Consider the following 127,355-nt stretch of genomic DNA (forward strand, 5'->3'; position numbering starts at 1 on the left):
CAGTGTCTGGGGAAATAAATACTAAGTCTAGTGTGGGCAGACCTGAATGGGCCCACATGGAAGAATCTAGAAGCCTTCTGGGCCCAAGTTCTCAGGAAATAGAAAGAACGAAGGCAGATTATCAGAGAGTTGTCAACTTCTCTAGCAGCTGTCACAAGACTTATCTTCTAGCCAAGATGCTTGGGAATCTTAGAACAAGATTTTGTTCCCCCAATCTCAGACATCCTGCTGCCCTGTATATGAGCTCATTTCTGAGACTATGCAGTGAAAACAACTATCTAACTCAGACCAATGGGTGGCCTAGTCAACCTGATAAGGTAACAATTCTTGAACTCTGACATATGGATGTCAGACAACATAGTGAAAATGTCGTATTTGTTATCTCTCTTAGTTTGGATTTATCTAAAAGTAAACCCAAAAACAAGAATTTGAGTACGGGTGACTTGCTTAGGTGCAAAAAGACTGATAATCCTTAGAAATGAGCTCTTAAATCATGCCGTTAACTTATAAGATTATCTCCTGCATAGAGAGACAACAGTCTAGCAAATAGCAAGACAATTTCTTGTACATCAAGAAAGAACCAACCCTTGCAATTAACTTAAAATGAACTCTCAGGCCCACCTATACTAGTTGTCTAACTGCCTGGCCACCCAACTTTATTCATTCAAGGATTGACCACATAGCTCAGTTTTCCTCTCTATGTTAAGACCTTCCATCCCTCTAGAAGGTTTTGACACACAGACTCTGGTGCCTCAATTATCTGGCCTCCTCACTTTCCAAGACTAAATACTGTCCCGTATTTGTCACTCACTCTCATGGCCACATTCTAGAGCTCACCACCTAGAGTCACATAGCTCTCCGAGCCCTGCATTCAGACAGTACTCCAACCCCAGCAGCCAGTCCTTTGCACTTGCTCAGGTGAAACGAGAGGCCACCATGGACCACAAGAGCCTTAGGCAGGGATTCCTTCTGGAGAATACTCAGAGACAACAAAAACCCCTTCTGATCCATGGATTCATGTTTCCTCTTCGGATATTTCTTTTACCTTTGGATATTTCTTTGAAACTGACAATACAGGGAAAGAAATTTGTACAACTTGGGAGAAATCAAAGTTTTCATTATTCCATTTGTTTCACTTTCAGAAGACTAGCCTTGCTGAAATATAAAATGTCTTAGGCATTAGTGGAAAATGAAACATCTTGTTTTATTCCCAGCTGCTTAATGCATTAAGTTCTTAAGCACCACGTAACAAGTATCTGACTTCTAACACTCTACTTATAGAAAACAAAAAGCATAAATACATTCCATTTATAATACTCTGAACAATGAAATAAAAATAGCCTTTTTTATGCTTTGATATTACCAGCTTTTCTCATTTCTATTTCTCAAAGCTTTTCTAGTCTTGTTTATTTGAATTGAAAGCACATGTCCTGTGAGCCTCTTATATAATTTCTTGGATAGTGAGCAATAACTATGAGTCTGATGGTAAGCCTGGTTTAGGCTAATTTCAACAGACAATAAAGTTTTGATTTTGTTTGCACAAAACCTAACTATCTATCTCCTACTATTTATTACACGTGCCTAAACACCTAACTACCTATCGCCTGCTGTTACATCACCATACGGCCTTGCGAACTCTTTCTTTATAACATCACTGAAAGCCTATTTCAGAACTAACATAAGGATTCAGTTGTCCTTAACTTATAAGAACATTCACTGCATAATAGCACAATAGGGACTAGTGGTTAGAAGCAGCCGGAGCAGGGCCAGCCATATGGGGGCCGCCACACTGCCCCCCACACCTGACTGTGTCAGCACTGTAGATGGAGTTGAAAAGACCTGGGTTTAAACTCCAGTTCACCTACACATAAGTGAGATTGCTGTAGTTATAAATTGGATTCAGTTGTCTTCATCAGAAAAGTGAGAATAATACCTAACTCATAGGATTTTCTAAGGACTAAATGAGATCCATGCATAATATTTAGCACAGTGTCAGGCACAAAATAAACACTGAATGTTAACTATGATAGAATATTCATAATCATGTGTATGTGGCTGTTATATAAAATTGGGATAAGCTGTTTTCTCCTGACTATTCCTCAGACCTAGACAAGTATCAAATGTACCCTTCAACCAGGTTGTATCAATTAACATGACAATAAAAGTATGAGTAAGCTCACTTCTTGGCCTCCGTACAAACACTGAGTGTTACCTCATGTAAATGCTGACATTAGGTCTTAATTTTTATGATAACTCATGAGATAATTTTATGTATATTGACCATTTATATTATGGAGATTGCTTTTCATGTCATTTGCCTATTTTATAAGGATGTTCTTTTCTTGTATTTTAGAGTGAATCATATATAAGAAATAGAATCTGTCATTTGCTCAAATACTTTTTCTAGTTTCTCCCTTGTCTCTAATTTTCCTTACAGTGTTTGGGGTATATGGAGCCTTCAAATATTCAAGTAATCAAATGAAATATTTCTGCCTTTGAGATAAAAAGATTAACTCATATGCTAGCCTAACATTAATTTTTAGTGTATTTAATCGATCTGTAATTAATTTCTATGCAATACAGCATTCCTTTTTATTTTCAAGTTTTTAACCATTTTCCCAATTACCATTTATCCATTTTTCTCTTCTCCCACTAATATGAAACTCTACTTTTTCTATATTCTGCATAACATATTTCTATCAAGTTATAGACATAGTCAAGTATTTTACTGACCTTTCTGTTTTCCTCATTACACACATTTTAATTTCGTAGTTTTATTGTGGTAGGCAGAATTCTAAGATGGCCTCCAATATTTCTCACAGCTACGTGCACACACCTTCTCCCAGTTATTCAATTAAACACCAATCCATATACTGCCTTGGAGGGATATCCAAATGCAATTAAGTTTCCAAACCAGTTAACCTTAAGATAGGATTATGGAGGTGGCTTGACTAACCACATGAGCCCTTTAAAAGCAGCTAGTTTTCTCTGGCTGGTCTGGTTGGCAGCAGAGGTAGTAGATAGAGAGACGTGTTCTGGTTGACCTGGAAGAAAGCAAATATTCATCCTGTAAACTGGAGATCCCATGTTAAGGAACAGCAGGCCACCTCTAGAAGCTGAGAGCAGTCCCACCCACAGCTAGATAGACAACAAGGTCCTGAATCTTATAACCACAAGGAAATGAGTTCTGCCAATAAATGAGCAGGGAAGGGGACCCCAAACCCAGATGAGAACTCAACCTGGATGACACCTTGATTTAGCCCTATCATTCTCTGAGCAGAGAACCCACACAACCTTTGCCAGACTTCTGAGCTTCAAAACTGTAAGCTAATAGTTGACAGTCCTTTTAAACCACTAAATTTGTGGTAATCTGTCATGCAGCAATAAAAAACTAAGATGTTTGTAGTATACTTTCACAACCAATATATCAGAACACCATCAATTCCTATTCCATCATATTATTTGTTCTCGTTAATCACACTTAGAGGACTTTAAATTTTCTCAAAATTAAAAAAAAAGTTATATTGCTCTTTCATGTTAAGTGTATGGATTACATTGGAGACAGATCTGAATAGTCTGGGAGGTTCATTGTCCCTCTTCTGTGGTGGCTAGACAGAAAGAGCAGCCTGGTGCCAGCCACTGCACTTCAGTGAGCTCCTCTTTCAAACTAGGCCACCCCCTCAACCACAAAGCCCATACTTTTACAAAACTGCCCTCCCAGAGCACACTGCTCATCAAGATTAGTGAGCTCCATCAGTGATAGACTGGATAAAGAAAACGTGGTACGTATACCTCATGGAATACTATGCAGCCATAAAAAAGAACAAGATCGTGTCCTTTGCAGGGACAAACATGGAGCTGGAGGCCATTATCCTTAACAAACTAGTGCAGGAACAGAAAACCGAATACCGCATGTTCTCACTAACAAGTGGGAGCTAAATGATGAGAACACACTGACACATAGAGGAGAACAACACACCCTGGGGCCTATTGGAGGGTGAAAGGTGGGAGGAGGGAGAGAAGCAGGAAAAATAACTAATGGATATCAGGCTTAATACCTGGGTGATTAAATAATCCATACAACCAACCCTCATGACACACATTTACCTATGTAACAAACCTGGACATCCTGCACATGTAGCCCATGAACTTAAAATTTTTAAGTTAAAAAAGTAAAGATTAGTGGACTCTCCTACCTGCAAGCCAGTCATTTACACACACACACACACACACACACACACACACACACACACCCTATTTCCTGTCTACCTAGGACATTGCTGGGGTGCATCAGCAAGATCCTAAGTAATACCCAAATCGTCCTTACACATTGTTCCTGCATCTCCAAACCACCCTTGGTTCTCACACCCACTACTCAACTTCACACATCCGGGGCCCTTTGCATCAAGTCTTCTATTTGAATACTATGATGTGTGTTGCTACTTCTAGTTGTTTATATTTTTTCTGTTATGTTTTAGAAATATTTTTAAATAGGTCATTACTTGCCTTTAGCCTACCTCTGAGTACTATAGCTCTCGAAGCTATTATCAGTAAGTAAACTTTTTTTGTTTATACTTAATCTATGCTGGCATAAAGAGAAGCTATTGGATCTATATATTATCTATATATTTCTAGGGGGTTTTCTTCCAACTGGACACAGAGTGTTTACTGACCATTAAAGTATAAGTGGATGAAAGAATAAAGCATTTATATTTTTAAACAGGACCAGTTAGCCAGAGAATTCTTCAGAATCTGAAAGAATGACTCTATAATGATGTCATTCAGACTATCAGCATGAGACTTCTACCTATTATGCCTACTTCCAAGGCACATATGCATGCTACTGGGGGAGTAGATAGAAAGAAAGAAAGAAAGAAAGAAAGAAAGAAAGAAAGAAAGAAAGAAGAAAAAGAAAGAAAGAAAGAAAGAAAGAAAGAAAGAAAGAAAGAAAGAAGAAAAAGAAAGAAAGAAAGAAGAAAGAAAGAAAGAAAGAAAGAAAGAAAGAAAGAAAGAAAGAAAGAAAGAAAGAAAGAAAGACAGTTGCCCTTATACCTTAACATCTCCTAAGAGTCAGGTCTGAGTATCTGAGGCTCACGATTATGACCTGAAATATACCTTCTCATTTGCAATAGGGTTTGAGACTTCTTAATACTTTTATAGTTTCTCACAAGGCATCCTGGAAGTAATGCTGTCCATGGTTAGTCAATTACAAGCCAAATATATCTTTCCACTCCAAAGCCCCCAGAAATTAAAATTTCTCACTGATCTCTGGATCCATCTTTCCCTTTAATATTCCATTGATTCCCACTCTGCTTTCATCCTCAATTTTTCCATCATTTCCATAGGCTTTAGATGGGATAAAAATGTGACGCCCCTATCTCTTGCAGTACCATAAGGGAGATTGCCTCAGTCCCAGCTTAGCAAAGATTTCAAGGCCCAGATTCAAAACAACAGATTGGCTTGCTAAGTAACAAAATTATTGCCTTGATTTGTAGGGGAATTTGCCTTGTGGTGCTCATATCATTACAGATATAAAAGGCAGTTCTGTGCTTCTCCAACCTGGCAGGCATCTGACTCCACTACCAAGATACAACCTCAGCTGTGCCTCTGTGATATGCATTGGAGACCATGGGAATCCATGTGCACCCTCCTGCAATCTTATCTCACGTAATCCTGTTCACGATTTATTCACTGCTTTCAGAGGATATCAAAGTGAAAGCACCTTACATGATGACCTTATTATCATTTTTGTCCATCCCTGAACCCAAATCAGATTCTGTGTTCTATTCTGGCCTTAGCTATGTCACCCTGACATCTATATCCTCAAACTTACTTTTAATTCAATCCTCTTCCCACTTAATTTTTTAGCCAATTTCCCCCTCCCTTGAGTATTATATAACCTTAACTCTGGACAAAGTACTTTCTATTCAAAACTAATTCTTGATCATTTCCCTTGTCTCTCTTATCAGTAACTGACACTTGGCCCTGCATGTTCCCCGCTGTCCTCTCCTATGGAATCCTTATCATCCAATTCCCTCCACCTTAGTAGAAAAAGTAGAGAGGACCAGCTTATTCCTAGAGTATATCTAGAATTGATTCTTCACCGTTATCCACCATCCTTCACGTAAAGTTCATACCATTCCTACCGGTTCAAAAAGAGTTCAGATAAAGACGTATTTTAGAATGCAGCTGATCAGGATATAAAAGTACAGTATATTTATTACAAACAATAACAAAATAGTTAACCATGATTAGATATGAAAACAAGAAAAACTGGGCAGCAAACTCTTACTACTTTTAAAATGGTATGGCATCACCTAGAAACAGTAAGGTTTTTAAATCATGTGTAGTTTATATATTAATCTGCATAAAAGTTATTTGTTGTAACTGTCTTCAGTAGAAATTATCTGTAGATTATATAATCATATAAAGTATAAAAATAAGTAAAATATTCTCTTCAATTTTCCTAACAACATATTATGGTTTAAAAATGCTTCAAAGAAAAGGCAAAATCCTTTAAAAGCACTATAAATTTTAGGAAGACAAGTTGTAGTTCACTTGAAACAAATTTCATTGTATATTGTTAATATAGTCAGAAGTAAAAATTTACAATCAGCCATGTTTTCTTTTATAGAATACTACAAAATTGAAGTTTTCTAATTAAACTCATAACATCTAAATGCCATCTACAGTTAAATTTTGCCTAATATGTTTGAAACACTAAGTGAAAAGATAAACTTTTAAAAACCTTTAATATATTATCATTGTAGAACTTGCATTACAATGTTAAATGAGATTATTTAAAATATGGATTGTACATTCTTCTAATTTTCATTGAAACAGATTTAATCTTGACAGGTGAGTTGTTTTTGGTCCATGTGTCCCATTGAATTCCAGTTGCAAGCAATTTTCCAGAGAAGTGATGAATGCCATTTAGATTTGCTAGACCACACTCATTAAACCACCAGCCGGTCTTGTTATGGAGGTGACTGCAGCTCTTCACAGACTGACCATTGACCAGGCATGCAGGGCGACACCCATCATTATCAACATCTGATGTGCTAAAAGGCATTGCATTTTGATTATCTTCTTTTTTGAGACCCCGGAATGCATCACCTGGGAAAAAAATTTTTAATGATTGAATTTAAAGGAAATTTCTATTATTTTAATTAATCATTACCAGCATATTAGGCAAGAGCATCACATCTGGAAGTAAGGTTTAAATTATTTTTCTACTATTTATCATGTTAAAATTCTCCTACTCGAAGATTCAACATGCCACAATCTGGTGATGAGTTCCCCAACATGACAGGCATCTTTAAATGAATATTTGATATAAAAGTCACAGTCCAAAACGGAAGTTTTGCTGTGTAGACAAAACCAGATAATTTAAGCCAAAAATTATAGTATACAGAGCTGTCATAATTTGGACAGACCAATATGATAATTGAAATTTAGGAAAAGAAAATAATTTACACAGGGTAGGTTTTCATACCACTACCATTTACGTCACTTTAGCTAGAAAGACTTTTACCTTTAAGAAATTTAGATTTACAATTACAAAAGTTGGGGTTTTTTTCTAGGGGCCATCAACTTTATATAGAATACCAAATGCCCTCAAGAAAAATTCAGGTATACTCTTGAGGTGTACCTTTCCTTCATGGCTCTTCACATGATTTATGGACTAATTGGATGGTAGTTAAGACAATACCACTTTTAAAGGGCTTCTACTGAACATTGTTTTATTTTGTTTTGTTTCGTTTTTAAGACAGAGTTTCGCTCTTGTCCCCCAGTCTGTAGTGCAATTGCATGATCTCGGCTCACTGCAACCTTCACCTCCCGGGTTCAAGCGATTCTCCTGCCTTAGCCTCCCAAGTAGCTGGCATTACAGGCACACACCACCACACCCAGCTAATTTTTGTATTTTTAGTAGAGATGGGGTTTCACCACGTTGGCCAGGTTGGTCTTGAACTCCTGAACTCAAGTGATCCACCCACCTCGGCCTCCCAAACTGCTAGGATTACAGGCGTGATCCACCACTTCTGGCCTGAACATTGTATGTATGGTATCCCTCGTATTTACAATATCCCTGCAATGATTAAGTATCTTGTCCAAGATGACCCAGTTAACTCAGTGGCAGGAGCAGGAGTCATATTTTGTTTCATAAAATTCCATAAAGTTAAAGATTCTAAGTAAACCCATAATGCCTATATTTCACCTATATGTAAACTTTGGCTAATGCTTGAAACACTAATTTAAAAAAGAAGCCATATAAAATCTGCGGAGAAACCAAGCTCTATGTATGTTTCATTATTTCTGAATGTTTGGCATCTCTTGAGATAAATCTTTTGAAAGAGCCTTAAGAACTTCATTAGCAGTGGTGGCCTATCCTATACCCCAATTCTGCTGATTATTAAAGTCTCTGACTCTGCACTTTGTGGGAAACAAAACACACACAGTGTAGGTATTTTCAGAGAATATGTAATCTTCAACACCCACACAGTGTAATACCTTTCCAAAGTTCCAGTGAGAGACAATACCCATGGAGCATTGCCTAAACAATGTGATCATTCCATGAATACTCTCCCTAGATAGTATCCGGTCCAGCCACCAGAAGGATCATACAGCACATAAGCTCCTCAATAGACTTTATTTAATTCATTTAAAAAATATATGCATAGGTATATTTCCTTAAAAATAGCCTATTATAATATACCCATCATGTTTTCTGTGAGAGTGTGGTTGGAGAATATAACACTTTTGTTTTCCCTAAGAATCCGGAGAAATTTATCTCAAGTCTTATAATCAGGAATAGTTGAGATTCTCATGGAACAAGTGTGTTGCTCAAATATTCAAATTCATATTTCTGTTTTTGCTCCAAGCTCAAAGCCAAATTTGTGACCTGCCTTTACCACATACCTGATTACACTTAACCCATTGGTTTTATCTGTATTTCTATTATTACATTCTGCTGACACCTTTTTCTTTTATTCTTTTGATTACATTATGTGATCAACAGTTGAAAGTTACTTAACAACCTTGTTGGGAAAATGTAGAGTACAGTACGGCAAAATTTGAGAGTTTTGTAACGAAAAAACTTTTGCCATTATCAATATTATCCTTTAATTAGATGCTAGTCATCTTTCAGAGAACCCCCACATAAACTTTTCCTAATATAATATATTCCATCTTTAGATAGTTCTTTACACTTTTAGAGAAGAAGCATTGAAAATCATATATTGTAATTTCTTAAACTTTTCCCTATAGATCATGATTGGAATTTCAGACTTTTACCTAATATCCCAAGTGTAAACCCCTCAGGTATCATAGATTCCAACCATGTCAGACAACTCTCTGTGCCCTTTAATTTTCCTCCCTCTATGCCTTAACTTAAGCTGCTCTGTTTGTCAGCCTTCGTTTGCCAAAAGCCTATCCATTCTTCCAAGACTAGATCAGTGGTTCTCAACTGCAAGTATGCCAACATATCCATCTGGCTTAAAATAACTGAATCAGATTCTACAGGAATATATACTTTTTAAAAGCTTCCCATGTTGAATCTAACATTAACAGCTTGTTAAAAATTGCTTTCCCATGAATATTTTTTGGGTGCAATCAACTGAAATCATTCTCATCCTCTTTCTAACCCCAAAAGTTCTATCAGTATTCTGTATTTCCAGTGTTACTTATCTTCTCCTTTATATTGGGATCAGTTAAAGAGCTGGGAACATATATCATTTAGTTTTTGATCTCTAACACTAAATATACATAATGAACAAGTACCACAAACAGCAACAAGACAGTTGAATTTAGTACTTTTTAACTCAAATGCCTTTAAATTTTCAGCATTAAAATGCAAGTTTAACATCAAGTATTTTGAAGTTCTGACAAATTAAATTTATTTGGAAATGAGCAGATGCATCAAAGTATAATGAGAAGAACACTAAATTTGTTATTCTGTCAGCCTGGACTCTTGCCTTGGCTCAGGTCACGTGATCTGGGAACGTTGGGCAAGTCACTTTATCACTCAGGTTTTTTCACCTGTAAAGTGAGAAGACTAGAGATCATCTCTAACAGTCTGTCACTTCTAAATGTCAGCCTCTCTGAACATGAAAATGAAAATACCTTCACAGCCTACTCCACAGGCTCTCTATCCAAAGAATCAACTGCGATTACATAAGGCAAATTGTTTTAGAGACTATAAAGCACTTCAGAAGCACGAGGTGGTACAATGATCATAAAGAAGTTTCAAAACTCAAGACTTGGCCAGCTTTCTTATTCCTAATCTATTCTGTTATCAGTGATGCATTATATATAAAGACAAATGCATTATTTTTATCTTCACTTAATAATGAGTCAGTTATAATTTAGATCTGGATAATTTTAGGAATAAAAAAACTTACCAGCGTTTCCTGAATACCGCCCTAAGTGCATTTTAAAAAATCTTGTTTCATCCTCTAGCCAAAAATTATCATATGATGCATAAGCAAGTGTGTCATCTTCAGATTCCAAAGCCACATACAGCATAAAACTGGTATTTTTCTGATTTACTATATAAAAAATCTTTTTTAGTCCTAGCCAAAATTCTCCTGTAAAAAAAATGCTTTGTTTTAATATATTTTAACACAAATTAGAATAATGCTTTGTTATTGAATGTTTGGTCTTGTTTAGCACTTCAAAAACTCTGAGATGGCTCACATAAGTAATTAAAGGCACTGGATGACCTAGCTCAAATTATCAGTCCTTACCTACTTTATAAAACAAACAAAATTCCTACTTCTACTTCACCAGACTTGAGAAGATCATACCCTTTTTCATTTTTATCTCCCCAAATTAAGTAAAATTTGGGGAAAGAAGATAATGATCTCTCAAAATTTTATCTCCCAAAATTAAACTAGTCTTCATTTAAAGACTAAAATTTACAGTCAACTTTTACCTTAAGGCATTTCAACATAAAATCAATTGAAATATTATGGCAGGCAAGAAAACGTTATTTACCAGTAAATGAGAAGGTTTAACCTCCAAATCAGCAGTTCCCAAAAAAACATTTCCTAAAAACACTCAGTTGAAATTATTTTTTCTTTCTTGGAATACTTTCTTAACAGACACTTCTTTGTTACAGTGCAGCTGGTTAATTTCCTATGCCTTGGACATAATGTAATAACATTGGAATATCCCCGGGTTTAGGATCAATATTTCCAAGACGATTATAGATTCAGGATGAAATAGAAAACTCCCCAACTCGGACTGCATACTTCTTGCATACATATTCTAGCCAATGGCTTTCTACCTCTCCTTACCCACTTGGCATAGCCCAAATGTGTATACCTCTGCTTTGAGATATATGCCTCTACTTGAATCATAAAATTATTAAAGAAAATAAGGGTCCAGTCAAAACAAACTTCAGAGTTGGAGAATAACATGACAGCATTCAAACTCTTCAAATTATAGCTAAGATATTAAGTCTTTCTTCAGACCTCACAGGGGCAGACATTTTAGGAACACACTCAATTACAATTGAAAAGTAAGGAGAGAAAGTGGGCCCAGTAAGATGGCTCCATAGGGGTTCATTGAGTCTCACACAGTATACAACATTTCAATTTAAGTGTCCCTGCCATCTTTTCCCAGTACTCCACCCTCAAATTTAAGACTTAAAAATACATTTTCTGTAATCCCATATTTATTTATTTATTTATTTATTTATTTATTTATTTATTTATTGAGAGACTAACTCTGTCACCCAGGCTACTGTGCAGTAGTGTGATCTCAGCTCACTGCAACTTTCACTCCCCCCCGTTCAAGCGATTCTCAGGCCTCAGCCTCCCAAGTAGCTGGGATTACAGAGGCGTGCACCACCACCCCCAGCTAATTTTTGTGTTTATTTTTTATTATACTTAAGTTCTGGGATACATGTGCAGAATGTGCAGGTTTGTTACATAGATAGACATGTGGCATGGTGATTCGCTGCACCCATGAACTCATTATCTACATTAGGTATTTCTCCTAATGCTATCCCTCCTCTAGCCCCCACCCCCTGACAGGCTCCTGTGTGTGATGTTCCCCTCCCTGTGTCCATGTGTTCTCATTGTTCACCTCCCACTTATGAGTGAGAACATGCAGTGTTTGGTTTTCTGTTCCTGTGTTAGTTTGCTGAGAATGATGGTTTCCAGCTTCATCCATGTCCCTGCGAAGGACATGAACTCATTCTTTTTATGGCTGCGTAGTATTCCATGGTGTATATGTGCTAGATTTTCTTTATCCAGTCTATCATTGATGGGCCTTTGGGTTGGTGCCAAGTCTTTGCTGTTGTGAATAGTGCTGCAATACACGTACACGTACATGTGTCTTTATAGTAGAATGATTTATAATCCTTTGGGTATATACCCAGTAATGGGACGGCTAGGTCAAATGCTATTTCTAGTTCTAGATCCTTGAGGAATCATCACACTGTCTTCAACAATGGTTGAACTAATTTACACTCCCACCAACAGTGTAAAAGCTTTCCTATTTCTCCACATCCTCTCCAGCATCTGTTGTTTCCTGACTTTTTACTTATCACCATTCTAACTGGTGTGAGATGGTATCTCATTATGGTTTTGATTTGCATTTCTCTAATGACCAGTGATGACAAGCTTTTTTTCATATGTGGTTGGCCGCTTAAATGTCGTCTTTTGAAAAGTGTCTGTTCATATCCTTCGCCCACTTTTTGATGGGGTTGTTTGTTTTTTTCTTGTAAATTTGTTTAAGTTATTTGTAGATTCTGGATATTAGCCCTTTGCCAGAAGGATACATTGCAAAAATTTTCTCCCATTCTGCAGGTTGCCTATTCACTCTGATGATAGTTTCTTTTGCTGTGCAGGAGCTCTTTAGTTTAATTAGATCCTATTTGTCAATTTTGGCTTTTGTTGAAATTGCTTTTGTTGTTTCAGTCGTGAAGTCTTTGCCCATGCCTATGTCCTGAATGGAATTGCCTAGGTTTTCTTCTAGGGTTTTTATGGTTTTAGGTCTTACATTTAAATCTTTAATCCATCTTGAATTAATTTTTTATAAGGTAAAAGGAAGGGATCCAGTTTCAGTTTTCTGCATGTGACTAGCCAGTTTTCCCAGCACCATTTATTAAATAGGGAATCCTTTCCCCATTGCTTTTTTTGTCAGGTTTGTCAAAGATCAGATGGTTGTAGATTTGTGGTGTTATTTCTGAGGCCTCTGTTCTATTCCATTGGTCTATATATCTGTGTTGGTACCAGTACCAAGCTGTTTTGGTTACTGTAGCCTTGTAGTATAGTTTGAAGTCAGGTAGCATGATGCCTCCAGCTTTGTTCTTTTTGCTTAGGATTGTCTTGGCTATACAGGCTCTTTTTTGGTTCCATATGGAATTTAAAGTAGTTTTTTCTAATTATGTGAAGAAAGTCAGTGGTAGCTTGATGGGAATAGCATTGAATCTATAAATTACTTTGGGCAGGCCGGGCACGGTGGCTCACGTCTGTAACCCCAGCACTTTGGGAGGCCAAGGCAGGTGGATCACCTGAGGTCAGAAGTTCAAGACCAGACTGATCAACATGGTGAAACCCCATCTCTATTAAATTACAAAAATTAGCCAGGCGTGGTGGCAGGCACCTGTAATCCCAGCTACTCGGGAGGCTGAGGCAGGAGTATCGCTTGAACCCGGCAGGCAGAGGTTGCAGCGAGCCAAGATCACGCCATTGCACTCCAGCCTGGGCAACAAGAGTGAAACTTTGTCTCAAAAAAAAAGAAAATTACTTTGGGCAGTATGGCCGTTTTCACGATATTGATTCTTCCTATCCATGAGCATGGCATGTTTTTCCATTTGTTTGTGTCCTCTCTTATTTCCTTGAGCAGTGGTTTGTAGTTCTTGAAGAGGTCCTTCACATCCCTTGTAAGTTGGATTCCTAGGTATTGTATTCTGTTTATAGCAATTGTGAATGGGAGTTCACTCATGATTTGGCTCTCTGTTTGTCTGTTATTGGTGTATAGGAATGCTTGTGATTTTTGCACATTGATGTTGTATCCTGAGACTTTGCTGAAGTTGCTTATCAGTTTAAGGAGCTTTGAGACTGAGGCAATCGTGTTTTCAAAATATACAATCATGTCATCTGCAAACAGAGACAATTTGACTTCCTCTTTTCCTGATTGAATACCCTTTATTTATTTCTCTTGCCTGATTGCCCTGGCCAGAACTTCCAATACTATGTTGAATAGGAGTGGTGAGAGAGGGCATCCTTGTCTTGTGCTGTTTTTCAAAGGGAATGCTTCCAGCTTTTGCCCATTCAATATGATATTGGCTGTGGGTTTGTCATAAATAGCTCTTATTATTTTAAGATACGTTCTACCACTACCTAGTTTATTGAGAGTTTTTAATATGAAGGGGTGTTGAATTTATCAAAGGGCTTTTCTGCATTTATTGAGATAATCATGTGGTTTTTGTCATTGGTTCTGTTTATATGATGGATTATGTTTATTGATTTGCATATGTTGAACCAGCCTTGCATCCCAGGGATGAAGCCAACTTGATCGTGGTGGATAAGCTTTTTAATGTGCTGCTGGATTCAGTTTTCCAGTATTTTATTGAGGATTTTCGCATCGATGTTCATCAGGGATATTGGCCTGAAATTTTCTCTTTTTGTTGTGTCTCTGCCAGGTTTTGGTATCAGGATGATGCTGGCCTCATAAAAAGAGTTACGGAGGAGTCCCTCTTTTTCTACTGCTTGGAATAGTTTCAGAAAGAATGGCACCAGCTGTTCTTTATACTTCTGGTAAAATTTGGCTGTGAATCCATCTTTTGTGTTTTTATAGAGACATGGTTTCAACATGTTGGCCAGCCTGGTTTCAAACTCCTGGCCTCAAGCAATCCACCTGCCTTGGCCTCTCAAAGTGCTGGGGTTACAGGCGTGAGCCACTATGCCCAGCCCCAAATTTGTTTTCAAAACACACCAGTACAAAGCAGTCTCAGTTTGTATGCAGTATACCTGCCTGAAGACCTGGTTAGTCAAAACTCATATTCTTTCCCCACAGAAATAAATTTGAAATAAGGAAGATGGCAAAGCCTGTATATGGATCTATAACTACCTAATTCAAGAAGAAGCACTCAATGGGAAAATCAGAAGTAATGCTGAGAAAATGCAAGTATATTCACTATACTCCAGACCATGGCAGTTACCCGGATATAAGCCAAATGGCTTCTAAAATCACTGGCATTCAGTAGCATTTTTAGCACTAAGACTGACACCACCACTTACCAAATCCTTGGATGACATTATTATGAGAGATTAAAGATTTACAATTATAAAAACAGTAACTGTTAAAATAGCATAAAAATTAGTAAACTCACTGGCAGAAGTTCCAACTAATGTAAAATTCTGCAAAGTTCAGAAATATTGGTGTTACTGTTTACCAGCAAAAGTGATGCTGCCATGTGGCAATAATGTAAACAGATTTTACATTCACCTGGGGTTATAATTTTCAAATTTTGAGCATAATGATGTTTACTGACATTTTAATAATATGCTCAGTTTAAATAATTTGAGTTTGCACAGACACATACCTCAATTCGCCATTTCATTGGCTTATATAGATACAACACACCTCTCAAGATTTTTAAGATCTAGGACAACGCTGCCATTCAGTTTTTCGTTGGGCAAACAGTTGGTGAGCACCTGCCAGAATTCTGCTGGGTGCATAGTAGATACTTAGTACATATCCAATCTAGAATTTTCACTCAAATCACATTTCACCAGATATCTACAAATAAAGATTTCCAGATCTCCACTGAAGACCTACTTATTTTAAATAATCTGGCATATGAAAAGAGGGTGAGTTAAGTCATATTTTGATATTTACAAGCATTTGCTATTTTTACTAAAGATCTGACCAACAAAGACTCTAGATATAATACCAAAAAGAGTAAAAAACATAGAGTAGAAACACAAAAAATTAACCTAAAAGGTCTCCAAATCCATCCAGATAATCACACCACAATCTTTGGAAATCAATTATCCCATCAATTCTTTTCTGTATCACAGTCCATCCACCTCCTCTGTAATCCATGTCACACATTACCTAAAATAAGCACAGAGAAGACCAAAATAATACACTACTATTATCATTATTTGATAATATAACACTCATGCTTCATCCTTAGGCTTAGAAAAAGAGACGATACTGCCACTGAATTTTCAATGCAATCATATGCCATTAATTTATTCAGATGTTTTTAGATCTCTAGAAATAATACTGTTTATTATAAAACAACCCTGTAATTAACCTAAATAATACTGTTTATTATCAAACAAATTTGTAATTAACTTAATCACAGTCCTTATAACAATCATTTTTAAAAATATGTATTTGCAGCTTTTTTTTTTCTTTTTTTTTTTTGAGACAGAGTCTCCCTCTGTCGCCCAGGCTGGAGTGCAGTGGCGCGATCTCGGCTCACTGCAAGCTCCGCCTCCCGGGTTCACGCCATTCTCCCGCCTCAGGAGTAGCTGGGACTACAGGCTTTTTTTTTTTTTTTTTTTTTGTATTTTTTAGTAGAGACGGGGTTTCACTGTGTTAGCCAGGATGGTCTCGATCTCCTGACCTCGTGATCCGCCCGCCTCCGCCTCCCAGAGTGCTGGGATTACAGGCGTGAGCCACCGCGCCTGGCCGTATTTGCAGCATTTTAAGGTTATCCTCTTATTACTCAACTTTATAAATATTCTTCAGTTTGTATAACAGTATTGCTGTGATGTGGCAGAGCAATGTATTTCTCTATAAACTAAACTTTTGAATTAAAACACTGGTGTGTGTGTGTGTGTGTGTGTGTGTGTGTGTGTGCGCGCGTGCGCGTGCTAAATATTTCACGTGCTTGTCTTTGCTCTTTTCTCCCACAAGCCTGGAAGGCCTGTTTTCAGACTGGCATTTTCAGAGAAAGGCATGATCTGTGCCCACTCAGCAGGCGCTCATAGACACATCTGTTGATGCTGTGTAAAATGCCCCTAAAAGGACCTCTGTAGGGGACCCATAGAAGCGATATAGGGAAGAAATCAGAGCAAAATTCTCCCTCAGAAACTTCCCGCATAGAGACAGAGAAAAGGCAGTGTGGAGGAAGTTAAGGAACCAGCACTTTCCCACAAAAGAGGTGATTATGCATCCCACTCTTCACAAAATTAGAAGCCTTCCTTTTCCACATCTGTTCAGATACAGTTTTGAATCTGTAGGTGAAGTAACTTAGGTAATTTTAAAATTATTTCCCACTTAATTTCCAATTTTTTGACACCTTGTCAATAGATTTCAAATAAAATAATGGTAGTAACTCTAAGAAGACAAACCGGTAGTATTTACTTAGAAAAAAAGTGACTTTATTATCCAATAATGACTATCAATAAGGTATGAGTATCATAAACTTTCTTCTGCACAAAGAAGTGCCCAGGAAAAATATATATATAACATATATAATTGTGTGTGTGTGTGTGTGTGTGTATGTGTATATATATATACGTATATATGTGTATATACGTATATATATGTATATATGTGTATATATATATATATATATATATACATACACCGAGATCGTGCCACTGCACTCCAGCCTGGGCGACAGAGGGAGACTCTGTCTCAAAAAACAAAAAGCTGCAAATACATTTTTTAAAATGATTGTTATAAGGACTGTGATTAAGTCAATCACAAAATATATACACACACACACATTTATTCCATCAATATGCACAGTCTCTAGTAGAAATTTCTACTAGATATCCTTGCAGAGAACAACTAAGAATAGACATGAGTAATTTATCAATTTCAGAATGAATCAGCTTTTCAGTCTGCCTTGCACCCCACTGAAAGGTTTTTTTAATTATTAATTTCTCATACAATCACATAAAATCATCTATCATCAAAAGAAATTATAACCATATACAAGAAGGGAAGTCAAAAGTATTTTTAGTAAGCTCCAAGGCAAAGCACACCATTATTTTCCAATATCCACAGGCTAATTAAAGCAAGCAAGTATTTATATTGCATAGTTCTGCCTGCTATAGTTCTGCCTATTATGAGGATAATGTAAGCTTTTGCATCAAATGGATTTACTTTAAAAAGTATAACCATGGAAACTCAAATAGAAAAGTGAAAGACAGACTCTAGCTCTTTTATGAATTCATGTTTTGGGCATTAGAATTCTAAAAAACCAAAATTTTGAAAGTAGAACTTTACCTAATTTATTTAAAATTTTTCAAGGAAAAATTAAATATTAAAACAATTTAAATTTTAACATGAATTAAATTGGTTGGATGTTTATCTTAGCCCACATAATACGGGAAAACTTTACCTCAAATGGGTAGCTAGATCCTTCTGGGTGAATTATGTATAAACCACTCGGTGTTTTGGTGACAGAGCCAATGGTATCCTTAATATCAGTGCAATCTAAACCTAGAAAAGCAAAATTATTTAATTGGGATATTTTCAAGAGTACATTTAAGGCAATCATTTTATAGAGAGAATTGATAGTGCTATTATCATAATTTTCATTATTATGTGATTTTTAACTTCCTCAAAATGAAAAATGGTCACAATTTTAGAAATAAAAAGAAAATATAAGGGATTAAAGAATGTATGCTGCAATAAGCCTTCACTTATAATATCACTGTTAGTGATTAGTTTCCTATACTATTTAAAAGTTTCATTTGGGATCAACACTTATTAAACATATTTTATAATTACACATTCTCTTTACCAATAAATAATGCCCTTTCAGAAATTTAGGTTTATCTTAGAGAATGTAATGTGTAAAGGAAATCTACATGAACAGGGAGGAGAAAACCAAAAGGAATAAGTAGATTAACCACTACAGACACATATTTCACTATTCTATTCCCAACTTCAGAGACTGATGTGTTCGGGACCACTAATACCAGTAGCCAAAGGAAGAAGGGAAAATCACTTTCTTCCCCAAGAAATTATGCCTGACGTTAGAGCCTACTCTGTTGACAACAGTTAGAATTATAGCACCCCATAATCATCTTCTCCAAAGCACTCATCTCCCCAGGATTGTAAACACGTTTATGTGGATATGGATATTACATTTTCTGGAAGATACTCTACTCTGTAGCATCTTTTATAAATGAAATAAATTCAACCCTTAGAGTGTCCATTATCCAAAAGCCCATCTTAACATCCTAGTTCTACTCCCAACACTTTACTTCATAGTGTTATCCTAACTATTTACGTAGTAAGGTATTACATAAAGCCCTTACCATAGTGCCCAGCACACCCAAATAATGAAGAAAATGCCATCTACAAAAAGTCAGCTATAAAAAGGATACATATGTAACAAACCTGCACATTGTCACATTGTGCACATGTACCCTAAAACCCTAAAGTATAATAAAAAAGAAAAAAAAAAAAAAAAGTCATTTGTTTTCTCCTTCATCTCTGGGAGACATAGATTTGTTGTTGCCTGTGTCCTTCGTTGTTAAGAGATATTCTTATAATGCCTTTATGTTCAGAGACATGAAAGAAGTTCACTCTGAAGGACTGATCTCGGTTGGAGTATCTGCTTTATCATTACCTTTCAAATTAATGTGAACAGATTATTTCGATTTTTCTGGGCTGGATATTTCTTATCTGATGATGATGATCATAGCAAGCCCTTATATTGCTCTCCCTATGATTCGGGCATTTTTTTTTTATTTTCCTTGTGATAAACACTTGATTCGGGCAATATTTTAAGAGATTTCCCTGTATTTATTCATTTAATCCTCACATCAACTATAAGAGGTAGGTACCATCAGTTTACTGATAGGAAAACATATCAAGAGAGCAGCAGGTCAGAAGTTTGAAACCAAGGAGTCTGGCATCAGAGTCCATGCTCCTGCCTACCACATTATACCTGCTTTGGGTCAGTTATGAGATGTAATAAAATAATTTTAATAGCAAAATAATGTGAGAAAGTGCCTGTCTTCCTACTTATCACATAGAAGATTTTCAGGCACTGTTTATTGTCTTCTTTTTTGAAGAAGAACATAAAGATCATGTTCTAGGTCCTCAATAATATTTATTTGCTTTAAACCTTTGGGGATAAATTCATATTTATAAGATTTATAGGGTATTTTTCTTAGAAGTCCAAGCCTCTAGGAATTAATAGGCTGTATTTTAGTATAAAAAGTGCTAACTTTCAGTTTATTCTTGTCATACATTCCTTTTTTTTTTTTTTTTTTTTTTTCAAATTTTATGCCCCAATTTGAAACATTTCAAACATGTCAAAAACATTTTTTACAGGTGGGAGGAACTTTGAAACTTTCTTTTCTTCTATCTGAAGATGAATTATTAATAAGATGTAAACTGGGAACCCAGAACAAAGCTACAGAAAGCTATGTTATTTTCAACAGCTTCAGGATATCTTTATACAGCCATGACTTTCACATGGTTGAAAAAGTTTCCCATTTTAAGAAAGTACACATTGTCTATGGTGAAATTTGCTTAATGGCAGGTATTAGCCCTCCAGTCTGTTAGAGAATGGTGAGCTGTAGCTTTTAAATAAAACTTTTAAATGGATCGACCTGTCCAGGAAAATTTTAAGCAATAAAAGACAAACACGAAAAGGCTGAAATACCAAAGTTCTCACCATGTGACTGAACAGGTCTGTGAGGAAAAGGATCCAGCTGTTTTCTAAAAACTTCTGTAGTCAAAAGGAGAACTCGATTCATGAGCTCGTTAACCTAAACACATGCATACACATTTAAGTACATTTATATTTGAAGAAATTGCCATTTCTAAGCCTCTCATAAACCCAGCTCTGAAATACATAATGGTGCCCATTTTTCTAGATTGATTTCTTACTGCTTTAACAAAGAATAAAGGCAAAGCTAAATAGCAATCATTAAATTTCGTAGTATCTACCTCCTTAACGTCAATTTCATCTGCCCCTATTTCTGCATTTGGCTGCTCTTGCACATCTGTCATTCATACCTTGTCCAAACCATTGCTGTAGTTTCTTACCTCCTCCCTTGGCTCTTCCTCAAGTCATTGACCACACAAGTTGATCAGATTGTGGCATTTCCTTGCTTAAACACTACAGTGGCTCCTTGGTGTGGTATGATTTCATTCTTGCCTATTCCTAGAGTCAGTTTTCCTTAAATACTCAACCTCACCAGCCACTCCACCCTGCACCAACTCCAAGAAGTTTCCCCAGAATGGAATGTCCTCTTCGCCTTACCTAACCTTTATGGTTTTTAAAACATTTATTCATCCGTCATGACTGTTCACAGACTTTCTCCTCTGGGCAGTTTTTTGTATCTGAGAGCTCTCTTTTGTGCCATTCTAACAACCACATTTTTGTCAACACATTTTAATGCTCCACTAGACTGTACCCCTTGAATGAAGTTCGATTTTTTTACTGCTTTTTGTTTGCCTAAAGTTTACTATGGTGCCTCTAACATGGTAGGCGCTAAATAGATGTCTGAACATGAATGCATTCTAAAAAAAGATTATACCTCCAGCTAACTATACATCAACGTGCACATGCAATAACAACACAATACTAAAACATCTATACCTGATTAGATAAATAATCCAAGGAAGCTTGTTGCTCATCCATCATATTTCTTAGTAGTTTTTTGGTACTTCTTGTGTAGGAAACAATAGAATTTTGCAAATTTCCTTAACCATAATAAAAAGTGGCTGTTAAATATTATATTGTTACAGAAAACAATTACAGCAAAAAATAGTGAATCTTACCTGATTTTGGATATGTATCTCAATACTACCTCAATTTATCTTAATACTCAGAATTACATATTTTAGTTAGTATATATTTTGTTTAACTCAGAATTAACCCCAGAAATGATTGTCCCAATACTTCTTAATGAAACTGTGCTTCCTACTAATATAGATTACCCAGAATAATTAATCTGTTATCATTAAGAGACAGTGTTCTGATTATAAATTCTCACTTTATAAGATGAGATATATAGAGGCAGGAGTTACAGGATTCATCAATTCTTACTGTAAAAGAAAGTTAGTGGTAACAGTTTTATACCAGGCAAGTTAATTTTAAAAAAGTACATCTTTGTTTTAATTTTTCTATTAATACTATATTTACACAATTAAATTGCTAGCACATACATATACATACACACAATAAATATTAGTCAAAGGTTTTGGTTATTTGGTTTCTGACTAAACATTTACTATACATTTTCCTTTTAAAAATATTTTTATTTTAAGAGAAAATTTCTTATAGCGAAGTTGCGATAACAGTACAAATAACTTTTTTCCTAATGCCTTTGAGACCATGTTTCCATGATGTACCATCACGCTATTTCAGTGTGTATTTCTTACACTAAAGACATTTCTAATAACATACTACCAAAATTAGGAAATAAACATTGACTACCTATGTTTCTCAGACCCTATGTGAGTTTTACCCAAGATAGTAATAATGTTGCCCCCTATAACAAAAGGGCCCACACATTATTACGTATGTTATTCTCTAAAAATTTATTTTCTAAGTTTCTTCCCACCAGCAGTAGAATCACATTAATAAATCTTGATATTTTTAATTCTACCTCACTCAGCTTCCTCTCTCTTTCTTATTTTCAGTCTGTCACTTTCTATTAGCTTTTTCCTGAATTTAGCCATCTGTCTTAATAGGTCTAAAGCTGCACTCATTGGTTTGAGAAGCCTGAGACCCTTTTGTTGCACACAGAATTAGCTACATAGAAAAAGGATCCATTCATTTACCAAATATTTATTAAGCACCTATTACGGGCCAAACAATAAAGCTTCTGGCCTAGGATGATCAGGATGTGTAGAAAATGACCCAGACAAAAGCTAAAGTATACTTTTCAGTGTCTACCCAAAAAATAATGAATCATATACCCTTATTATTGTGTTTATTTTTAATACTTACTACACATGAAATGTTTTTCTTCTCGTGTAATTTTAGTTTTAACATCACATGATTCCTCACAGTCTTCCTTACAAAAAGTATCATTACTTTTACTTTCATCTTTTGCATTAGATACATCTTCTACAATGTTAACTACTGAAGAGTCCTTTACATTAAAAAATAGAAATAAGAAAAAATACATTAAACGTGTTATATGAACTAATACATAGTAAATAAGACTATAGAGAAAAGCTTAGATTTCAGGAAAGACAAGGCTGATCATTAGAGAAAAATATAAGCTATTTAATTCAAACTTCCACAAATAAACCTGATGAGTAAATAAAATCTAATGGACCAATTTCTTAATGTCCTGCATAGCCACTCACAGGACAATATGTGAAATATGAAAGTTTGTGGAACAGGTTTTTTTTTTAAGCAAAGTGATTTTTCACTACCTATCAGATATTTAATTGAAAAGTTGTGGGCTAGTTTTTAATCTAGGCCTGAAATGTCTTTAAAATTTTTTCATATTTATTGAATTAATCCTCAGTTTATAGTTTCCTCAGTTTAAATACAGTAACATTAAAGCAATTTTTCAACATTTCTAAATAAATGTTTTAATTGTTCCATAAATTATATTTGGTAGTTATGATTAATCTTTTCAAAATTCTAATATATATCTTGAAAGCTAATCATGCTTTCCTAGCTAATATAATATTGCTAAAATTCTTACCGTAGAATGAGGTACACAGTTACCTTGTACAGCTTCTCCACAAATAAAAATACATACATTTAAGAATAAGAGTGAGGCTTGGGATGGAGACATCATATTTTTCTTGGATAGATGAAAACACTTCTTCAAATATCAGGCAGCTCTCTGTGGAAAGAACTACAGAGCATAGAGTCCTCAGTTAAAAACCTCTGGAAAGCGTACAACAAAAACATAAGCCAAAACTTACTAGTTTCCATGCCCTGGTTTGAAACAACACCCTTCATATGAAAAACAAAGTAGCCTCGGGAGACCCTGACGTTTTAAGTTGTACAATTCCTTTTTTGTCACTTCATGTCTGTATTATAAATCCAAGCTTTTGCAATATAGGCAACAAATAGATAAATAAGTAAATAAATAAATAAATGACAGATGTAGACAGATAAAGCATGAATTTATAAATTCATCTAATTTTTGTTAGTCAGCCTTTTCTTGCCTTGGGGAAAAAAAATGGCTTTGATAAGCTATACACCAATAATTGCAAACTGCTTGCAAAAAAATAGGAAGTAGAAATGACTGATGGAGTGGGAAAAACATTACCTTGAAACTATTTCTATAAAATGCTAAGTAGAAATTTGATCAAGGTGGACATCCAGAGCAGATAATTCAGACTTAAAATATACTTTTAAAATGCCAAATTTCAAGGCTGGGCGCGGTGGCTCACGCATGTAATCCCAACACTTTGGGAGGCCGAGGCAGGTGGATCACCTGAGGTCAGGAGTTCAAGACCAGCCTGGCCAACATGTCGAAACCTCATCTCTACTAAAAAATACAAAAATTAGCTGGGCGTTGTGGCAGGTGCCTGTAATCCCAGCTACTCGGGAGGCTGAGGCAGGGAGAATTGCTTGAACCTGGGAGGCGGAGGTTGCAGTGAGCCGAGATCATGCCACTGCACTCCAGCCTGGGCGAAAGAGTGAGACTCCACCTCAAAAAAAAAAAAAAAAAAAAAAGCCAAATTTCTAAGACTCTAATTAATCTGTAATTAGTTGTAATCTAATTACAACCATTTTGTTAAAATTGTAAAAATTCTGAATATCAGAGAAATAATATTATTGAAAATGACCACTCTTTGAAGGTTGATAGATCAATGTCTTCAAATTTTCCTTTTCAATGTCTCCTTCCCTTCATTCTACACACATGCCTAAGTCTTCATTATCCTAAAATTAAGAGGCAAAGCAAAACTTTCCTGCATCTTCCTTCTGGTTCGAGAAATTTTCTTCTCCATCTCCTTTCCTAACCTGAGAACTGCCATAGTTTTTATGGTACTAGTACAATGACTGATACACAAGAGGCACTCAAATATTTTCTTAATGAAGAAACAGCTTAAAATAATTATCTGTTCTCTGACTTTCCTTCCTCACCACCTACTATTTAAACCCGAACAATCTTATCTCTTACTTGTGGCAATCATTTTCTCAGAGTGTCTCCATTGAGACAGTATGAGATGGTTGAGAGTGCCGGCTCCAAGACCAGATTGCCTGATTTAAAGATCAGTTTCAACACTCCCCTACCCTGGAAACTTGGACAAAGTTACTAATATTGCTATAGCTCAATTACCTCCTTTGTATTATGGAAATTGTTGTATGGATTAAAAGATTAATATATGTAACATTGCAGACAATATTGATGACTTTTATAATTTATATTAATAGACAAATACACATATTGTAATCTTAAATTTCTAGCTGAAGTCTTACAAAACTGAAGTGAAAATGGCAGAACTTCAGCAGAAGTTCGCAGAACTTTAAATCAGCCAGATGTTAAAATTCTTTGTTCTTTCACATCTTGCCCAGAGACCAATTCAGGAAATTCTTATTTGAGAAAGAAAATACTTCAGCAGAAGATGGAAAAAAAAAAATAGCCTCAGCCAAGACAAAAGTGAAAGCACAAAAAATTGTCCATCACAGCTGCCACATGGTTATAATGCTTGTTAAATTAAATAAGCAGGAGGCAATTACCTGAGGCTGTACTTTGAGTTCCTCTGTAGCAAACCGCAGCCTGACTTAGGAGTATATTTTCTGTAACAAATAGCGGAGTTTCAGCCAATCATAGGCAGCCAACTAATCAGAGTATACCCAAATAAGATAAACACCTAGCTGCGGTCAATCACATGATTCCTCTACTTTGCTTCTGTGTCCAACAAAATCTTGCTTCTCATGCTGCTGGGTGGAGCTCTCTGAACTTCTTGTTCTGGGTGCTGCCCAATTCATAAATCATTCTTTGCTCAAATAAATTCTGTTTATTTTCTGTTCTAAAGATACTAAAAATAATATTCAGTCTGGGTGCGGTGGCTCACGCCTGTAATCCCAGCACTTTGGGAGGCCGAGGCGGGCGGATTACCTGAGGTTGGGAGTTTGAGACCAGCCTGACCAACATGGAGAAACCCCGTCTCTACTAAAAACACAAAATTAACTGGGCGTGGTGGCACATGCCTGTAATCCCAGCTACTCAGGAGCCTGAGGCAGGAGGATCACTTGAACCCGGGAGGTGGAGGTTGTGGTGAGCCGAGATCGTGCCATTGCACTCCAGCCTGGGCAACAAGAGCAAAACTCCGTCTCAAAAAAAATATATATATATATATATATATTCAAATTAGGTAAGTTATGTGAATATGCTTTATAACCATAAAGTGGTTATTATTCGTTTCCTTTGTAAATAAAACATCAACGATTTATGAGACCACATTAATGAAATTGCATGTCTAATAGACATCTCACATTTAACATGTTTGAAGCCTAACTCATATTCCTTATTCCACCCCTACCTATTCTTTCCCATCTTAGTAATGGCAATACAACTTATCCAATTGTTTGAGCCAAAAATCTGAGACTCACATTTGACTTTTTTTCTCTCTCTTACTGCAACCATCCACCAACACATCTTATTGGCTCAAGGTTCAAACTGTAAACATTTCTTGCCACCTCCACTGCTACCATCCTAGGCCAAGTCCGCCGTCTCTGGTAACCTTATAACTGTCCTCATTGTTTCTGGTCTTATCTCCTATAACCTGGTTTTCCCCACAACAACTAGAGGGTCTCTTTAAAGGTTCAATAAAATTGTGTTACTCTTCTAATTAAAACTCTCCAATAGATTTCCCTCCATTGAAAGTTGGATTTTACATTAAGTCCTTGCATACAATACAAGTCGCCACTAAATCTGGGCCATGTACCTCTCCAATCTCATATGTTAGCACACTTCCCTTATTATATGGTTTGGACCTGCATCCCTATCCAAATCTTTTTTTTTTTTTTTTTTTGAGACGGAGTCTCGCTCTGTCACCCAGGCTGGAATGCAATTGCACAATCTCGGCTCACTACAACCTCTGCCTCCCAGTTTCAAGCGATTCTCCTTCCTCCGCCTCCCAAGTAGCAGGGATTACAGGCACTTGCCACCACGCCCAGTTAATTTTTTTGTTTTTAGTAGAGATGGGGTTTCACCATGTTGGCCAGGCTAGTCTCAAACTCCTGACCTCAGGTGATCCACCTGCCTTGGCCTCCCAAAGTGCTGGGATTACAGGCGTGAGCCATCATGCCAGGCCTCCCCGCCCAAATCTTATGTCAAACTGTAATCCCCAACGTTGGAGGTAGGGCCTGATGGAAGGTGATTGGATCATGGGGGCAGATTTCCCTACTGATGCTGTTCTCACAATAGTGAGTGAGTTCTCATGAGATCTGGTCATTTTAAAAGGGTGTGGCACCTCCCCTCTTTCCTTCAGTCCTGTTTCTGCCATGTAAGATGCCTGCTCCCACTTTTCCTTCTACCATGAGTAAAAATCTCCCTAAAGCCTCCCCAGAAGCAGATGCTGCCGTGCTTTCTGTACAGCCCGCAGAACCATGAGCCAATAAAACCTCTTTTCTTTATAAATTACCGAATCTCAGGTATTTCTTTATAGCAGTGCGAGAACTGCCGAATACACCCTACCTCACTCTAGTCCAGCAACCGTGGTCTTGTGCTGTTTGAGCACAACAGTATGATTCTGTCTTCACAGTCTTCTGTAATCACAGACCCCTGTGCCCTCATTCTTCATCCAGATATTTGAATGGCAACCTCTTTCCTTCATTCAGACCTCTGTCCTAATTTCCCTTCCTTTGGGGCCTTTCCTGAGCACCCTCTCACAGATACAACTGACACTGGTCTCTATCCCCCTTCACTATCCCACTTTCCATGTAGCACTTTTCACTACCCTAATGTGTTCTAGTGGCGAAGAAAAATAAATATAAGCTTCATGAACATAAGGACTTTGAAGTTTTATTCACTGTATCCCTGGCACCTAGAAAGTGCTTGGCACATAGTAGGTGCTCAATATATATTTCCTTAACAAAAGAAGGAATTGTTTTATGGTTTTAAAGTGTGAAAGAATATAACATTATATTTAATTCAAATGCCCCTTCTGATAAAAAATAGGGATTTTAGGGTAATATTCTTCTTTACTGCTTGAATCACAACTTCCTTTCCTGTCAAGAGATGAAGTTTATAAAATCCTCAAATTTTTTATTACCCAAATATCTAATCCTAAAGCCTTTTTCCATAAATAACACTGACAAAAAAGTCATGACAAAATCAAGCATCATGATGTTCAGAGCCCCTTGGGCCCTGCCTTTCTATAAGAATCTAGGATTCTACAACTTAAATAGAATGTGGAAAACCCACTTAATATGTTGAAGAAATAAAGAAAGAATTTAAAGTTCAAAAAAAAGCTATGATTGGGCCGGGCGCGGTGGCTCACGCCTGTAATCCCAGCACTTTCGGAGGCCGAGGCGGGTGGATCACGAGGTCAGCAGATCGAGACTCATCCTGGCTAACACGGTGAAACCCCGTCTCTACTAAAAATACAAAAAAAATTAGCCAGGTGGGGTGGCGGGCGCCTGTAGTCCCAGCTACTCGGGAGGCTGAGGCAGGAGAATGGCGTGAACTGGGAAGGCGGAGCTTGCAGTGAGCCGAGATCACGCCACTGCACTCCAGCCTGGGTGACAGAGCAAGACTCCGTCTCAAAAAAAACCTATGATTTAAAAAAACTGGCAACATTGTTTGAAATTTATTTTCTTCTTGGTTGTTACCGTAAAACAATATTTGAATGAAGAATAATTATATAAGTCTAAACTGAAATAAAATCCTAAGCCCCCACTGACTGAATAGACCCCCTTTTGGCCAAGGGGACCCTAGGAAAACCTTCAAACTGAGTTTCCAGCCATAATGGGATGGAAGGTCAGCTATGCCTCATTATATCCTCTTCCTGTTGTAGTTTAGACACAAATGACCAGGATTAATGTTAAAATAGAGATCATTAGACTGACAAAACAGACACTTGGTGGCAATAAGATATCAAGTTACAAATAGTACCTAAGGCCATGCCAGGCAAGGGTTAAGTCACGCATTCCTACACTTAAAGAATAAACTATGTTTAACTTCCACAAGTTTTCTGTTTTTCTCTAGCAGCTAAACAAACACTGGCCATGAGATAAGCAATAGTAAAACAATCGTAACTCACCACCAGACACTGACTAACAGACCCTCTGTTCCACAAGCCATAACTACAGCTTTGATTGGACAAGAGACTGATTTCAATAACTTTCTCCTGATAAGAAGACCACCAACCATGAGGTGGTTCTGCCCAGTTTAAGGGGACTGCTCACTTGAGTGCCTTTGTGTCCTAAAAAAAATTTAGACATAATACGGCCTAATTGTAATGCAATTAAATGTCAAGTCTCCAGCCCAAAATGAACATGGATCATATGTTACATTCATGTTTGTTCAATACACATGCATCAGAACTACCTTCATAAATATTCATAGCTCCTCCTAGATCCTATAAATTATGTATGTTTAGCCAACTTTTCAGCATACATCTACCTCAACCTCCCTCCTTCAAAGTACCTGCCTCTCTAGACTTCATTTGGAGGCACACTTCCCAGCTTGTGGGATGGCCCTCCTTTCAGGCTGTAACCCTTTCCTCTCCTTTCTAGATTCATAAATTATGTGTTTTTTAAGTTAATATAAGAAAAGATTTATAGGCAATTGAGAAACCAAATTATGCTTCTTAGTGCTAACATACCAAGCCACAAAGCAGTGAGATGCCTAGGAGTTATGAGATCGCAAACTAATAATATAGCAAAAGCTGGACTTTTGGAAAGCTAACCATGCCTAAATATTCCAAATAGCAACCCTAATATTCTCATATTCATCTGTACTTTGCACTGCCCTACTTTGCTCAGATCACCCATGGGGAGACAGATTTGTGATGATAGCAGTGGGAATAGAATCAAGGCCATTGCCTGTGGCTAGGCCAATTAAAAACTTGCCAAGATAGCCAAGTGTCCAGTTATATACATTTAGCTTTTCGTGTCAGAATTGCATACTTTATCCTGTTGGTATGCTCCTGAAGGAGAGTTCATGTGTTTTGTGCCTTAAATCGAAACTGGATTTGTTGTGGCACTTTAAAATCTGTCGCCAGTGTACATTCCAATTTGAGTCATTGCAACCAAGTTTGCAAAGATTGTTTTAAATAGTTTCACCTGGAATAGTTTATTATTTGAACTCTTAAAATGAACAAATTAATTCACAAAGGCAGAGACATTTGAATGGTGGGTGAATAATCTTTATTTGGTCTGTACTTTCTGCTTCCAATCTGATAATTTTTCCAAGAAAACACTGACTGAAATACAGTCAGAATTCATATGTGCATTTACATTAGGCTCCAACAATAAGATTCAGCCTTTTTCAAAACTGTCACTTGCATAGCCAATAAATTAGTGGCTTAAAAATCCATTTAATTTTCCATACTTCCCAAAACCATTTCAATGCGATGATCTCTTTTGGCATATCTTCCCATGAGATTGCTAGTTTTGCTGTGATGGTCCATTTCCAGAATCTGGCAGGAATGCAAGAACCATTAGGAGGCTTTGAAATGCAGACCTTATAAGTAGGGCAAAGGCAAGGAAGACGACTTCATAGGGAATGCCAGAAGAATTACCGAGTGGATGAGAGAATGCAGGGAAGGAAAATTTCCACTTCACAAAGACATTTTAAAGAGACGGTGTTTGGGGATGGTGATGCCACAGAAAGACTCACAACTCAAAATCTCACAACAAGATTCAGTAGTTTAACAAATTCAACTCCAAATTGTCCCCCAGACAATCACTGCAGAATCCTCCCGGTGGCAATTTCCTGTATCTGAGGATTTTACATCTGTCTTCCGTCACTGTCGGTACTGCCACAAAAAACACTCTCATAAAAAGGGAGGTAGAACTGCATCAGCCTCTAAAACACCACTCAGCTCACCCCTCGCGCAACATCCCGGGTCCCTAGGGATGCCTGGGTTGTCACCCGCCGCTTGAAGCTGGCGGGGCCGCCGGAGCCTGCGATTGGCTGCTTCGGGCACATCGTCCCGCCCCGCCCTGTAGCTTCTCCCAGGTTTCCGTTGTCAAGGACGCGGCGTCTGTTGTTGTCAAGATGGCGGCTGCAGGGTTGCTGCCAACCCCCTCTGCTATTGCCCGGCGAGGTTGCCGCTGCCTCAGCTGCCATCGCCGCTACAGGCACCAGTGCCGCTGCGCGGGAGCTAAGGCTGTCGCGGCCAACCCTTCCGCGCCCGTGACGCGGGGCCTGAGAGACGGACTGTAGGGAGGGGCCGAGCAGGAGGAGGAGGAAGCCAGAGCTGCCATGAGGGAGATGCTGGGGGCGAGCAGAGAGGCGGCGCTGAAGTGAAGGATGCTGGCGGGGAGGCCCGGAGCCCAGAGCGCGGTCGGGGAACTGGGCACTAAATCATCGGACAACCTCGACAGAGCCCCCCTCGGCCCTCGGGAGAGCGGCGGGCATCACCGACCTGGCGCTTACCTGTATCCTTCCCAGCCTGTGGCTGCCAGGGTAGCGATGTTGAAAACGGGGCCCATCTTTTTTCCAATTAGATTCCCATTACCTTTGACGCAGGGTGATCAAAACTAGCAAGTCATCTTAGTGCAGATATTTCCTTTAGCAACTGTCGTGGCTCACCTTAGACCTGAAATTATACCATTTTATCTAACTCTGTGGCTGCTTCCCCCCATCACCCTGTTATCCTACTCCCATTCTTCAACTTTGTAAAATTTTTGTGAATTTTAAAACACATCAACTGAGTATTCTGTGGGGATATGTTTTACCTTCTAGAATTATGCCATTATGTTCTTTACTTACATATTAACTACTTCCTGATTTATCGTACTATTTGGAGAGAGAAATTACACAAATAAGTAAAATGTTTTGCTATCCTAAAGAGTCCGTTTTAACAGTTATCCTAACACAGCCCTAAATGCATTTACCAGAGCTGCTAAAGGCTACACAGTTTGGTAAGTTGTTTTGTTTTCCATCTCTGGCTAGTCTGTTGTCAGAGGGACAGAAGAGAGGAAATGAGAAACAGGGGACCTGGACGCTTTACAATCTGGATTATCTCTGACTTTGCTGGAAGAGTTGGTTAAGCCTACCTTTGATGTTGCTGTTGGTTGCATTGTAGAAAATGGAAAGAGGAGAAGTATTTTGTTATCAAAATCTGTAAATCATGTTTATTCCTTTAGAGACTGTTGTGATGATTAGGATTTAACCTTTGTATTCCCAAAGGACTTGGTTGGCAATGATGGTGTTGTGTAATCATCTTCATTCTTGTCAGAGATGAGTGTCTTCTCTTTCCAAGTTAACTCTGTTTTCTTATCCCCTTTGTCTCCAACTTCTAGGATGTTCTTTGTACTCTGTTACAATTTTAGCAGCAAGTCAACAATTTGTATTGAGTGCCTGCTCTTTGGCTGACTCTGTTCTAGGTTCTAGGGATACAAATCTAGTGAGGAAGACAAATGTGTATAGAGCTGCACTAAAAGTAAAATATCTCTCCTTCGATCATGCTTTCTCCAACCTTCCATCCCTTCAGTCTTTTCTTTCTCTGGGCAAGTTCTCAAAATGGTAGCTTACAATAGCTGCTTCTAGTTCCTCTCATCTATTCATTATTAACCCCATTCAGTTTGGCTTTTGCCCTTGCTGCTCCCCAAAATTGCCCTCTTAAAGGTGTACTGTGAAATGAACACAATCATTTTCTGTATGGATTTAATTCTGGCCTCTTGACATTATATTTTCTTGGACACAACTGCTATTACACTGACCCTGATTTATCTGCAAATCAGAAAATAGGGAAGTACTGTAAATGGCTCACTGAGAGTGTATTTTCTGTTATTTTCATTAATAAAATGGTTGTAGGCCTCATTTTTTAAAATTTATGTGGTATAAATTTTTGATACAAATGCCAAAGAAAATATTCATAAATAGAATCCAGCAATACTTTGAATGAACACGACCAAATAGACTCTATTCCAGAATTAGAATGACATTTCCTATAAAGAAATGCAACACTAAAAAATATCCTTAAAGGCTGAATCTATAGTTAAAATTAGGCAAGTTATAAATGAACATTTTAATAGATGACCAATAGACTTTGATAAAAATCCAACAACATACGTGTGTGTGTGTGTGTGTGTGTGTGTGTGTGTGCTGGTTTATATATATTTTTGCTAGTTTGTATATGTGTGTATATATATGTTTAGATAATATATATTTAAATCGAAACAGAGGAATTATTTTTGAACATAATAAAGATTATAACACTAAATCAAGAACATTATGTTTACTAGTTGGAAAAACACTAAAGCACCTTTTATATAAGTTTAATTGGAATGTTCTTTGTGTCTATAATGTTTCCCATTGGATACCTAGTACAGAGTAGGTGCTCAAATTTGCATGACTTAAATGAAAAAAAGGAAAGAAAGCAAATGAAAGGACCATAGTCTTAAAATAAGCAAGTATGTGGCAACATTTACATTTCAGTTTCAAACATGAACATGATACTCAGAGGCCATCTGGCTTTCTGTTGAAGACATTTTCTCACTGGAGTCAGAATTTTCTGACTCTAAAGGTTATAAAACAACAAAACCTTATAAAGTTTATTTAATTAAAATTAGCTAAAGTTCTATCATTTCAATCTCTTTTGATAGTTCAAATAGAAATAGAATTTTTTTTTAAAAAAAGGAAGGTCTCTCATGTCCCCTTATACCTGCCTTTTTTTCCTCATAAATATCTCTAGCCTTCAACTCTCCCGTTTTATCCTAGCACCCACCTTGCCTCTCCTTTCCTCTCCAGTTTATACCCTATTCTTAACTATTTGAACTTTCTCTCAACAACATCTTTGGCTATTTGTACCCCAATCATTCTGCCTCAGCCACTCAATAACTACTATAGTCCTGCTCCGTTACTCCTTCATGCAAGTAATAAAAATGCTGTCAAAGAAAAATCACAAAACAATACAGATTGTACCACTAAAGATTGATGGTTTCTAGCTTCACCTAAACAGGAACAGGGTTCTTTCTTTTTCCTATTAATGCTTCTGCCAGGTTTCTGTCACCTTCCATCACACTCGATAGACTGTCTTACCACTTGATAAGACATGGATGCCCTGACAGGTCTCTTCCAACAAACAGCACAAACTCACACACTCCCACCCACCTGTCTTTTTTCCCCCCAGGCTCACTGATGGGATCTTCCTTTTACTATAGAAAGTGAAGTGAACCCATTCAGCTGGGCCCAGTGGCTCACATCTGTAATCCTAGCACTTTGGGAGGCCGAGGTAGGCAGATTGCTTGAGTCCAGGAGTTCGAAACCAGCCCGGGCAACATGGTGAAACCATATCGCTACAAAAAATACAAAAATTAGCCATGTGTTGTGGTGCATGCTTGTAGTACCATCTACTTAAGAGGCTGAGGCAGGAGGATTGCTTGAGACTGGGAGGTGGAGGTTGCAGTGAGCCGAGATCATGCCACTGCACTCCAGCCTAGGCAACAGAGTCAGACCCTGTCTATAAATAAATAAATAAATTGTATTTGCTAATACCTACATAATGAAACATAGTTTTGTACCTTGTGTTTCTAAAAGGTACTGCCCCATGCTCATGAGATTTTGAAACTTATGTACATAATGCATTTCTAATGGCATATACATTTATATAACCCCCTTAGGAGCCAAGTTTTCTATAATGTACTAAAAGATATAAAAATGCATATGCCTTTTGTCCTCATATCTACCCCAGAGAATTTTCTCCAAAGGAATAATTCAGCAGATTTTTATTAAATCATTACTATATTCTAAGAACCATGCCAGGCGTGAGAGTTACAGAAATGTAGAGAAGACACTTAACGATGTACTCATGAAGGTGTCATCAAGTCATCTAGTGGAGGTTAGAAAAGGCTTCAAGGGAAGGAACTGCTTGAGATAGCCCTGAAAGGATGAGTAGAGTTAGCCAAGCATGTGCCAGGAGATAATGGTATGATACATCACGGGTTGTTCTGTTTATAATTATCTTAGTGTGTCTGGGTATAGGATTCATACAGGGAAATGTTAAGAAATGAAGTTGAAAAAACAAACTGTATTATAGAATGGTTTATATATAGATACAAGAACTTTGGAATTTTTCATGAAAGTGATAGGGAGCTTTTGAAGAACAACAAAGAGAAACATAATCAGATTTGCATTTAGCTCACTTTGTGTAGGTTCAAATAGAGGTTTAGAGTAAGATGAGTTAGAGGAGCACTGCAGTAGTCCAAGCAAGAGATTTAGAGCAACTGAGTTAAGGGAGAGGAAGAAGGTACAGTAGAGGAAAAATAGAATCAACATAGCTTTAATAGATTTGGGGGAAAAATGGGTTATATAACACATAGTTATTTGTGATGGCAACATTTTAAACAACCTAACTGGAGAAAAGACTAAGTTGGGAGAAGAGAAGTGAGGATAGAGTGGGGTAGAATAAGCTATGCTTTAAAATTACATGTTACAATCCATATTATTCTTGGTTTTGTTTTTTAATGTTAAGTATATAAAAATTCCCTTCTTTTGGACAGGTATTTAGCAGTGTTTTTTATGGAACTCCTACCTTTACCATACAGCTTATATAAAAAACAAAATTTAACCAGCCATCTAATTTTTTAAACTTGAATACCATATTTGAAAAGATACAAAAGCAGCAGGATTCTTTATATTAATAATTAATAATTCAGCAGGAAACATACTATACTATGATACTTATATATAAAGAAAGTAAGTAGAAAATCATTTGGTTAAATTGAAGACTATATAGTTGTCAGAACATGACAAACATTACATTTATGATTTTCTTTATCCTGTCGTGATGAGACGTCAAACATGTCAAACAGAGAACAGAACTGTCTCCTCCTTGCTTCTTACTTAAGCCAAAGCATCTTCCCTCCCCTCAACTTCATGCTGGCCCTGTGCACCCTGAAAGGAAGTTGCACTTTTCTTTACTGCCGAGTTGTCACTTTTAATACCTAGCCATCTTGTTGAAGTCTGGCTCTTATTAAAGTATTCTATCAGAGAAAAACAGTTTTTCTGTGCTAGCAAAGAACCAAATTTTCTTCCCTTTTGGTTTGATTTTTATAAATCCTTTAAAAGAAAACTTTAAATAAAAATATGTTTGTGAGTATGTTTGGGTCTTTGTCTTGAAGTAGTGTAAAATTTTATTTAAAATGAAGGTGAAATGAATTATGGCATATGGTATAAAGATGGTTAAATAGCAACATAAAAGAAAACAAGCCCCTATCAGCAAAGGTCTAAACAACAAAATGTTCAAATAAACCTGTTCTTCTGAAATATGTAATAATAGAGTTTCTTTATAATATTGATGCTGAAGCACTGTAGGATCCTGAAATTAACATGTTGAATTAACAAATTATATACCACATAGTTTATTATTGAGTGTATTTCTTGTATTCTGTTTTACCGTTAATAATCAATTTATGAGATTTTTACAATCTTGATTAAATGCAGCTTTTAAAGAAAATTTTGAACCTCCATCTTAGAGTAAAAAGTTTTTAAACAAGCCATTTATTCTAAAAAAGACAAGTAGATATGCCCTACAATCTATAACTTCAGTATAATCTCATATATTTCTACATCTAATGATGAGGTACTAAATGTGATTACATGGTAATTGAATGAACTTTTTTTTTGAGACAGAGTCTCTCTGTGTTGCCCAGGCTGGAGTATAGTGGCATGTTCTCAGCTCACTGCAGCCTCAACCCCCTCCAAGCTAAAGCGATCTTCCCACATCAGCCTCCCAAGTAGCTGGGGCTATAGGCATGCACCACCACACCTGGCTGATTTTTGCATTTTTTGTAGAGACAGGGTTTCACCATATTGCCGAGACTCATCTCAAACTCCTGGGCTCAAGCAGTCTGCCCACCTTGGCCTCCCAAATTGTTGAGATTACAGGTGTGAGCCACTGCGCCCAGCCAAATGAACTTCTTTTAATTCAAAATCATTAAAAACAGAAGACTCATGAAAAACAGAAAATTACTCTGACAAATTTGATAAAGATATTTAATAATGTCAATTAAAATACAACTAAATAAATTGGAGAAATTACTCATATTGCTACAACTTATTTAAGGAGAGTTTAATTTTATAAAATAAATTTCAAATGAATGGATGATCAGGATAACCAAAATATTCATCTTTTTCTCTGACAAGCTTCTGGATACACCGATGACTATACATGGTTTTCCTAGTGGTTTTTTATAACCACTAAGTAAGTCACTAAGTAAATAACTAAACTGTATTCCTAACCATTCTAGTTATATTGCTATTTGATTGTTTAATATTTGAAAATGTACTTTCCTACTATAGATTAAGGGATCTGTTGAAACATTTACTTCATCTATTTTCTATTAGTGAAATACAATCTTCTTATTTCATTTTCTTATATTCATGGCTATGAGGGCAACTCGTTAGTAAGTCCTCAAATATCTGTGTAATGAGGCCAAGCGCGGTGGCTCACGCCTGTAATCACAACAGTATGGGAGGCCGAAGCAGGTGGGTCACCTGAGGTTAGGAGTTCAAGACCAGCCTGACCAACATGGCAAAACCCCGTCTCTACTGAAAATACAAAAATTCACTAGGTGTGGTGGCACGTGCCTGTAGTCCCAGCTACTTGGGAGGCTGAGGCAGAAGAATCATTGAACCCAGGAGGCAGAGGTTGCAGTGAGCTAAGATCATGCCACTGCACTCCAGCCTGGGCGACAGTGAGACTCTGCCTCAAAAAAAAACAAAAAACAAAAAACTGTGTAATGAATGAAGATATACAGTCTTCTTATCTGAGCTCATGATTTCTTTCTTTTTTTTTTTTTTTTTTTTGAGATGGAGTTTCGCTCTCGTTGCCCAGGCTGGAGTGCTCACTACAACCTCTGCCTCCCAGGTTCAAGAGATTGTCCTGCCTCAGCCTCCTGAGTAGTTGAGATTACAGGTACCTGCCACCACGCCCGGCTAATTTTTGTATTTTCAGTAGAGACAGGGTTTCACCGTGTTGGCCAGGCTAGTCTCAAACTCCTGACCTCAGGTGATCCACCCACCTTGGCCTCCCAAAGTGTTGGGATTACAGGCGTGAGCCACCGTGCCCAGCCTGAGCTCATGATTTCTAAAAGTAGATTTTTTTCTCCAGGAAAAGTAAGCTAGATCTTAAGTTCTAATACCAATTCAGAATTTTTTTTTTTTTTTTTTTTGAAACAGAGTCTTGCTCTTGTCACCCAGACTAGAGCGCAGTGGCACGATCTCAGCTCACTGCAACCTCCACCTCCCAGGTTCAAGCAATTCTTCTGGCTCAGCCTCCCAAGTAGCTGGGATTATAGGCATGCACCACCATGCCCAGCTAATTTTTGTATTTTTAGTAGAGACGGGGTTTTGCCACATTGGCCAGCCTGGTCTTGACCTCCTGACCTTGTGATCTGCCTGCCTCAGCCTCCTAAAGTGATGGATTACAGGTGTGAGCCACCACACCCAGCCCAAAATTTTTTTTACATAAAATGTTTGCCAGTCATGTACTAATGTGGGCACATACTAATTATTCCACAAAAACTATCATTACATCATTTGCATGAGGCTGTAGTTATATTTATCATATAGAACTGACAGTCATCCACTAAAGATGTAGACCATTGTTCTTAACTTAATGCTATCACTAGAGATATGAAAATCCATCTGGAGAAAAATTTAGAAGAAGAGCGCCAGATATTACTGCAGCAACAAAAAATATGTCGAAATCGAGCACGTAAATATTTTGTGGAGTCAAATCAGAGAAAAAAGTAAGTAATTACACTTTATTCAGAAGTATAGAAATTCAAAGTCAATATAAAGTAATAATTTCCCTATTGCACTTTAGTTTCATAATTGCAGCACTTTATGAAACTAAGTCATGGCAGTGTTATCTGTGAAACATTGATCAAGATTTGTGTGGCTTTGTAAATTGTATTATTGTTTTCCTTCCCAAAGCACAAGGGTGGTGGTGTATTATCTAGGTCTCTGACAGTAGCAGTCTTTTTTTGTCGTAGAACAGCTTATTGCATTGTCATATACACTTCTTAAAATGACTATGAAATGTATTATCTTCTTTTTTTGTATCATTTCATGATGATTTTTAAATTACCAATTAATATTTGGTCTTTTGGTATATAGTTTGAGTTTGATTTGTTATTCACTTCTATATAATTTTTCTATATCTGCCACTTTTCATTCATTCAATCTGAAAAAATGGAAAAAATATGAATAATGGTATAAAAATTGGAAAAATATGAATAATGGTATAAAAATTGGAAAAATATGAATAATGGTAGCAATATGAATAACAGTAGAAGTGGTAGAAATGTTTTATAAGTGAATGCTGGAAGAAGGAGCTTTCTAGGGTAAACTAGAAACTATAGTAAAGTACAAATTGTTCAATCACTGCTTAACATTTTTCAGGATTTTTTTAAATATTAGGCTTTTTTTGAGACAGAGCAGTTATGCCATTTTTGAATTGTTGTTTTTGCTACCTTGTCCATATTTCTACAATATATGAATAGCAGAAAATCCCTAGAGTTGATTAACTACATCACTGGGCATATGTTACAAATCCCATTTGGGGAATAAAAAATTGTTTACCTATAATTTTTGCCTGGTATCATGTTTCCCTTCAGATTAACTTTTTTATTGTCTGATGTAGTTGAAATTATTTACTGAAATTTAGAATTTTATTTTGTATGTATGTGTTTCTGTTTTTCTCCTACCTTTGGGCTCCTGGCATCTATAAACGGCGTGTGACAGGTGTTTAATAAAGATGAATAATCATATGTTGAAAGAGTAGTGGACTTTGGAGTCAGAGATCTAGGAAATACTAGCTCTGTGAATTAAAGGAATGTTTAATGTCTTTAAGCCTCAATTTTCTCATTTATGATTGGAATTAATAACATCCATTTCAAGGGATTTTGGTGTAGAGCAGAAAGGGTAGAAATAAAGTGGAATATTTGAGAATACATGTAAAAATATCAGTGTCTGACACATAGGACTTCTTATTTTTTATTATTAATGTTTGTCAATTGTTTATTTTACAATAATCAACTTTGTTTAATAGCAAGCCTTTATAGAATTTTATTAATAAATTTTCTATTTGTATTCTCTCATCAAATGTAAGAATTCTGATGTAGAAAATAACAGAAGAGAAATCTTGGTTTAAAATTCTAAGAGGCAGGACATTTTCCAATACAATATTATTATGTTTTATTTTCTGTTACCCTAAAGTGCAATGTAAAGATACATAAACATTTCTTTTAAAACACTAATCATTTGTCTCTATTTCACCTTTTATAAGGGGGCTGAATTATTTGTGCACATCCGAATTTCAGAAGCTGTCTGTGATTATGGTCTTCTTAACCATGCCATTGTCTATCAATTTATACTTCACATCATTTAAGTTTATGCTGTCCACTTACATTGTGGTCACAGAGGATTTTTTTGTTTTGTTGTTGTTTTGGGGGGGTGTGTGTGTGTGTGGTTTTTTGTGGTTTTTTGTTTTGTTTTGTTTTTTTGAGATGGAGTCTCACTCTGTCACTCAGGCTGGAGTACAGTGGCACAATCTCAGCTCACTGCAACCTCCACCTCCCAGATTCAAACGATTCTCCTGCCTCAACCCCCTGAATAGCTGGGATTACAGGCACGCACCCCCATGCCCGGCTAATTTTTTTGTATTTTTCATAGAGACAAGGTTTCACTATGTTGGCCAGGCTGGTCTCGAACTCCTGACCTCAAGTGATCCTCCCACCTCAGCCTCCCAAAGTGCTGGGATTATAGGCAGTTTTGGTTTTTTTTTTTTTTAGTAGTATTTTCTTCGGGTAGAGACAGTCTCCTGCCATTTGTCAGCTATACGTTGACATTATCAGTGTTATGTGTCCAGCAGAAGTCAAAGGAAAATGTTCCTAGCATCAAGTTCTCTTTATTTTCCTTAGTTGCTTTAAATCACACACATTTTTATTTTCTTATTATTTATTGCATTTCTATTAGCCAATATTTTTCTTGCATTGTATGCTTTTATCACATCCTCAAGTTTTTCATTCTCTCAGTCAGTATCTATACAATGGAGTCCCCTTTGTTTCCCTCCAAGTCCCCTTTGTTTCCGGCTCCAGTAGATACTGGTTATCTTTTAGGCCTATTGCACAACTGGCATCCCAGAACTTTCTTTTATTGCTCTTAGGAGTTGGAGCCATAATTTTTTGCCTCTGATAGCATCCCTTTGTTTGTTTGTTTGCTCTTTGTATTCCATTAGTTTGCTGGAGTACATCCTCAAGTTACTTTCTAATATGCTTCTTTGTAGACCAAGCAATTTTAAGATACACACACACAAAGGAAATAAACTGGCTTATTTCCTACTTTTTCAATCCAACAACCAGAACTACCTTTTGGTAAATACGTGAATGGGCATTTATTCACTCAACATGGAGAATTCAGTGAGCACAAATGATTCAACATTATATCAGGAAAAGAATTTATTTTGTTAATCTATTCTACCAGTAAACTTTAGAAAATGGCAATAATCTGGCCGGGCCTGGTGACTCACACCTGTAATCCTAGCACTTTGGGAGGCCAAGGTCGGTGGATCATGAGGTCAGGAGTTCAAGACCAGCCTGGCCAAGATGGTGAAACCTCGTCTCTACTAAAAATACAAAAACTAGCCAGGTGTTGTGGCGGGTGCCTATAATCCCAGCTACTCGGGGGGCTGAGGCAGAGAATTGCTTGAGCTCAGGAGGCAGAGGGTGCAGTGAGCCAAGATCGCGCCACTGCACTCCAGCCTCGGCAACAGAGCGAGACAAAAAAAAAGAGAGAGAGAGAGAGAGGGAGGGAGGAAGGGGTGGGCAATAATGTGATTGATGCAACTTCATAAGGCAAAGAAATTGAAATAAATTTTAAGTAAAGAGCTCAAAGGGAACATTCAGATCGTTATAAAACACTATAATGTAGGCACATAAAAGCTCAGATGACGAGACAAAATTCTATGTAATTAACTGGCAGAATAAGAGAAAAACACGACAAAATGGGGAAAATTGCGCAGTGAAGAAGAGGAAAGAATACCAAATGACAGATGAGGGACAAGTACTTTGGAAGGGTCACTAAAATCTACAATAAAAAAGATTCCTTAAATATCCTACAGGCAGAAAAAAATACTTAGAGGATCAATGAAATACTTGGTGGACATGAAGTGTGAGGTAGCTACATTATCTGTGAGAATGATGGAGTTTGGAGTTTCTCATAAAAGTATTAAAAAAGTACTCCTAGAGTAATTAAGAAGGAATTATATGTTAAACAATAAGTCATATTTATTGAACCTCCATAGATATATATGCTATAAGCCAAAAAAAAAGATTCAAATAATTTTAGATATAAATTTAAAACTATCAATATCAATAGGTCTAAATATTTGTGGGCAATACATCCATACTACATATATATATATTTTTGGGGGGTTTTTTGTTTTTTGAGATGAAGTCTCACTCTGTCGCCCATGCTGGAGTGCAGTGGCGTGATCTCGGCTCACCACTATCTCCACCTCCTGGGTTCAAGCAATTCTCCCTGCTTCATCCTCCCAAGTAGCTGGGATTAGAGGCACCCTTCACCAGGCCTGGCTAATTTTTGTATTTTTAGTAAAGACGGGGTTTCGTCACGTTGGCCAGGCGGGTCTCGAACTCCTGAACCCAAGTGATCCGCCCGTCTCGGCCTCCCAAACCGCTGGGATTACAGGCATGAGCCACCGTGCCCAGCCATCCATACTATATTAAAGAAAATTTGGGTATTTGGAAGTTATCTTTGACTATTTAAGATGTTGTCACATAAGACAGTCATTTATTCACTCAACTAATATTTACTAGGAAACCCCAAGGTTTCATACTCCGAAGGATAAAAAAATAAAAAACATGATTTCTGTCCTCAGATTACTGATAGTGAAGTAATAAAAGATGGCAATGCTATGCAGTAAGTACTACAATAGCATCACTTACGAGATTCTGTGGAAGCACATGCCATAGACTTAAAGGACGAGAAAGAATTCCTGGAAGAACAAAGTCTGTCATATTAGTTAACCAAGAGTTAGCCAGGGAAGATGAAGAGGAAGGGAGATGTTTTATTTAGACAGAACAATATGTGAAAAAGCCTAATGTTATGAAATACAAGACAAAAGTTGTATGTGGCTGATGCATGGGAATATGTGGAAGAGTATCAGGAGATGAAGTTACAGTGTTGATAGTACACATTTTATGAAATAACTTTTATGCCAATCTAAAGAAATCAAAGATGCTGTTGAAGGAGTAAAATCAGAGGAGTGTCATGATCAGATTTATATTTTAGCTCATTATAGCAAAGGAGTAGAGGATGAATTGAAAACAGGCTGGAGGCAAAGAGTACAGTAGAAAGCTGTTATAATGTTCTAGGCAACAAGATGGCTATGGAGGTGGAGCTGGATGGAGTAGATAGGATCAGTAGGAGTCTAGGATTAATTATAGGTGAAGCATGAACAGCATTGCCAGAAATGGAATTCTTGTAGATTGTGAAAACTTTATTCTCACATTTTAACATAAATTTTTCTAAAATACAATGGATATTTCCATAATCTTTCATATAGTTTATGATAAAAGTGGTTTGATCTTTTCTTCATGCCCTACAATCATTATTATGAGCATTAAATATTCTCTGTTATATTATTGTACTGCCTTTGAGCTATTAAGCTTTATTTAGGCTATAATAAGTAGCCTGTAACAGTTAAGCTTGGTGAGTTCTTGCATTGAGGATTATCTATCTTCTTGTAATTTCTCTTTTTAAAATTAAACTCTTGGTTGGGCGCAGTGGCTCACGCCTTTAATCCCAGCACTTTGGGAGGCCAAGGTGGGTGGATTACTTGAGGTCAGGAGTTCAAGACCAGCCTGGCCAACCTGGTGAAACCCCATCTCTACTAAAAATACAAAAATTAGCCGGGCATTGTGGCACGTGCCTGTAATCCCAGCTATTCAGGAGGCTGAGGCAAGAGAATCTCCTGAACCCGGGAGGCAAAGGTTGCAGTGAGCCAACATCATGCCACAGCACTCCAGCCTGGGTGACAGAGCGAGTCTCCATTTAAAAATAATAAATTAAATTAAACCAAACTAAGCTCTTTATTTTGAGGCAATTGTAGATTCACAGGCAATTGTAAAAAATAAAACAGAGAGATTCTATATACCTTTTACCCAGTTTCCCCCAATGATAACATCTTGCAAAACTATATAGTACAATATCACAACTAGGATAATAATATGTTTACAGTCAAGATACAGAACACTTCCATCACCACAAAGATCCCTCAAGTGTTGTCCTTTTATAGCCACACCTACTTCTCTCCCAGTCCCACCCCCTGGAAATCACTAATATGATGTTCTCCATTTCTACAGTTTTTTCATTTCCAGAGTGTTGTATAAATGGGATCATACCATATATAACCTTTGGGGATTGACTCTTCTCAGTACAACTCTTTGGGATTCGTTCGAGTTGTGGTGTGTATCAGTAGCTTTTTTCTTCTTATTACTGAATATTTATTATTATTATTATTTCATGATATGGATGCACCAGAGTTTGACCATTCATCCCATTGAAGGACATGATATCTCAGTCTATTATAAATAAAGTTGATAAAAACATTCACATACAGATTTTTGTACAAACGTAAGCTTTATTTCTCTGGGATAAGTGACCATGAGTACTCTGGTTAGGTCATATGGTAGTTGCCCATTTAGTGTGTTTAAAAACTGCCAGCTGTTTTTCAGAGTATAAGCATGATCCAGCTTTTTCTCATCCTCACTAGCATTTGGTATTGTCACTATTTTTTATTTTAATCATTCTGATAGGTATGTAGTAATATCTCATTGTGGTTTTAATTTGTATTTCCCTAATTGCTAATGATGCAGATTATCTTTTCATATTTTATTTACCATCTGTTCTCTTTTAGTGAAATTCTCTTTACATTTTTATTCATTTTTAATTGGACTGTTTGCTCTTTTATTATTGAGTTCTGAGAGCTCTACATATATTCTAGATAATAGTCCTTTGTCAGATATGTTGTTTATAAACATTTTCTCCTACCTTGGAGATTGTTTTTCCATCTTCTTCATAGAGTCTCTTCCAGAGCAGAAGTTTTGAATTTTGATGAAATTCAGCTTATTGGTTTTTCTTTTTATGGACTCTGCTTTTGGTGTAAAGACTAGGAACTCTTTGCTTAGCCCTAGATTCTGAAGATTTTCTCCTGTGTTTTATCCTCAAAATATTATAGTTTTATGTTTTACAGTTAAGTCTGTGATCCAGTTTTAGTTAATCTTTGTATAAAGAATCAGATGTGTACCAAGGTTTGGAGGTTTTGTCTGATAGTTTTTTGGGGGGTGTGTTTTGTCTCCAGATGTCCAATTGGTCTAGCATTATTTGTTGAAAAGGCTACCTTTCCTCCATGGATTGTTTTTGCACCCTGTCAAAAATCAGTTGAGTATATTTGTATGCATCTATTTTGGGGTTCTTTATTCTGTTATTTTTGTGTCTCTTCCTCCACCAATACCCCCCAATTTTGATTACTGTAACTGTATAATAAGTCTTCAAATCATGTAGGCTGATTCTTCCCACTTTATTCTTTTTCAAAATTGTTTTAGGTGTTCTAATCTTTGCCTTTGAATATAAAATTTAGAATAATATTATCTAAACCTGCAAAAATTATTGCTGGGAGTCTCATAGAAATTGCATTATACCTGTATATCAGTGTGGGATGGGGAAAACTGACATCTTCACTATGTTGGATCTCCTAATAAATCTACTGAGTTTTTTATTTCAGTTGTTGCATTTTTTAATTCTAAATTTTTCATTTGATTATTCTTTATATTGATTCTTTATATTTTCTATTTATTTTCTGAAACTATTTTTTCATCTACAAACATGCTCACTGAAGCATTTTTATCATGGCTGCTTTAAAATGTTTGTCAAATAATTCTAACATTCCTGTCATCTTGATGGTGGCATATGTTGATTGTCTTTTTTCACTAAGTTTGAGACTTCCCTGGTTCTCAGAATGACAAGTGATTTTCTATTGAAACCTGAACATTTTCATATTCTATTATGAGATTCTGTGACTTATTTAAACCTTCAACTTTAGCTGGCTCTCCCTGACACTGCTGTAGCAGGGGAAGAAGGGATGCAGCCTCATTACAGACAGATGGAGGTAGAAGCCAAGGTTCATCACTCAGCCTCTGTGGACACTAGACGAGTAGGACAGTTCTTTATTACTGCCCTAGCAGGAGGAGGAGTTCCAGCTTCTCACGTGGTCTCCATTGATACCACAGTGGAGGTGGCCTTATTACTGCTGGATGGTAGTGAAAGTCATGTCTCTCTGCAGGCTTCCTCAGATACCACCAGCTATGGAGAGGTAGGGCACCTCTTCCTGCTGGGTAGATGAAAGTCCAGGCTCACGACATAGTCTCTACTAATACCAGGATGAGGAGAAGACCACATTACCACCACGTGGAGATGAAAGCCAGGCGTTGTACTCAGCTTCTCTGACACCATCCCTACAGGAGGCACATTGTTACAAGGGAGGCAAGGATAGGAATCTAAGCTCTCCATTCAGTCTTTTCTGGCTGGATGGGAGTGGAACCACAATTTTCTGTGGTGTTTGGATGGAGTGGCAGGATTTTTGCCTAAGTTTTCTGTCTAGCTAAGCTGATCTTTTCCTTATCCTGAGGCTAGAGAGAGCAAGCTTTAGTTAGGACTTTTTTTTTTTTTTTTTTTTTTTTTTTTTTTTTTTTTTTTGTCTAAGCTTGATGCTTCCAGGCTTCCAGTTTTTTTTCTGCTCCAAGTCTGGGATATATGAAACAAAAAGAAAACCCAGAGAACTTAATCACCATGTCCTTCCTCAGGCTCCAGGGTCCCTAGCCTGCTGACCTCCTCTTCTTCACTTCTCAGACTCTTCTTATGGGTGTGTGTTGGCGGGGGGCAGGGTGTAATTGCCCCTTGTGTCTTCTGGTGATTGGTTCCAAGACTCCCAGGGATATCAAAATCCACAGATACTCAAGTCTCTTATATAAAATAGTGGAGTATTTGCATGTAATCTACACACGTCCTCTCATGTGCTCTGAATCTTCTCTAGATTACTTATAATTAATACAGTGTAAATGTTATGTAAATAGTTGTTATGCTATATTTTTATTTGTATTATTTTTATTGTATTGTTGTGTCCCTTCTGGTGGGTTCATGGTCTCGCTGACTTCAGGAGTGAAGCCGCAGACCCTCGCGGTGAGTGTTAGAGCTCTTAAAGGTGGTGCAGACCCAAAGAGTGAGCAGCAGCAAGATTCATTATGAAGAGTGAAAGAACAAAACTTCCACAGCGTGGAACAGGACCCCAACGGGTTGCCGCTGCCAGCTCTGGTGGCCAGCTTTTATCCCCTTATTTGGCCCTGCCCATGTCCTGCTGATTAGTCCATTTTACAGAGTGCTGACTGGCCCATTTTACAGAGTGCTGATTGGTCCATTTTACAGAATGCTTATTGGTGCATTACAATCCTCTAGCTAGACAGAAAAGTTCTCCAAGTCCCCACCCAACCCAGAGGCCCAGCTGGCTTCACCTCTCATTGTTATTTTTATTGTTTTTTCCCAAATATTTTGAATCCAGGGTTGGTTGAATCTATAGATATGGAACCCACAGACATGAAGGGCAAACTGTATATATCATGCACAGGAGTTTTAGTTGTACTTAGCGGGAGAAATAGAAAAAGTATATCCACCTCCATTTTCCCAGAAGCAGATTTTGTGTTTTTTTGATGTTAGTATTTCTCCTTCTAGCAGCTCCTTCACATTTTTTTAATATTTCTAATACATTTTTACCTACTAAATTGAGGGATTTTGTTAGAACTGAAATCTAAGAATAGTGAATGAGGACCTAAGGGAGCTTGTTACTAAATTTTTGAGCTTCAGTTAATTGATATGTTTCTCTTCACTGACACCTCAACCTTTAGAGGAATGAGACACTTTTATATTTTTCCTTTGTATGATGTATATAACTAATTCTATGAATCTCTATTGTTTGGGTGTTTTGCCCTGTGATATAGTGTTTTGAGGGTAATTTTCAACGTTTCATTTGTTTTCTTTTCCAGTAAAGTGAAAGACAATGTGTTGGAAAATATGATTTTCAATACATTCTTTTAGGATTTCAAATAATTTTATGTCTCGGAAAGCACAGGATTATAATCTGGGACACATGTTTCTTTGACAGGCAGTGAAAACTCACAGTATATTATTGGGTTTAGTTTTATTTCTTATAGGCTTATTGTTGGCATTATTGTTTGTTAAAAATGGTATTTTTCATTTCTAAAAATCATTTATCCAACTGCATTTTTTAATTTTCAAGAAGAACAATTTATCCTTATTTTTAATTTTTTAATTTCTAATTGTCTCAAAATATATTTAGCTTTACCATTTAATATTATCATACCTCTGGAAAGTTGTAACTACCTAGATCTGAAATATCTTTCCATCCAGAAAAAAGAAATGTATCACAAAAGGCAAGTTCTTCAGTTCTACATTTGTCTCCTATGACCTCAGATACTCTGAATACTACTTCCTAGGTTCTATTGTTAAACTGTTGCCATAATGTTTCTTTGCTCACTTCTTAAGAGTATTTCCAACAGAGGAAAATGATACCCATAGCTGTAGACTCCTGGGAAACTAGAACAAATAGTTTGGCATATAGCTGTCATTTGATGAGATGGCTCACAGTCAGCCAAGGTATTCTACATGTTTCACGAGGCAGAGCTGCACATGTTAAACAGACCCTTCGAAAGTTGCTAAGGCAGATAGTGTTTCTTCTGCAAAAGAGACTAATTCCAGGGTAAATAGGAAGCAAAAATGTACTTTCTCAACTCTGAATTCTACAATGGTAGAGAAGCTTTCTCATTTTTATTGCCATTTCCTTCTATTCTCACAGCACTTACCAGTGTCTGGCACAGAATAATATAAAAGGAACTCTGTAAATAGTCATTGAGTAATGAAAGAAGTATAGTAATCATCACTATAATTGCTTAGTAAAACTTTTTATTATTGGCCTATCATTGAGTTCAGGAGTGGAAATGTCTGCTTATTGGTCACACTCCATCCCTCATTTAATGTGACTCAACCTAACACAGGCTTTATTTTCTGTGGTCCCAGAAAATACTGTATGAAATTATTATTACTTTCTGTATACATTTTAGCCCAGAAAACGTGGGCACCATGGAAAAATATGAAATGATGGTGATGATAATTTGCTATCAAAATGACTTTTGGATAATAACAAGGAAAATACCACCTCTCAGCTTTGGAAATCTATCATTCATCATTGCCAAATATTGCTGAGTTGTTGGTTATTTTCTCAATTTCTCAAACATGCTGTTTTTTTTCCCTCTCAACTCAGGGCCTTTGCATACTGTTTCTGCCTAGAGCACTTTTTTCCCCATTTTAAAAATAATTTGCCTTTGTGTATTTGGAGTTTTTTAGCTTAAATATCTCCAGAGAAATATTCCCTGTTTACCTTATTTAAAGTGGGTTACCCTGGCTCCCTATCTAAAACTAGAGTTTCTTCCTAGCACTTACGACAATTAGTAATTCTTTGTTTACTTGGTTTTGTTAGCTTGCCTCACTAGATAATAAATAACTGCATGAACCATATCTGTTTTACTTACTGTTATATACCGAACAGACACATAATTAAATAAAAATAATAGATAACTGCTTTTAAAAGTGCTCTGATTGCTTGGCGGGTGGAGCCAAGATGGCCAAATAGGAACAGCTCCAGTCTACAGTTCCCAGCGTGAGCAGCACAGAAGACGGGTGATTTCTGCATTTCCCTTTGAGGTACCGGGTTCATCTCACTAGGGAGTGCCAAACAGTGGGTGCAAGACAGTCAGTGCAGCACACTGTGCGTGAGCCGAAGCAGGGCGAGGCATTGCCTCACTCGGGAAGCGCAATAGGTCAGGGAGTTCCCTTTCCTAGTCAAAGAAAGGGGTAACAGATGGCACCTGGAAAATCGGGTCACTCCCACCCTAATACTGCGCTTTTCCAACGGGCTTGGAAAACGGCACACCAGGAGATTGTGTCCCGCACCTGGCTAAGAGGGTCCTATGCCCACGGAATCTCGCTGACTGCTAGCACAGCAGTCTGAGATCAAACTGCAAGGTGGCAACGAGGCTGGGGGAGGGAGCCCACCATTGCCCAGGCTTACTTAGGTAAACAAAGCAGCCAGGAAGCACGAACTGGGTGGAGCCCACTACAGCTCAAGGAGGCCTGCCTGCCCCTGTAGGCTCCACCTCTGGGGGCAGGGCACAGACAAATAAAAATTCAGCAGGAACCTCTGCAGACTTAAATGTCCCTGTCTGACAGCTTTGAAGAGAGTAGTGGTTCTCCCAGCATGCAACTGGAGATCTGAGAACGGACAGACTGCCTCCTAAAGTGGGTCCCTGACCCCCAAGCAGCCTAACTGGGAGGCACCCCCCAGTAGGGACAGACTGACACCTCACTCGGCCGGGTACTCCTCTGAGACAAAACTTCCAGAGGAACTATCAGACAGCTGAATTTGTGGTCTCACGAAAATCCACTGTTCTACAGCCACTGCTTCTGACACTCAGCCAAACAGGGTCTGGAGTGGACCTCTAGCAAACTCCAACAGACCTGCAGCTGAGGGTCCTGTCTGGTAGAAGGAAAACTAAAAGAAAGGACATCCACACCAAAAACCCATCTGTACATCACCATCATCAAAGACCAAAAGTAGATAAAACCACAAAGATGGGGAAAAAACAGAGCAGAAAAACTGGAAACTCTAAAAAGCAGAGCACCTCTCCTCCTCCAAAGGAACACAGTTCCTCACCAGCAACGGAACAAAGCTGGATGGAGAATGACTTTGACGAGTTGAGAGAAGAAGGCTTCAGACGATCAAACTACTCTGAGCTACGGGAAGAAATTCAAAACAATAGCAAAGAAGTTAAAAACTTTGAAAAAAAATTAGACAAATGGATAACTAGAATAACCAATGGAGAGAAGGGCTTAAAGGAGCTGATGGAGCTGAAAGCCAAGTTTCGAGAACTATGCGAAGATTGCAGAAGCCTTGGGAGCTGATGCAATCAACTGGAAGAAAGGGTATCAGTGATTGAAGATCAAATGAATGAAATAAAGCGAGAAGGGAAGTTTAGAGAAAAAAGAATAAAAAGAAATGAACAAAGCCTCCAAGAAATTTGGGACTATGTGAAAAGACCAAACCTACGTCTGATTGCTGTACCTGAAAATGACGGGGAGAATGGAACCAAGTTGGAAAACACTCTGCAAGATATTATCCAGGAGAACTTCCCCAATCTAGCAAGGCAGGCCAACATTCAGATTCAGGAAATACAGAGAACACCACAAAGATACTCCTCGAGAAGAGCAACTCCAAGACACATAATTGTCAGATTCACCAAAGTTGAAATGAAGGAAAAAATGTTAAGGGCGGCCAGAGAGAAAGATCAGGTTACCCACAAAGGGAAGCCCATCAGACTAACAGCTGATCTCTCAGCAGAAACTCTACAAGCCAGAAGAGAGTGGGGGCCAATATTCAACATTCTTAAAGAAAAGAATTTGCAACCCAGAATTTCATATCCAGCCAAACTAAGCTTCATAAGTGAAGGAGAAATAAAATACTTTACAGACAAGCAAATGCTGAATGATTTTGTCACCACCAGACCTGCCCTAAAAGAGCTCCTGAAGGAAGCACTAAACATGGAAAGGAACAACCGGTACCAGCCACTGCAAAAACATGCCAAATTGTAAAGACCATCGAGGCTAGGAAGAAACTGCATCAACTAACGAGCAAAATAACCAATTAACATCATAATGACAGGATCAGATTCATACATAACAATATTAACTTTAAATGTAAATGGGCTAAATGCTCCAATTAAAAGACACAGACTGGCAAAGTGGATAAGGAGTCAAGACCCATCAGTGTGCTGTATTCAGGAAACCCATCTCACCTGCAGAGACACACATAGACTCAAAATAAAGGGATGGAGGAAGATCTATCAAGCAAATGGAAAACAAAAAAAGGCAGGGGTTGCAATCCTAGTCTCTGATAAAATAGACTTTAAACCAACAAAGATCAAAAGAGACAAAGAAGGCCATTACATAATGGTAAAGGGATCAATTCAACAAGAAGAGCTAACTATCCTAAATATATATGCACCCAACACAGGAGCACCCAGATTCATAAAGCAAGTCCTCAGTGACCTACAAAGGGACTTAAACTCCCACACAATAATAATGGGAGATTTTCACACCCCACTGTCAACATTAGACAGATCAACGAGACAGAAAGTTAACAAGGATATCCAGGAATTGAACTCAGCTCTGCACAAAGTGGACCTAATAGACATCTACAGAACTCTCCACCCCAAATGAACAGAATATACATTTTTTTTTCAGCACCACACCACACCTATTCCAAAATTGACCACATAGTTGGAAGTAAACCTCTCCTCAGCAAATGTAAAAGAACAGAAATTATAACAAACTGTCTCTCAGACCACAGTGCAATCAAACTAGAACTCAGGATTAAGAAACTCACTCAAAACCACTCAACTACATGGAAACTGAACAACGAACAACGTGCTCCTGAATGACTACTGGGTACATAATGAAATGAAGGCAGAAATAAAGATATTCTTTGAAACCAACGAGAACAAAGACACAACATACCAGAATCTCTGGGACACATTCAAAGCCGTGTGTAGAGGGAAATTTATGGCACTAAATGCCCACAAGAGAAAGCAGGAAAGATCCAAAATTGACACCCTAACATCACAATTAAAAGAACTAGAAAGCAAGAGCAAACACATTCAAAAGCTAGCGGAAGGCTAGAAATAACTAAAATCAGAGCAGAACTGAAGGAAATAGAGACACAAAAAACCCTTCAAAAAATTAATGAATCCAGGAGCTGGTTTTTTGAAAAGATCAACAAAATTGATAGACCGCTAGCAAGACTAATAAAGAAGAAAAGAGAGAAGAATCAAATAGACGCAATAAAAAATGAAAAAGGGGATATCACCACCGATCCCACAGAAATACAATCTACCATCAGAGAATACTACAAACACCTCTATGCAAATAAACTAGAAAATCTAGAAGAAATGGATAAATTCCTCTACAAATACACCCTCCCAAGACTAAACCAGGAAGAAGTTGAATCTCTGAATAGACCAATAACAGGCTCTGAAATTGTGGCAATATCAATAGCTTACCAACCAAAAAGAGTCCAGGACCTGATGGATTCACAGCCGAATTCTACCAGAGGTACAAGGAGGAACTGGTACCATTCCTTCTGAAACTATTCCAATCGATAGAAAAAGAGGGAATCCTCCCTAACACGTTTTATGAAACCAGCATCATCCTGATACCAAAGCCTGGCAGAGACATAACCAAAAAAGAGAATTTCAGACCAATATCCTTGATGAACATTGATGCAAAAATCCTCAATAAAATACTGGCAAACCGAATCCAGCAGCACATCAAAAAGCTTATACACCATGATCAAGTGGGCTTCATCCCTGGGATGCAAGGCTGGTTCAACATACGCAAATCAATAAATGTAATCCAGCATATAAACAGAACCAAAGACAAAAACCACACGATTATCTCAATAGATGCAGAAAAGGCCTTTGACAAAATTCAACAACACTTCATGCTAAAAACTCTCAATAAATTAGGTATTGATGGGACGTATCTCAAAATAATAAGAGCTATCTACAACAAACCCACAGCCAATATCATACTGAATGGGCAAAAACTGGAAGCATTCCCTTTGAAAACTGGCACAAGACAGGGATGCCCTCTCTCACCACTCCTATTCAACATAGTGCTGGAAGTTCTGGCCAGGGCAGTCAGGCAGGAGAAGGAAATAAAGGGTATTCAATTAGGAAAAGAGGAAGTGAAATTGTCCCTGTTTGAAGATGACATGATTGTATATCTAGAAAACCCCATCATCTCAGCCCAAAATCTCCTTAAGCTGATTAGCAACTTCAGCAAAGTCTCAGGATACAAAATCAATGTACAAAAATCACAAGCATTCTTGTACACCAATCACAGACAAACAGAGAGCCAAATCATGAGTGAACTCCCATTCACAATTGCTTCAAAGAGAATAAAATACCTAGGAATCCAACTTACAAGGGATGTGAAGGACCTCTTCAAGGAGAACTACAAACCACTGCTCAATGAAATAAAAGAGGATACAAACAAATGGAAGAAAATTCCATGCTCATGGGTTGGAAGAATCAATATCGTGAAAATGGCCATACTGTCCAAGGTAATTTATAGATTCAATGCCATCCCCATCTAGCTACCAATGACTTTCTTCACAGAATTGGAAAAAACTACTTTAAAGTTCATATGGAACCAAAAAAGAGCCCGTATCACCAAGTCAATCCTAAGCCAAAAGAACAAAGCTGGAGGCATCACGCTACCTGACTTCAAACTATACTACAAGGCTACAGTAATCAAAACAGCATGGTACTGGTACCACAACAGAGACATAGATCAATGGAACAGAACGGAGCCCTCAGAAATAATGCCGCATATCTACAACTATCTGATCTTTGACAAACCTGACAAAAACAAGCAATGGGGAAAGGATTCCCTATTTAATAAATGGTGCTGGGAAAACTGGCTAGCCATATGTAGAAAGCTGAAACTGGATCCCTTCCTTACACCTTATACAAAAATTAATTCAAGATGGATTAAAGACTTACCTGTTAGACCTAAAACCATAAAAACCCTAGAAGAAAGCCTAGGCAATACCATTCAGGACATAGGCGTGGGCAAGGACTTCATGTCTAAAACACCAAAAGCAATGGCAACAAAAGCCAAAATTGACAAATGGGATCTAATTAAACTAAAGAGCTTCTGCACAGCAAAAGAAACTACCATTAGAGTGAACAGGCAAACTATAGAATGGGAGAAAATTTTTGCAACCTACTCATCTGACAAAGGGCTAATATCCAGAATCTACAATGAACTCAAACAAATTTACAAGAAAAAAACAAACAACCCCATCAAAAAGTGGGCAAAGGACATGAACAGACACTTCTCAAAAGAAGACATTTATGCAGCCAAAAAACACATGAAAAAATGCTCATCATCACTGGCCATCAGAGAAATGCAAATCAAAACCACAATGAGATACCATCTCACATCAGTTAGAATGGCCATCATTAAAAAGTCAGGAAACAACAAGTGCTGGAGAGGATGTGGAGAAATAGGAACACTTTTACACTGTTGGTGGGACTGTAAACTAGTTCAATCATTGTGGAAGTCAGTGTGGAGATTCCTCAGGGATCTAGAACTAGAAATACCATTTGACCCAGCCATCCCATTACTGGGTATATACCCAAAGGACTATAAATCATGCTGCTATAAAGACACATGCACACGTATGTTTATTGCAGCACTATTCACAATAGCAAAGACTTGGAACCAACCCAAATGTCCAACAACGATAGACTGGATTAAGAAAATGTGGCACATATACACCATGGAATACTATGCAGCCATAAAAAATGATGAGTTCATGTCCTTTGTAGGGACATGGATGAAACTGGAAAACATCGTTCTCAGTAAACTATCGCAAGGACAAAACACCAAACACCGCATGTTCTCACTCATAGGTGGGAATTGAACAATGAGAACTCATGGACACAGGAAGGGGAACATCACACTCCAGGGACTGTTGTGGGGTAGGGGGAGTGGGGAGGGACAGCATTAGGAGATATACCTAATGCTAAATGACAAGTTAATGGGTGCAGCAAACCAACATGGCACATGGATACATATGTAACAAACCTGCACATTGTGCACATGTACCCTAAAACCTAAAGTATAATAATAAAAGAAAAAAAAAGTCATAGGTATAAGTCATTTTATGCAGTTACATGCTGCACTATCAGCCATGAGACATAAAGATAACAGTTGCCTAAGTTGGCAGTTGCAGTGCACTGATACTCTGAAACTGAATAATGCATGACATAGTGCTGTTTACTAGGAAGATTTTAATATCACAAAACTAATTTCTAAAATCAAAAAAAGTTTTTTCTTCAGAAAAGCATATATAATAAATGGATGTAATCCTTTTAAAATAACATAAGAAAATAAACAATTTTTGTTAATAAACATTTCTCCCCATCTCTACTAAATAAATGTTAACTGGTTTTTAAAATACTGACTTACAGTTATTATTCTGGTCATTTGCTTCTAGATAACAAACCACCCTAAAATTTAGTAGCTTAAAACAATTTATTAAAAATCTGTGTTGAATGGTTGAGCTGGTTTGTTCTCCCTTGGAAGTTTCATGCTTTCGCACTCAGATTTGTGCTGTGGTTGGTGTTATCCGAAGATTCCACTTCGTTGGACATCCAAGATGGTTTCTTCAGTCACATGCCTTGTGCTAGGTTGAGAAGGCTAGAACAGTTGGAACCAAGCCAGTTATCTCTCTCCAGTGCTGTCTCTCCTGTTAGCTAGCTTGGGCTTCTTTTCAGCATGGTGATCTCAAAGTCACTGAAATTCTTATATGGGGTCTGGCTTTTCCTGGAGTGAGCGTTCCAGAAGTCCAAGTTGGAAGCTGCAAAATTCTAGCATGAGAAGTCACACAGTATCACTTCCATAACATTCTGTTGGTAATAAGAAAGTCACAAGGCCAGACTGATTAAAGGGGAGGGGACTACATAATCATGCTTCATTGGACATTATGTTTGGAGACTGACTATGGCTACCACAGGAGTGCCTGACACGTGATTTTATCTACTTGACACATGATTTTAATCTCAAGAGCATATGAATGTAGAATTTGGAACTTTTTAAGTTGACTCTGTCAGCTTCTGCTAAGCAAGCTGTGCCTCCTTCCTCCCAACAGAAACAATACTCTTTTATGACTCTCTATTTAATCGCTTTTGTTTTCTCTGTCTTCAAAGACTACATTAAGTACATTCGTATTGTTGGGTAACCATCATCATTATCCGTCTCCAAAACTTCATCTTGCCCAACTGGAATTCTGTACCCATTAAGCACTAACTCCCCATGCTACCCTCCCCACCAGCTGGTAACCCCCATTCTACTTTCTGTCTCTATGAATTTGAATACTGTAGGTACCTCATTTAAAGTGAAATCATACAACATTTGTCCTTTTGTGAGTGGCTTATCTCACTTAGCAGAGTGTTTTCAAGGTTCATTTATGTGTAGCATGTGCCAGAATTTTCTTCCTTTTTAAGACTGAAAAAAATTCCATTGTATGTATATGCCACATTTTGTTTATCCATTCATCCATTTATGAACAGTTGGGTTGCTTCCACCTTTTGGCTATTATGAATAATGTTACTATGAAAATGGGTATAAAAATATCTGTTTGAGTCTCTGTTTTCACTTCTTTAGGATATAGTCCTCAAAGTGAAATTCTTTTATCATATGGTAATTCTATGTTTAATTTTTTGAAGAATCAGCATACCAATTTCCACAGCTGCTGCACCATGTTACATTTCCACCAGCAATGCATAAGAGTTCCAGTTTCTCTACATCCTTACCAACAGTTCCTATTTTTTATTTTGTTTTGTTTTTTAAATAATAGTCATCCTAATCGGTGTGGTGTGGCATTTCATTATGGTTTTAATTTGCATTTTCTTAATGATTAATGATGTTGAGCATCTTTTCATGTGTTTGTTTGTTATTTGTATATCTTCTTTAGAGAAATTTCTATTCAAGTCTTTTGCCCATATTTTAAAATCAGGTTGTTTTGTTGTTGTTGTTGAGTTGTTGGAGTTCTTGATATCAATCCTTATCAGATGTATGATTGTAAATATTTTCTCTCATTTCCTGTGTGGCCTTTTTACTCTGTTGATGGTGTCCTTGGATCCACAAAAGTTTTTAATTTTGATGAAGTTCAACTTACCTATTTTTCCTTTTGTTTGCGCTTTTAGTGTCATATCAAGAAATTATTGTCAAACCCAATGTCATGAAGCTTTTTCTGTATGTTCTCTTCGGAGGTTTGTTTTAGTCTCTGTATTTAGATATTTGATCCACTTTGGGGTAATTTTTATATGTGCTGTAAGGTAAGAGTCCAGCTATATTGTTTTGCAGTATCCAGATATCCAACACCATTTTCTGTAAAGATTGTCCTTTTCTCATTAGATGGTTTTGGCATCCTTGTGGAAAATCATTTGGCCATATATAAGAGGGTTTATTTCTGGGCTCTGTATTCTATTCCATTAGTCTATGTGTCTGTCTTTATGCTAGTACCACACTGCTTTGATTACAATAAATTTGTAGTAAGTTTTGAAATCAGGAAGGGTGAAACATTCCGTTTGGGGTGGTTTTTTTTTTTTTTTTTTCAATATTATTTTGGCTATTCAGGGTTCCTTGACATTGTATATAAATTTTAAAATGGATGTTGCTATTTCTGCAAAGAAAAAAAAAGTCACTGGGATTTGAAGGGATTGAATAGAATCTGAAGGTAGCTTTGAGTAGTGTTGTCATCTTAACAATATCTTCTCTGAATTCATGAACATGGTAGGTCTTTACATTTATTTGCGTCTTTTTAAAATTCTTTCAGTGATGTTTTACAGTTTTTGGTGTAGAATTCTTTTGCCTCCTTAGTTAAATTTATTCCTAGGCATTTTTGTGCTATTGTAAATTGAGATTGTTTATTTCCTTTCTGCATTGTTCATTGTTAAGTGTATAGATATGCAACTGGTTTATATGTGTTGATTTTGTATCCTGCAACTTTGCTGAATTCATTTATTAGTGCTGGTTTTACATGGAATCTTTAGGGTTTTCTACATATAAGATTATGTCATCTGGACTAGAGTTAATTTTACTTTTTCCTTTCCAGTCTGGATGCCTTTTTTTTTTCTTGCCTACTTACTGTGGCTATAACTTCTAATATATTATGCTGAATCAAATTATAAAAGCAACTTCTTATCTTGACCTGGGGAGATTCTTGAAGGAGATTGTTTTGGGAGCTAAAAATCTTCTCCCCCACCTCTGGTGCTACATCACTACATTCTACCTATCTCATATGTTGGACCACTTGGAGATCTATAGTCCTCTATCACCTGAAAGTATATATAGTTTCCTTAATCTGAGCTATTTAGAGTAGAATAATGTTCTAGCCAGGAGAGGTCTTTAGAAAGATGGTCAGTAGTAACCTATGGCACTAAAAATTCTAAAAGAGTTCTTACCAACCATCTCCTAACCCCACGCATTCTACGGAATTCCCTTTGGAGGTTTCTCTGCCTGTGATTTGTAGGCTTGGCTTTTCATTTTTTTTTCATTTTCCAGCAAATAATTATTAAATCATACACACATATGCGCATGTGCACGCACACACACACAGTCTTCCAAGGACAAAATCAGTTTTTGAGACAGTACAGCTTAAACTAGAGAACATAAATTCAAGTGTCTGGGGGTAATCAGAAATAAATGAAATAAGAAAGTTAAGAAAAATAGGGAATGGCAGGGATTAGGGGCAGGTGTTTGGAGCTATGTGTGATTAAGAATCCAGATTTGCCAGATCTTCCAAATTTTGAAGAGAAACTGGAAATCCACATTTTTGTGTAAATTTCCTGAATTTTTAGCACAGTTCCAACTTAAAATGACAGCCAATTTTAAACTTGTGGTCCAAAAGAAAAATAAAAATGTACAGATTTTATTGAATACGTCATAATTTTCAAAGCTACTTCTTTCACTAATGAATTCATTCTTCACATTACAGAAAATGGCATAGCTTCCTTAGAAATGGCTTTTTCCACTGCACAGTTTGCGAGGTGGGAATAGGTATGCAAACCTGCCAGAAATTAGAAAGGGCTGCATTAGAGAACCTTCTCTTAGTTGCAAGAGACCTGGATACAGTTCTGAAATGACCATTTACAAAGAAATAAGTCTTTGGAAAACACCTGTTTTAAAAAATTTAAAATTTGTTGTTTTTAAATAAAATTTTGAAATATGAAAACATTGTTATATAATAAATGCATCATTTTGAAACTATTTTCTAAACTTACCACCTGTTTCTGTTGCCTACTTTGTGTTTTAAATATAGAGCTTTTGAGGAGAAACGAAAAGAACAAGAAGAAAAAGAACACCAAATTAGAGAACAAATACTTCAGCAAAGAAAACAGAAGTTTGAAGAAGTTACTGAAAAATTCCAGCGTGCCCATATTCCTCTTTCACAGCGGAGGAAAGCAGGTGCCTTAATTTCTAGAACAATATGAGAACATAAATTAAAGTTTTAATCTCATTTGACATGAGTAGACAATAAAATCATAAATGAAGAAATGAAGTGGAAACAAACTAAAAAGACCAATATGACTTTTGAGTAAAAGCACTTTAACCAAATGAAAAATAGTCATTTGATTCAGGTTTAATTCAGAGAATATTGTTGGCTCTATTACTAAATTCTAAAACTCACAGTTTGATTTGACTTCCAACTGGTTACAATGGTTTATCTTTTTAAAATTGATTTGGTAAGTAGCTTAGTACAAAGCAAATTTAACATTTGGGTTCAGAAAATTAGTGTCACATTTATTCTAGTATTTTTTAATGGTTTGGCTCAAATTCATATTTGAGAGACTGGCAGAACAAAAAGAAAGTCTACAGAGTAATATAATCCAACAAGATAAAAACTTGGAACCAGTTAAGAATTTAAATATGATTATGGTTGGTTCTTTTGTATTATATCTATGTTTTTATGCCTTAAATAGTAAGACAATTAACAATATGTCAAAGCTTCATAAAGAATAGTGATAAGCAGAACCTTTATGTATTCAGCAAACATATGGTGTACGGTGTTGTACTTAGCCTTAGGCTAAGCTGAGATATAGAAAAATCTAATTGCATTCTACCATTAAAGATCTCACAACCTGTTTTGGAGATGAGAGTGGTATAAGTAATGTCAATAACGTAATGATAATTGCTATGGTAGCAGAATGTGTAAAGTGCTGTAAAGTGCCGTGAGAGCACAGAGGAAAGAACACTAAACCTATGTCAGGACATCAAGGACATCATTCTTGGAAAAATGACTTAAGTCGGATCTTAACAAATGAGCATATTGCAAAGCAAACAGAAAATAAAAGGACATCCCAGGCAAAAGAACAGCTTGTACAAATAAATTATGTATTTCAGTGTATCTGAAGCATAGGATGGGGAAAAGAAGAAAAATGGATATGAAGCTAGAAAAAATAAGAGGTAGCCAGTTCTCAAAGAGCTTTATATGCCATGCCAGGAATTTCATCTTTATGCAAAATACAGTCCACTTACAGTTTTTTTTAACAAGAAAGCAAGCCATTGCTGTGTTAGTAATAAATATTACTGTTAATAAAGGCAGCTAGTAAAACTGTGCTAAATAACAGTAGCTTAAACATGATAACAGTTTATTTTTCTCCCATATAATATGAAGTCCTGTGGTAGGCAGTCAAGAGCTGGTTTGATGTTTATACTGAGCTGAGAGACAGAAGGATCATCTGTCACTCGGCTCAAAAGTCTTTAGTACATAGTTTATACCCTCACTGTCATGGTCACATGGTAGCTGCTAGAGCTCAACCATCACACCAGTGTTCTAGGCAGGAAGAAAGAACAGGAAAAAAAGCTGTACCTCTGAGATCTCTGCTTGGCAACTTTATTTGCAAGGGAGTCTGAAAAATAGTTTTTTTAATGTAGGTATATTGCTACCCCTTAACTATATAGGGTCTGTTACCAAGGAAAAAGGGGAAAATGCCTATTAGGTGGGGAACTAGGGGTCTCTGCTATAATTAGATTTGTTAGAAAGATAATTATAGTTACAAGATGGAATATAGATTGAAGTAGAGACTTACTAAAGTAAGTAGACTAGTAGGATACTATTTAAATAATTATGGTAAGAGATGTTAAACTCCTAAATTAAAGCAGTGCATTGAGTGTAAGAGATAAGATTCATATTCATCCATATCCATATTCATCCTTTTTTTTTTTTTTCAAGACGGAGTCTTGCTCTTCTTCGCTACTGTGCCCAGCCAGAGATACTATATTCAAGACATATAATCACGGCCAGCCGAGGTGGCTCATGCCTGTAATCCCAGCACTTTGGGAGGCCGAGGCAGGCGGATGGCTTAAGAGCTGACAAGTTCAAGACCATCCTGGGCAACGTGATGAAACTCAATCTCTACAAACAACACAAAAATTAGCCAGGCATGGTAGTTCATGCCTGTAGTCCCAGCTACTCAGGAGGCTGAAGTGGGAGGGTTGCTTGAGCCCAGGAATCGGAGGTTGCAGTGAGCCAAGATCACACCACTGTACTCCAGCCTGGGCAACAGAGGCAGACCTTATCTCAAAAAAATAATAAATAAATGGATATAATCAGTAGGATTCAGTTACTGATTTCACTGAAAATGGTGAAAGAAGCTGGGCGAGGTGGTTCATGCCTGTAATCCCAGCACTTTGGGAGGCTGAGGCAGGTGGACCACCTGAAGTTGGGAGTTCAAGACCAGCCTGGCCAACATGGTGAAACCCCATCTCTACTAAAAATACAAAAGTTAGCCAGGCGTGGTGGCGGGTGCCTGTAATCCCAACTACTAGGGAGGCTGGGGCAGGATAATTGCTTAAAAACCCAGGAGGCAAAAGTCGTAGTAAGCAGAGGTCGCACCACTGCACTCCAGCCTGAGCGACAGAGCAAGACTCTCAAAAAAAAAAAAACAGTGGTGGAAGAGAGGCTAGAAGGCGAACAGTGCCTCTATAAATTAGCAGAAAACCTTATTTTAAACATTCAATAAATAATTTTTAAATTAATTTATTACTTTGATAGATGCATCCTTTATGATGTGAATATCAGTAAACTATCCTGTAGCTTTGCATTCTTCATGTAATCACCAGTTGATTAGGGAAATGGATTGTCTCTAGAGTTCAAGTTTGAACTAACCCTTACATAATAACATGCTATTTTTGCTTAAACATTTTAAATAAATTACAAATGTTGTAATAATGGAAAAGTCTGATGACATGTTGGTGTTTTAAAAAAGAAAAGAGGAAGATAGTTTGGAAGTACCCACGAAGAGCTAAAGCCAGAAATTCACTCACCCTATTTCCAGGCCTTGAGTTATTTATAGTATATGATATACTATAGATACCATGTATAGATAGTATAGTATATTTATAGTATATAATGGGAGGGAAATGATGTCTCCATTTGAGAGGGTTGTAAGAGAAGACAATATTTAGAGAGAGAAGTAGGGTGAAATAGAGTACGTTGAATACCAAAGTGCACAGTGGAAGGAGTTGAGAAAGTGGATATATGTAGGACATGGGGTTATATTAAAGGTTGTGCAGGACAGTATATGGATGAGTGTCCATAATAATGTATGACCTTGAGCAAGTTACTTGCCTTCTCTATGCCTCAGTTTCTTCAGTTGTAAAATTCAAATATACCTCATAGGCCGTAGTGAGGGTTAAATAGTTTATGTGCATTAAATGTTTAAAAATAAGGTCTATAACTAAGTGCTCAGTAAATGTTAGTTGGTGTTTTTGTATGTTCCCCTTTTCTTCATAGGAATATTTATAAATTGTGTCAGAAATTTATGGCACTATGAGATCAAATATAGGGGAGTTTGCATGCCAGAATGAAGAGCCCAGACATTTCTCAAAGTCTCTTTTTTCCTGATAAATATTCTTAAAATTGGTGATGAAAACTTTGAGGTAACACATTCTCTTTTGGGAACTGAATGTCAAAATTTAAAGTATCTGAAAATATTTTATTTTTACAAAAGTTTTAAAGTACTATTTTATCATTAACCAATTAAATTATATGTAAAGTGACCACTGAAGATAAAGTGATTCTGTACTGTTCGGTCTTTATTATCTCTTTAGTTTTCCGAAAACCAGTTCCTCCATTAGAAGAGGCCCTCAAACAAATTCAGGAATCCAACTTAAAATCAGAAGTAAACCTTCCCTTTTCCCGTAGACCAACAATAAACTGGAGGTAAGTAATTTATGATTATTGTATACAATTATTACAATAATTGTATAACCATCTAGTTGCTGTGCTTGTGAGCTTTTTCATCAGCTACTCCTCCCCTGTGTTTTAGAGTTTATTCTTTTATTTTTACAGATTAAATTGAGGTAGAGTAGAATGAAAATTGCTCCAAGAATAGGTCAGAATTCCAATTTGTTATCTTAAAGTCCTTGGTATTACAAAATACTATGTATGTTAAATAATGTTTGTGGAACATACCATCAAAACACTTTTTAAATATTGATATTGATATTTTGATTAAAATGTTGATATCTTTACTGAGAAGAGAAAATTATGTTGAACTGTAATAAATTTAAGTAAAAAGAGTAATTTTATGGTAGAAGTGGGTTTTTCCTCACTGAAAATCTCTCCTGGATGTCTTGAAAAGGCTACAGAGTCTCCTGGTTCTTCTGCAGGATGGCATAAGTGAATCATCTAGAAGTAATAGGATGGACCAATCAACCACTGGGTACCCTCAGACATTCTGTATCTTCCATTTATTTATTCCAAACATTTGTTAATGCTACTACATGTATAGAAGTAGATCAGGCATTATAAGGGGATATGGAGAAGTATATACTATTGTAAAATATAATCCCTAGTGTATAATCTAAAAGATAAGTGAAACAGTGCTTCAGAAATATAGAATAGTGCCAAATGAGTAATTACAATAATATATAAAATTCATTTATATAAATACATCTACAATTCAGACAATAAATTATGTTAGTATTTTACCTGTGCATAATGTTACTCCATTTTTAGAATATCTCTGGGCAACAGTTCCCTTGATTAGGACTAAGAACAAGTAAATGTATCCTCTTGATCCTAATTAGAGTTCAGGAAAGACCTCATGGGACAGAGAATTCTTCAGCAAAGCTTTGAAGAAAATAGTAGTTATTTGGAACAAGTGAGTGGATGGCATTTTAGACAGAGAGATGAGCATGTGCAAAAGCCAAGGGCAATCGAAGGCATGATATACTCTAGGAGAATGAGTATGTGTACCTCATAGAATGCAAAATACAGATGGCTTTGCCAGATACAAGATTGGAGAGAGAAGTGCATCTGTATGCCAAGAAATATAAACTTTATCTTGAGAGTTTAAGAGGAGTCAATGAATAATTTTAGGCAAATTAGTGATAAGATGAAATTTTCTTTTTAAACATATTATTCCAATCCATTGTGAACAATTATGGATAATGGATTGAAAGCTGGGGATATTTCAATAAATGTAGAAATTATATAGCCTAGAGCTCAAGAGAAAGACTTAGGCTAAAGGCATTTGAAGCCAAGGTAATGGATATGGTCAACTATGGAGAATATGTGTGTGATGAGCACTGAAGAACAGCAACATTTAAGGAAGTGGAAAAAGAAGAGAAGCTTGCAAACAGAATGGCTAGAATGGCTCATATAGGACTAGGAGAGGTCAGTATCATGAAAACTAGGGAAGGATAAATTTTGATGGGAAAAACATAGTTTACAGAGATCAAATGACTTCTAAAGAATCAGACACATAATGTCTGTCAGTCAGGATCCTGGCAGGGAACAGGAGGCACACTTAAAAGAGGTGACTGAGAGGTTAAGTAAGGGACTATAAAACCAACAAAGGATGGTAAACCACCCCCAGAACTGACACAAAGTCAATATTACCAACACAGACCTGAACTGAAAAGAGCTATACTGTAGAAGAAGGAGGCTGGACAGGTCCTGTGGTCCTGGGGAGAGCAATGTAAGCCACTGCTAAACCAAGCCCAGCAGGGAGGAAGTCAGAGGAATAATTACCAAAAACCTCTTTCTTCTGTCACCCTCTTTTCTCCTTCTGGTACCTTCCAGTGGCCAAACTCAGCCATAAATCAAAGAGCAAGGGATCATTCGGTCTCTTGGAGCAGAGTCAAGTAGAGAAATGTGGTAAATGAATCTGGAGGGGCAAAGAGAATATCCAACATAGAAACAATGGGTCCACTGTATTTCACAACAAAAAAAGTTACTGGCAACTTTTGTCAGACCAATTTTAGTGGAGTGGTGGGGGCAGAAAATAAATTGCAATGAGTTGAAGGGAAATGGAGAGCAAAAAGGATAACAAGTTTAGTTTGACTGTGAAAGTTAGAGAGTGATAGGACAATAGCCAGAAGAGATGTATGGCCAATATATGGCCTTTCCCTTAAGAGAGATCTTACAATGTTTAAATATGAATATTAAAGTGATGAGCAACAGAATTGCAGTCTAGAAAGGTAGAGTAGGATAAAAATGTAAGTACTTATTCTGTGTTATACATTGATTAGCATGGGTTACACATGTGAATGAGATATGGTCCTCTGCCTAGCAAGGGTTTGCAATCACATTATAATACTGTTTGTTGGTCTTTACAACATAATACACATGTAATACTGTATAATGGGAGTTGTTACAGAAATACTAGCAAAGTAATAAAGAAGTACAGCATTGAAGATAGAAGGTAGTCTTAAAGAATGAGTTAAGATTTATCAGAGAAGCATGTGTTGGGTTTTAGGCATGTGCAGTGCTACAGTGTTGTGGAAGGCATAGACCCCTGAGGAAATAGAACTTAATTCAAGTGTCGGGACTGTAGGATGTGTTGCTGATGGGACAGGGGATGATCTAGAAATGTAGATTGCGATCAGATGTAAAATGTTTGTATGCCTAGCAAGTGAGTGTGAACTTTATCCTGTAACCAGTGGGGAGCCAATGGAGGTTTTTCAGCAGGGGAGTGATGGCATCCTCTTTCTTATTTTAGAAAGATAAATGGTGCAAATGTTGGAGAATAGAGAGGATAGGGAGAAATTGGAGGCAAGGAGACCAGAGAGGAAATTATTGGAATAACCCAAGGGATAGATCCTTACTACCTAAACCAGAACAGTACTATTTTGTATAGTGAAGAAAGGATGGCTCTGATAATAAACGGTTTTGAGTAGTGAGAGGATGAGAGAGAAGAAAGAATGAAGATAATGTGCTTTCACAGTGCAGAGAAGTAGCATAAAGAAATAAGAGTTTAAGGATGTTGATCAACCAGAAGTATAAGAATTGAAGTATAAGCTGGGCATAGTGGCCCACACCTGTAATTTCAGTGCTTTGGGAGGCTGAGGAAGGAGAATCAATTAAGTCCAGGAGTTCAAGACCAACCTGGACAATAGAGCAAGACCCCATCTCTACACACACACAAAATGTAAAAATTAGCTGGGAATGCTGGCACACACCTGTAGCTCTAGCTACTCGAGGAGATCAGGAGAAGGATCACTTGAGCCCAGGAGTTGGAGCCACAGTGAGCTATGATCACACCACTGCACTCCAGCCTAGGTAACAAGAGTGAAATCCTGTCTCAAAAGAAAAAGGAGAAGGAGAAGGAAAAAGAAAAGAACAAGAAGATGAGGAAGAGGAGGCGAAAGAAGAGGAAGAAGAATTGGAGAATAGACAGAATAGAAGCAGAAAGAAAAGATATTTTATTAAAAGAATAGATGAGTTTGATATAGGACAAAGGAAATGAAAAAAAGCAAAAAAATAAAAAGCAACTGATATTTTGAGTCTTGCTGATTAAGGGAATGTGATTAACTTTTTAAAATTCCCTTTGAGCCTTCTGAATTGAGGGGATAAATATCCATGTAGAAATGTGTAAAAATAATTTAACCAAAGGTGAGGTGAGAGGCCAAGGCTATAGAAATAGATTTGAAAGTTATGATTGTATATATTGTTGCTTAATTGTCATGTGTACTTTTGTCCCCACAACCAGATTGTAATATTCTAAAGGACAGTGTCTCAGTCTTACATATGCAGGTATTCCCTATAGTGCTTAATTCAGTACTCATGTTGGAGGTATTCAATAAATACTTTGAATGGAAAAATATCACTGACATGAGTGAACACTTCTCAAAGTGTATAAAAGTGGCCCGAAGTTAGATAGATGAGGAGGATATTTATCTGAGACAAACACCGAGAAGAAACTTCAACCAGAAGGAATATTAGCATGTGAAAGGGCATAGAATCATAAAAGGCATGTTATGTTAAGGGAGCTACAAGTAGCTCAATTTGGCTAATGTGTACAGTGAGGAGAGAGTTGTGGGCAGATAGGTTGGAAAGGAAGCCATGAATTAGATCATGAAGAGCCTTGTTAAGGAGTTTGTTTTAAAAACAATTACTGAAAGATTTGAAGCAAACATACAATATTTATAGGTTGGAAATATTGCCAGAGTGGAAAAGAAAAGGGGAACACTAAAAATAGAAAAATCAGGTAAAATGGCATTTTAGTTGATGAAAACAATGACTTCTTGAAAGCTATTTAGAAGGTAGAATCAATATGCCTTGGTAACTGTTTAAGACCTGGAGTGATTGGGAAGAATCAAAGATGACTCCGGAGATTAGATCTGGTCAGTGAATAAGTGGTAAAACCATTTATCAAAATGAGGACTATGAGGTTAAGAGGGTGTAGATCTCATGTTAAGTGTTCTTACTTCAGTAAAAAAAAAAAAAAAGATGAATATGAGGGAAGAATAAATAGGTTTAGGGGAGGAAGTAATTGGAAGGAGAATGACATGTTTGAGTTTGAGACACTTATGAGATATTCAAGAGCCAGTTTCTTATAGTAAGAAATCTGGGCCATGAATGTAGATATGACAGTCATCAATGAATGAATAAAGTTAAAGTCATGGCAGTATCCACCAGTGGTAGTCTTAGATTCAGCTAAACAATCGAACTCCCTTAACTGTACCAGGCTATGTTTGGCTTCAATTAGAGACCAGAAAACACTGCATGCCAACTAGGTAACATTCTTCAATAGGAGGAATCCTTATAGAAGGCCACAAAGCAGTTGAGGGGCTAGTTTTTGCTATGTTTCTACCCTCTACAAGTGACAGCTCAGCTTTAAGGCTTATAATGCTTACATTATCACAATGGGTGGGCATCTACCTACTCTGGATAAGAGGCCCCATGTTCTAAACAGGAACAAATGTTTTTTGTAACGGCTCCATATGAATTGCTCCCATGGAAGAGATATGTCTGGTAATAAAAATTATCATACTCAAGGAAACTCAAAACTATAGCTTTCTAGCAGATATCTATGGTTTCTTTGCAGTCCTCTTAGTCCAGATGTGGTTTACCAATGAAGGGCCATTTTTACCATAATCAATGTGCCTTGTAACACAGCTTAAATCCTACTAATTATCCAGAGAAATAGACTTAGAAAGTTAACTCAAAGTTGAATTGGTCCATAGAGAAGGAGAAGATTTCGTTAACCCTTTACTCACACACTAATATAGATAAGGTCACATAGACAGTATAAGTAAGATTACAAAGAAAGTGTGGATACAGATAAGAAAAAAAAAGTCACATAACTCAAAAATTTTAGCATATAAAGGACAGGCAAAGAAAGAGGAGCTCAAGAAAGAGCCTGAGAAGGAACAACCAGAGAAGTAAGAAAATAAAAAGGAAATGTGATGTTGTGGAAACCAACGGAATTAAAATCAAGAAAGATAGTGGTCAAGAAATACCCATTTTTGCAATTATTAGGTAATTAGTTAACCACAAGCAAAGTAGTACATTGAAGTGATAGAGGTGGAAACCAGATAACAGTTAGGTTAAGAGACAAGTGGAAGTTGTGGTAGTAATATAATTTACTACCACGTTATATGTGGCAATATAATTTTAGAGTACTCTATAGGAAAGCTTGTCTGAAAAGAGATGACAAACAATTAGAGGGAGTCCCAGGATTTATTTAGACTAATTTTAAAAATTCTAAACCAGTTAATATAGAAGCAATGTACATTTTTTATACAGGGCTTCTTCACTTTCAGGGTTTTTTTCTATCAGTTGTTATACTTTATGTTAATCGGATTATTTTTCCTTTTTTTTTTTTTTTTTTTGACAGAGTCTCACTCTGTCACCAGGCTGGAGTGCAGTGGTGCGATCTCGGCTCACTACAACCTCCGCCTCCCGGGTTCAAGCGATTCTCCTGCCTCAGCCTCCCAAGTAGCTGGGATTATAGGAATGTACCACCACACCCAGCTAATTTTTGTATTTTTAGTAGAGACTGGATTTCACCATTTTGGCCAGGAGGGTCTCGATTTCTTGACCTCGTGATCCACCCGCCTCGGCCTCCCAAAGTGCTGGGAATTCAGGCATGAGCCACCACGCCCAGCCAGATATTTTCAGTTTTTAAAAACTCTTGTAGAATGAAGAAAAGCGTAGGCATTTTTCTTGTTCAACAGTGTGCAGTTGCTTGAAGTCTTAGAAGAGTTAAACTGTCAGAACAACTTTGCTTTCCCTGTAGCAAATATGTAGATATGATTACAGCAAGTCTATGCTAGGATCATTAAATAACACACATCATCTTTGTTTTATGAGAAATGATCTTCATTGTGCATTAGAATACCTAGTTAGTTTTCATGTTATTTTAACATACTATTTTGACTTTGACGTCATGGTATCTATATCTATCTGTGTGTGTGTATGTTTATATATATATATCACATAAATTCTATGTATTTGGAAAACAACAAGTGTATACAATGTATAGTGAGAACACTATGATTTACTTATTAAAAAGTTAGACTTCTCTCCACAGATAACCAATAGTCTTAAGTAATGTATATGAAAGTGCTTTGTAAACTTTGAAATTCTATGTAAATATGAGATATTGGAATATTAAGAATCAGGTGTTAGGTTAATGGACATATTTTTATTTATTGAAAATATAATTAAGCTGAAATCATTGATAAACTACTATCACATTAAAAATACATTTTCAGTGGAACGTAAACCTAAATGTGTTAAGAAATAAAGTAATGCCAAGAAATAAGAGGCTTACAAAGAAGCAGAGGTATATCAGTAAGATTATTCTAATGTGGAAAATGTTAGTGGTAGATAAAAATCAGATGTTGGCAATGTGATCATGTAAAAGAGAAAAAAACGTATGATAAAGTGCAGGGCATTTAGTGCTTAAGCCCCAAGATAAATCGGAGAATATGTTCTCATGAACATAGAAGCTGCTTCAGCAAATAGTGAGATATAAGAATATTAATAAGGGAGTAAAGTTAAAAATATAAGAAGTAATTAGTCTTCTGTCACCACCAAATCTTTATCATAAAGCTAACATGCTTGACCATTCTGGAAGGTGTAAGGTAAAAGGGGATATATTGTCTCCCATATTAAATGGTTAAACTTTAATAAAATGATACTGCTAGATATCTATCTCCAATATCCATGTATTTGTGGTGGGGCAGTTGATCCTGAAGTACGTGCTACACTGAGAAATCTGGCCAGAGCTGAGCAGTTATCTATTGACCTCTATTTGCCCTTTGAACTCATGCTTTAAACCAGATTGTCCAGCCCATATTCCTGTATCTGTATGAGTAAAAGGCTTCTGAAAAGTGAAAATACTCTAAGAGCTAGAAATAAGAAATGGCAAACCTGAATAAGCTATGTACATTTTTCAGTCCGTGTGAGAGGACACTGGTTGATCAAAGGATGATCATGCATGGACCCTATGGACAAGAAAATAACATGAATCAAAAGCCTAGAGGCAGCTCAATAAACCAAAAAAAAAATCTTAATAAGGCTGTCTCTCTACCTGCCTGTCCAAATGCTTTTCCACCTGTGCAGATCCATTCCTGCCTGTCCAGCTGTCTCCACACCTGATCCCTACTTACCTAATCAACTGTCTCCTCCGCGGGTCCCATTGCGGTCCCACCACTTCCAAATTCTTCCCAGCTACCCAACTGTTTCTCCTACCCGCCAGCCCCATATACTGCCTGTCCATCCATCTGTACCCTCTACTCTTCCAAAGACCTTTCCACCAGTCCCATTACTGTCTTACCCAATTAAATATCATCCTCGTCCTCCAACCCCGGCTACTTCCAGCATTTCTAGCAGTTTCCCTCGTCTACCAGCACCAATTCCTTCTTGCCCACCTGGCCATCTACCCCACCCACCCCAAAGTTCTCCAATCATTCCTGACCCTGAGTCACTGAACAAGTTATTTTACAAAACTTTCAGACCCAAACATTTCCTTCCAGCACAGCATTCTACTGCAGCCACTCTAATGCCTACCCTTGTTCGTCGTTCCCTTCCAGCTCAACTGGTTGTTTCCCCAACCCCTTTGGAACCTCTCCCTGTTTTGAAGCCTTCCTGTTTATCCAGTCACCCCCCTCATCCACCAGTCCCCACTCTTTCTTATGTCACTCCGTTGCCTGCACATCCTGCTAGCTTGGATCCTTTTCAGTCAGTCCAGCAATCTGTTCCACAAGCCACAGCATTGTCCAATCAGCCCGAGGCCTTTGCAGATCATCCGCCAGCCTCAGTTCTCTCCCTTGCATCTCCCTGTCATTCTCCATCTTCTTCTTTGCCTTCATCCCCTTCTACTTGCACATCCTTTTCTTCAGCCTGTATACCGTTTTCTTCCTCCTTATCTATTCTTTCCTCTTCTTCGACTTCCTCTTCTACTTCTCCATCCTTACCTCCTTCATCTATCCCTCTTTTTTCCTCTCCTTTGCATTCATCTTCCTCTCCAGGTTTGCCTCCAACTTATTTAGCTTTTCCCTCTCCAATTTCTCCTGTTTCTTCTTCCTTTATGATTTCCTCTTCCTTTCCCCCTATTCTTCACTCTCCTTCTGTTTCTACCTCCCCATCTCCTTTTATTCCTATCCACCCCTTCAATCCTCCTCACTGGGGGAAGAAAGTAGAGAAGAGAAGAGAAGAAAGTGGAGTAGAGAAGAAAGGAATAGAGAAGAAAGTTGAGACACGACAACTTTAAAGGTAAATAAATTGAGTTTATTAGATATTTTGTAGATATAGCAATATTTTGTTTGGGAAGGGCAACTAAAGGGGAAGGATTATCTAAGAGTAGTAAAGTGTAAAAGGAAGAGACAGAAACATACTCTCAATGTTCAGGAACTTGTATTAAATACCTTCTTGCTCTCCCTGATTAAATGTGTGATCACAAAGGGATAGTTAATCTAGTAATCATTGACCTTGACTACTACAGTCTGTCCAAATAAAGATATATATATAGATATTGGAGATAGGTAATAGGTATATATCACATGTGGCCATTGTCACCTTCCAAAACATTTTTATTCTCATTAAAGTGGGAATAATTTAATTGAATTAGGAATAAATGCTCTTGGGATTCACACTGCCAGCCCCAGTGCAGCAGCATTCAGCTATATGATAGTCTCATCTCCATCCTATCCTCCCCCAAAAATCTTCTTTAGTTCTTTGCTTTCACTTTGTGTATGTGCTGAAATGTAACATGCTAGGTTTGCAGAAGATACAAAATTCTAATAGAAAATGACGTCATGCGCTGAAAATGTTTGGATGGCTTTTAGCATAGTAAAGGTAGACTCTATATTAAGGATACGCTTCTGTGACATAAAAAGCATGCTTATATTCCTGTTTATATTCCTGAAATAACTGAAAATAAGTGAGTACTTGGCCTCCATTGAGGCAGATCCAAGTTCCCAATGCTAGTTAAATAGGGAGGAAATTCCTGCCGACCCTGACAAGCAATTTTTATATTTTCTATCTGCTTGAATCTTCGACCAACACTATTAGGGTTACAGTTTTTTCCTAACCTACCAGCCATGACATCAACTCAGAAAGAAGGGTAATGCAGTATATTATTATCCATATAGGAATGCTCTTAAAGACCTGAGGACTAACTCTACACAGGAATTACTTCTACCCTTATCCCAGATTATAGAGGGATAGGTTATAATAATCAAAGCCATGAATTACTGAGCATTCCTATATGAAGATGGAGTTCTTTACTGGTACTTTAGTCTCGCAGCTATTTTTATTCTACTATTGATTGCCTTAAATTCTCATTCTAACATGTCTATATATTTCTCCAATATCCTTATATGTGGTTATCTGGACAAACACACACGTATTACACCTAATGTGTCATGTATATACATATAGAAAGAAGTTAACTTTATTTAAATGTACTAAGCACTTTTTATGTCTGGTTCACAGAGCTATAGATTCTGCCTTGCCTTCAGCATTATCAAAAAATGATCACAAGCATCAGAAACAACTCTTATCCAAAATCAATTGTGAGAAAGAAATGAATGAAAACATGAGGGCAACCTTGGCTACTAGCAAAAATGTGTTCCAGCTTAAACTGGAGGAAACTCAGAAACTCCTAGAAGATCAGCATCTAAGCAATTTGCAAGTATGAAACTATAAAAATGTTGTTAATATTTTAATTACTTGCACTAATTTTGCTCCACTTTTGCAGTGTTCTCCGCTAAAGAAATATCTTACTAGCTGAGAGTAGGCCATGAAAGAGAGTATGGATGAATCAGCACAAATTCATCATAGAAACTATAGAAATAATTTTTTAGTTTTTTCCTTACCTTTGAAAGTACAATGTAATGTATTATTGTTAGAAATTGTATTATAAAAAGCAACCAGAAAATTATAATACATTTAGATATTAGTTTCTTAATGGAAATATGGCAGAATTTGCTAGACATGATGTTTGTAATCTATCCCTAGTAGGGCATATACTTTGTTTTTCCACAACTGAGTACAGATATTGGCTGATTTTCCTACATGTCCATCAATGTACTTTATTTTTCATTAATAATTATGCACATTTATGAGATTTTTAATAAACCAATATCAGATTAAATTCATAACACTGGCCTGATTCATCCAACAATTAATCAACAGTGGCAAGGCTAAGAAAGCAAAACAGAAGATTCCTGGCAGCTATCGTGATGTGCCTTCCTACCATAAACGACTATAATTATGAATAAAATATATAAAACAACTGCTATTAGACATGGGTCAGAGGCAGTGCAGGATATGATCTTGAAAAGGGGAAAGAAATGATGTAAGCCTTATGAACTAGGCTTTCTACGTAGTTATGTTGCCTGAATAAGCCTTAAAAAGATCCACTAGTAACCCAAGCTACCTATTAAACAAAAAAACTTAACACTTTTTTCTTTTTTCCTTTTTTTTTCTTTTGTTTCTTTTTTTTGAAATGGAGTCTCACTCTGTCACCAGGCTGGAGTACAGTGGTGCAATCTCGGTTCATTGCAACCTCCACCTCCCAGGTTCAAGCAGTTCTCCTGCCTCAGCCTCCCAAGTAGCTGGGACTACAGGTGCCTGCCACCACGCCCAGCTAATTTTTGTACTTTTAGTAGAGACAAAGTTTCACCATGTTGGCCAGATGGTCTCCATCTCTTGACCCCATGATCCGCCCGCCTCAGCCTCCCAAAGTGCTGGGATTACAGGCATGAGCCACCATGCCTGGCAACACTTTCTTAAAGAAGACTATGAAATCTAAATATTCAATAACATAATGCTCACAATGTCAGCATTCAATCAAAACTTACTAGACATATGAAGAATCAGGAAAATATGACCCATAACCAGGAGAAGAGTAGTCAATATAATCAGACAGAAATAACAGAGATGATGGAATTAACCAAGAAGGAACTTTAACGTATTTTTACAAATATTTTCAAGGAATTAAAGTAAAAATGTACATAAGAAAGACAATTTAAAAAAGAAATAAACAGACCTTCTAATTCTGAAAAACATACTATCAGAAATGAAAAATTGACTGGATGGGCTTAACATTGCAGTCATTGCAGAACAAAAGATTAGTGGACTTGAAAACATAGCAATAGAAATTATCCAAGCTGAAGCTTTGGGAGAAAAAGCCTGGAAGAAAATGAACAGTTTGTTAGTGACTTGTTAAACCATATAAAGCCATCAACATATTTAATTAAAAATAAAATTTAAATAAAATTTCACAAAGTAGGAACGGAAATGTTTAAAGAAACCGTCGCTGGAAATGTTTGAAATTTGATGAAAATTATAAATCCACAGACTCAAGAAGCCCAACAAACTCCAAGAAGGATAAGTGTATGCACACACACATACCACAGAAAGGCACGTAAAAATCAGATTAAAGCCAGAGGGAAAAAAGATATGTTACATGCAGGGCAATAAAGCTAAGATGGACCGCTAATGTAACTTACAAGCAAAACTTGAAATTGATCATAATGTTTCATTATTTAGTGGTGGAAAAAATTCTGAAGGAAAAAAAAGTGTTGTTTATGAAATCAGAAGTTGCCAAACTTCTTTTGAGGTGATTTGGGAGATGAAGCAATTATAGACCTTTGCAAATGGAATTCTTAGAGCCATGGATGTCATACTTATATCTAGAAGGATCTTCTAATGCAAATTTCTGTGTCTCACTAGATGTAACCTCAAAGGATGCCTTCCAGGCCTGATTTCATCATCATTATCAGTTAAAAAAACTTAGTTCCAAGAACAGGCATTGAAGTAGCTATGCTTTGTTTTGTTCCCTGTTTGGGTTGAGTGACTATCACTTTAAGAAGTATGCCAAAGGATGTGATAAATAGGGACTAAATGCTAAAAATATAAAACTCCCATGAATAATTTTTAAAACTTATTCCACAATACTAAATCAATAAGAACTAACTATATAAATTAAAATATTTTTATTCTGTAATTTATTTACTTTATTTCTTAGTTTACTTACTGGGATAGAAAAAGAATGTACTTCTGTCTAATACCATAATATGTACATTTTTAAAATTTACATATTTTAGATAAATCTAAAATGTATGATAAATCTTAAGGGATATCAATTTTCTTTCCATTCAGCATTTTGACTAGATATACAATTTAATGTCTTCTTAAAATTTATTTCTATATATGTGATATAGATTAATGCATGCTAGGTATGTGTGAGAAAATAGAAATACTTCTAAACATTTACCATACCTTGAAGTAATTTTGAAATTTTATTAAAGACTGATAAATTTCATGTAAATTGCAGTGAAATAGTGATGTAAATGTCTATGGAATTTATGGAAATTACTGCTATGCTAAACCTCCAAAAGGAGTCATTAAAGTCAATAGTTTTTGAGCCTAAACCCATACGAAAATTACCTGGGGAATTTAAATAATACCAGTATATGGACCCCATCCAAATATTAAATCAGCAGGACCCAGGTATAGATATTTTACACAGTTCTTTATGTGATTTTAACATGTAGCCAGAGTTAACAGCCTTACTACGGTCCACAAAATTAAGTTTTATAAAAAGATGTACCCCTACTAACAGGAAACTCACATTAGGATCACAGAGCTTTTAGGATCCTCATTCAAGTCCAGTGAATGTTTTAGGAAAAAATACAATTTGTAAATAACTATTTTTCAGAATCTCACTTGCTATTACTAAGCCTTCAAGAAACTTCATACTCTAAATGGAATAGCAATAACATTTTTTTAAGTTCTAACTGTGGCTAGAGTAAGCAGGTATTACTTTAGGAGTTGAAATCAAAGCAAGCATACTATACTATAAGTCTTTGTTACCTTCCAATTTTTTACCCTGAGGATTGCTGCAGGGATAAGAATTATTTATATACCTACAATGTTTATAGTCATACTACTCTATATGCAAGGAGAATTGGGCTCAGTAACAATGGGATGTTGAATCATTAATCTTGGCATTTAAAAGTTTATAAGCTATAAAACAATGTTCTTTTTTTTTCCAGAAATTTTGTGATGAAGTTAATCAGATAACCAATTCTGAAACCCTCTCAAGTATAGACAGTCTTGAGGCTACAGAGCATGAAGAAATATATTTAACACTTAATAAGGAGCATTCCACATCCATCCAGCGGAATACCATTTCCCTCAAACCAGCAAATATGCAATCAACTAATCTCAGCTGCTTTGATGAAGATAAACTGGCATTCTCTAAAACTCAACATATAAATAATTGGCTTACAAATTTAGATGCTTCAAATACTCAGAATGTCACACCTTTCTCAGATATTGTAAGTAAATCTAATGTTCTGCCTTCATGGGAATGTTTTAATAGTAAAGAACAATATCCATCTCCTTTGAATGGAACAGTGCAAAGAGCCACAAATACTGCTAATAATTCAGTACCCTTTGTATCTAGCCACCCCATATTTGTACTAGATAAAAAATGTGAAAAGACCTCTGAAACTAGCACTATGAGGACAACTGACTCCACTTCTGGAGCATTCAAAAGAGAGAGACCGTTAGTTACTGAGAGCCCAACATTTAAATTTAGCAAATCCCAAAGTACTTCAGATTCTCTAACCCAGGAAGTGGCTACATTTCCAGACCAAGAGAAATATTCTGAATTAAATCAAGAAAATGGAACTACTTCAGTTCCTACTTCATGTGTACCAGTGGCAACGCCTTTAGTTTTGCCACCTAATATACAGTCAGCTAGACCTTCAGCAAAGAACAGTATACACATAAAAGAAATTGATGCAGTGCAGTGTTCTGATAAGTTAGATGAATTGAAAGATGGTAAAGAAGAAGAGATAAAATATTTTAATTGCAATAAGGGAGAGTTGCCTTTATTTTCAGACAGTTTTCAAGATGCCTATATACCTCACAATCCTGATTCAAAAGATGAAAAACAAAAATTAGCTGAAACATCATCCTTGTCTAATGTAACTTCTAATTATGACTTTGTTGGCCAGCATAAGAAAATGAAATACAACATCCATGAGAGAAATGGTGTGAGATTTCTTAAAAGTATTTTAAAGAAAGAATCTAAATATGAACATGGTTACCTTAAGGCATTAATTATAAATCAGAGCTTTAAGTTTGGAAATCAAAAAGCAGCAGCTATCAGAGATAGTATTGAATTAACAAAGGAAAGGGAAAAAGGTGCAGAAATTCCAAAGACTATTAAAAAACTGAGGTGGTTTGATGAAACTAGCAATATAGAAAACAATGCTGAAGACAGTCATTCACTGAAGAATAAAACAGGAACAACTCAACAGCATTCTCAACAATTCCACATTCAAAGTGGTGCTGGAAGCAACATAGTTAGTGTTTCTACTTGTGCTGTAAATTCTACTGATAGAAAGAAGTCCAGGGAGGATTCTATCTCTGAAAATGTTACGACTTTAGAAGGATCTGGAGCAGACCATATGCCTTTGAACTGTTTTGTACCTTCAGGTTATAACTTTGCTAAACATGCCTGGCCAGCCTCAAAAAAAGAAGAAAGTAAAATCCCTGTACATGATGATTCTAAAACTAAGCAAGGTAAGCCACTAAGAGGTAGAGCAAAAATAATTAGAAAACCAGGATCTGCAAAAGTCCATTCAGGCTTTATATGTACAAACAGAAAAGGCACTGTCATTCAACCACAATCTGCAAGCAAAGTCAACATATTTACACAAGCTCAGCGAAAATTAATTATACCTCATCCTCCTTCTCAATCTGCATCAAATATTAGAAGTGGTAAAAATATACAAGTATCTCAGTGTCAATCAGTAACTCCTGAAAATCCTCAAAACATTATTACACATAACTCTTTTAATTCAAAACATGTGCTTTCAACAGAACACAATTTGAATCAATGGAATCAGGAAAGTAGTTCTCCACTCTCAAATGCTTGTTCTGACCTAGTCACTGTGATACCATCACTGCCATCATACTGTTCTACAGAGTGCCAAACTTTCGCAAAAATAAATCATTCAAATGGCACTCAAGGAGTTGTCCAGCAAGATGGGACATTATATTGCACCCAAAGAAGTCCTGTTTGTGAAGAAAGTTATCCGTCTGTGACTCTAAGAACTGCCGAAGAAGAATCAGTTCCCTTGTGGAAAAGAGGGCCTAACGTCCTGCATCAAAATAAGAGGGCTATGGGTAAGAATAAATTTATAGCTTTTTATAGATAAAATGTACACTTTGTTAAAGTCATGTGAAATTGTTCCTATTTATGTATGGTCATACGTACTACATAAATATTAATATTAAACAATAGCTTTATAGAAATAACTTACCTCCAGGCCGAGCACAGTGGCTTACACCTGTAATCCCAGCACTTTGGGAGGCCCAGGCGGGCGGATCACTTGAGGCCAGGAGTTCAAGACCAGCCTGGCCAACGTAGCAAAATCCCATCTCTACTAATAGAAAAGTTAGCTTGGCATGGTGGTGCATGCCTATAGTCCCATCTACTCGGGAGGCTAAGGAAGAAGAATTGCTTGAACCTGGGAGGCAGAGGTTGCAGTGAGCCGAGATCATGTCACTGCACTCCAGCCTGATGACAGAGCAAGACTCTGTCTCAAAAAAAAAAAAAAAAAGAAAAGAAAAGAAAAAAAGAAAGAAGTAATTTACCTCCTGTAATATGGTGATTTTTGACCAGGCACGGTGGCTCATGGCTGTAATCCCAGCACTTTGGGAGGCCAAGGTGCGCGGATTTACTTGAGGTTGGAAGTTCGAGACCAGCCTGGCCAACGTGGCGAAACCCTGTCTCTACAAAAATACAAAAATTAGCCGGGTAATCCCTGCTGCCTGGGAGGAGGCAGGAGAATCGCTTGAACCCAGAGCCCAGGAGGCAGAGATTGCAGTGAGCCAAGATGGTGCACCACTGCACTCCAGCCTGGGCAACAGAGCCAGACTCTATCTCAAAAAAAAAAATATATATATATATATATAATATATATATATATATTGTGATGTTAGTAGCTGAAACTTTTAAGAGAATGACCCAACCAGTGCTCAACTGAAATTAGAAACTTTTGCCAGCCTCCATTTTTTTCCATGACTTTTCCTGTTAGTTTCAGAGGAAGGACAAGGAATAGGATCTGATTCTTGTCCCATATTATTCTGTCATTACTATTGTAGTCAAATTTTCCATCAAAGTAAGCACAGTGAAAAGTATTGTTTAAATTATTATAAACAAGTGAATACATGTAGTTATATTTATTTTTCTTTAAAACATTTGTTAAATTGAGTTTCTATAAAATAATATTAATTAGATATACCTAATTCTCCCATTCTCTTTCCCAAAGTGTGGCAGCTCTGCTTTTATCTGCTATGACTATTGGTTTCTGTGAGAGCAAAAAAAGATACCATTGCCTTTAAATATTTTTGAAAATTAATTCTCTATAGAATGCCATTGCCCTTACTAGCTGGTTGACTCTCATAAAACTTCTTTCCTTCTATGAAGGAATAAACTAGAAAGCAATACATTTTCCTGCCAATAAGAAACAGTTGCCTATTGAGAAATAGTTAGGACTGCAGTCTGGAGGCAATCAGAAAAACAACTCTTGTTTTTCCAAAGGTATGAATAAATATTGATATATAATGAGAGTTTAAAATTTAATGTTCAAAGTCATCTTCAATTAAACCATGAGTTTTTAAAGCCAAGGGACATTTGTGTAATTCATCACAGTATCCCCAGAACCTAACAGTGCCTGGCACTTAGTAATCACTCAGACTCTACTTGAATTGAATGGATAGAAGCCACATTAGCAGAACAGAAGCTAAATGCAGACACTATAATCTAAAAATCTTCATTATTTGTCTACAAAAATCTAGATTTTAAAAAATTATTTCTCTCACTAAAATTATGATTTTTTTATCCAGTCATTTCAGAATGTAACTTTAGTTTTCACAACACTTCAAAAAAATGAAGGTATCATACAGGTTAAATATTCTAAATAATGATGGTTACCCTTTTTGAGTTTGTAGCTTGTACCAGTCACAGTACTGTGTTTTATACTTATTGTCTCATTTAAACCTTGTAATAATACTGAGAAATAAATATTTTTAAAGACACTGTTTTGCAAAGATGTAAGCAGAATTATCCAAGGTCAAGAGCTAGTAAATAGCAGAATTGGTATTTTAATCCAGATCTCTATGGTTCCAAGTCCTGTGCTTTTTCTACTAAAATCATATAGTAAATATAGTTATAAAGCAAATATCATACATCACACTCTGCTAATTAGGAAAAATATTAGGAAACTTATAGTTTCCCAATAGCTTATGTACAAATGGGTAGCATATTAAAATTATCTGATTCTCTGATAAAGGAATGGGATACATTTTATCTGGAGAAACCAATATTTTCCTGACATTTAATCAAAGGAGGTAGTTCTCTCTGGGACCTTCGTATAAGGGACATTGGAAAATGTAATGAATTTTAACATTCTTAAATGTTCTTAAATATTCACACTGTTGTAAATATCTATACCTATTAATACAGCGATTATACTTAGAAAATATAACAGTACTAACAATACTGAATATTTTGTATGTTCAGTCATTTAAGCTTTTTTTCCAAAACTGTTTAAATATAAAATGCTTCAAGTGAACTCTTTGTTAATACTGGATTATAGTTCAGTGAGCATTTGTGGGATTTTTTTTCCTATTCTCTATTTGCCAGTTCATTTTATTTTTATAGCCTTATGCATCCAGAGCTGACGATTGTGGAGAGCATCTTGTTCTCAGTTAGCATTTCCAGGACACTCTAGCATAACTCTCTAGGAAAAACTCTTCCAATTAGATCCAAGCCATTCAAGTATACCACCTCCTGATGTCTCCAGTTATTTCCCCCCTAAAAGATGACTTTGATATTTGGTTCACAGTCTTCATTTCCATACAAACTCTTTGCCATCATATTGGATAGTTCAGTTTTTGTATGGATGAGCAAACACCCTGATCTTTCTCACTCCTTTTTCATCTCTAATAACTTTCTATACAATTCTGCCTCAAATACCCATTCCCTTTGTTATATTCTGGACCTCGTCAACATTCATAACTCCTCTACTTCTTTTTTTTGTTTCAGCTTTTATTTTAGATACAGAGGGTACCTCTGGATGTTTGTTGCATGGGGATATTGCATGATGCTGAGGTTTGGGGTATGGATCCTATTACCCAGGTAGTAAGCAAACTAACTCACTCCTCTACTTAAGCACATTCTCCTCTCTTTTCCCTACTCTTACTCCTACCATTCTTCTACCCTACTGTGCTTCTTTAGTCCAGTATTTTCTCTACTTTCTCATTCCAATTCATCATCTCTTTCTTTTTTTTTTTTTTTTTTTTTTCTCACTTTGTTGCCCAGGCTAGGGTGCAGTGGCATGATCATGGCTCAGTGCAGCCTGGGACTCCTGGGCTCAAGCAATGCTCCCACCTCAACCTTTCAGGCACTACAGGCACACACCACCATGCCCAATTAATTTTTTTATATAGAGACAGGGTCTGTCTGTGTTACCCAGGCTGGTCTTGAACTCCTGGGCTCAAGCCATCTTCCTACTCAGTCTCCCAAAGTGCTAGGATTATAGGCATGAGCCACCGTGCCTGGCCAGGTTCATCATGTCAATAGTTCTTTTACCAATATCCTAAACTCTGCCTCTTGGTCTTTTTTGTCACAAGAATCAAACAGCCCTCCTCCGCCCAGGGGGAAAAAATTATTTGCTTTTTCTCAGCCTCCTTCTAAGTAGCAGAGAAAATTCATACCAATGTGCCAGGCATATTGGCTATACTGTAGATTTATGAAACATTTTCTGATGATCAACATTACAGAGTATTCCTACTGTTTATCTCATAAATTCACTGTCCTTCCTTTGAAATAATTATTTCAAACATCCTCCCCAAACATCTGATTTCCCTACTTCTCTTTCCTTATCAGATACTTTCACTGCTCATTTTTCTCAAACCTATATCAATGGGAATAAATATCCAAAATGGGAGGAAAAGTTGTAGTTAGACTACATTAATAAACTTATATAAAAATTTAAAATACGTAAAACAATATTATGGCTAATGGATACATCCGTGGATAACAAAAGTACAGCAGAAATGGTAATGACAAACATCAACTCAGAATAGTGACTACCTCTGGGGAGAGAAGAAGGTGAATAGGCTCTAGGAGGGCTACATACAGGGCTGCCACAAATAGTTGCACAACTCCAGATAGCACCATTTATTTTATATAGTATGCAGCAACTTTGATACACAGAGATTTTCAATTATATTTGTACAATATATGTTCTTTACTATGCTAAAAATATTTTTAAATAAAACAATTTAATACACAACAAGGAGGATGCAGTGTCAATGAGTAGAAAGCCATTCTTTTCAAGTAGTTTAGCCATGAAGGGTAAGATCTACGACATGAACTTGAATAGGCAGAACTATGAGACTTTTTTAGTGGGAGATTAGATTTAGAGCAATGATCTAGTAGGAGGAAAAAGTTTAAAATATGAATGAAATAGAAGAAACCATTTACGGATTCAGTTTTTAAAAGTAACTCCTCTTTTGATATTCTTGATCCAAAATTCTGTTGCCATGAGATCCTGCTCCACCATTTATCTCAACTCTATATATCTTCATGCTTGTTTCCTTTGAGATAAAACTTAAATATATAAGTTAAGTGAAATAAGAGATGCTTGGAGGTGGATGAAGGAAAAAATTAAGGCATTCAGATGGCCCCTATTTTGTCAATAAAATATTAGGAGATTAGATAGAATAAATGAGCAGGATTGGAAGAGTGAGCTTTGTGAAGAGAGGGAGAGATTGGGAAGAAATTGTTGACCAATGATAAATAAAAGAATTGCTCAAAGTTATAAAGCCTGAAGGAAATAATATGCCTGGAAACACCTAAACTATATGAGCCCATATCTAGAGGAGCAAATCAGTTCCTCATAGTATAAGTTATGGGCTTTCTCATCTAAAAAGGAACAGAGATTGTTAAAGAATAAGTCCACCAGGGGCTTAGATAAAGGTAAAAACAAACCTTAAGGGAAAAGATGTCAATTGAGAGAAATTTTTTAGGAAAATGACACTGACAGAGAAAGAACTTAGCGTTGTCTGTTACTAATGAATATCAATATATTTTACCCTAGAAATAGGATACGATTCCTGAATATGTAATTGGGTGTGAATGGGGAATTGAAAATAAATTTGAATAATTGATAAGTTTAGTGGACATGTTTTAGGATTTCAGAAGGGGAGACCTGGAAAATTTAACACTGATTTTTTTAATGTTAATTATTTGACTTATTTTGTTTTTTTATTTTATTTTATTTTATTTTATTTATTTTAAGACAGGGTCTCACTCTGTCACCCAGGCTGGAGTGCAGTGGCTTTATCATGGCTCACTGCAGCATCAACCTCCCGGGCTCAAGCAATCTTCCCACCTCAGCCCCACAAGCAGCTGGGCCTGCAGGTACATGCCACCATGGATGACTAATTTTTATATTTTTTGTAGAGACAGGGTTTCACCTTGTTTCCCAGGCTGGTCTCGAACTCCCGAGCTCAAGTGATCTGTCTGCCTCAGTCTCCCAAAATGCTAGGAATACAGGCATGAGCCACCACACCCAGCCAACAATGATACTTTTTAAATAACATTTAGAAATGTAAATGCATGGGAATAAGTATAATACAGGATTTGCTTGGCTTCTACACAGAAGACTATAACACTGTTGAGAGAAATTAAAGAGGCAGGGGTAGGAGTATGGAAAAAAAATTAAAGAAGACCTATGGAATGGTGGAGCAGGGGGAAGATACGCCATGTTCATGGATTGGACAAGTCTGTATTAAAAAGAAGCCAATTCTCCACAAACTATTCCATAAATGTAGTATAATCTCAGTCAAAGTTCCAAAAGGATTTTTGTGAAAATTGAGAAACTGAGTCTAATATTTATATGGAAATGCAAAGGCCAAGAACAACTGCAATAATCTTGAAGGACAAAGTTGTAAAACTACTAGATATTATTAAAGCTAAAATAATTATTACAATATGGCATTCGTACGGGAAATTTAGACCAATTAACTAGAGACTACAGAAACAGACCTACATATTTAAACACTTGATTTTTGGCAAAGGTGGCACTGCATAGCATGGAGAAAGAGTTCTTCTTATAATTCATCAATAGGATATATAGAATTAGTAAAAATGATCCTTATCTTACCACATACACAAATATTAATTCCAGGTGAACTGCAGGTCTAAATGTGGAAAGTAAAAAAAATTATTTTGGAAGCTAATATAGGTAATACATTTATAATTTAGGATGGACAGCAATTTCTTACACAATACTTTAAAAGAACCACTAAGGAGAAGACTGATCAATTGTAGATTAAAATTAGAGACTATTTTCATCCAAAAAACCATTACCAGATTGAAAAGGCAAACCACAGAATGGGAGAATACTTGTAATGCATATTACTGACAAAGGGCTTATATCCAGAACATATAAAGAACTCAAAATGTTCTTCAATAGTGTAATATATAGAGTTAAATTCCATTATTCATTTAATGAAATACTATAATATAAATGAGCTATTGCTGAAAAACAGCAGTGTGGGTATACCTCACACCATAATACTGTGCAAAAGAACCATATTGCACAATAAAAATGCATATTCTGCTCCATTTATATCAAGAACAGGTAAAACTATGGCGGGTGGGTATATGGAAACAGGTAATGAGGGGAGCATTTTTGGTGCTAGTAATGTTCAGTTTCTTGACATGAGTGGCTGTGAAATCTGGGTTTGAGTACATAATCTATTTTCAATTCGTGCACTTTTCTATACACAGATTCTACTTCTGTTTTTTTTAAGCCAAATGATGTTGACATTGTTTAAATCTGATTTCAAAAAGAATACTTTTTTCTTTTCCAATAATTATTAAGAATATCTTCACGGAATCAAAAATTTGATTACTAGAAAGGACCAATGTGACAATTTACTTTAAACTGTCACATTTTATAGATGAGGAAATATCCTAGGCAAAAATTAGGTAACATTTATTATGTTCCAATTACTATTTAAGCACTTTAAATATTGAAACAAAGTTAATTCTCCCAATAAATCTGTGAGGTAAATAATATTCTTACGCCCATTTTATAGATGAGGAAACTGGGTCACAGAGGATAATGGACTGTATAAATTGCATAGCTAGTGTAAGTGGCATACTCAAAATTAAGGCATTATGAGTCTATGTTCTTAACTATTGAGCTACTTTGTTTCTTTATTTTTTTCTGAGACAGGGGTCTCACTCTGTCACCCAGGCTGGAGTGCAGTGGCACAATCCTGGTGCAACCTCTGCCTCCCAGGCTCAAGCCATCCTCCCACCTCAGCCCCCTCAGTAGCTGAGACCACAGGCGCGCACCACTACACCTGGCTAATTTTTTGTATTTTTGGTAGAGATGAAGTCTTACCATGTTGCCCAGGCTGGTCTCAAACTCCTGAGCTCAGGCTCAGGTGCTCCGCCTCCCTAGGCCTCCCAAGTACTGGGATTATAGGTGTGAGCCACCATGCCCAGCCTTACTTTGTTTTTTTAAAACTCTAAATAACAACAGATTTTTCAGTAATATACATGAAAAAAAATTGTGCATTGATCTATACAGTTTGTGGATGGCACACAGTATCAGAGGAAGTTACGGATGAAATCAAGGCTGGAAGCAAGCTTCAGAATCATCCTGGCTAACTGAACTGGCAAATCAAAACCAGTTCAGTTCAGTTTAGCAGAGACAGCTATAAAGTCATACATGTATTTGCATTCAGTTTACTGTTTAAGGTTTGGAGGGGGGAGGGTTGCCTTTTGTTTATTTTTTTAGGTGGGGACTCACTGCATTGCCCAGGCTGATCTTGAATTCCTGGGCTGAGAGCTCCTCCTGCCTCAGCCTCCCAAGTAGCTGGGGTTACAGTTGTGAGCCATGGTGCCTGGCATACTTTTTAAAGTTTTTATTGTGAAATATATCTGACATAGAAAAGAATGTATGTGACATATAAGAACAAGTTAAGACTAATAATAAGAGAACCCCATACCCACTGCTCGCTTTTAGAAATAGAAAATCACAAATAGCGGCCAGGTGCCGTGGCTCATGCCTGTAATCCCAGCACTTTGGGATGCCAAAGCAAGCGGATCACTTAAGCCCATGAGTTTGAGACCAGCCCGGCCAACATGGTGAAACCCCATCTCTACTAAAAATTTAAAAATTAGCTGGGCGTGGTGGTGGGCGCCTGTAATCCCAGCTACTTGGCAGGCTGAGGCAGGAGAATCGCTTCAATCCCAAGGCGGAGGTTGCAGTGAGCCAAGAACATGCCACTGCACTCCAGCCTGGGCAACAGAGCAAGACTCAGTCTCCAAAAAAAATGAAATAAAATAAGAAAGAAAAGAAAAATTGCCGGGCGCGGTGGGTCACGCCTGTAATCCCAGCACTTTGAGGGCCGAAGCGGGCGGATCACGAGGTCAGGAGATCGAGACCATCCTGGCTAACACAGTGAAACCCATCTCTACTCAAAATACAAAAAATTAGCTGGGCGTGGTAGCGGGCGCCTGTAGTCCCAGCTACTCGGAAGGTTGAGGAAGGAGAATGGCGTGAACCTGGGAGGCGGAGCTTGTAGTGAGCTGAGCTCGTGCCACTGCACTCCAGCCCGGGGAACAGAGCGAGACTCCGTCTCAAAAAAAAACAATACCTACAGAGCCCCATATGCTTCTTCCCAATTACATCCCCTTCCTCCGTTACAGACGTGAACACCATGAAGAATTTCATGTTAAGCCCGGCGCGGTGGCTCACACCTGTAATCCCAGCACTTTGGGAGGCCGAGGCGGGTGGATCACAAGGTCAGGAGTTCGAGACCAGCCTGGCCAACATAGTGAAACCCCGTCTCTACTAAAAATACAAAAATTAGCCGAGTGTGCTGGCACACACCTGTAGTCCCAGCTACTCCGGAGGCTGAGGAGGGAGAATCACCTGAACCTGGGAAGTGGAGGTTGCAGTGAGCCGAGATTGAGCCATTGCACTCCTGCCTGGGAAACAGAGTGAGACTCCATCTAAAAAAAAAAAAAAAAAAAAAGAATTTAATATTAATTATTCCATGATTTTCTTTATAATTTTGCCACATATGAATGTATTGCAAACAATATGTCATTTTTTTTGACATATGAAACTTCTATAAATGGGATTATTTTATCTGTGTTCTTCTGGGATTTGCCTTTTCCAATCAACTTTGTTTTTTAGATTGATTAGGTTGACTGTACTTCATATTCATTGCTGCAAATCACATTCAATTATATGAATGTTCAAACAATGTTTTCATTCTCCTATCATTGGACATTTGGGTTGCTTCTAGTTTCCTCCTTTTATGAATAATTCTTCCAAGAACAACTTTGTACATCTACTGATGCACATGTTGCTGAGCCATACGGTATGTGTATTTGCAAGTTTACTAGGTAATCCAAATTGTTTTCCAGAGTAATATATGACAGTTCCCTTTACGACATCTTCACCAAAAGTCTGATAAACTTTTTAAAGTTTTTCAGTCATACAGTATAAAATGGTTTCTAATTATGTGGTACATATACACCGTGGAATACTATGCAGCCATAAAAAGGAACGAGATCATGTCCTTTGCAAGGACATGGATGAAGCTGGAAGCCATTATCCTCAGCAAACTAACACAGGAACAGAAAATCAAACACCGCGTGTTCTCACTTATAAATGGGAACTGAACAATGAGAACACGTGGACAGAGGGAGGGGAACAACACACACTAGAGTCATGGAGTGGGGAGGGGAGAGCATCAGGATAAATAGCTAACGCATGCGGGGCTTAATACCTAGGTGATGGGTTGATAGGTGCAGCAAACCACCATGGCACACGTCTGTCTGTGTAACAAACCTGCACATCCTGTACATGTATCCTAAAACTTAAAATTTTTTTTAAAAAGCAATCAATTAAGTTTTAATAATAAAAAGGCATAGAAAAACTTTAGCCCTATTTGTCTGGAAACTGAATATAATAAAAATACAAATGTATTCCTTAAAAAGTTTCTAATTATGATAATTTGTATTGCCCTGATTACTAATTAGTTGAACATTTTATATGTTTATGCATCATTTGCATTCTCTCTTCTGTGAAATGTCTGTTCTTGTCATTGCCTATTTTTCTATTTTTTGAAATTTCTTATTGATGGAAGTTTTTTTTATATTGTATATACAGATCCAATATAGATTATATGTGTTATAATTAGTTTCTGCCAATTTGTGATTGGTATTTTTACTCTTTTTAATGACTAAAAGTTGTTCTCAATGTGGTCTGTTACTTTATGGTTGCTGGTATGTATTTAGTCTTTTTTAAATCAGTTTTACACTTCTAAGAAGGAAGATACCTGTTTTGATAACTCTTCTTTGTAAAACACACACACACACACACACACAAAGCAAAAAAGGTAGAAGTTTACCATAGCTGTTACAAGGTCACTATAATTTTGGACAACAATTTTAGGCAGTAACAAGCAGATCTTTAGAAGTACTGCTATACTCTATGTCATTTTATAATATATATTTTAAGGAATTATAAACAAACTGGGATTACCCAGAGGTATGAGAGGAGAGGTTCAATCTAAAAGTCAATTAAAGAAACACAAGCCTAAGAGACATGATAGCTGTGTACAAATATTTGAAGGCTTATGACAAAGAAGAAGGAGTAAACAGAACTGAAATGAAAGGATAAAAATTGCAGAGAGGTTTTCAGCTCAGCATAAGGAGGGATTTGAGCTATCCAGCAAAGGAAGAGGATGCCCCCATGAGGTAGTGGCTCCTCATCACTATTCCATTCAAGCAGCAGTTGAATGTCCACCTGTGAGTAATTTAGATCCATAGGTTACAGGTTGAACTAGTTAACTTCTAAGATTTTTTCCAAAACTATAATTCTGAGAATGTCTCTGGTATTTTTTCTTGTGTTTACAATTAAGAATACTACAGATTTTTTAAATATAATGTTTATTGAAGATTAGTAGCTTTATTTTGAGTTTGGTAGTGAAACTATCCTGTCTAGAATTTTCATATGAAACTAGGAATTTGGCCAGAGATACCAGTGCAAGCTACATTATTTTTGCAAAAATAGCAAGGTTCTCAGCTGTTGTATTAATTGTTAGATAATATTTAAGCACATGTATGTGAATAAAAAAATACATAAACAGTTTTAAGCATATACTGTGTCTTTAACTGCGATCAATAATCTACAATCCACAAAACTACAAAGAACAATAAAGCACAAAGATAAATAATTCAATCAAGAAGTACAAAAGTGACTTCAGAAAATTAATGAGCAGACTGAGGGATGAGATAAAACCTTGACACAGCAGTTACATAAACAAGGAAATTTTTATGCAAGGTATTTAAAGCTTTTTAGATAAAGATGAGGACTTCTCAAGATTTAGAGGAAGAAAATTCCAAGAATAGAAAACGACATAGAAACTGTATTGCTGTTGAAATTATCTCGGTGGAAACTATAACATTTTGCATATATAGCATTTAGCATATGATACAGGTGGAAATAAGCATAATACAGTGCTTGTTAAACTGTGGGACATGACTCATTCGTCAATTGTGAAATCAACGACTGGTAACCAGTATTTTTTTAATGAAGTCTAATTTTAGAATTAGAATATTCTAGAATGGAAACTACCAGAAGGTATCATATGTTGTGAGGATAAATATATTTTATAAAACTACATATGTATCCAAGGTCACAATGCAAAATATATTTATTTCTGTGAGACACAGTCAAATCAGAATGAAAATTACTAGCATATGTGTAAGAGCTAGAAGTTTAGATTTTAGAGCCCAACTAATTGGAGCTGAATCCCAGCTTTGCCCCTTACTGGCTCTGTGACCTTGGGCAAGTTACTTATCCTCCCTCCTGCCTTAATTTCTTTTTTGTTGTTGTTGTTTCTTTTCTTAACTTTTATTTTAGGTTCAGAAGTACATGTACGCGTTTGTTATAAGGGTAAATTGCATGTCACTAGGTTTTGGTGTACAGATTATTTTGTCTCCCAGGGAGTAAGCATAGTACCCGGTAGGTAGTTTTTCAGTCCTCACTGTCCTCCCACCCTGCACCCTGAAGTAGGCCCCAGTGTCTGTTGTTCCCTTCTTTATGACCATATGTACTCAAAGTTTAGCTCCAACTTATAAGTGAGAACATGTAGTATTTGGTTTCCTTATGTTCTTGTGTTAGTCTGCTTAGAATAATGGCCTCCAGCTCCATTCACGTTGCTGCAAAGGACATGATCCTTTTTATGGCTGCATAGTATCCCACGTTGTATATGTACCACATTTTTATCCAGTCTACCGTTGATGGACATTTAGGTTGATTCCATGTCTTTGCTGTTGTGAGTAGTACTGCAATAAGCATACACATGCATGTGTCTTTATGGTAGAATGGTTTATATTTCTTCAGGTATATACCCAATAATGGGATTTCTGGGTTGATGGGTACTTCTGTTATAAGTTGTTTAAGAAATCGCCAGACTGCTTTCTACAATGGCTAAACTAATTTAGATTCCCACCAGCAGCGTGTAAGTATTCCCTTTTTTTACAACCTCACCAGCATGTTAATTTTTGGCTTTTTAGTAATAGCCATTTGGACTGGTGTGAAATGGTATCTCATTGTGGTTTTGATTTGCATTTCTCTAATGATTAGTGATGTTGAGCATTTTTTCATCTTAATTTCTTTATATGTAAAAATAATGATGATAATAGTGCCTATGGCCCTTAGAACAATGCCTGCCAAATTATAAATGCTAATTAAATATTAGCTAGTATTATGTTTTTATTTCTTACTCTCAAATGTCAGGTATTCAATTACTGGTTACCTTTCTTGAAAGGTAAAGGCTTTTTTGTAAGGTTCTTATCATAAAGCACATGCACACATTTCCATGTATTTCCCAAGACATTTAAGTGCTTATACACATATGCATATCTATGCCCCAGACCAATTGAATTTTCACCCTTGGTCCCAAGAAACTTAAATATGCATCATCATTACTTTACATCTTTGTACATAATGTTCTTTCTGACTCAAAGTGCCCTTTTATTTGGTAACCTACTACTACCTTTTTTGTTTTTTAAACAGGCTCAGAAGGTTAACTACTCTTTTAAGACCAAGCTCATACAAACTTCATGAAACCTTTCTTGATTCTTGCAAAGTCACTGTATCCTCTGTGCTTTCACTTAATTCCACTTATAGCTATACATACAAGTTAAGCATTTTACTGTAATAATTCATTTATATTCATTCTTCTAGACAAATGGATTCCAAGATTTTTTATTGTACCATTAATAAAAATTTTGAACACATACATGTCATATACACGTATTACTGTACTAATATATACATTAAGAACCTTAATCAGAAATTTTTTAAAGATAAACTAAAGTAAAATTTTAAATTTTGTATGATATCACTAGCTAATCTCTCACAGCACAATATACATTTAGGGTAAAAGTTATTGTTATAATTTTTTGATAATTTTTGAATTTGTGATACCAAGCTTGTTACAGGTATAATTATGTCATTGTCATTATGTGGCAAAGAGTTTGTGATTGAGAAAAAAATGTGTTGGCCTTGCTGTTTTTTACCTATCCTTGCATTATTAATATTATTTTGATCTGTGATTTTGCAAGAATATGTTTTTAAGTAGTCATTAAAAAGCAAAGAAAAGGCCGGGTGCAGTGGCTCACGCCTGTAATCCCAGCACTTTGGGAGGACGAGGCGGGCAGATCACAAGGTCAAGAGATCGAGACCACCCTGGCCAACATGGTGAAACTCCATCTCTACTAAAAATACAAAAATTAGCTTGGCGTGGTGGCATGCACCTGTAGTCCCACCTACTCAGGAGGCTGAGGCAGGAAAATCACTTGAACCTGGGAGGCAGAGGTTGCAGTGAGCTGAGATCGCGCCACTGCACTCCAGCCTGGGCGACAGAGCAAGACTCTGTCTCAAAAAATAAATAAATAAGAAAAATAATATAATAAACATTCATGTAACTACAAGTCACCTTAAAATAATAAATATCGAAGATATAGTAGAAGCTCTACAAAAGTTATTTTAGCCACTTTGTTATTTTGTGAGGGCTTGTTAGAATACTATAAAATATGCATAAATTCACTTACCTGGGCACACACAAATTTTAATACATTGCAGGAAGCTAACGAGAGCTAATAAATGATGACACCACTGTCAACCTCTCACGCTTGGAATTTTAACTCTTCTTTTAAGATAACTGAGTTTACTTCATGCATTACATGAGCATCTACCTCGCAAAATAACCAGGGTGCTAGTGTCAATCATATATGAGTAAAGTTTAACTTCTAATTTTTAGATAATAAATATGAATTGGAATTCTAATATGTTCTTCCAGCATACCAGTGGATTATCTTACACAATCTTCTGGTGTTCTGCGTCATGCTCTGGAGGTTACTGCTCTAAACTATAAATCCCTCTGAAGCAAGGATTTTGTTGAAATCATCATTTTAACTGTGCCCTGCATAGAACATATAAGAGGAGCTCAATAAAGTATGCTAACTGAATGAATTAAACTTACAGAGTTTTCTTGATGTTTGAAAGTAACTTGAAAGTTTGCAGTGGGTATATATTGGCTACTCAACTAGCATAATTTTTGACATTGTGCTGGCATTTGTTTAAGGGTCTACTGTTATGAGAAGAAAACGAATTGTTGAAACTAAGCAGAGAAATATTTTAGAGCAGAAAAGACAAAACCCTGGATCTTTAGGACAGAAGTACAGTGAGCAAATTAATGTAAGTATAGTATTAATCAAAATCTCTATTCAATATTAAAAAATTGCTTGGAAAACAGAGGTTCTTAAAGGACTATCCTCTTGCTGTAAACTGTATACCACAACATAAATATAATTATAGCCAAAGCCATTTGTGAAGCAGTCTTGGAATCTTTATGCTTGGAGATTATTCCACTATACCTACTTGCTGTGTTCTAGTTAGCTTGTATAATCAGTTACTAATGAAAGTTTTAAACCAACTTTAAATCATTATTTTAGTTGTTATTATTGATAACCAATGCTGGAAAAAATGAGGTCATTCACAACAAAATTCAACAAAGCTATTTAAATATACACTTAAAAAAGAAAGAAAAGTAAATTAGAGACCTGGATAGAAGAAACAAGTATGCTAGGCCAGGCGCAGTGGCTCAGACCTGTAATCTCAGCACTTTGGGAGGCCAAGGCGGGTGGATCACCTGAGGTCAGGAGTTCAAGACCAGCCTGACCAACATGATGAAACCCCATCTCTACTAAAAATACAAAAAAATTAGCCAGGGGTGGTGGCAGGTGCCTGTAATCCCAGCTACTCGGGAGGCTGAGGCAGGAGAATTGCTTGAACCTGGGAGGCACAGGTTACAGTGAGCTGAGATCGCACCATTGCACTCCAGCCTGGGCAACAAGAGCAAGACTCCATCTCAAAAAGAAAAAAAAAAGCATGCTAATCATAAAGACAACTGTAGTTTCATGTGACTGAATATCCTATTTGTGTCTGAGCTTCCTAGAAGACATGGCAAAAAGGAAAATTAGATGAGTTATATAGTTCTCAAGGGATGTTGATAATGATGTTGTTGTTTGGGATACAGTTTTAAAAAACATTTCCCATTGAGGACCTTTCATAGGGAACTTTGAAATACATAATGAATATGCTCCCAATAACAGTTCCACAACAAATGAATAAAGACTTTAATATGGCTGTTCAAGATAGAGATCTTCAATAAAAGTAAAAAGCATAATAACAATTTTAAAATAATGACCAGGCGTGGTGGCTCATGCCTGTAGTCCCAGCAGTTTGGGAGGCCAAAGCAGGAGGATTACCTGAGCTCAGGAGTTCAAGACCAGCATGGGCAACATAGCAAGACCTCGTCTCCACAAAAATGAAAATAAAAAAATTAGCCAGGCACTGGAGTCCCAGCTACTTGGGAGGCTGAGGTTCTGGGAGGATGCATGAGCTCAGGAGTTTGAGGCTGCAGTAAGCTATGACTACGCCACTGTACTCAAGCCCAGGTGACAGAGCGAGACCCTGTCTCTCAAAAAAAATTAAATAAATAAAATTAAAATTAAAATAAATGGAGGTAATTCTGTAAGAGCTAAGTAAGTGAAGTCAAATATGGCATTTTCTAGAGGTCTAACTTGATCCAGGGATTGACTTTAGAATATTAAAAGTCTAGATACATAAGTAAATAGCATTTCACTTGGAGTTTCCACTTTAAATATCACTCTGACTTTTTTAAATAAAACTGGAATATTTTTAATAAAATGCCTTATGGAGAATTTATATTCCAAGTTACCGGTTGAAGGTGCTATGATTTGTGTATTTTAGGAAGTACTGATTTTTATATGGATAAGATTACTAATGTGGAGAATAATCAACAATGATCTAATCTTATCAGCAAAACAAGTCATTTAGTTGTATATTTATGTAAATAAAGTTAATCCCATTACCCATATATTTTTATTGCTTAATAGCGTAATGGTTAATTACAGATATAACTTCCTGATTACAAATACAATAATGCCTAACAAGTCCTTCCATTTCAACTGCCATGTTCCCATCCAACATCTCAAAATGCACAATGCAAAAACATCTTTACCCTTATTTTTTCCTTATTTTCATTAAGATATTATAAATTTAAAAGTAATATGTAGTTAATAACCAAGAAAACAAACAAAATTTTAAATGCCTGTTATTAGTGCCTTCTGTAAATTCATTTTTATTTTACTAGGTCTTACTCTATTCTTCTGTCTCTTGCTCTTTTGCATTCTTAATGTATTTAGAGCCCATTTTTGTCCTTTTCAGAAGCCTCCCTTCCACTTTCACGTACAGATCTTCACCCACCTACTTACACACCTTCCAAAGTCTTGTTAGCCTAAGACCAGGTCAGTGTGCCTGAATCAAATTTTTTCATCCTTATTATTTTGACTTGTTTTTGTTTTTGTTTTTTATTCCAGAGCCTAAGCAAGGGTTCAGTTACTACAGCAGTGGCCCTTGTCACCTTGTATTAGGAAATGCATGTTATCATACTGGATTTTCTCCAGCCCATGACATCTATATGGAGAAAATCTCAAAGAGATAAGTGAAGGGTAGAAAAAGTACAATTGCCACTTTGCACGAGGGTTTCAGTCCAAGGTGTCTCAAGTCTATAATGGAGATCAAACAAGACTATGAGATCTACTGAAGGAGAGCTGTTGCAAAAATCTGCAGTTTCTCCTCAGATCAGATTGAACAAAAGTTACGTATAGTCATAGCCAGGCAGTTTTATCTGACAGAAAACAATTATTTCTTAAAGTGAAACAGAATGGTAATAAAGAAGGAGGTAGACTATATTAAGGGAAGGGAAGTTGGTATCTCTCAGAAAGTGTTAGACGCGTACACTTTTTGCCAGTGTTCTGAGACTTCCATTTTCAAGGTTCTATGCAGCACTGGGACAGCTATTTGTGTTTTAAGTTTTGTCATGTAAGACAATTACCTATCCTTGGCATTAGCTGTAGTCAGATGCTTTTGGCTAATAGTTGTGATTCACCCTTACAATGATAACCAACTAGGTTAGAAACTTTAAGGTAATTTCTTACCTTTTCTTTAATTAGCACTTTTTTTTATTTTTGAGACAGAGTCTCACTCTGTCACCCAGGCTGGAGTGCAGTGGCACAGTCTCAGCTCACTGCAACCTCCACCTCCTGGGTTCAAGTGATTCTCCTGCCTCAGCCTCCCAAGTTGCTGGGACCACAGGCATGTGCCACCACTCCCAGCTAATTTTTTATATTTTTAGTAGAGACGGCTTCACCGTGTTAGCCAGGATGGTCTCGATTTCCTGACCTTGTGATCCGCCTGCCTCGGCCTCCCAAAGTGCTGGGATTACAAGCATGAGCCACCGTGCCAGCCTAATTAGCACTTTTGATTACCATCCAACTCACTTTACCTCTTCCAAATATCCAGGACAATATCATAATCTGAAAATTTTTTAGTAGACATAAAACATTTTTCATAATATTCCATTACCATAAAAAACTTTATTATAATAATTCTTGAATTCAGCTCTAAAAAATATAGTATACAAGTTACATGAACAATTATAACTAAAAATATATACAGCAATTAAGTTTTTTAAAAGTTCATGTACATATTATGAATTTTAAATATGGAAATATGTTTTAATTCAATATTCTATTCTTGTAGAATTTTGGACAAAGTGTCCTGCTAAGTTCAAGTGAGCCAAAACAAACTACAAGTGGTACTTCTTATATTGAAGAAGGTATGTTTTAGTTTAAACATTTTTCTCTGATCTTTGTTCCCAGTGATTTTCTTCCTTTATGCCTATTCTCAGATGCTAACATATTATGTAATTGTTAAACCACCATTTAGAACCTGAACTCTCCTTACCCCTGCACATACAGGTCATTGTCAGTGTTTCTTTATTCTAAATAATAATGTATTGAACATTTTTCTACATCAGGTTATTTTCTGATTTTTACTTATTTGTGTAGGTTAGATTTCCAGAATTAAAATTACAGTAACTGACATGTAAATGCCACCCAGTAAATATTTATTGAATTAAACTGTGTATTAAATGAATACTGGATCAAAAGAAATAAGCACTGATATGGCATTTCATATATATTGCTAAAGTATTTTCTGGAGAAGTATTATTCAAAATTGTTCTAGTAGTGTATGTCCAGTGGTGTATGTCAACTTGAGGTAGAATCTTTTCATATTTGCTATAGACAAAAAAAGTATTATGTTAGTTTTGATTTCTATACCTTTCATTAATATTATGCTTAATTGCTTTTCTATGTACTTTTTGGTGAACTATCTCTTCGTACTCTTTTTTCTTAGATATTAGAGTCTGAAATTTTCTTACTGATGTCTGCAAATTCTTTAGCTATCAAGGATTCTAATTCTTATATTAGTTGAAGATGTTTCACTACTATTTGCATGTTATTCTACTTATATTGTATTTTCACGTTTTAATTTTTATTTCTTCATTCAATAAATGATTATTGAGAGCTAATCTTCTGCTTACAAGTAGGTATTGGATATACATGTTGAATATCCCTAATCCAAATATTTCAAAATCAAAAATGCTCCAAAATCCAAAATTTTTTGACCCCTGACATGATACCACAAATGGAAAATTTTACACCTGACTTCATATGATGGGTCACAGCTAAAGCACAAGCTCATACCACACAGTTTATTTAGCATCCCCAAGGGGAAAAAAGATCCTCTCAACCCTCTTCAGCTGCGCTATATCTTTTCCATGCACACCCGGATTCCCCCATGTAAGCGTGCTCACAAGGAGTAATAAAATGGTAGTTGTACCAACGGCAGATTCCCCACGAGGCCCCACATGGGGCCAAGACCTACATGTATTACTCACTGTATTTTTTTGCTTTTTCTCTGCTTTGTGATGTAAAGATATTGTTGGAAATATCAAAAAGACCTGAAGATACCCCTGTGGGTAGCAGTGATAAGAAAAAGAAGAAACATTTCTGTTTATCAATAGCCCAGAAAGTCAGACTTGGAGAAACTAGACCAGCAATGTAAGTGTAAAATGTCATATAGAAAAGGATGGTGTTGGAATGACCACAATATATGACCTGAAGAAACAGAAGGATAAACTGTGGAAGTTCTGTTTTGGAAGAGATGAACAGAAGTTAATGCAAAACATATAAACACTGCATAGGATTTCAACTATGAAGTCAAAGAGTGGATCCATCAGTGTCGCATGAGCACGTGCCACTTAATGGTATGCTGGTCATGAAACAAGCAAAGATCTATCATGATGAACTGAAAATTGAAGAGAACTATGAATATTGAAAAGGCTGGTTATAGAAATTTAAGACACAGCATTATTTTTAAAGATTTGTGGTGATCAAGCATCTGCTGATTACAAAGCAGCAGAGAAATTCATTGAAGAGTTTGCCAAGGTCATCGCTGATGAAAATCTGACACCAGAACAAGTATATGTTGCTGATGAACATCACCGTTTTGGTGTTGTTACTCAAAAAAGACATTGATATAGCTGATGAGACTGCCCCTACAAGAATTAAGAATAACAGAATAACTGCTGGGATGTGCTAATGACTCAGTCACGCCCAAGTATAAACTTGCTATGATAGGCAAAAGCTTGTGTCCTCACTGATTTCAAGGAGTGAATTTCTTACCAGTCCATTAATGTGCTAACAAAAGGACATGGATCACCAGGGACATGTTTTCTGATTGGTTTCACAAACATTTTATATCAGGGAAGCTGGATTGAATGATGACTGCAAGATTTTGTTATTCTTTGACAACTGTTCTTTTCATCCTCCAGCTGAAATTCTCATCAAAAATAATGTTTATGCCACGCGCTTTCCCCCAAATATTACTTCATTAATTCAGCCGTGTGACCAGAGTATCCTTAGATAGATGAAGAGTAAATATATATAAACACTTTCTTGAACAGCATGCCAGCAACAGTGAACAGAGGTATGGATGTAGAAGGTTTTCAAAACGAGTTCAGCATGAAGGATGCCATACATGCTGTTGCCAACACTTGGAACACAGGGACTAAAGACACAATTGTGCATTCCTGGCACAACCTCTGGCCTGCAACTATGTTCAGTGATGATGAACAAGGTAGTGACTGAAGGATTCTGTATGTCAAGTGAGAAAAAACTATGTCTGACCTCATTACATAAGCAAAAAATATACCTTCAGAGTCTATCGTAAGCTGGAAGAAGTGGATATCAAAGAGGTTATTAACATCGATAATAAGACTCCAGGTGTTCTCACTGACCAATGATGAAATAGCCAAAAGAGCTCTGAATTAAGATGATTGTGATAATAGTGATGATAATGACATTGTTAACACTGAAAAAAAAAAGTGCCAGTTGACAATATGATGAAAATGTGTTATGGGTTTATTGAAAGAGTAGAGCAGTGTACACTCATAACAACAAGAAATTATGTCAGTTTATAAAATCAAAGAGAGGCTTCTAAGACAAAAAAAAAAAACATTGTAAATGAGGCAAAAGTCTCTGGAAGAAACATTTTTTAAGGTCATCTAGCAGAATATTTCCTCATCCCTAGAGGACCCACTTCCTTGTGCCTCAGCTGCTTCTGATGTTTCTTCTCACTTAAAAAAATAAAATACAGTGTACAGTAACCATTCGATCAAAATGTAACATAATACCTAAGATTGGAAGCCTGCCATTGTTCCTTGTTGCTATTGTTGAACAGCTGACACAGGTATTCTTGTGATGTTAGTGTGGTGCTTAGTTGCCCTGAACACATTATTTTCTGACAGTATGAAGGATACATCTTATTTTTTACTGTTAAGTACTTATGTGTGAATAGGTATAAGAACATTATTGCTTTTTAGTAGATATAAATTTGGAGTCAGGAATAACAGTGATGCCAAACAACCACAGATCATCCACATAAGTTGCTGATACAGTGATATCTTTGCCTTCTGATGGTTCGATATACACCAACTTCATTTCATGGACAAAATTATTTATTATATAAAATTACCTTCAGGTATGTGTATAAGGTATATATGAAACATAAATGAGGTTTTTTTTCCTTTTTTTTTTTTTAAGCAGAGTCTTACTCTGTCACCTAGGCTGAAGTGCAATGGTGCAATCTCGGCTCATTGCAACCTCCGCCTCTCAAGTTCAAGCAATTCTTCTGCATCAGCCTCCCAAGTAGCTGGGATGACAGGCGTATGCCACCACGCCTGGGTAATTTTTGTATTTTTAGTTGAGATGAGGCTTCACCATTTTGGCCAGGATGGTCTTGAACTCCTGACCTCAGGTGATCCACCCACTTTGGCCTCCCAAAGTGCTGGGATTACAGGCATGAGCCACCGCACCCAGCTGAGTTTCATGTTTAAACCTAGGTCTCATCACCAACATATCTCACGTATATGCAAATATCCAAAATTCTAAAAAAATCCAAAACCTGAAACACATCTAGTCCCAAGCATTTTGGATAAGGAATACTTAACATTTACAATAATAAACAAAATATACAAAAGTATTGCTCTTCAGAAGTGTAAAGTCTATTAGGGAAGACTGGCTTTAAATAAACATGTTTTAGTCTTTTCTTACTGATGTCTCCATTACTTTTAAGCTTTGTCAAAGAACCTTCCCAATACAGAAATTTAGAAACATTTTCTTCTGGGTTTCTTTAATTAATGGCTTGATTCCTTAAGTTTTTCTTTAATTTCTTAGGAATTTGTTTAAACAAACAGTGGGAAGTAAAACTTCAAATTGATTTTTTTTTTTTTTTTTTTTTGAGACAGAGTCTGTCACCCAGGCTGGAGCACAGTAGCACAATCTCAGCTCACTGCAACCTCCACCTCCTGGGTTCAAGTGATTCTCCTGCCTGAGCCTCCCAAGCAGCTGGGATTATAAGCACCCACAATAACACCTGGCTGATTTTTGTATTTTTAGTAGAGACGAGGTTTCACCATGTTGGCCAGGCTGGTCTCGAACTCCTGACCTCAAGTGATTCACCCGCCTCAGCCTTCCAAGGTACTGGGATTAGAGGCATGAGCCACTGCACTCAGCCCAAATTGATTCTTTTATAAGCAAAAACTAATATGTAAAATCATCTTTCCCTTCTGTCAAATCTTTGATGCTTCTTTGATCACACGTTCTTATATCTAATTGGGTCTGTTTCTAGGCTGTCAGTTCTGTTTACCTGATCATCAAAGTTTGTAATCTTAAGGGTTTTTTTTGGTCTTACTTTGTTATAATTCATTATAACTACTATTATAAAGACAGTCTCCTTCATCTTTTTTGTACTACCAATGAATAACAAACATATGACAAAAACTCTCTGCATTATATAGTTTTTTTCTTTAGTTCAAGTAATACTCTGGGAATTTTTATTAACTCACTGCCGTCATTTTGAATATCCTTTTTTAAAAAACAAAGGATAGGAAAATGCTAGATAGAGGATCCTGATAAATGAAATCAAAGTAGCAGATATTTACTAGGTTTCTGCTTGTAATATGAATACATACAGACAGTTAAGTATGTATAAGTATGTGTAAGTATGTATAAGGGCTGATCTCAAAGACAAAAGGGGTTCAAAGAATAATTGATGTAAGTTTCTGTAGTTTCAGATAGTACTTCTGAGTTTTTGATGGCTGAAAACTTAGTGAAAGCATCAGTGCCGGAGGATGAGATTCTGACTGTCTTGAATAGCAAACAGATACGGAAATCAAATCTACCTTTAAATAAAACTCAACAATTCAACATCTGCACACTGTCAGCTGAAGAACAGAAGATCCTAGAGTCCCTTAATAATCTCAATGAAAGACTACATTGTAAGTATGGAAGAACACCTCTTACAAGAAATACTGCATTTACACTTAGACAATTTTAATTTAAACTTTAATTTAAAAATTCAAAAGTAAAATACAAAATATATCCATATTACCAACTACTTAATTGAGTGCATAACCATTCAGAATATATTTGAATACTATTTCAAGTATGCCATATCATTTATGATGATGTCAACTTCTTTGGCAGACTTATCTGTCTTTTCAGAATATATGAATAGACTTCTGTTTCAGCAATGGACAGGCTACGTATCTATACTGACCGTCCATCAAAACAACCATAAATCCTTGATTAAGTATTTTTTAAACCTGCAATATAGTGATGAGCTAGTAAGAATGTAAGACATTCTTAAGACCAATAACTAAATGTAGATAAGAACTCAAAAAGATAAGGAGAGTGCTGCAGCTAGCTCTTGTCCTGAGGATATTTAACTTACGGGGTGAAATTGAACTTTGCTTTCCATGACCTCATAGAAAAAAGGGAACAGGCCTACTCAGGATGAGTAGTCTCACAGACGATCTTTCCACCATAAAGCTGGGCCACCCAAAGAGTTGTGCACTACACATGCATACACAGAGGAGGCAGCGCAGGGAGAGGGAATTTTTTTCTAAAAAAAAAAAAAAAAAAAAAAGGCTTGCATTTTTTAAACTTCGGTATTGAGCAGGTGATAGAGGAAAAATGATCCCTGAGAATGTAGAATCACAGTTTAATACAAGTATCACAGTAATCTCCAGCCCATACTCACATTACCTGAGTAGTTCCTAAGATCTCAAGCAAAGAATTTAGAATGATCCCAAACTGGTAGTATTCCAAAACACTTGGGAAAAGTACATTTATGTATCTTTTGCACCTATATTCCAGTCCTCAAAGAATTATCACAAGTGAAATCCAAGGAAAATGAGCAGCCTACAATTTAAAAAAAGTAAATAACAATCCATAATGAAAAAAGGCACCAAGAAAAAAAATCAAAAGAATCCACAAAACAGAATAAACAGACCCAGAAAGGATTCAAATAATGAAATTACCAGGCGCAAACTATAAATAACTATGCTTGTATGCTCTAAAGTTATCAGAAATAAGTTTTAAAATGCAGAAATGCAGTCATTTTTAAACTTAAACATGCAGGGAATAAGAAACTATAAAGAAAGAGCAAACAGATTTGAAAAAGGGCCCAAATAGAATGCCTGGAAATTGAAAATATAATAATTGAAATGTAAAATTTAGTAGATGGTTTAACCACCAGATTACAAACATCTGAAGAGAGAATTAGTAAACTAGAATATGAATCAAAGAAATTTATCCACAATATATCTTAGAGAGACAGAGAGATGGAAAATATGATATAGAGCTTAAAAGACACAAAAGAGTAAATAAAAAGGTCTGAAAGTCTAGAGACAATATCTAAAGTGCTAATGGTTGACAACTTTTCCAATTTGATGAACAATGCCAACCTACAGATTCAACAACCCAACACATTTCAGAGTAAATAAAAAGAAATGACAGGCCGGGCGCGGTGGCTCACGCTTGTAATCCCAGCACTTTGGGAGGCCGAGGTGGGCGGATCACGAGGTCAGGAGATCGAGACCACGGTGAAACCCCGTCTCTACCAAAAATACAAAAAATTAGCCGGGCGTGGTGGCGGGCGCCTGTAGTCCCAGCTACTCGGAGAGGCTGAGGCAGGAGAATGGCGTGAACCCGGGAGGCGGAGGTTGCAGTGAGCCGAGATCGTGCCACTGCACTCCAGCCTGGGCGACAGAGCAAGACTCCGTCTCAAAAAAAAAAAAAAAAAAAGAAATGACAACTAAGCTACATCACAGTGAATTTTAATCAGCAACAAAAAGGCAGAAAACAATGAAAAAATATCAGGAGATATTGACAACATGTCCAATGTGCTGAGAGAAAGTAACTTTCAAATTTAATACCTTCTTAACATGAAAATGTCTCTCCAGAAGGGGGGTGAATTAAAAATATGTTCAGACAAAAACCAAGAGACTTTGTTAACAGCAGACCTGCTAAAGGAAATTCTCACTGCACTTCACCAGACAGAAAGTGCAGTTAACCTCAGATGGACAGTCTGGGAGAGTAAATTTCAACAAACATTGCATAAAACAATAAATATAATAAAGTAGTATATGTTTCAAAGAGAAAAAGGTTAGACTTAAAATACCTATCAATAATAGTACATAAGTTCAGTGGGCATAAATGGAGTAAAAGTATACTAGGATGTTTATATTGTTAGGGAATTGGGTAAAGTCCTAGATTAAAGTTAGATATTGGTAATTGAAGTATGCCTGTGATAATTACTAGAGTCACAACTAAAGGACTAGAAATGTAATATACAACTTCCAAACTGGTAGAGAAGGAAACGTGGCACGTAAAAACTACCAAATCAATCAGAAATAAAGCAACAAAGGAGAGAAAAATAAACATAGGAGAAATACTGTAAGATTGTATGTAGGAATATATTTACAATAACTGTAAATGTAATAACTGCTACGGTTAAAAGAGGTTGTTAAATGGAACTTTACATTGCAACTATATTCTGTTTATAAACAATACATTTAAAAACATAAGGATATTAAAAAACTGAAAGCAAAAAAAGATGGAAAAGGTATGCCAAGCAAGTTCTAACCAAAGGAAAGCTGGTTTTGATTCACTTTTAGATAGAAAGCATTATTAGACACAAAAAGGATCACTCTGGGCCGGGCATGGTGGCTCACGCCTGTAATCCCAGCATTTTGGGAGGCTGAGGTGGGCGGATCACAAGGTCAAGAGATCAAGACCGTCCTGGCCAACTTGGTGAAACCCCATCTCTACTAAAAATACAAAAATTAGCTGGGCACGGTGGCGCGTGCCTGTAGTCCCAGCTACTCTGGAGGCTGAGGCAGGAGAATCGCTTGAACCTGGGAGGCAGAGGTTGCAGTGAGCCGAGATCGTGCCACTGCACTCCAGGTGGGCAACAAAGTGAAGACTCCATCTCAAAAATATACATATATATGTATATTTATATTTATATATGTATATATATATGTCACTTTATGATGAGCAAAGTCTTACTTCAGAAGAAATACATAAGATTTTTATATGCACTTAAGAACATAGCCTCAAATATATAAAATATTTTTAACCATGGTGGGTGATTTTAACATACCATTGTCAGTAATCGATAGAATAGATTTTAAAAATCAAATAGATGTATAAAAATTGACTATGATTAACAAACCTGATCAAAGGGACACGTTCTTTGTAAGTAAACATACAACCTTTATAAAATGAACCATATATAAGACCATGAAACAAGCCTTAACACATTTCAAAGGATCGGAGTGACACAGACCACATCCTCTAACCACAATGCAATTTACCTAAAATCTACTAACCAAAAGATAACCATTAAGAAACACATTTCTAAATAAATCATGATTCTGAAGAAAAAAATAGGAATTTCTAATTATTTAGACATGAACAATAATAGAAATATTTTATATATCTACCTGATTTTCTCTACCTCAACACCGTTGACATTTTGAGCTGGATAATTTTTATTGTGGAGGACTGTCTAAGTGCATTGTAACACGTTTAGGAGCATCCCTGGCCTTTACCCACTAGATACCATAGCACTTCCCTATCATGACAATCAAGTGCTCCCGGACATTACCAAATATCCCCTGGGTGGCAAAAATCACCTATGGTTCAGAACCACACACATATTATATGTATGTATTTTGTGTGTGTGGATTCTATTTCTGCCTAAAATGTAGAAGGCCAGAATGCATCAATCCCATTCTAAGAACAGTAAAAGATAAATGACAAAAGTATAACTTTTCTTGAGCCAATTAGAGAGCTGAGGTCGCATCACAACCAAGCAGCCTAGCATCCAAGGAAACACAGAAACAGGCCGGGCGCGGTGGCTCACACCTGTAATCCCAGCACTTTGGGAGGCCGAGGCGGGCAGATCACGAGGCCAGGAGATCGAGACCATCCTGACTAACTCGGTGAAACCCCGTCTCTACTAAAAATACAAAAAAATTAGCCGGGCGTGGTGGCGGGTGCCTGTAGTCCCAGCTACTCGGGAGGCTGAGGCAGGAGAATGGCGTGAACCCAGGAGGCGGAGCTTGCAGTGAGCCGAGATCATGCCACTGCACTCCAGCCTGGGTGAAAGAGCGAGACTCCGTCTCAAAAACAAAAAGGAAACACAGAAACATCTAAAGAGAGACAGGTTGTGAACATTTTCTCACCCATGGGAGAATATGAGAGAGGGAAATGTCCATACAAGCTGATATTAGAAATTGTTTAAATTTTCAACAGATTGCTAAAAGATGAATGTGGACTACTATGAGGATGTAGAACTTCTGGGAGCCATAGGCACAAGGGAACTTCACACCTACTCAGATTCTTCTCGGTAGACCTACACTGAGTGTTCATGAGGCAAATAGGAGGCAGAGCAGGAGACAAGAGAAACCCTTCCTCAGTAGTGCAGGCCTGACAAAGGGCAGCAGCCACAGCTGTAGGAAAGGCATGAAGCGCCTCACCATACAGAACCTTTCCCCCTGCAGAATAAAGGCCATCTGGGACAGAGGCAGCGTATCTTCTTGATTGCTCTCAAGGCACAGGTGAAGACTTACTGGGGATAGGGAAAAAGTAAAGGAAAAAAGCCTCTACCCCTGGAAGAGGAGCAAGACACATTCCTGGGCCAAAACCATGAGAGGTATCCTATTGTTGGTGGAAGGGTCTAAAATTCTCTTGCACAAAACCTGCCAAAGATAGAAGGCAAAGTTAACTGTCATGGGAAGGAGGAGCTGGAGAAAGAGAGGGCACACAGGGTCTGCTTAAGACTGAGCCTGGACCAAGACAACAGAAAAATTACCCTACTTCCCCACCACCAGATCAGCAAGTACCAAGTAACAAATAATAGAAATCTACTACTAAGAGACAGGCAAGAGCATAGAGAGAGATCCCTTCTACTGTGCACACATGCAGGAAGGCCAAAACATGGGGGCAGAACAGGAACATTTCAAGGGGTGGGGGGACTCTTCAAGACCCCTGCATAAGTACAGAATAACACTAATGGAATTTGAAATTAGTAATGTTAGTAATTAGTGTAGTTGGCTACAGCAACAACAAAACCCAAACCCACTCAGGGAGGCTGAGGCAGGCAGATCACTTGAGCCCAGGAGTTTGAGACCAGCAGGGCAACATGGTGAAACCCTGTCTACAAAAAATTCAAAAAAAATTAGTCAGGCATGGTGGCGCATGCCTGTGGTCCCAGCTACTCCAGAGGCTGAGGTGGGAGAATAACCTGAGCCCAGGGAGATCAAGGCTGCAATGAGCCGTGATCATAGCACTGCACTCCTGCTTGGGCAACAGAGGGAGACCCTGTTTTTTATTTATTTATTTAAATAAATAAATAAATAAACAGCTCAAATTCCCTACTAAGTTTTTAAACATCTACACATACACACTACACACACCTACACACACACATACTCTCCAGTGACCTAGCAGAAGTGGATATACTCATTTCAAGACACAAATACTATCTACCTCAGTTTCTAGTATTCCAAAAATCATATCCAGCATTCAGTCAAAAATTATGAGACATACAAAAAGAACAAGAGAAAACACTGTCAAGGGACAAAGCAATCAATGAATACGATGCAAAGATGACCAAGATGTTGGAACTATCAGACAGGTAATTTAAATAACTATGACTAATATGTTAAAGGTTATGGTGGGAAAGATGAACAACATGAGAGAGATAGACAACATGCATGAACAGATGGAGAATTTCAGCAGAGATGAAAACTAAGAGACAGGTGTGAGAAAGAAAAGTAACAGAAATGGAAAATATTTTATATGTGTTCATCATTAGACTCAAGACACCGCTGAGGAATCAGTGAATTTGAATATAGGTCAATAGAAATTTTCCAAACTGAAACAGCAAGAGAAAAAACAAAAGAAAATAAACAAACTAGGCCAGACGCGGTGGCTCACGCTTGTAATCCCAGCACTTTGGGAGGCCGAGGCAGGCAGATCACGAGGTCAGGAGATCGAGACCACGGTGAAACCCCGTCTCTACTAAAAATACAAAAAAAATTAGCCGGGCGTGGTGGCGGGCGCCTGTAGTCCCAGCTACTCGGAGAGGCTGAGGCAGGAGAATGGCGTGAACCCAGGAGGCGGAGCTTGCAGTGAGCCAAGATCGCCCCACTGCACTCCAGCCTGGGCGACAGAGCAAGACTGCGTCTCAAAAAAAAAAAAAAAGAAAAGAAAAGAAACAAACTACAGCTACACACATCATCATTGGTGGATCTAAAAATATATAATTTTGGGCAAAAGTAAATCACAGGAGAATAAAGACAGTACAATTCTATTCATATGAAGTCTAAAAACAGATAAACCTAAACAATATTATTTTGCATCCTTGCAATTAATATGTGCTAAAATCACAGAGAAACGAAGCAGTGTGGTAGGTTGGTTACCTCTTTGGGTGCAGGAAGGAAATGAAATCCATAGGGCATTGTGGAGGCAGAAAGTGACAGGAAGCTTCCAAGGTAGTGATAATGTTCAAATTTCTTAATCTAGGTGGTTCCACAGACATTAGCTTTATAAGTATTCATTAAAATATGCATGTTTTATATACTCTGTATTTTTTAATTAAAACTATATTTAAAAATAATAAATAAAAAGCAAGGAGCTACAGTCATGAACTAAGGCTATGAGTTTAAGATGTAAAATTATGCAGATAAAGAATAAAAAAATTAAGTCAATAATTGGAGAATTTTTTAAATTTTTGTTTGATACTTCTACATATTTAAATGCTTCATGTAAAAGATTCTACCTGAATTATTTTTCTTTTGCTCAGATGCTTGCTAGTATATAGACAAAAATCTAAAAATTGAAAAGGCAACCAAGTGACTCAATTTTTTATGCCTCAATAACTAAATAAACATCTCTTTTTTCTGAGAGGCTCCAAGGATGAAATTAATATTTTTTTGATAAAAAAAAAGAGAAAGAAAACGTAACATTTGAATGAAGATCGTTATGTAATAGTCAAAGTACTAGGAATTCTCTTTTATCAACATAAGCCTTATGTAATTGTTTTTAATCAAATTACTTCCATTTTTGGACCTAATATAAGTATAAAGACTATTTCTGGGGGGTGACTGGAAAAAAGTGTCTTTGATACATCAGAATTTAATATTTGATTCTTTAGTCACTCTTCTATTTCTATATACGTAACTAAATTATTTTGGTATTGTGATATAATTATTTCAGATATACAAGAATCCATTTGCAAAAACCCATCCGTCAAAAATACTTTACAAATAATACCACTTCTGGTAAGTATTTGAAGAAGCTCTTTTTTTTCTTGTTTTAGGAAACTTCTGATTTTATGTACGTATCAATACAGGTAAGAACTCCGTATTAATATTAATATTGCTTGGGATTGGTTTATAGAGGTTTTCTCCTCAATCAGCTTTTTATTATAAGACTGTTCATTAGAATTATGCAAATATCCTCTCATTTAAAAAAATTCTTAAAGGTCAGAATATGAAGTTTTTTTTAACGTTTGGGTTCAGGGGTACATGTGCAGGTTTGTTAAATAAGTAAATTGTGTATCCGGGGGTTTGATGTACAGATTATTTCATCACCCAGGTAATAAGCAGAGTACCTGATAGGTAGTTTTTCAATCCTCTCCTTCCTCCCACCCTCCATGGCCTCAAGTGGGCCCCAGTGTCTGTTGTTACCGTCTTTGTGTTCATGTGTACTCAATGTTTAACTCCCACTTCTAAGTGAGAACGTGTGGTATTTGGCTTTCTGTTCCTGTATTAGTTTACTTAGGATTATGGTCTCCAGCTCTATCCATGTTGCTGCAAAGGACATGATCTTGGTCTTTTTCTGGCTACATAGTATTCCATGGTGTATATGTACCACATTTTCTCTATCCAATCTACCATTGATGGGCATTTAGGTTGATTCCATGTCTTTGTGAATAGTGCTACAATGAACATACCCCTGCATGTCTTTATGATAGAATGATTTGCATTCCTTCAGGGTATATACCCTATAATAGGATTGCTGGGTTGAATGGTACTTCTGTGTTAAGTTCTTTAAGAAATTGTCACACTGCTTTCCACAATGACTGAATTAATTTGCATTCCCACCAGCAGTGTATAAGCATTCCCTTTTCTCCGCAGCCTCACCAGTATCTGCTATTTTTTGACTTTTTAATAATAGCCATTCTAACTGGTGTGAAATGTTATCTCACTGTGGTTTTGATTTGCATTTTTCAAATGATAAGTGATGCTGAGCTTTTTTTCATATGCTTCTTGGCCACATGTATGTCTTCTTTTGAAAAATGTCTGTTCATGTTCTTTGCCCACTTTTTAATGGGGTTGTTTCTTGCTTGTTAATTCATTTTAGGTTCCTTATAGATTCTTGATATTAGGCCAGGCACGGTGGCTCATGCCTGTAATCCCAGCACTTTGGGAGGCCGAGGCTGGCTGGTCACCTGAGGTCAGTAGTTCGAGACCAGCCTGGCCAACATGGTGAAACCCTGTCTCTACTAAAAATACAAAAAACTAGCCAGGTGTGGTTGTGTGCACCTGTAGTCCCAACTACTCAGGAGGCTGAGGCAGGAGAATCGCTTGAAACTGAGAGGCGAATGTTGCAGTGAGCCGAGATTGTGCCATTGCACTCCAGCCTGGGCAACAAGAGCAAAACTCTATCTCAAAAAGATTTTTTAAAAAGATTCTGGATGTTAGAACTTTGTCAGGTGCATAGTTTGCAAATATTGTCTCCCATTCTGTAGGTTGTCTCTTTACTCTGTTGATAGTTTATTTTGCTGTGCAGAAGCTCTTTAGCTTAGTTAGGTTCCATTTGTCAATGTTTGCTTTTGTTGCAATTGCTTTTGGTGTCCTCATCATGAAATCTTTACCAGGGCCTATGTCCAGGATGGTGTTTCCTAGGTTATCTCCCAGAGTTTTTATAGTTTTAGGTTTTATTTAAGTCCTTAATCTATCTTGAATTGATTTTTGTATATGGTATAAGGAAGGGGTCCAGCTTCAATCTTCTGCACATGGCTAGCCAGTTATCCCAGCACAATTAATTGAATAGGGAATCCTTTCCCCAATTGCTTGTTTCTGTCAACTTTGTTGAAGATCAGATGGTTATAGGAGTACAACATTATTTCTGGGCTGTCTGCAGAATATAAACATTTTTATATTCAGAGTATTTTCTTCAGTCATGGGAGCAGAAACAAGTATTAGTGTACCAATCTTCAAATAATTTTAGATGTGTATCCTAATTGAAAAACTGCTAAGAAGTGTACATCGGTAAGTATCCATATCTCTTCTGTATCTTGAGAGTTTTTTTTTTTTTAATTATACTTTAAGTTCTGGGATACATGTGCAGAACATGCAGGTTTGTTACATAGGTATACATGCCCCATGGTGGTTTGCTGCACCCATCAACCCGTCATCTACATTAGGTATTTCCCCTAATGCTATCCCTCTCCTAGCCCCCCACCCCCGACAGGCCCTGGTGTGTGATGTTCCCCTCCCTGTGTCCATGTGTTCTCATTGTTCAACTCCCACTTACGAGTGAGAACATGCAGTGTTAAAACTAGACATTACTGAATCTTTTTTTTTATTTTTTGCCTTGGCACTGGGTTCTGGTAAAAATGATCTGGAACAGCACTTTTCAAACTTTAGTGTACTTTGTACCACCTACAGATCTTGGTAAATACATTTTCTAATGTAGTAGGTCTGGGATGAGACTAGGTAATACCAATGCTGCTAGCTAACTTTGAAACACAAGTTAGTTCTCTGTGAAGTACTAACTTCACATAGAAACATAAACATGGATACACACTGGAATCACATGGAGAGCTTTAAAAAATACTGATGCCTGGGTCATACCTGAGAGCCGCTTGGGCATTTAGATATTTTTAAGCTCTCTGAAGAATTCAAATGCGAAGCGAAGGATGAGAAATACTGGTCTAGAAACAGTGATGACAAACAAGAAAGTCACCTACCCTTCCTGGTCCCCTGTCCGTTGTCCATCTGGGAGTTCATGGGGAAGGGGATCAAAGTGTAGCCTGCACTGATGAGGAAAGCCAGTGAAGTAGTCAGTTCAAGTACCCTCTCCCATTGACAGTACTGGACATACACTGACAAATTCTTCTTTTGCTGGACTTCTCTTAGTCACCAATCTATCAACAAAACAGCAGTACTACATAAATGTTGAATTAACTATTATAGTCAAGAAAGAGATTTATGAAATACTTTCATGTCTCAGCGACAAATTTTGCTTTGCTTCTCATTTGCATTGTATAAGTGGTCTTCCATTTCTTCTTCCATTTATTAAATATTAAGTACTGTCTATGTGCCAGAAACTTTGCTACATTCTAAGAATACATCATGAGCACAAAATAGCCAACTTTGCTAAGGCTAGGATTCACATTTCTAAGTTAGAAATTTTGGCCACAAAAGAAGAAAGCAGAAGTGATCCAAAGCCATTATTGTTAGAAGATCATCATGGTTAGTCAGTGATGGGCAAATACAAAGGTGCCCAGCAGCTCACTCCTCTCCACTCTATGGCATCTTCATGACTACAGGCCCTGCTGACCAACAGCAGCCCCAGGCTCACCACCAGGCACTGGGCTGCGGACCTGAAGACAGTAGCTTCAGAAAAGCAGAGTCGTTCCACATTCGGCAGTTTCCATAGATTTCCCCAGCAAGCTCCCCCTTCATAGTTCCACTTCAGCAGCTTGGGCATGCTTGGATTATCAGATTTCCCTGCAAGCTTCAATTTGTTTACCCACACCAGTGCTTCAAACAGCCTGCTTAGTCATCCTTTCTCTGATCCTGACTGGCATGCCACAGTAGAGCAGGCTACATTTTTATCCCTTGCCCCATATACTCTGATCCTTCAATTTTCCTTTTCCAGACCCTCATTTTCCCAGCTCCTATATTTGGTAAAATGTAATTCCTGTAATAAATACCTTAGTCCTATAAGTCTTATAATGGCTTTGTTTTCCTGATGGACACAGTCTGATAGAAGAAACATAAAAATAAGCGGTCTCTTATAAATCAGTGTAAAAAGCACTAACTTCACAGGTATATAAACATATGGGAAATGAACAACATTCTGAGTTCTGAAAAAAGCTTCCGAGTTAGCCAAATGAATATTATTTCAGAGACTGAAAAGGAGAAAGGAACTTCCAAGGACTAAATCAAACAGATTCAGGATGAAGAGGGAGAGAGAAAACTGAAGAGGGAAGCAGGGGCTAACGTTCCCATAGGTTTCCTTCTGGCGTGCCTAACTTTGTGGGTTCCAGGCCCTTTTCATCATTAGTTCCATCGGACATTGTTTTCACAAGCTCACCCCCAAGAACTCCCGTTTCTGCTATACAACACTATAGAGATTTATTGGTACCCAGAATTTATCTAGAAGAAAATTTTAAATAAAGAGTTTTAAATGCAGGTGTAAATAAATTAGAATTTTTCATTGCACTTTGAACCCTGAATTTGTATTTATTATTTTTGAGACAGAGTCTTGCTCTGTCACCCAGTCTGGAGTTCAGTGGAGCGATCTCAGCTTACTGCAACCTCCGCCTCCCAGGTTCAAGGGATTCTTCTGCCTCAGCCTCCCGAGCAGCTGGGATTACAGGCACGTGCCAGCACACCCAGCTAATTTTTGTATTTTCAGTAGAGACGGGGTTTTACCATGTTGGCCAGGCAGGTCTCGAACTCCTGACTCCATGATCTGCCTGCCTCGGCCTCCCAAAGTGCTGGGATTACAGGCATGAGCCACTGTGCCCGGCCTGAAACCTGAATTTTTAATGAAATTGTAAAATAGAACATTTTCAAAGTGGGAATTTTACCTTTTAGAGTAGAAAGGTACTGATGAAAATAACATAAGGTTGAGGTAAATAATCTATAAAGTCCTCTGCAATCTTAACTCATTACCTGAGAGAATGATGTCAGGATGTATTGAATATGCCACTATTTGACATGTCAGCCTAGTTTGTCGCTGCAGTGTTTTGGCATGTGTTTGCATGCTTGTTTCTTCTTTCTGATTTCCAGGAGAAGAGAGAAGATAGAAGCAGCAGCTGCAGAGACAAGAGATAATTCCAGCAGAATCCATCTAAGAAGACCTTTCACGTACTTCTCTAGGACTAGATGCATACTGTTTTGTGAAAACCAGCCATAGGAAAATATGTGAGCAACAACCCCCGTGAACATTTGTCCTAACTCAGATTTTGTGAGCAGTGAAGTTTAACAGAGCAGTGACATTTAACAAAGCAGTGAAGTTTAACAGAGTTCTGAGAATACCATGAAAGACATTATGCCTGCCTGAACAAAAAGCAGGACATAACCTAGCTCTGAATACATGCCACAAGGATGAAGCTTGTGAGTACAGCAAACATTTTTCCAAAGAATTCACAGTGCTCCTTTGCAATTTATAGATTTCATGTTGAAATATATATTAAATAAAATTTGTTTATTGAACCTCTTTATTAAACCTCTAACTTACTGATAAGATGTTTATGAAGTATGGCATATTTTGATTTTTTAATTGCCCATTTCAGTGTAATAAATATTCTTAAAGTTACCACATCCCACAAAATGGCCCTTGGTGGCAGCAATAGAGCAAAGGTTACCTTTTTGTATGGTGAAGGGAGGCCTTCCTATGGCTGTACAATTACATCGATTCTTCCAAATTTCATACATGGCACTTTGGCATACAGAAAAAACATGAAATTATTCATTAAAATGCCATGAATCAAGCCATTGGCTTATGCCTGTAAGCAGGCCGAGGTGGGCAGATGGCTTGAGCTCAGGAGTTCATGACCAGCCTGGGCAACCCTGTCTCTACAAAAAATACAAAAATTAACCAGGCATGGTGGCATGCACCTGTAGTCCCAGCTACGTGGGGGGCTGAGGTGGGAGGATTACTTGAGCCCAGGAAGATTACTTCAACCTGGGAGGTTGAGGCTGCAGTGAGCTGTGTTTCGCCACTGCACACCAGCCTGGGTGACAGTGTGAGACCCGGCCTCAAAAAAAAAAAAAAAAAAAAAAAGGTAATGAATCAATATTAGAAACTAAGAGTTTTAAGAAAACATGTTATGTGGCCTTTTATTAATAACACTACTAAATTTTGGTTCCTCCATATAATCAGTTTTGAAACACTTGATGTAGTGAGAAATGCATTAACATGTTGAATGCCTACCATGTACCAAATTTTGTGCATATATTTTTTATTTAATCTGACCAGCCACCCAAACCATGGGTATTTTTGTCTCCATTTTACAGATAAGAAACTGGAAGCTTTAAGAAGTTAAACTTAGCCAAGGCCACATAGCTACCTACAGTGACAGAATCAAAATTCAAACTCAGGTTTATCTAGTTCCAAAGCCCATGTTCTTTCTGCCACACCATGTTATTAGAAATGGGAACTATTGGATGAAATGAGGAAAAACAGGAAAATAATTCACTTTTTAAATGAACAAAATTAGTGAAAAAATTGACCTAATGAAGGAAACATTTGTGCTTTCCTATATTTTTAATTACAAGAATAGGATTTTGGAAGGCGACAGAAAATTTAGTGCTTAGACTTTTAAATAGAAAGTTGTGTGCCCCTATAGAAAATATTTGAGAATTTTTTATACTATCAAGAAAAAATTCTGTAAATTAAGATGTAATTTATAAAATAACATTTCAATGGGGGTAAGCAGGCCAGAAGAGTGTGCCAAGTTGTTTGTGAATCATTCCAAGCACCTCAGATGAAAACTCACTTTTATTTAAAAAAAGACAAGGGTTTATATTCATATACACTAGTATGTATGTACACAGCAGCATCCTGCATGCCAAACTAGCTTCACCATTAATAATCCCTCACTTTAATACCTCTTAGGAACCAAAGAATGCCTCTACAAGCAAAAGATAATTGAAAATCGTTGAAATCCAAAGTCAGAATAGGCCAAAAAAAAAAAAAAAAACCTAAATAGTAAGCTGGTGAAACAAGATAAGATTTGCATTTTACTAGAACTTGCACATTATGATATTGTCCTTTTATGAAACTGTCGTATGACCAGAATTCTTATGTAATTCTGCCCATGACTCCTCCAGAATTTTAGTAGATACAGGGTGGGTTCATTAAAAGTGACAAAAGTGGGAAGACATAGAGTAAAGATCCTTTGTGAATTAAAGTGGAAGAGAATAGCACTTTGCATGCTATAAACGTGAAAACTAACATTTTTGGCCGGACATAGTGGCTCATGCATGTAATTCCAGCACTTTGGAGGCCAAGGCAGGAGGATTGCTTGAGCCCAGGAGTTTGAGACCAGCCTGGGCAATGTAACACGACCCCATCTCTATATAAAATATAAAAATGTTGGCTGTGCACAGTGGCTTATGCCTGTAATCTCAGCACTTTGGGAAGCCAGGGCAGGCAGATCATGAGGTCAAGAGATTGAGACCATCCTGTCCAACATGGTGAAACCCTGTCTCTACTAAAAATACAAAAATAGCTGGGCATGGTGGCACGCACCTGTACTCCCAGCTACTCAGGAGGCTGAGGCAGGAGAATCGTTTGAACCCAGGAGGCAGAGGTTGCAGTGAGCTGAGATTGCACCACTGCACCAGCCTGGCTACAGAGCAAGACTCCGTCTCACAAAAATAAATAAATAAAAAATAAAAATATTATTTTTAAAAAATAACTTTTTTAATAATATAAGAAAGAAAAATGCCCTTTCACACTGAATCTTCAAGTTCTAAGAAAGAAAAGAGTCTCCTTTCGAATGTGAAGAAGTAAATTTAGAGGAAATCAAACAAGCATAACTTTCCTCAATGGAAAAACTTATGAAACTTCTTATAAGAGAGAATAATCTCAGGCCGGACATGCTGGCTCACACCTGTAATCCCAGCACTTTGGGAGGCCGAGGCAGGTGGATCATTTGAGCTCAGGAATTCAAGACCAGCCTGGGTAACATGGCAAGAGCCCAACTCTACTAAAAATACAAAAAAAAAAAAAAAGAAAAAGAAAAGAAAACAGCCGGGCTTGGTGGTGTGCGCCTGTGGTCCCAGCTACTGAGGAGGCTGAGGTGGGAGGATCGCTTGAGCCTGGGAGGCAGAGGTTGCAGTGATCAGGGATTGTGCCACTGCACTCCAACCTGAGTGACAGAGCAACACTCTGTCTCAAAAGAAAAAAAAAGAGAGAGAGATAGTAATCTCTTGGGCAAAACGTATCATATAATTGAAAGAAAAGTTTAAACACATTTCCGAGAGGCAGGGCAACTAATAACTGGTCAGAAAAATTTAGACAGTCTTCATTTTAAAATTGGCATCAGGGAGGATTACCATGAACTTATTTTAAATCCATATTGTACCAGAATGACTACGTCTGTGTTTCTCAGGAATGTTGAAGCTTTTTGCGAAAACTGTACTGTATACATATATAAATATACACACACTTACATGTATGTATTTTGATAGATATTACATGGACTAAATTTTGTCAATTTCATGTAATTTACCCTTTACAATAAAAATGATTCATTAAATGTATAACTAAATGTGATTTGGTTTTTATAACTGTAAATTTTTAATATAAAAATTCCCAAAATGTTTGTTTGTATCTTCTTTGACATTGAGAAACCTGACACTCATTAGCCACAATACAGGCACTAATTTAACTCTAGTATACATGAAAATTTGCTTCAGAATTGCTAATCCACATACCTAGCAGAAACAAATTTCTAACTTAAGTACAGCATTTATATCATTCTTTTCATCCCCAATCTTACTTATTCAGTCAATACCGTGTTTTCCAAAGTCACTAAAGCCAGTTCCTTCTTCTCCACCCCCTTCACTGTGGTGGGTTTTTGTTTTGTTTTTTAAGAGTTGGGGGTCTCACTTTATCACCCAGGCTGGAGTGCAGTGGCATAATCATAGCTCATTGCAGCCTCGAACTCGTGGGCTCAAGAGATCCTCCTACCTCAGTCTCCCCAGTATCTGGGACTAAAGGCATGCACCGCAATGCCTAGCTTTTTTTCTTTTTTTTTTTTTTTTTGTTTAGAGATAGGATCTCACTGTGTTGCCCGGGCTACACTGGAACCCCTGGCCTCAAGCCACCTTCCCGTCTCAGCCTCCTGAGTCGCTAGGATTACAGGAGTGATAGTTTACCAAGTGAATAATTTTAATACAGTTTAGATTCATTTGTCACAATCTGTATCCCATGTTGGATTCTTCCAACATCCTAGATGTTTTTCTTATTTGCATACAGTAAATTCACTCTTTGTGGAATTGTGTAGGTGTTGACATATGCATAGCATTGTATACCCACGACTACTGTACCATGCAGAACAGCCCTATCACGCCAAAAATTCCTTCATACAGCCCTGAGCAACCACTGATCTGGATTTTGTTTCTATTATTTTTCCTTTCCCAGAAAGGGGGAATACTAGAATAAAACTTTTGGTGCTGGATTGATGTCAGAGATATATAGAGAATTCTTATAATTTTATGTTGCTCAGCATTCATTTTGAATACAAGTTTAACTTCCTCATACCAAAGCAGGGCTCAGTCATCTTTGGCACAATTTCCAGTTCTACATTATACCCAGATGGCTCAAGCTGGTGGCCAGTGACAAGAACTTAGAGGGATCTCTCCTGCCTAGCAGACTGGGCTCCCTGCTTTCCTGCCTCTCTTTAAATGGACCATTTAGACATTTGCCTATTAAAGTGGCCCACACTCCATTCCCTTAGACATGCTGCTAGACACACTCTCTCTCTGGCTCTTCCTTTCTGCCTCATATGACCTGGGGACAGAGGACTGCCCTCCTGACTCATTATGCCTTCCTTGCCCAGGATCTGTAAGTGAAAATCTTTGAACTTATTTCCTATTGTGGTGATGTATTGAATTTGTGCTTTCCATCTGAGAACCAGGGGACACCAGGGAGAGCACAAGGTTGAACTCCCAGTGCCAAAGTGATGGTCAGGCAGGCATAAACTGGACATGGATCAGACGAGCCACAAGGGCATCTGCCAGTATGAACAAGTTTCCCACGTGAGGGACCCCCAGTCAGGTCAGGCAACTAGGACTTAGGCCATCCTCCAGGTAAAAGAAGTATCCCATGAAAGGCACACTGTAAACACCCACATCCATCTCCCCTTCATATCTTGTTGGGGTAGGGTTGCTAGCTACTCTGGTACTGGAACCCCAATTTAGCTGGGGGCTCTCAAAAATAAGGTACCAAGGCCAGGCACGATGGTTCACACCTATAATCCCAACATTTTGGGAGGCCGAGGGAGGAGGATTGCTCGAGGCCAAAATTTGAAACAAACTTGTGCAACATAGCAAGATCCAGTCCCTATAAAAATTGAAATAAAATAGCCAGGCATGGTGGCATGTACCTGTAGTCCTAGCTACTTGGGAGACTGAGGCAGGTGGATCACTTGAGCCCAGAAGTTCGAGGCTGCAGTGAGCCATGATTGCACCACAGCACTCCAACCTGGGCAACAAAGTGAGACCCTGTCTCTAAACAAATAATTTTTAAAATTTTAAAAACAACATATGAGCATAAATTCATACTTTTAAAAACATAGATACAGACACATGGATACAGAAATAAGATATGTGTGTCTACATAGGTTAGTACATATATATATATATATATATATATATGTCTTTGCTGACAGGATCTGACACACAAAAGACTTCACACCCAGATCTTGGTTTCTAAATACCATTCTCTAATAAAAGGATCCAGGGCTTTTAGAGAAGTGATTGAATCTAGGGCTAGGGCAGGCAAAATACAAGATACAGAGTAAGGATGTACTAAATTAAATATAAATAAAAATGAGCTGGGTGCAGGTGGCTCACGCCTGTAATCCCAGCACTTTGGGAGGCCGAGGCGGGCAGATCACCTGAGGTCGGGAGTTTGAGACCAGCCTGACCAACATGGAGAAACCCCATCTCTACTAAAAATAGAAAAAATTAGCCAGACATGGTGGCAGGAGCCTGTAATCCCAGCAACTCAGGAAGCTAAGGCAAGAGAATCGCTTGAACCCAGGAGGTGGAGGTTGCGGTGAGCTGAGATGGTGCCATTGTACTCCGGCCTAGGCAACAAGAGCAAAGCTCTGTCTCTAAATAAATAAATAAATAAATAAAATGAGGACATTCCAAAAAGACACAGGAGCCAGCCTGCCCTGGCCTGGGCAACAAGAGCAAAGCTCTGTCTCAAAATAAATAAGTAAATAAAAAAATGGGGACATTCCAAAAAGACATAGGAGCCAACCTGACAGAACTCCCCATGTCAAAGCTGTTACAATTTGAGAAAGTGTAAACAATTTGAATAAATTACACCTGCCTATACTGATATGAATAAATGATTGAATAAATAGATGAGGAAGAAGGAATGACTCTTCTTTACAGTAGAACTCCAATTAATAAATGTAGAAGAAATTAGAGAAATATAAAAATCACCATTAGAAAACCACAATTAATTGTTGCAAGCAAGATCCACAAATGACTGCTAACATTTGTTAAAAACTGTAAGAAGAAACAGGGTATTTAGGGAGCCTCAAAGTATCTCCCATAAAATATGTGTTAATTACAAAGAGGGGAAAAAAGTAATTTTACAGTACAGAAACCTAGCTGATATCACCTGAACCAAATGATCAAGGTTAAAATTACTAATAAAAAGACATGTCAGTATCATGTTGTACCTCCTGATATAATGTGATGTGATGCACTGAGAAGATTACATCGCCTCTGCTGTATTCTTCCCAGAACTTCATAACCTCAATTTAATCAAGAGAAAAACATCACACAAACTCACATTGAGGGACTTTCCAAACATGTCAAGGTTATGAAAGAGGAGGAAAGACAGAGACTGTCACAGATCTGAGCAGACAAAAGAACATGACCACAAAATGTTTCATAACATCTTTGATTGGACCCTGAAACAGAATAAGGATATTCATTTTAAAAAGAATGGTAGAATTCTAATAAAGTCTGTCATTTGTTAATAGTGTTATATACAAATATTCATTTCTTAGTTTTGATAACTGTACCTGGTTATGTAGGATGTTAACATTAGAGAAAGCTGGGTAATAGGTACACAGAAACCCTTTGTGTCATTATGGCAACTCTTCTGTAAGTCTAAAGTTATTTCAAAATAACAAGTTAAAATTTTTTAAATTCTCAAAATGTTTAAAATCTTTTTACTAAGTGTCCCAATTTGGGGTTTGGAACAAATATCACTGTAATTATAGAAAACATTAAAACATACATTGAATAGTTTTAAATGTATTAAGCACTTACATATATATATATATCACTTGATATGGATTATACAGAGTAATGTTCTTGCCCACAGGAGTTAATAATTTAGACAGTCTGTTTCAAAGCCACATTCCAAGCCCAGTATCAATGATACTGAAGAAGAGAAATTTCCATCTCATCAAAGTAGTAAAAGATCCTCAAGGTGCTTGATACTGCAGCAATATTTCCTACTGCCTCTGCAGTGGCTGTAAAGATAACGAACTCTGTGGATAGATGGGTGGATTCGTTTGTTCTCACACTGCTATAAGGAAATACCTGAAACTGGGTAATTTATAAAGAAAAAAGGTTTAATTGGCTCGTGTTTCCACAGGCTGCACAGGAAGCATGATGCGGGCATCTGCTCGGCTTCTGGGGAGGCCTCAGGGAACTTTCAATCACGGCAGAAGGCAAAGGGGAAGCAGGCACATCTTTCGTGGTAGGAGCAGGAGCAGGAGAGAGAGGACAAAGGTGCCACACACTTTTAAACAACCAGATGTCATGATAACTCACTATCGTGAAGACAGCGCCAAGGGAGGGTGGTGTTAAACCACGAGAAACCGCCTCCGTGATCCAATCACCTCCCCCTAGGCCCCACCTCCAGCACTGGGGATTACAATTCAACATGAGATTTGGGTGGGGACACAGATCCAAACCCTATCAATGGGGAAACAGTGTGGGAGACTTTTTGGGGCCCATACAGCTGTCCCCGGGCTGCAGCACCAAGGTTTTTACAGTCACAAGCACTCATTTGCTTATGGTATATGTCTTATCAAAATGACAAAAATAGTCCTTTTTATTGCCACAGTAGAAGAAAAAAAACCATTAAGAGCTGATTATTTGAAATGGAAAAATATCTACATGCCAAGAAAAAAAAAGATTTTATCTTGCAATAAAGACCTTTTCCTATAACAACAGCTAACGTTTGTTGAAAGCTTTTAATATGCCAAGTCTTGTGCAAAGCTCTTTATATGCAGGATTTCATCTAATCCCCCTAGGAACCCAATGAAGCATTATTATTATGTCCATATTCAAATAAGAGAACTGAGGTGTTGCAAGGTTAAGTAATGTGCCTGAGGTTGTAAAGGTGGGGAAAGATATATCCAGGAATCAAACCAAAGTCTGTCTTTAGAAGTGACTTAACCTCTATCATGTACAACCAGCTTTTTTTTGGAGACAGAGTCTCGCTCTGTCATCCAGGCTGGAGTGCAGGGGCACCTTCTCGGCTCACTGCAACCTCCACCACCCAAGTTCAAGTGATTCTCCTGCCTCAGCCTTCCGAGTAGCTGGAATTACAGGCACCCATCACCATGTCTGGCTAATTTTTGTATTTTTAGTAGAGACAGGGTTTCACTATGTTGGCCAGGCTGGTCTCAAACTCCTGACCTCAAGTGATCCACCCACCTCGGCCTCCCAAAGTGCTAGGATTACAGGCATGAGCCACTGTGCCCAGCTAAGGTGTCTTTTCAGAGCAGAATTTTCCAGATGATTATGAGTGTAGGCTTATTTATAAGATTTAGAATTAGCTAAAAATATTTTTTCAACTTTTTACAAACATGACTAAGGTGAACATATAATGAAACCTTTTATAAACAAATGCATATACCAATTGGGTGGAGAATTGTTTAATTTGCCATATGAGCACTTAGAACATACTGAAACTTTAAATCTTTTAAGCTTTTATAGCCTACCAGTGGAATGTACTAGGAACCCTGTCTTTTTTTTCTTTTTTTTTTTTTTTTTTTGAGACAGAGTTTCACTCTTGTCTCCCAGGCTAGAGTGCAATGGTGTGATCTTGGCTCACTGCAACCTCCACCTCCCGGTTTCAAGCAATTCTCCTGCCTCAGCCTCCACAGTAGCTAGGATTACAGGCATTCACCACCACACCTGGCTAATTTTGTATTTTTAGTAGAGATGGAGTTTCACCATGTTGGCCAGGCCGGACTCGAACTCTGCCCTCAGGTGATCTGTCTGCCTTGGCCTCCCTAAGTGCTGGGATTACAGGTATGAACCACTGTGCCCGGCTGGCACCCTGTCCTCTTAATACCAATGATGCTAGCAGCATCATTAGCTGCTAGCCAAATGGCAAACAAAACCGCTTTACCTACTTGGCCAAATAAACATTGTGAAAGTAAGGAAGGGGTGGAAAAATAAAGGTTATTTAGTCTTAGCTATTGTATTCCTAAAGTAAATATAATCTTGCAAGTCATCATGGGGAAAATAACTAGGGAAACCTAAATTATCCTCCAAAATTCCCTTTCCCTTTCATATTCAGTAAAGCCTAACCCTCCCTCACCATCAATAAGTCAGTCTGTCTTTGGTTTGCTTTGGCGGTTGAATAGCTGCTATGTTAGGGGCATATACAAAATGAGAGGGTAGAAGATCAATAGAGAGATTACGTAAGAAAGAAATTCATTCAGTATCTCTTTATAGCACTTCTATTTGCTTATTGACTAAATATTTGTGTTAAGCACTGTCTATGTGCCAGGCACTATACCCCAGCTACAGAAAAAAAAAAAAAAAAATGAATGGTATATTCCCTGCCCTCCAGTAGTTCAGTTTCCTGGGGGAATGAGACATAAGTAATCAACTGTAATAGCGCTGAACTTGACCCTAAAGGAGTCAAGTGGAGAAAGCACATATTTTTTTCTGTCTGGGAAAGTCAGGATATTGGGGCTTAAAGTATAAGTTGCAGTTCACCAGGCAGAGAGGGACACAAAAAATATTCCAGGAAGACAGAACAGTATGTTCAAGGTGACTACAAGTAGCTCAGCATGATTGCAGTTCAGGTTGCAAGTTGGGGAGTGGCAGGATATGAGGCTGAAAAGGCAAACATAAGCCCAAACGACATGCACAACTGCCTTGTAATATCACACTTACCTTCTCACTGCATTCTAAAACATGTCTTATTCATCAATGTCTCCCTAACTCAATGTGTGCCATGTAATAGGTCCTCAAATAATAGTACATTAACAGCCCGACAATCTTTTTATTTTTTATTTTTATTTTTTTTTTTTTTTGAGACGGAGTCTCGCTCTATCGCCCAGGCTGGAGTGCAGTGGCGCAATCTCGGCTCACTGCAAGCTCCGCCTCCCGGGTTCACGCCATTCTCCTGCCTCAGCCTCTCCGAGTAGCTGGGACTACAGGCGCCCGCCACCACGCCCGGCTAATTTTTTGTATTTTTAGTAGAGACGGGGTTTCACCGTGGTCTCGATCTCCCGACCTCGTGATCCGCCCGCCTCGGCCTCCCAAAGTGCTGGGATTACAAGCGTGAGCCACCGCGCCTGGCCCCGACAATCTTTTTAAATGTAATTTTATGTCTATCATAATCAGTTGTAAAACTAGGTCAACTTGTACTAAGCTGTTAGTTGGCCTTTTTTTAAATTAATGTAATGACTGCCCTCTAGTGGTAATAAAACAATAAACTTTTCTATCAGTCAATGCCACTAGCTTTCACTCTTCCGAGTAAGAAAACTTAACTAAGGGATGCCCTTTGATAGTTTTATATTCTATTGTATTTTATTTTAAAAATAATGTTGGTTACAAGGGATAATATATCTTCACCCACTAATAGCTTGCCATCCAGTTTGACAGTGAGTGGTCTCTGACAACACTTGGTTTAATACATTAACTATGTCACATAGACTATGGTTTATGATTTAATTTATTCTGAAAGTAGATATGATTTAACGTTTCCTGGAATAGTAGGCTGCTTAAGTTTAACAATACAGATAATAATACAAATAAAATTCCCCATACACTAATACTAATCATACCTACCAAATATATTACCTTTTCTATTAGTAACTTATATACATTTCATATGTATTACCTCAAAAAAGTCTCTACTACAAACCTGTGTTTACTTTCATTCTTCAGAGTTACAGACTGAATTTCCTCAGGCATAACAAGACTTACACTAAAGTTATGAAATATAGCTTATTGCTATAATAGGAAACATAAGAAAACACTCTATAAGATGATAAACAGGGAAACTGTTAAATTATGGTACATTTATATGACGACTATTACACAACCATTAAAATTATATTTTCAAAGAATACTTAATGAATTAAAGAAATAGCAATGATTCTTTGCTAAGTGGAAATAGAGGGACCTGGAGCTATACTTAGAGTGTCTCAACCATGGGAGGAAATAAACACATCAAGAAAGAAAAGCCAGGAAAGTAATGCAATTGAATAGCAGGAGTGGTTTCTCTGCAATAGGATTCCAGGTGATTTTCATTTTATCTTAATACTTTTTTTTATATTTTTCACACTATCTACATTGTGCATGTGTAACTTTAGAGAAGTCCAAAAAAATTAAAAGCAAATGAAATTGTCTCCTTTGATAAAAGTGTACACAAGAAAGAGAAAGAATGCCCCTCGAAGTCTGCCTTTCCAGATGTCCTGTGTAGCTGAATTACAGAACTTGTAATAGATTTTCTATACGGGAGGATGAGTTTGCTTGTCACAAAAGCATCTTCCAGGGTATTCCTTATCTACAAATATTCATAAAAGGGGCCCCTGGACCTTCAGAATCGGAAGATGAGTAAGTATAATTCTGTGTTATCTCCTATATCTAAATATCAGTCAAAACAAACTCTCCAAGAACTTTCTCTTGGAAAGGTTACATCAGTCTGAGTTTTGTTCCATTGGATGGCCCTTTTTTTTTTTTTTTAAATTAAAGAGATCGGGTCTTGCCTTGTTGCCCAGGCTAGTCTCAAACTCCTGGGCTCAGGCAATCTTCCTGCCATCCAGGCCAGGCGCAGTGACACTTTTGACTGCAAAGTATGAAAGCACTAAGAGTATTGCTCTACGGAATGGTAAATTTGATATGCAGTTTTAAATTAATTTATATTAAAAGGTTGCCTCTACAGAATGGGAGAAAATTTTTGCAACCTACTCATCTGACAAAGGGCTAATATCCAGAATCTACAATGAACTCAAACA

At 37.2% G+C, this 127,355-nt stretch overlaps 2 protein-coding genes across 7 annotated transcripts; one reads left to right on the forward strand and one right to left on the reverse strand.

Moving 5' to 3' along the window:
• Window positions 1-6,193: 6,193 nt before the first annotated feature.
• On the reverse strand, window positions 6,194-32,611 carry ANGPTL5 (angiopoietin like 5). The gene is made up of 9 exons (XM_032167231.2): window positions 32,108-32,611; window positions 23,619-23,806; window positions 22,907-23,051; window positions 21,551-21,654; window positions 20,621-20,714; window positions 18,326-18,426; window positions 15,954-16,074; window positions 10,401-10,586; window positions 6,194-7,116 (listed from the first exon to the last, which is right to left on the reverse strand). The coding sequence occupies exons 2-9, from the start codon at window positions 23,712-23,714 to the stop codon at window positions 6,797-6,799; spliced, it is 1,167 nt and encodes a 388-aa protein (XP_032023122.1). The 5' UTR covers window positions 23,715-23,806; window positions 32,108-32,611; the 3' UTR covers window positions 6,194-6,796.
• Window positions 31,083-118,132, forward strand: CEP126 (centrosomal protein 126). 6 transcript variants are annotated; one of them, XM_032167227.2, is made up of 11 exons: window positions 31,083-31,486; window positions 38,687-38,806; window positions 60,157-60,302; window positions 63,951-64,062; window positions 74,074-74,272; window positions 77,643-79,788; window positions 94,369-94,481; window positions 97,914-97,989; window positions 102,847-103,056; window positions 110,351-110,415; window positions 115,165-118,132. In XM_032167227.2, exons 1-11 carry the CDS (start codon window positions 31,359-31,361, stop codon window positions 115,207-115,209), a joined length of 3,360 nt encoding a protein of 1,119 aa, XP_032023118.1. In that variant the 5' UTR covers window positions 31,083-31,358; the 3' UTR covers window positions 115,210-118,132. The 6 variants fall into 6 exon arrangements, 4 of the variants coding, with proteins under 4 accessions (XP_032023118.1, XP_032023119.1, XP_032023120.1 ...); XM_032167228.2 differs by lacking the exon at window positions 110,351-110,415 and adding an exon at window positions 110,454-110,486 and having other exon boundaries at window positions 31,114-31,486; window positions 115,165-115,226; XR_009215581.1 differs by lacking the exons at window positions 102,847-103,056; window positions 110,351-110,415; window positions 115,165-118,132 and adding an exon at window positions 84,975-85,096 and having other exon boundaries at window positions 31,114-31,486.
• The last annotated feature ends 9,223 nt before the right edge of the window (window positions 118,133-127,355 follow it).

Source organism: Hylobates moloch, unplaced genomic scaffold (genome assembly GCF_009828535.3).
Source record: "Hylobates moloch isolate HMO894 unplaced genomic scaffold, HMol_V3 SCAFFOLD_11, whole genome shotgun sequence".
Taxonomy (NCBI): domain Eukaryota; kingdom Metazoa; phylum Chordata; class Mammalia; order Primates; family Hylobatidae; genus Hylobates; species Hylobates moloch.

Excerpts from the sequence above, each read along its gene's own strand:
- ANGPTL5 (XM_032167231.2), bottom strand. The coding sequence starts at position 23,714 with ATGATGTCTCCATCCCAAGCCTCACTCTTATTCTTAAATGTATGTATT. Across the intron at positions 21,655-22,906 it reads AGAAAAACATTTCATGTGTA|GAAATTTGCAAAATTCTATT; the intron begins GTAAGTATTAAA and ends ATTATGGTTAAG. Across the intron at positions 10,587-15,953 it reads TGGATTTGGAGACCTTTTAG|GAGAATTTTGGCTAGGACTA; the intron begins GTTAATTTTTTG and ends TTTTTTTTACAG.
- CEP126 (XM_032167227.2), top strand. The coding sequence starts at position 31,359 with ATGCTGGCGGGGAGGCCCGGAGCCCAGAGCGCGGTCGGGGAACTGGGC. Across the intron at positions 74,273-77,642 it reads AGCATCTAAGCAATTTGCAA|AAATTTTGTGATGAAGTTAA; the intron begins GTATGAAACTAT and ends TTTTTTTTCCAG. Across the intron at positions 110,416-115,164 it reads TACAAATAATACCACTTCTG|GAGAAGAGAGAAGATAGAAG; the intron begins GTAAGTATTTGA and ends TCTGATTTCCAG.